General features: G+C 35.8%; 6 protein-coding genes and 1 pseudogene across 8 annotated transcripts; 6 read left to right on the plus strand and 1 right to left on the minus strand.

Moving 5' to 3' along the window:
• Window positions 1–9,811: 9,811 nt before the first annotated feature.
• LOC110738297 lies at window positions 9,812–12,594 on the minus strand (annotated as a pseudogene).
• A 2,713-nt stretch (window positions 12,595–15,307) lies between these two features.
• Window positions 15,308–22,450, plus strand: LOC110738463. The gene is made up of 2 exons (XM_021918870.1): window positions 15,308–15,683; window positions 21,761–22,450. Exons 1-2 carry the CDS (start codon window positions 15,428–15,430, stop codon window positions 22,099–22,101), a joined length of 597 nt encoding a protein of 198 aa, XP_021774562.1. The 5' UTR covers window positions 15,308–15,427; the 3' UTR covers window positions 22,102–22,450.
• A 9,608-nt stretch (window positions 22,451–32,058) lies between these two features.
• LOC110738508 lies at window positions 32,059–33,178 on the plus strand. Its single transcript, XM_021918920.1, has 2 exons — window positions 32,059–32,367; window positions 32,582–33,178. The coding sequence occupies exons 1-2, from the start codon at window positions 32,059–32,061 to the stop codon at window positions 33,176–33,178; spliced, it is 906 nt and encodes a 301-aa protein (XP_021774612.1).
• Window positions 33,179–44,183: 11,005 nt separating this feature from the next.
• Window positions 44,184–55,107, plus strand: LOC110738465 (phosphatidylinositol 4-phosphate 5-kinase 9-like). 3 transcript variants are annotated; one of them, XM_021918871.1, is made up of 9 exons: window positions 44,186–44,572; window positions 45,420–46,677; window positions 47,185–47,352; window positions 48,498–48,663; window positions 50,340–50,450; window positions 51,349–51,536; window positions 52,300–52,457; window positions 53,402–53,567; window positions 54,607–55,107. In XM_021918871.1, exons 1-9 carry the CDS (start codon window positions 44,500–44,502, stop codon window positions 54,875–54,877), a joined length of 2,559 nt encoding a protein of 852 aa, XP_021774563.1. In that variant the 5' UTR covers window positions 44,186–44,499; the 3' UTR covers window positions 54,878–55,107. The 3 variants fall into 3 exon arrangements, with proteins under 3 accessions (XP_021774565.1, XP_021774563.1, XP_021774564.1); XM_021918872.1 differs by having other exon boundaries at window positions 44,187–44,572; window positions 45,326–46,677; XM_021918873.1 differs by lacking the exon at window positions 50,340–50,450 and having other exon boundaries at window positions 44,184–44,572.
• Window positions 55,108–74,882: 19,775 nt separating this feature from the next.
• LOC110738466 (splicing factor 3A subunit 2-like) lies at window positions 74,883–81,673 on the plus strand. The gene is made up of 7 exons (XM_021918875.1): window positions 74,883–75,124; window positions 75,215–75,384; window positions 80,006–80,082; window positions 80,181–80,246; window positions 80,330–80,404; window positions 80,509–80,583; window positions 81,078–81,673. Exons 1-7 carry the CDS (start codon window positions 74,973–74,975, stop codon window positions 81,450–81,452), a joined length of 990 nt encoding a protein of 329 aa, XP_021774567.1. The 5' UTR covers window positions 74,883–74,972; the 3' UTR covers window positions 81,453–81,673.
• Window positions 81,674–94,548: 12,875 nt separating this feature from the next.
• LOC110738467 (ras-related protein RABC2a-like) lies at window positions 94,549–101,108 on the plus strand. Its single transcript, XM_021918876.1, has 6 exons — window positions 94,549–95,137; window positions 95,975–96,043; window positions 96,633–96,698; window positions 97,498–97,619; window positions 98,164–98,292; window positions 100,555–101,108. The coding sequence occupies exons 1-6, from the start codon at window positions 94,993–94,995 to the stop codon at window positions 100,663–100,665; spliced, it is 642 nt and encodes a 213-aa protein (XP_021774568.1). The 5' UTR covers window positions 94,549–94,992; the 3' UTR covers window positions 100,666–101,108.
• Window positions 101,109–102,159: 1,051 nt separating this feature from the next.
• LOC110738509 (protein FAR1-RELATED SEQUENCE 5-like) lies at window positions 102,160–104,757 on the plus strand. The gene is made up of 7 exons (XM_021918922.1): window positions 102,160–102,382; window positions 102,464–102,574; window positions 102,931–103,442; window positions 103,518–103,904; window positions 103,961–104,012; window positions 104,196–104,329; window positions 104,413–104,757. Exons 1-7 carry the CDS (start codon window positions 102,160–102,162, stop codon window positions 104,755–104,757), a joined length of 1,764 nt encoding a protein of 587 aa, XP_021774614.1.
• The last annotated feature ends 3,630 nt before the right edge of the window (window positions 104,758–108,387 follow it).

Raw genomic sequence — 108,387 nt, forward strand, 5'->3', positions numbered from 1 at the left:
TCTTCAGTATAGCTAATGCACTATACATGCTTGCCAAATGACTACTGTTACAATTTGAATTCTGCAGCAGCAGACAAAGAGTAAGAAGTGCTATAATCATACCCAACCCAAGTAACTCCACATTATTTGAATTCAAAACCAACCGTAAGAGCATATGCTGGAATTTGTGATGACCTCAAACCAAGAAATCCATAAAATTGTCCTGTCATCATAATAGTACATCAAACAATTGTGTTATAAAATTTTGATCCAGGATAATTTAACAAGTCTACCTGGTAATTCCAACCCCTACCCCTCTCGAAAAAATAAAAAGAAGAAAACCACACAGACTCACTTGCATCAACACAACCATCAACACCACCAAAACCCCAAACATAGACCACCACCACCACCACCACCGAAATCCCCAAACCCAGACCACCGAAACCCCAAACCCAGACCAATAAGCTGTTGAATCCTACACAGCACTTCAATACAAATTGCTGTTAAAATCAAATACTTGTTAGAAAAACTTAATTAAAACCACAATTCAACAAACTGCTGCATTCACGGTGGCTATACATACACAGACACACACACACAAATCGCATTTTAGCTATTCGCACCCCAAACAGCCATTAATTCGAAATCAAAATCCGCAAAAATCAGCTAAAATCAAACCCTAAATTCGAACACTAAATCTCTGAAATTCAAAATCTAAAATCGAACTATAGATCCGCAAAAATAAGCAAAAATCGAAACCTACATTTGCAAAAATCGAACTAAAAAAAAATCTAACTCCATGCGAAATTCTTAAAATCAAATCAGAAAAATCGAACTCATGCAAAATTCATGAAAATCAAAACAGAAAAAACGCAAATATTATATCACAAAAATCGCTGAAAATTCGTGAAAACACAAACAAATTATCGAATATAATCATACCTGAACTGTGATATCTAGAGTTTTTTCACCAAAATTTGCTCTTAATTAATGAAATTTTCTCCTTCCGCCGCGTTTAGAGAGAGAACGAAGAAAGAGAAACACAAAGTAGAGAGAGAAAACAGAGAAACTGGTTGAAGAGAGAGAAAGTACGAAAGAGAAGAAAGGAGAGAGAGAGGAGAGAGAAAATAACCTGAAAATTAAGAAGGAGAGAGAAATTTAGAAATGTCTGAAAATAAGAGGAAAGAAATCTCAGCCGTACGATTTGATAAACGGCTCAGATTAAAAGTTTTCAGTTTTTAGTTTAACACTTATTTTTACATGATCCTATATATATATATATATATATATATATATATATATATATATATATATATATATATATATATATAAATGCATGATGAATAATTTTTCAATGATCACATAATTTGTGTTATAGTAAAGTGTAGGACGTAAATAATTAGGATTTATATACTTATCAAAAAAAAAATTTAGGATTTCTTAACAAATCATTGTAAGTTATGTGCTTATTTCTGCTTATTAGACCAATGACTAATTTTGATTGTACCAAACAACAGTATAGTAAAGTCTATATTCGAGAATATTTCGTTAACAGTAAGTACTTTTGTCTCCTCGTAGGCTTATAGAGAAGATATTCGTGACAAATCTAATGAGTACGGTATAGTAATGCAAAATCTAAGATTGATAGCATAACTTTAAAAATGAGAGTTTTAATTTTGTGTCAATTGATTTATAAAAATTTAATTATAATAGTATTTAAATCTATTAAATAAATCTTAGTATATTGGGAACTAAGCAAGTTTCTTATTATTAATAGAATGTAATCTTAATATGATACATATAAGGATATTTTAAAAATTTAGTTAATTCAACTATAAATTATCCTATAAATATAATATAAAGAGCTTATAGAAGGAATTATATTAAACTAATATAAATCAAAATATATGATTTTTTTTTTATTTGTTAAGGATATTATATTTATTTGACAAAGATTTTACAGCGACTATTGTGTGTGGCTGGTCACACCGTGTGGCCAGCTAACACACGAGTAAACCCTGACCAAGTAACCCTTGACCGACTGAGTAACCCCCCAAGTAACCCCTGACCAAGTAACCCCCGAACGACCGAGTAACCCCTGACCGACCGAGTAACCCCTAATCGAGTGAATAACTCATGACCGACCGAGTAACCCTTGATCGACCAAGTAACCTCTGACCGAGTAACCCCCGACCAAGTAACCCCTGACCGACCGAGTAACCCTTGATCGAGTGAGTAACCCCTGACCGACCGGGTAACCCTTGACCGACTAAGTAACCCCTAACCAAGTAACCCTTAACTGACTGAGTAACCCCTTTTTTCATCTTCTTCTTCTTTAATGGATCTCTTTTCAAAGCTACTCTAATGGCGCCGAAGAAGACAACGACTACGAACAACACCATAAAAGTCGCCGTTAAAATGACAAAATCCAAATGCGTCACATGGAAAATGATTTTTCAAACGATTGACCCAGAATTTCAAGGCCATAAATAAGTAATCAAAGTCCTATTAGAATTTGCCCTCGTCTATTACTTCTAGACTTTTACAACTTCGGAGTATAATTTACGAAGTAATTTTGAAGATCAACTAGAATCTAGTAAATTATACAGTACTATTATAATTCAATTTATATTTGATTTAAGAGTATGACAGTTTTTCTAAACCCCGCCAAACCAACCCAGAACAAAATGACAAAGAAGAAGAAGATGAAGAAGAAACCTCAATCATCTCTCTCCCATAATTCGCGAGTGATTTGGAGACATTTTTGGGACGAGAACAACCCGAACGCCGGCGATTTCTTCGACGATGTAGATTTTCCGGCAACAAAGAAAGCGGCGGAGGTGGTGGAGGTTGGGTTTGGAAGGAGGAAGGGCGGCTAAAGAGGATGAGGGAGTCTTGAGAATTAGGGTTTAGAGGTTGTGGAGGTGATTAACTTGGCTGGCCACACGGTGTGGCCACATATGAAAGTTTGTCAAGATTTTATACATTTTTATTTATAGTTGACAAAGATTATATATACTCCATAAAATAAGTACTTTACTAAAATATTCCTATGTAAAAATATGCAATAATATTTATGAATAGGATTTTCGAAAAATATACAATGTAACCAAGGCATTGAACTACGTACATGGTAGAGGCTTTGTTAGAACATCTGCTACCTGATCATGTGTCGAAATGTATGAAACTCGTAACTTCCCAACTTGATCATTTTCTCGCACAAAATGGTAGTCTAGGGCAAGATGTGTCATTTTGGAATGAAAAACTGAATTTGCACTAACATACGTTGCTCCGGCATCATCACAATAAATCACTGGAGTCGTAGTAAATGAAAGGCCTAATTCATGAACTTAGTTTTGAAGCCATAATACCTTAGATGTTGCACTGACAACTGATCAATACTCAGCCTCTGTTGTTGAACGAGCCCTCGTCTTTGCTTCTTAGATGACCATGAGATAGGATTCTTGCCAAGATAAACAATATAGGTTGTGGTAGAAATATAATCATCCTTATCGCGAGCCCAATCTTTGCTTAATAGGGCAAAATTTGGTACTAAGAGGGCGATTTTAATTGTTCTGTTTGATCTTATATTTTGTAGTGACTATTGCTCGGTATATTAACCATGTACTCTATAATAAATTCTATTTTCTAGCTTAGATTAGCGCATGTATTATTTTCAACATAATTTACTTCCTCCATTTCTTTTTAGTTGCATCACTTTCCTAAAACGGAAGTATAGAATTAGTTGCATCACTTTTCTTTTTAACTACGATAATAAATTATCTCTATCTCTCTATCATATGGGCCCTATTTATTTTTTCTATCTACCTCTCTCTACTCCAAAAATTATCTAGGATTTCGTGAAACCTAAGTGATGCAACTAAACCGGAGGAAGTAACATAGTTTTCCTAAATTGATGTTTGACATTCATCCTGCATTGCAATTCAAAATTATCATTGCTTTAATACCAAAGGGTATCTGTCAATGGAGGGGTCACGCGGGACTGGGCGATCTGTCGATAAAAAACTACATAACTCAAGCTTTAAATAATTTCAATTCATTTTGTTTTCGAAAATAATAATGTACTCGATTCATGATATTAGACGGTTGAGCCCGCGTCTCCCAGGTAAGTTACCTACAGCGTCGAGGAGAGTCTTACCTAGATAGAGAGTCGTACCCATTATAGGCCTCCGAAGAGAACTCAAGAATCCTTTTCACAATCATCTTTCCAAATAATAAAATAATTTTTATTTAAAAATAGTTTTAACCTTCACAAAAAAATGCGAAACTCTATCCTATATATGCCCGCTTAAGTCTAACCATCAATTTTATTTTCCCAATTTTAATCTTTTTAAGACCCGAAAAATCGATACCATTTTGTAACACCCCCAAATCTCCCTCTACTGAGATACTAGTATAATACGTGGAATTATACCTTAGAGATATTATTAAGCGTATTACCGCCGCGTGATTACGCAAGGCTATTTAAAACTTAAACTCATTAAAGACTTGCTGTGGAAACAATTCTTACTTTTTTATTAATACTTAAAATAGTAAAATATTGTTATGAGTACTCAAAACTGAAATAAAAACAACCGACATCCCTAAACTAGGTGAAACGAATCTTGGGACTCCCATATTCTCAAGCAAAGACTCCACTTGAAAATTCATCACTGCTTACCAATAAGGTAAATAGGGTTAACCAAAACAAAATAGAAAGTACGGATTAGCAAAATATGCTAAGTACATATTAGTACAAGATAAGTAAAATTCATTTTATTCATAAACATATTTTCAAAGACTCGAGTCATGAAAATCATGACAACATTAGTTCTTAAAAATAACCTTTTCAAATAAATCTTTTCCAACTCAATAATTCCAATAAATCCAATACTCAAAATTCCAATAAATATCAACATAGTTTTCAAAGAATTGAAAATTCATTCCTTATTCCAATTTTCTCTCCTAAGTGTGCACACCCCTTATAGGGAATTTTTTCTCACTCTACTGTGGTTTATGTTTTAAGGCATGCCGGCGATCCTAGGAAAGAAGCTAGAGAAAGAGAGTCGCCAACAAGTGTTAGGAACTTGTAAACCGTTCAAGATTGTGAAGGTTACACCCCATTCACAATCACATAGATTGCTAACTCCGTAGTGGTGTGGAACCATGACTGGATATTCGGGGATGAAGGTACGAACTTGACTTTCAAAGAGGTCAAACTTGCCCTAAAATAGGCCTCTACTTAATTCTTATTGACGTTCATGCGTGCTTTTCGATCAACATACATACATCAAATTAATCCTAAACCTGTTTTATCTATGTTGGTTGATTATTAATGCACAATTAAATCTAACACTTGTCATCACTTGAATAAAAATCATGTTAAACCTAAATCCAATTATTAATTATCTAATTAGACGTGATTTCAACTACAAATTCTCTTTAAACCTGCAATAAGGGGCGTGATCAAGCAATAGCAACAAATCATTGATAATCAAGCGACATATAATTATCATAATAATCATCATCACAAAAAATATCATTGATCCTAGCATGTTACTAAATAATTAAAAATACGATCCTAAACATGATGCTAGTAAGCAAAGCAATAAAAATAATTAGAGTAAATAAAACAAAGAATTAAATACTAACTCCGAATATGCAACTTTGAATACTACATCATGAATAAATTGTTATTAACTTCAATAAAAATAATAATTCACAAGAATAAAATTAAAGAGTTAGAGAAATTAATATCACCCTCGGGATTATACATTCACGCCTTCGTCAAAAAGGTAGAACCTTCGGATCTTGTTTTGGACTTTGAATTACTTGAATAAGATTAGAAATAAAGCTAAGAACAATAGAAATTGTACGTCGAATCTTTAAGTCTAAGCCTTTTGGGATGATTTGGGATTGATAAAATATTTGTGTGGTTGTCAAATTCCTCCCCCCCCCCCTCCCAAAAAAAAAAACCAAGAAATAATGGTGGTATTTATAGGCTTATAATCGGGTGAAAAGATAGATTTTTGAAAGAAGATAGATTTTCGAAAACGAGTAGCAAGGACAACAGTTTTGCGGTTTTTGTTTATATCATAACTTTTGATCCATAAATCAAAATAAGATAATTAATATATCGTTGGAAAGCTATGGAAGTCTACTTTCCACCCCAATTAGAATCAGATTGATATCTATTGTAGAATTTTAGATATGATTGAAAAAGTGGAACAGTGTCAGTATTGGATAGAGTTTGGTATTTTAATCATATTTTTTTCGTTTTGATTGGAATCGGGCTTATGATATATCATTGAAAATCTTATTTCAAGGGCTATCCAACCAGCTAAGATTTGGATAAAAATTATGAGGCACGAAATTCAGTTTTAACCGATTTTGAGACTGGAGTTGTGAAAAGCGAAAATGGGCTAAGTTTGGGCTAACAAAATGGATGAAATGACTTTTAAAATAATTTTTGGCTAGAACTAAAGGACTATTCAAGTAATTCTTAGATCCATTTCGTGAATAGGACCAAATTAGGCAATGAGAGATTGTTTCGTCATCGGGCTTTTGTCAGGGAGACATTTTTAGGTGTCTATACCCCCAAGTTAGTATCTTTATGTCTAAAGGCTATCCTTGAGGAAAGACCATGTCATACAAAGTCCATATATTAATCAAAAAAATCCGCATAGTGGGATTAAATAAACATGCTTGTAAGGCTTTAATGGATAATTCAATAATTCCTTATAAAATCAACCTTTTTGAAATTCCAATTCAAACCTTTAAATAATTCCATACTCTTTCAAAATCAATTCCTTTAATTAATAATTCAAACCTTTAAATAATTCAAACTGTTTAGAAATCTCCTATCATAGCCTCTTTTCACTTTCCCTCATTTCCTTTTCACTCTTTCCTTTCTTCCGATGCGGCAACCCTAACATCTTATCTCTTCTCTCTCTCCCCTCAAATCTCATTCATTCTCTTCTCTTTACTCCATCAGCGCGTTTTTTTAGTTATAGCTGGGAATTACAGCAGTGAATTAAGGGAAAGTAGGGGGAAGGAAATAGATCAAATTCCAGGTAAAAGCTTTGGGATCGAGATTTTCTTTTGCGTAGGATCATGAGAGAAGCGACACTCAAATGTTTGACATACTTTTCCGTTATTTATGTAATGAATTGTCAAAAAATCCACAAATTTCGACTCCTTAATTTCACCCGATTCACAATCGGGAAGCTTATAAGTCCTACTATAGCAGTCACAATTTGACTAATTTCCCGCTTATGTTCCTATCCCATTGGGTTTATCATCCAACTAAAGATGCAATAGATTTTTCGTAGCAATTTGGAGATAATTCGGTCATTACATACACTTAGAGGAAGGAAGAAGATGGGTTGACTAACATATATGGACCGATAGAGAACCCGGGGGTTATTGAGTTATCAGGTACTGACAGAAATAATTATTGATAAAATAATTCTAAAAAAAATACAATATAAATACATTTTCCTAATGAATTACAAAATAAATACAATTAAGTAAAAAAACAATTTTTTTTGTAAAACATTACTAAATTGTATATGTTTCTCATGATCGAATGATAAATACGGTAACTCTAATGTCTAATGCATCGGTATTATAATTGAAAAAAAATTAGTTAATAAGATATGAAAAATTAAATAAAACAAATAATATTTAAAATTATCTCTCTCTCCTCTTTACACCGCCTACGTGTTTTTTAAGTTATGGCTGGGAATTACAGGAGTGAATAAAGGGAAAAGGAGGGGGAACAAAATAGTCGAATTCCTATTAGAAGCTTGGGAGATATCCTTTTGCGGAGGATCGTGAGGGAAGTGATACTCAAATGCTTGACATACTTCTCCGTTATATACGTAATGTATTGTCAAAAACCAACAAAATTTCGACCTTTTAATTTCACCCGATTCACAATCAGGAAGTATATAAGTCCTACTATATCAGTCATAATTTAACTAATTTCCTGCTTATGCTCCTATTCCATTGGTTTTTCACCCAACTAAGGATGTAATAGATTTTTTGCGGCAATTTGGAAACAATTCGATCATTACGTACAGTTGGAGGAAGGAAGAAGAAGGGTTAACTAACATATATTCATGGACCAACAGAGAATTCGGGGGTTATTGAGTTATGTGGGTACCGACAGCAAAATTATTGATAAAAATAATTATAAAAAAATTGATATAAATACATTTTCCTAAAGACTTACAAAACAAATACAATTTAGTAAAAAACATTTTTTTTTGTGTAACATTATTAATCTATATATGTTTCTTATGCTCAAATGATAAATACGGTAACTCTAATGTCTAATGCATCGGTATTATAATTGAAAAAAAATTAGTTAATAAGATATGAAAAATTAAATAAAACAAATAATATTAAAATTATTTATTTGTTAACAAATTATGTAAATAATATTAAAATTATTTATTTGTTAACAAATTATGTAAAATTATTCATAAAATAACAAATACGTGTAACTACGTAAATATATTATATTGCACATACAATTATTTATATTGATAGATTACCTAAAATTTGCATATTATCATTTCCATATTAAATAAGTTAATGTTAAATAAATCAAAATTTCTTCATATATTAAAGGAATAATTGGTAAAAAATAATCCCAACTTTTGCCCATTCGCTTAAAATAATGGGAAATTCTATATGATGGCCTCCAAGTTTCAATTTTTCTACGTGGAAGACAAATTTTTTTTCAACTCTCTCAAGTGGTACTCTGGTTTTGCAACAGTAGCACTTGGTACTATTGTGGCTTTCCTCTGTCTATCGTTTGCGCTTGCTGCAATAATGCAGTACTTTGGCATGATGAGGATTTGGAGAAGATGACTTATTGATTGTGTACAATGATATTCTTTTGTACATGATATTCTTTTGTACTTGCGTGGAAGATTTCTTTCCATGATGGGATATAAAAAAGACACTGAATGAACTTAACTCATGTTGTTTTTGTGTTTTTTTTTAGGTGGCATGATTTGTCAGTCATGTTACAAATCGTTTCCACTTTTGGGCAATACGCCTCTTATTGTGTGGGGGTGTACAATGTCATGGCTCATGCCTCAATAGTAAGATATATATATTTTTTTTCTTTTTTTTTTCCAAACGGTTTGTGGTTGATAACCTTTGTCTATTTTCAGGGTATTTTCTTGGCAGTAGCACTTGGTAGTACTGTGGCTTTCCTCTTTCTATCGCTCGTGCTTGCTACAATAATGCAGTACTTTGGCATGATGAGGATTTGGAGAAGATGACTTACTGATTTTGTACAATGATATTCTTTTGTACATGATATTCTTTTGTACTTGCGTGAAAGCTCTGTACAAAGGCTTGGTCCCTTATGTACTTATGTAGTATAGGTCAGTGTTTTTTGTTGTGATCAAACAGAAAAATCAGCTTAGATTTTAATCTTTAAATGATGCATGGTGCAGCTAATCAATTCCATTGTTGTGCAAATCAGATGAAACTCTATGATAATTGTTAAATAATGCCTTGAGTCTTGTTTACTGTATTAAAAGTTTTGATCGTCTAAGTTCATTCAACTCATTTTTGTATATTATCGGATTTTAGTTGGTTGATAGTTTTACTCCATTCTGGAGGTAAAAAGGGTTAAAGGTGTTATGGATTCTGGTTATTTTCTCAACTTTGTTTGTCACTGGAAGATTAAATGTTATATTAAGATGTCATGATTATTTGTACGATTGCATGAACTTAATAGGTGCAGAACTAATTTTCTTAAGGTGCAAAATATAGGATTGCGGTAATCTGGCCACAAGAATAAGGCCTAGAGGGTGATGCATGTGCTTGGCAGGGAAGCATATGAAACTCTTAACTTGAGTTTTGCTTGCCTTGCCGCCCATTGATTAGCCTAGGGTGTGAGAGGCTGACAAAAACTAACCATGGTTAGTTTTGTCCACTTATCGCCCATATAACAGCAGAATTCCGTCCAATAGATGTTGACATAACTACCCTTACTTTTACACGCGAAAAGAAGAATTTACCCTGATATAAACACCCCCTGTTTCTATCAGATATCACCTGGGCACGCTCCGAACAGAATAAGCCATTTAGCTTATTACAGTTAGATAGAAAAAACAGCATTAAAAGCTGGGAAATTCCAACAATTTTAAATCAGTAGCCTAATTCCGAGAAAAAAAATGAAAGAAAAGTAAAAGGGCCAATTTGTTCAAAATTAGTAGTCTAAGATGTCATCAAAAGCAGGAAAATCTAACAGTATCTCGTTGTCACGATCCAATAGAGTCTTAACAAAGGAGTTCACTGACGAAGGCTCGTAGTCATAGCAGCTGCTTGTTATAGTATTCTTAGCTTCACTTTTACAGTCTGGCATCCCAAACTTGTCATCTGTAACCTTGCTGTTTGAGTGGTTTACACCAATGAGCTGGAATTGCGATGATTTCTCCAGGATTTGGGGCGGTGAATCTGCTGCTAGAAAACTCGTAGTTGTGCTCTTCCTCTGTAATGTCAGTAACTAGAAGAGGGTCAACAAAGTTTTTCTGTCCCCAGCTGTAGGCTGCAGTTGGCACCAGCAGGTGTGAGCTCGATTGTCCATTTGAGATTGATGATGTAGAGGACGATGAGGATGAAGGCGAGACTTCTTCTAAGATATAATGGTTAAAAGATGTAACATCTTGGAACCGAGTTCCTGGATTATCAGATGGCAATATCTTACATTGAGAGGAGAAAGAATTGGTTATGTTTTGGTTAAGAGATCTGATTTGGTGGTTGTTTGAGAGATAGCTGATGCTTTCATAATCAGACAGGATTTTTGAGATGGGTTTATGAGTAACAGGGTCAATACCCATTTTAGCAAGCTTCTTTTTCAGCTTGGTGTTCCAGTAGTTCTTCACATCGTTACCTGTTCTTCCTGTTAGATGTTTTGCAATTAAGGACCACCTGTACCAATTTAATAACAGACCAATAGACTTAATAAGGATGAAGTTTCTGACATTTATGGACAAGAATCAGTAAGAGATAGAATGTTGTGCATTTAATGCATGCTAAAATCAAAGAAAAGATCCTGAAGAAGCACCTGCTGCCTATAGCTGCATGGTACTGAATGATGAGCTACTCTTCTTGTTCTGTGAATTCTTCATGCTTAAGGTCAGGCCTCAGGTAGTTATTCCATCTAAGCCTGCAACTCTTACCGCATCTATTGAGTCCTATAAAGCAACTAATTCATTATTATGCACAAATCCTTAATAATTAGTAAAAGAGAACATCAAAAACCTAAGCAAAACAAAGCATATTATTAAGATCTTAAAAACACAGCATGAGCAGATAAAATGACATATAACAACATTAGCCATTTACTGCATAACACACAATAAAAAGATTTTTACTCGTCACTGTCATGTACCCCTCTCATAGCTCCTAAGGGGAACTGTTGGAATTCCATAATAAATTAATGTTAATTTAAGTCACTTTTCATAACATGATATGTGGCAAAAAGCTCCAGTAAACATTAAAATGGGGTAATTCTCTGTTTCTCATGGGGTATGTGTCAAGATCTAGGGCTCCCACTCATGATACATACGCGGTTCCACCAGTAAAAAACATCACATTATTTTCCAAAATGTCATTATGAGAAACAAAAGCGTTTCTCATAATGAGGAACCGGGGCTCCCTCGTTAAAATGTCCTCCATATTATTTCTCTATATCCCTGAAAAACCCTCATTTGTCCACCAAGATACCCTGATGTACAAAGCACATTCTCACAATTAGAAACTAGGCAAAGCTCTATGATTAGTTGATAACGTGTTGCAATAAAATATTATTTTCCGATATTAAACCTAAGTTACTAAGAAGCATTCCCTGAGTGAGTGACTAAGTGAGGGGGTGCAGGAAAGGCAAAGTCACCGAATATTACCTGCTTTCTTAGGAACCTGAGTCCAATTACGGACTCCATGGTTAGATACATATGCAAGTATCTTAGCATCTTCTTCTGGAGTCCAGAGGCCTTTCTTGACATTTGCTTTATCGCAGCAAGGAGGCCTCCCAATCTTCAGATCAGAGCGCACAAGCACAAGCAGCAGCAGCAGTAAGGAAAATGAGAGAAAGATCGAGAGAAAACAATCCCACTTTGCAACGAAATTTGAGTCCATATTGACAGTAGTGTATGATTTTAGTTGGTTAAAAGACAGTTACTCTTGAAATGCTATTCAATCTCATCTCTTCGTAAAAAAAAAAAAAAACATCATTATACGTAGTTTTCGGGTATTACTCTGTATATTCTCTTCGATATTCAACATTATATTTCAAATTATTAATACTAAAAAAAATGAAACACTTTAAAAAAAAAAAAAAAAGGCTCAACATAAAGGGATAGACTCACACATTAGTTGTAAAACAAATCAAGCCATAATGGATATTTCCAATACAATATACTTGTAGCATTCTATTGAACAAACTAATTAAAAATAAGTGTTAAAAAAAAAACAAAAAAAAAAAAATTAATCAAAGATAAACTCTCGTTAAACAAACCCTATTTTATTTTATTTTTATTTTTAAATGGTAGTTAGTTTTTGAGCCTATTTGCAAAGGATTGGCCCACCAAGCATAGATCCGGAGGTGATATTTGACGATGAAGTAAGTAACACAATTTTGATGCCTTTGCAAGAAATCTTGAAACGGCACTTGCCTCTTTGAAAAGTGTGTATTGGTACGGTATTGACCTACAATATTTAAGGTGAACTCCAAATCGAAGTTGTGTTCCTTTTTTGTATAATTTTGAACTGCCATCCCAATCTGCATGATCTTCTTCTGGCTAAGAATATTTTCGTGATAAAAAGAATTAAGCTTTATCGAGGAGAGGACATAATTGTTATTTTCGTAAGTAATTAACACCAAGAATGACTCAAATAGCAACGATAACCTGTTATCTAGGGAAAGAGTTACATTGAGATCCAAACTCAAATTTGGGCTCCTTAGTAACATTATTCGAGATCATCATAGTTGATAATTTCGCCTCAAAAGAATCAACCTCGAATTTATATCGATCTTGATCTTGATTTCCATATCGATCTTGAACTTGATTTGCATAATGAGCCACAATGAACATTGCTAGTCCAAAAATTAGGAAACATACTAACGCGCCGGGTATCACCACGCACAAATAAGGAATTTTCTTTCCAGGGACCATCGAATTTGATTGCTCATCAGCCATTTCCATGGTAACAACGTTTTTTGCATACATGATGACAACGAAAAGTGGAGTGTGTACCTAATGGAACGAAATTTGAGTCCATATAGGATAAGGATTTGTCAAAGGATAAATTGCAGGATATAATTTTCTGCCTCTCAAATCCTAATCACAACCCTTTTTTTTTTGTTTTTTTTTTTTTAATAACAAAAATCCTAATCACAACTTGAAATAATACTTTTTGATCAATTTTCATGCCTTGCAATTTCAGATTTATATAGTTTCAAAAAAAAAATTCAGATTTATATATGGAAATCATATCTCAAAATCATGTATCAGCAATTCAGCACATCAATACAAGTCCTTATAAGGGCCCCAAATAAAGCTCAATCGTATATAGAACTGTAGAACCTAAATATTTTTCTACTAGACAGTGGTTTTCATAATTATTTTTATGAGAGTTTCAAAGAGTGGTAAGGAGATAAAATCAAAAGGAGAGGAAAAACATGAGTAAAATTTTTTATTTTAACTGTGAATAAAACGAATAGTACTAACTACTGAGTGAGGTGTTAAACTAGGTTAATTTCCGTGCATGTACAGTAATTTTCAAAACCATTATTAAATCATTATAATTAGTTTTTTATAATAAAAAAAAGGAGTTCTAAAAATATAGTTGACAAATTTTGATCAGAATAAAGGGTTACGAAAGATAAGTTAGATATAAATATTGATGTAGAAAATAATCAAAATTAATGTTTTTTTATAACTATACAAATATTTGTGTAAAAGATATATCAATTCTTTTTTATTTAATATAATTATGTTGTATAAGGTTAGAGAATTGTATAAGATAAAATATAAACTTCCTCCGTTCTTTTTTTATTGCATCATAGGGGTTTTGGAGGCAAAATTTAATAGTGGGAAAAAGTAAGAGAGAGAAACATAAAAATACAAAATTGTCCATGTAATGTAAAGATAAAATAAAAAGTAAGGGTATGTTGGGTATTTGCAGTGTGAACATAGATATTTTTTGTCCTAAAATGGAAGTGATGTAATATTTGTGAAACTTCCCTAAAAGGCAAGTGATGTGATATTAAAAGAACGGAGGAAGTATATCTATATATATATTCACATAAAAGATAATGATGATATAACATATTTATATTAATTTATTTATAATAAAAATTACCATGTACCTAACAAATGTGCGTGTTGATCCATAATAATATTATTATGAACCTGGTCCACAAAATTTTTTTTTCCTTCATAATAATTGCAACACCTCCATAATTCATAATTGATAAAAACCTTACATTATTTAATTATTCTCTCTCTCACTAACCTCACTTTCACTTATGTTTTATTGCTTTTCTCTCTTATTAATCCCATTTATACTATTTTTTTATTATTTTTTTTTTTACTAACTACTCCCTTCATTTCGCATTAGTTGCAACACTTTCCATTTTCGGCCGTTTCATATTAGTTGCAACACTACTATATTTGGAAATGATCCACCATTATTTTATAATTTCTCTCTCCGACTAACCCCACTTTCACAAATATTTTATTATTTCTCTTTCCTACCAACCCCACCCAAACTACATTTATGTTATTTCTATCTCTTAATAATAATACTTTATAATATAAGCTTAAGCCTAATCTATAATTTTCTTAAACTATGAACCAAGTCTACTGTTGCAACTAATGCGAAACGGATAGAGTATATAAAATATCTTATATTGGTTTCCCACCTTATAATTTTTCTGAAAACTTGATAGATATTCTAGTATTGCAATTACTACAAAAGGAATATTATTTATTAAAGAGATACGAAGTGAATTGGAACTTCTTCCTTTTAAAAGGTTTGACCAAAATATCTATATACCTATACCTATACTAAAGTAGAGGTTTTTTTGGAGAAAATTTTCCCTCCTAAATTCTACTTATTTTTTTTTTTCTTTTAGATTTTTGTAGAATTATTTATTAGCCTAGGAGCTTTTTCAATTACATCTAGATACTATATTTTAATTTAAATTACCAACAATTTTTAAAATCGAGCCTGGCTTAGAAATTATCTAGTTTGAAACGAGGCAAAAAAAAAGTACTCCCGACAAAACAAAAAGGCAAAAGTATAAACTATGACTGTCTTTTGACTCAAAGATGAATAAACTCGTCATAGAGTACTTACGGAGTTACGGTAGTTGATAAGTAAGAAAGCAGAGAACAACAAACAGTGAAGAATGGGAATTTGGCAGTGGATTTATTCACCCATTGATGCCGTCAAACAGAACACTCCTGACATAACGCCGGCGACAGATATCTGCCGGAAAACCTACGGTTTTTTTCGTGATTCTACCGTTCCTGTCGCCGCCGCCGCCGCCTCTAAAGCACGGGACTTTCACGGGTACTTGTCCGATGATCAAGTTCGCGACAACCTTAGCAGTTTTGCCCTCAATGTCTCCAAAAACAGCGCCCTTTATATCGCCCGATCATATGGTATATTCCTGCTCTTTTATTTTCTTTTTTTGGAATTTCTGTTGCTAATAATTAAATTTCTTGATCATATGTCGTTTTAGTTTAAAGTATAGTATATTGATAGTTGTTTTTTTTTTTTGTTAATCTTCTGCAAATTTCTGCTTAAAAAATTGTTTTTAGTAGATTAATGCTGTTTGATTAATGGTTTAGGGTAAGTTTTTTCTAAGTAATTATACATTTATTTTATAGTAATTGAACGCGTGTTGAATCTTCGGCCATTCGACATGGGTATGAACACTTTGACACTTCATTTTGGACCAAAATCATAGAAAGTTCTTAATTGTGTTACAGGAGTAGGTCTAGTACCCAAGTTCGGGTAATAATATTGATGTTTTTAAGGGTTTAAATTTTTAAAACATTACACCTGATAATTGCATGTTAACTGTAATGAGTCTATCATGAACTTGGTTATGAACTAGTGATAATTCAATGACTATTAAAGTGAAATTGGTTTCAAGGTTAAGTCATATGATTAGGGTCAATTTCTATGCTACTTGGACTCGGGTACCCATGTCCAACACGGGTAGTGTCCAATTGTCCGACTTAGCCATTTTGTGAACAATTTTCATGGTTTTGAACTAAAATGAAGTGTCTAATTATTTTAACCACTTCCAAATGCCGAGGGTTTGACACAGGTACTTGAGGTGAAATAAAGAGTCCGAGTAACATTGGTCAATTTAATTAAGGATGCATAGTTTAACACTCTAGTACTCTACAAAGAAAAACTGAGGCATGAGATGATCCGCATGATTGAACTAAACACAAAAGATAAAGTTTGATTTTAGTTGATGTAGATTGTGGCAATAATGGTGTATGCTATAGCCTCATAATTTGGGAATTTATAGAATTGGTGTGGGTTTTTCTCCTTGGTGAAATCTTGCTGTCATTGGGAATTTATTATTGAAAACTTTTGGAGTCAGAGTTATTGGGAGTGATAATATTGATTTCACAGTCAGGAGCACCTTATGAAGTTTTATTTTGCAGAGCTATTAAATCTAGGAATAGCACGAGAGTTAGTTGTGACTTGTGAGTCATGTGACTGTCAAAAAATCAAAATTTTACGGTATTTTTTGTAGAAAATTCCGGACAAAATTAAATTACATATTTCAGATAAGTTGAACCAAAATGAGTCTTAAAGTCTTTTGCAGGTATATTCGGGTGGTTTTTCTCATCGATTTTTGGCACGTTTCAAAGGTTTTGTTAAATATGAATGACGTTTCTTACTAGAGTTACTACTAAATTTGGGTCAAGACTCAACTCACTCAAGAGTTAAACTAGTAGCAACCTATTCCAAAAAAAAAAAAAAAATAAACCACTAGTAGCAAGCAGAATTACTTTGGCTGGATAAGTAGTATTGTGTAAAGAATTTGACTGGAAAAGTGTGTAGCACTTTGCAATAATGAATATGATATAGATGCATAATAAAAGATTAACCACAGAAGTTTAGAGTCATGTCATCAATCCACAACCAAGTAATTCCAAAAAAATTAAGTTAAAAATGAAACATATTCAATATGGGTAAATCTTTTTGAAACGCCCAAAATAGTATATGGGACTAACATTATGAAACTGAGGGAGTATTGTCTTTCTATTTGTGGCATTGACTTTCTTAATTTGATAGTACTACTTAGGGCCTATTCAGTTCAGCTATATTTCATTTCACTTCAGTTTTCAGCTCCAATCACTTCACTTCAGTTCAGTTCTTAATTTCCTTCTCTCATAAACAATTCATTCAGCTCTATTCAATTCAGTTCAGTTCAGCCTCAATCAGTTCAGTTCAGTTGTTTTCGGTAAATCAGAACAGGCCTTTAATTTTCCATTATTATCTTTGAACTGCATAAATGGATTTCATATTTTTGCTTTTTATTACTCCTTCCGTACCTTCACTTTTGAACTGTTATTTAACAGATGAGTAAGTTCTGAAATCGATTTCAAAACATGGTAAAACTTCTAGGAGTGGAAATTTAACAGAAAGGAAGTCTAAGGAATTCAAAATGATGCCTTTGTTTTCATTTTTTTCCCGTCAATAGAAGCTTAATAAATTTAATGAAGTGCACTTTGTAAAATACTCTCTTCTGAGCTCCATGTAAAAAACAGCTTCCTTGAAAAGAATAACGAACCTCAATTCTACTTAACTGTTTCCAAATGTAGAGAATTAGCTAGGCGAGAAAGAGGTGAGCTGACTAACCAACTGAAGTTAGGCCTCTATAGATTGGAATTTTGGAATTTGATGAATTCCTGTTCAGTGATGATTTAGTAATACATTAGGAGTTCTTTTAATATGTATGGGATGGTTCAGTTATTGATTTGATTACACAATCAGTGAAAAAAAGGGCCAATTCTCTTAAGGAAAGAGTAGAGAAATTGGAGACTAAAGTAGCTAAATCGGAAAACAAGTTAAGCTCTAGGAGAATAGCTCTTTAATCAAAGATACCAAGTTGTTGGTGCAAACTTTGAATTTAATGATTTAGTGGTGGAGCAATTTGTGGGTATTAATCTTTTCGTCAATTTGGTCATTGTAGCAAGTTTCAAGTATAGATTGATAATGTGAATGAATAAGTTTGTATAGTTAGGAATAAGACGTTAGATACTTTTTATTGTTGGTTTACACTTGACTATTTTTCTCCCACTAAATGATTCAAAATGTATCCAACAATTAGGAACGGGAGGGAGTAGTTATCTACTTATCTATATAAGGTAATCTGGATGTACTCATCACTTTTATCATGCATTAAAAGTTTGGTCAAAAGTAGACGAGCTACGAACAAGCACGAGCAATGAGCAAGTTATTTGTTGGGAACTGCTGGTATACAACTGTTCACATAGGTAAACATTTCTGCGATGGTTTCCATAGACCATTGTTAAATAAAACTCTAAAAGCTATTTTTTGAGTTGCAATTTTGCTAAGTTGATGGATTAGCTTGGAAAACTGATATTTGCAATGCTTATGGACTTATGGTATTACTGTATGAGACAACTTTTGGCTGTTATGTGTGTGACAGTGCAAGCAACTAGTTAGCTCTGTATTTTGGTGTAAAGTGCTTGACCTGATCTCTTTACTTCTCTAAGGGAAGTTGTGCAGGAAGTCTAGCTGACAGGAGTTTAGGGAATTAAAGTTATGCTTTTGTTTTCGTTTTCACACAATTGAAGCTTAACAATCTTGTGAAAGGGTAGTTTTCACTCTCCGGTCTCATTTCTATGCACCGATTACAAAACAGCTTTCAAGACTAACCTGAGCTTCAATTGTAGAAAATTAGCCGCTGCAGAAGAGATGGCCAGCCGACAAAAGAGCGGCCCCAATTGATTTAAATTTTTAATTGATAGTCATGAAACCTCACATACAACTATACAAGTAGCGTGCACTTGATTTCTCCTGCCACGTGGACCAATTAAACTCTGCCACGTGTCATCCACGTGGACCAACCAGAGCCCGCCACGTGTCACCTTGTGAGAAGTCCAAGGTGGACCAATCAGGCCACGACACGTGGCAGGCAGAATGCCAACTAGGAAAGTGGTCTTTAAGGGCCCAAATACCTAGGCAAGCCTAGTCAGTCCTAAGTTTCTGAAAACCTAGTACTGGACACACATTTCAAGACCCTATAAAAGGAAGATGTTCCCTCTAAGGAACATCATTCAGATATTCCAAAAACACACGTGTACATTAATTGCTGTGTATTAACCCCATCATTAATTGAACTCTTTGAAAGCTAAGACTCGGATATTGAGACTGTCTCAGACAGTCGGATGATCACTCCCCGTTCAAGAGGAGCCTGATCCCCTTTACTTTCCGCATCTTTACTTCCGAACACGTTCTAACTTGATTGTCGGAGGCGGAACTCCCACCCACAGGAGTCTCCGTTGTTTTGCAGGTACAGGCGTCCAGAGGTTAGTCTTGGGGTTGTAACTCTCCCGTAGGACATCCAAAAAACCCCGAAACAGATATGATATAGATGCATAATAAAAGATTAACCACGGAAGTTTAGAGTCATGTCATCATTCCACAACAAATTAATTTCAACAAAATAAAGTTAAAAATGAAACATATTCAATATGGGTAGATATTTTTGAAACGCCCAAAATAGTATATGGGACTAATATTATGAAACGGAAGGAATAATGTCTTTCTATTTGTGGTATTGACTTTCTTAAATTGATAGTACTACTTAGGGCCTGTTCAGTTCAGCTTAAGTTCATTTCACTTCAATTCAGTTCAGTTCAGCTCCAATCACTTCAGGTTCAGTTCGGCTCTTAATTTTCTTCTCTCATAAACAATTCATTTCAGCACTATAGTTCAGTTCACTTCAGTTCAGTTGTTTTCAGTAAATCGGAACATACCTTTGATTTTCATTATTATCTTTGAACTGCATAAATGGATTTCATAACTAAACGTTTTTGCTTTTTATTACTCCTTCATTACCTTCACTTTTGAACTGTTATTTAACAGATGAGTAAGTTCTGAAATCGATTTCAAAACATGGTAAAACTTCTAGGAGTGGAAATTTAGCAGAAAGGAAGTCTAAGGAATTCAAAATGATGCCTTTGTTTTCATTTTTTTTTCCCGTCAATAGAAGCTTAATAAATTTATTGAAGTGCACTTTGTAAAATACTCTCTTCTGAGCTCCATGTACAAAACAGCTTCCTTGAAAAGAATAACGAACCTCAATTCTACTTAACTGTTTCCAAATGTAGAAAATTAGCTAGCCGAGAAAGAGGTGAGCTGACTAACCAACTGAAGTTAGGCCTCTATAGATTGGAATTTTGAAATTTGATGAATTCCTCTTCAGTGACGATTTAGTAATACATTAGGAGTTCTTTTTAATATGTATGGGATGGTTCAGTTATTGATTTGATTACACAATCAGTGAAAAAAAGGCCAATTCTCTTGAGGAAAGAGTAGAGAAATTGGAGACTAAAGTAGCTAAATCGGAAAACAAGTTAAGCTCTACGAGAATAGCTCTTTAATCAAAGATACCAAGTTGTTGGTGCAAACTTTGAATTGAATGATAGTGGATGTACTGAAGATCTTTAGTGGTGGAGCAATTTGTGGGTATTAATCTTTTCGTCAATTTGATAATTGTAGCAAGTTTCAAGTATAGATTGATAATGTGAATGAATAAGTTTGTATAGTTAGGAATAAGATGTTAGGTACTTTTTATTGTTGGTTTACACTAAAAGATTGATAATGTGAATGAATAAGTTTGTATAGTTAGGAATAAGACGTTAGGTACTTTTCTCCCACTAAAAGATTCAAAATGTATCCAACAATTAGGAACGGGAGGGAGTAGTTATCTACTTATCTATATAAGGTAATCTGGATGTACTCATCACTTTTATCATGCATTAAAAGTTTGGTCAAAAGTAGACGAGCTACGAACAAGCACGAGCAATGAGCAAGTTATTTGTTGGGAACTGCTGGTATACAACTGTTCACATAGGTAAACATTTCTGCGATGGTTTCCATAGACCATTGTTAAATAAAACTCTAAAAGCTATTTTTTGAGTTGCAATTTTGCTAAGTTGATGGATTAGCTTGGAAAACTGATATTTGCAATGCTTATGGACTTATGGTATTACTGTATGAGACAACTTTTGGCTGTTATGTGTGTGACAGTGCAAGCAACTAGTTAGCTCTGTATTTTGGTGTAAAGTGCTTGACCTGATCTCTTTACTTCTCTAAGGGAAGTTGTGCAGGAAGTCTAGCTGACAGGAGTTTAGGGAATTAAAGTTATGCTTTTGTTTTCGTTTTCACACAATTGAAGCTTAACAATCTTGTGAAAGGGTAGTTTTCACTCTCCGGTCTCATTTCTTGCACTGAGTACAAAATAGCTTTCAAGACTAACCTGAGCTTCAATTGTACTAACCAATGTCCAAATGTAGGAAATTAGCCGCTGCAGAAGTGATGGCTAACCGACAAAAGAGCGGCCCCAATTGATTTAAGTTTTTAATTGATAGTCATGAAACCTCACATACAACTATACAAGTAGACTACTCTAAATCATTACTGTTAGATTGCTCAGTATGTGTTGTTTCATGTGTAGGGGGTGGTCCGATAATTGATATTGTTTCACGATCAGTACAAGGAAAAAAGGCCGACTCACATAAGGGTAAGGTGGAGGAGTTTGAGACTAAATTAGCTAAACTTGAGAAGGAGTTGAGCTCTACACAATTAGAGATACAAAGGCTGAGGTCTGTGTCGAAATCCCAAGATGAATTCAACTTAAGTGCAACCACGTATCAAAGGCCAGAGGATGTGCTAAACATGTTTATGATGGAGCAATCTTTGGGTAGTAAACTTTTTGACAACCTGATCATTCCTGCCGATGTTGGATCTGAGAGGAAGGGGAAGACAGTGTCGAGTACAGATGGAAAATGTAAATAGTAACAAGAAATGTTCATTGATGTACTGTATTATTACATTGTACTAGTGTGGCATATACTGGCATGTGTTTAGAACACCTCGCCCCCCCCCCCCCACCCCCACCTAGCCTGTATTTTAGTGTTTGAACCCCTCGGCGTCCCCTAGTATGACCTGTGTTTGAACACTCTACGTCCCCCCTCTCTTGCTTTTCCATGGTTGATGCATCTATGAATATTGCCTATTTGGTAACATGAAAGGAAGCAAAGCATGCTGTCTTGTTAGATGCGGTGTATGCTTCATGAAGTAGCGTGCACTTGATTATTCCCATACAACATGATAGAAAATAGAAAGTTATTCGTTGTTGATTGCATGGAAGATATCCTTATAATAATACTTAATCCGTACTCAAATAATCTCCTTATGGACATAAAACTTAAATCATCAAAAAAAAAAATATTACAACAATCAATAGTATAAATTAGACTCGGTTCATTGGAGATAAAAATTGAAGATGATATAAAAGCCGAAAAATATCACCTACACCATTGTACGAGCCACGTGGTATAAAATCCTACCTTTTGACCAATCAAAAACTATAAATTGATTTATTTTTAAAATTAAATTCCAAAAATCTCTTTTTTTTTTTCTTTGTGAGAGGACCATTGTGCCACTTTTTTTTTTCCTTGAAAGAAAGATTAAGATTAATCACATAATAAGAGAATTCATGAGTACATGACCGTGCCACTTGGTATAACAGTTTTACTAGATGATTTTCTAGACAACAACAGAGATGGGCTAATGGTGAAGTAAATGATAAATAATTTCCACGTGGGTTTTAAATTTTCTTCAAAATGTATCAAGCTATAGTTATATTTTAATGCAAAAACAATTTTCCTTTACTTTTTTTTAATCAATATGTGATTAACGGTGAGTTAAAATTTTGTCAGCTATATGGTATGAACAACAAAGTGTTTCCTACGTTGAATAGCTCTTACTTTCAAAAAAAAAAAAAAAAAAAAAAAGTTGAATAGCTCTTAATATTAATTCCAATTTATTTAACCATGTACTTTGTATTAAAATTCGAGCATTACTCGGGTATTAATAGTTGTAATGTATACTTGAAAATTTATGATCATGCAAGGTCTAGTAAAAATTGTTTGAGTATATCTTATCAACGTTGTACTTTAATTTGTAGTCCTCTATAACGAACAAGGGCATAATTTATTTTTTAAAAGTACCTCTTTTCGTTTTTTGTAAATGCCCTAATTTGATTGATTCTAATAATAAATTTGACTGATGTATCAATTTTAAGATTTTAATCAACTAAACCAGTTGACATTTGCAAAATATCTCCAATAATCAATATATTTAGATTATAATAATGTCAATAATCATGATTTATACATTGATTTTTTTTATAAAAAAAAAAAAAAAAAAAAAAGCCTAAATAACTATGTGTAGGGAATTTTTGTCTCACCCTATTGTGGGTTATGTTTTTAGGCATGCCGGTGCTTCAAGGAAAAGAAGTTAGAGAAAAAGAGTCGCCAACAGGTTTTAGGAACTTGTAAACCGTTCACGATTGTGAAGGTTACACCCCATTCACAATCACAGAGATTGCTAACTCTATAGTGGTCTGGAACCATGACTGGATATTCAGGGATGATGGTACGAATTTGACTTTCATAAGAGTTTTAACCCGCCCTAAAATAGGCCTCTACTTGATTCTTATTGATATTCATGCGCGCTTTTCGATCAACATACATACATCAAATTAATTCTAAACCTGTTTAATCTATGTTGGTTGATTATTAATGCACAATTAAATCTAATATTGGTGATCACTTGAATTAAAATCATGTTAAACCTAAATCCAATTATTAATTATCTTATTAGGCGTGATTTCAATTACAAATTCCCTTTAAACCTGCAAAAAAGGGGCGTGATCAAACAATGACAATAAATCATTAATAATTAAGCGACATATAATTAACATAATTATCATCATAAGAACATCGTAAGTAGTAAGATCCTAGACATGATACCAAACAGATTAATAACAATCCTTGCATGTTACTAATAAAAAAATCAAAGCGTTATCCTAAACATGATTTCTATTCAAAAGTAATTAAATTACTTACTTTGATGCTTCGACTTTCTTGCTATAAAGAACAATACACACGTTAGTAAACTTCAAGAAATTAAAATCAATAAACTAAATAATAAACTAAATTATATAGGAATAGTACTATAGATTTGGGTCTAAACCCTCAGAAATATCAACCTTTCACGTCAAGGTCGAAGACAACGTCGAGTATGGTTTGAGAGTATTCGAATCACGCAAAGGAAGTATGGTGAGTGATTGGGATGTATCTAAGATGTGTTTAGGCTAAGGACATGGGTTTAGGAATTCTCTCTCGAATTCTTGTCGTGTGTTATTGATGTTTTTTTGTATGTTGTTTCCCGTTGATCTGGAATCAGGAAAAACGACCTCTATTTTTTATAGGGAAAAAAGAGAGTCGAACGATCGGAAGAAGATCAGAAATTCTAACTATGATAAAACTTCTTGTCGCGCCAGGACAAGCTTGTCGCGTAGCGATGGCCTTTGTCGCATCGTGACAGGATTATCGCGGCGCGATGAACCTGTCGATGTGCGATGCTTCATAAGATAGCGAAGTTCGTACGAAGTTTGGATTCTGATGGGATTTCTATGCAAAATATATCCGAACATCTTCTGAAAAATTAAGGATTATCATAAGAGTTCTATTTAATCTCAAATTCTTGACCTTTATCTTTTCGGGAAGGATAGATTAGAACCTTTTAGAAGATTCTAGCTGACTTGGGTTAGGAATATGATCATATGGGGCCTCTATAAAATACTTGGACTCCATATAATCATTGGGTTGTACTAAAGGATGGCCTAGGCTCGTTTTGGGCTCGGTTTAGTATTTTGGCCAATAGTTATTATGTGCACCATAGTGCACTTAGAATTAGGTGCACCACGAATATAATATAAACATTTAGTAAAAAATTCTGAACACTTTGCAAAAAAATGAACATTTTGTAAAAAAATTTGAACACGTCACAAAAAATGAACATGAACATCCAATTTTATATGTTCATATTTTATAACGTAATGTTCAATTTATATGCAATAAATATTCAGTTATATTACAAAACTATTGAATTATCCTAAGCCAGTAAACTTCTTTCAAAAAATTGTTGTTCATCATAAAATAGTGTTATGTTCATATTTCAATTTCAATATTTATTTTCAAATAATAGATGTTCAAATTCGAGTATTTTCATATTCATATATATTGATGCTCATTATAAAATAGTGTAATGATTATATTTGAAAATTTCAATGTTTATTTTCAAAAATTATATGTTCAAATTCTAACAGTGTCATATTCATATTTTATATGTTCTTTTTCAGAAACTATAGTTTTAAACTTTATTTATATAATTGTTAACGAAAAATAGATTATATTAATTTATTATAAATTCTTTTATGTTCATTATAATGTACTAAATGTTCATTTGAAATATACTAAATGTTCATATATTAAATCCCAATTGAGGTGGTGCACTTAGAAATATATTTTTACTTGATGTTTCACTTATTTTTACTTGATATATTTTTACTTAAAAGAGAGAACATATTTTTACTTGATGTTTCACTTAGTTAAAAATTTGCGATTGTTCAAATATTTAAACTAAATGTTCAAATTATAGACATGGTGCACTTAGAAATAGGTGCACCATGGTGCACCTTAAAATTTGCGTATTTTGGCCATATCTCACTCATTTTAAGTCGGATTTGGGTTTATAATATATCGTTGGAAAGCTCTTTTCATGCCTCATCCAACCAAACAATAATTGGACTGAGAAAATGGACCAAAATTATCAGGTTGGACGTTTTTTATGGTTATAGGCACGAAATGAATGTTTTAAGGACACGAAATGAATGTTTTTAGATTTAAGGACACGGAATGAATGTTTTTAGATTTAAAGACACGAAATGAATATTTTTGGAATAAAACATTTTGGGTAAGGTTAGAAAAAATGGTTAAGGCTTAAGGATACTTTGCATGACTTTTCAACTCTTTGCCAAACTCGTTAATCAAAACGCGAAAGGTACTTATCACTGGATTTGGTGTTTGGGGAGACACGATCAGGTGCCTACTGTATGTTGTTTTATCTTATGTTTAAATTAATATAGTGGAGTATGTAAAAAATCGGTCAAAATAGAACACTTAAAAAACAAAATATTGAAGGAGTGCTTAACATAATGTCAATGATTATGGAATGTGGAGTAAATAGTAAAGCTCTAATTAGCAAGTAAAAAATTTCACTGATTTTTTTTCCTTTTTTTTTTTTTTTTTTTTTTTTGTAAAACAAAAACTCTACACTTAAATAAATCCTAATACACTTTTTATCTCCTCTTATACCCCTTACTTTTTAATAATTTTAACCATATATATTTTCTTATAAAATTTTTATTAAACTACTAATCCCACTAGCATCTTAAGTGAATTGCTAAATATCGCCCGTAAATCTCTACATAAATCCCACAAATTTTAGTTGAATTGACACTTTTGACCTTATATGTAAAAAAAATAAAAAATAAAAAATCACACACACTCTCATCTTCTCTCTACTCTCTACTCTCTTATCACCTCTCTCTAAAAAAAATCTTCAAACTACAATGTCGAGGCGGCAAAGCAAGGAATTGGCGGCAGCGGAGGTGGAGGAAAGGCGGTCACACGGTGGAAAGGTATTTTTTATTTGAAAAATAAAAAATAAAAAACAAACCTCGAAGCGGTGGGGCGTCTGGCTAGGACGCCAGCCCCACGGCTACATCGGCTGAGCGGGACGCTAGGGACACGGTGGTAACGTCTTGCATGGGCGCCGCCGCCGTGGCCTTAGGGTCCTTCCCAGTCGCCGCCGACGTGGGGTCGGCGTCTAGCTGGGACGCCAACTAGTTTTTTTTTTTTTTTAAATTTTTTTGTTTATGTTTATTTTTTTCAGTTTTTTGTAATTTTTTTTTCAGATTTTTTTTTCAAATTTGTTGTATTTTTTTTTAAATTTTTTTATGTTTATATTTTTTTTTTTTATTTTTTTCAGATTTTTTTTGTTTATGTTTATATTTATTTTTCAATTATTTATATATATTTTTTGTTTATTTATGTTTTTTTTTCAATTCTGTTGTATTTTTTTATTATATTTTTTAATTTTTTTTATGTTTATATTTTTTTTTAATTTTTTTTTTTTTTTTTTCCATTTTTATGTATTTTTTTTGTTTATATTTCTTTTCAGTTTTTTGTAAATTTTTTTATGTGAATTTGTTCCTATTTTTTTTATTATTTGATATTTTTTTTGGTTAGTTAATTCTAGTCTTTGTTGTTTGTACTTAAAAAAAATAGATTATTAATATAAATAATAATAATAATAACAATTGCTATTATTTTTCGTTATTTAAATGGAGTTAGGTATCGCATTTTCGACCTGGTGCGGGGAAGAGTATGGACGTTATTAGAAGTAGAAACTAATCAATGGAGAGCTCGGGGCCTAGACACGTTAGATCTCGTGGTATTTCGGCCTCGGCTCGCAGAGAACGGATTCACCATCCTGAGGAGGATGAAGATGATGATGGTGATGAGGAAGAGGCGGAGGAGGAGGAGAGGACGTAGATGAGGATGTGGTGCTTAGGATGGACGATCAGAGTGGACCATATGATGATTACGGTCCATTCAGCCAGAGGCTTGATGATATGTATGAGACACATAGGGTAGATGTGCGTAAGGGTAGAGATGGTGGATTTGTTAGTAGATCTGGCACATCATCTGCGTCCACTGTGTCTACGGTAAGCAGAAAGCAATTGAGGGCCGTTAATGATTCTTGGGTGGTGAAGGGTGAGGTGGCTGGGGGACCTGTAGACGGGAGTGTGATTCCTATCTTTCTAGGATACATAGCTACCCGTATCTGGGAGTACTAGGAGAGGGCTTTGGATATGGGCATTTTGAAATGCCAAACCCGGGAAAGGGCTTGTAACTTTTTGTGTAGATGGGCTGAGACTTGGCCGAAGGAGAACGAGATGTTCGGCCGATTGCAGGGCACTAGAGTAAGTCACCTTCCTGCCACCATGCACGATAAGATTGACGCAACGCTAATCACGACTTTCGTTGAGCGATGGCAGCTGGATACGAACTCTTTCCACCTTCCGTTCGGTGAGATGACGATTATGTTGCATGACCCGAGGCCATCCTTGGGATTCGCGCAGAGGGAAAACGACTTTCTGTTGTGACTGATGCAGATCAAACAGATTTACTGGCGGAGCTGTTGGGGGTGGACAGGGCTGCGCTGTACACTGGGGCGCTTGGTGTTTGGGATCATGGCGGTGTGAAGACCGTATCCGTTTTGCAGCTTTGTTTGCACCCCATTGCACGTAGGACGCATGGACACACAACTGGCTGCATATGTTTTTCTTCTCCTCGGGTGTACCTTGTTTTCGGATAAGAGCGGAAACAAGCTCAGGCCACGCGACATAGTTGACGCGTGTGAGCCCGACAGAGTAGGCCAGTTTTCTTGGGGGTCGGCTACGTTGGCGTATTTGTATCGCCAATTAGGATTCTCGAGTCGGGCTGACGCTGTAGGTATCACTAGATGTCTTACTTTATTACAGACCTGGATATACGAGTATTAACCTGCATTTCGACCACACCGTGACCCGGTTCCTATTGGTGATGGGATGTCACGTGCCTATGTGTGGAGTCCGCGGTTCAAGAAGAAGTTGACCGCCTCCAATCGATACAGTTATTGCTTGACAGGATGTCCCCCTTAGAGGTAAAGTGTATAAATTATTTCTAATTTTATATTGTGATGCATTTATTATATAAATCTTACTAATTTGAAAAAATGTGCAAGTGAACTGGATGCCTTTCGGCCAGAACCCTAGTAAACTAATAGGGTACCCAGAACCCTCTACACGAGACTGATTCAGTATCGTGAGATCATAGAGGCGTACATGCCCCAGCGTTGTCTCCGTCAGCGTGGATTTGTCCAAGTTGTCCCTCCTCCACCAGCACGGCCCATTAAGGCGGTCCGATCTGCGTCATCGAAGGATTACATCGTCCAATGGCCGGAAAGCATGATTACCACATGGGAGCAGTTTCGATGGTCGCCCGCCTATGGACTGCGGAGCTGCAGAGGCCGCCAACTGGGGTGCCTCCCATGTGTGACCACCACTACATGGAATGGTACAACCGGTATTCGCACCTAAGGTTGATCAGAGACCTCCACCATGATGACGACGCAGATGATGATGATGTGCCACCGCCCACTGCCGTGGATGCAGAATGTTTCATAAAACATTTATTGTTGTGTGTTTTTTTTTGTGTTTTTTTTTTTATTATTATATATCGTTATTGAATTTCATGTTTTTTTGTTATGTGTAGTGGATGGGAAAGATGATGCAACTGGGACAGAGACTCTTTCAGGAGAGGGATAACATGAGGACTGTATCAGGCGGAGCTGTTAGTGATAATATGGAACGGGCCCTTGCGCAGTGGGAGCGGGCGTCAAAGAGGGATTACTGATATGTTGGCAGTTTATTTATAGAACATTTTGTACATTATCATAGTAGTTTGTAAAATCCGACATTATCGTTTTAGTTTGTAATATTTGACATTATCATTTTGTTTGTAAAATTTGATATTATCTTTTTAGTTTGTAACACGCAAATACTAATTAGTATGTCCAAAAGAAGAAATTGGTTTGTCCAATATTTGATAAACTTTTCCCTGTGAGGTATCCACTGCTGCATCACATAGTTTACCACTGCCAGACACCATTGATACGCATCCTTGAAGTTATCCAAGGCTCGATCGTACTCTGCCTCTATGGTAGCTTGCAGGATCTTCCGCCACTTACCATTTAGCAATCTCTCTGCTGAATGTAAATTCTTGTTGAAATGAGGTAGGCTTTGGCTTTCACACAGTTGTTAATGTGCCATGTGCACAATAGATGCTTCGATTCTGGAAACAACTCCACTATAGGGGCAAAGAGACCTCCCTCACAATCACTGACGATGGCTGATGGCTGAACATTAGGGCCGATGTAGTTTCTTAACTTCTCCAACACCCAATAATAACTCACAGCCGTCTCATCCTTGATGACTGCATAACCAATCATAAAGTTCTGGTTCGTTGGAGCAATTCCAATCATTTCAACTAGTGGGAACTTGTGCTTGCTTGTCTTGTATGTTGAATCGATCAAAATCACAGATGGCCAAGACTTGATCATACTAGCACTTTCATGATGCACAAGGAATAAATGAGTCACCTCGAATGTCTCTGCATCAGAATTAGAGCAGGACAGGTAACCACGTGCTTGTGCTTGGTGTAGAAGCTGGTGTATAGGGTTCTTTCCCTCTGACCGTTCAAACCTCAGTTTCCTTCTGACGTTGTAGATGTGTCTTCGGTTTGGCTGGTTTTCAGGAAATTTCTCTAACACAAATGCTAATATTTTAGCAGGCTTCACTTAAGCATCACTCATTTCTTTGACAACTAGTTTTGCAGCAGGACTTAGGCCGCTTAACTGTCGATGACCGACTTGATATACCATCATCTCATGGTTGTGATACCCCCATTTAGAGTAACCCTTCACTTCCCAACCGTCACAACTTTGGTGTTGTCGAACCTTTACTCTGAACTCACACCCACAACCTTTCCGCTTTGTATCAAACCGAATAGCTGTACTGAAATCTCGTTCCTCCCTTTTGCGATAACAGTCGCATCTCAAAATGCGATCCATTCTACCATCCCATTGAGATTTATGAGTTGCTACTACTAAACAAAAACCAGATTTAATTGTAACCTGTTTTGCCTAATCAATTGCTTTGTTGAGCATCTTCGAAGGGACCATCATGTACAAAAATCCCACTATAATCATTTCCGTCTCCACCATAATCTTGCAACAATGACATATTATTTTTAAATACATAGAATTATATAAATATTAAATTAATACATTTATCACAAAATTAACACATAAGTAATTTCTAAAATTTTTATTTGTAAATTTAATTTCAAAATCTACACATTATTAATTTCTAAATTAAATTACATTTAATTTCAAAATTAACACATAATTAATTTCTAAATTTAACAGAAAATTAACACATAATTATGTATAAAAGTATTCATACAAAATTAACACATAATTTTTTTTGTTTGAAATTATTAACAAATATTTAATTTCAAATTAGGATCAAAGTTAAAAAACCAAAAAAAAAAAAACAAAACAAAAACTTTAAATAAAATAATAAAAAAAATTACGAATTGTTGGGTGGCGTCTGGCGGGGATGCCGCCACCGTGGTGGTGGCGCCTGGCTGGAACACCGTCACCATGACTGTGGCACCCCTGCCAGACGCCACTACCACGGCCGGCATTTCGTAGTTTTTTAGCGAAAAGTACCTCGCTTTCCGGCAATGATGACGGCTCTCCGGTGTCCCTCGGCGATCCAGTCCTACTCTACATTTTTCGTGATAGAGTATTATGTTTTGGGTAAAAATTAGAAAAAGGGCAAAAGCGTCAAAATAAAAATAATTGTGGGCGTTATGTAGAGATTTGTGGGCGATGTTTAACAAATCCCCTTAAGTGAATTGCTACACTTAAAAAAGATATAATGTACATCCTAATACTTTATATGAGTACTTATCAAACTGCTACACTTAAAAAAGATATATTCTGCACATCAAATTGCAATGTTTGTAGTAAGATTGTTACCCTCTTTTTCCAAGTTTTAATATGTCAATTAAAATCATGATATGGAATGTCCAAGGTGTTGGGAACAAATTGTCTATAATTCGTGAATTGATTAGAATTAATCGTCCTTCTGTTCTTGTGTTGGTTGAAACCCATGTGAGTAGGAATCAAGCTCAACAAGTGTGCAATAAAATTAATTTTCCGGGTTAAATGCGTGTGGAAGCTCAAGGTTTTGCTGCGGGTATATGGATTTTTTGGAGAACTGATGAAGTTGATGTGGTTATATACGAGAGTCATAATCAGCATCTGACAGTTGAAATTAGAAAACTTGGTGAGGATCCTTGGTTGTTTTCTGCCGTGTATGCCAGCCCGCAGAGTGCTCTTAAACATCAACTTTGGGATGCGCTTGAAAACATCAAACATAATTACTCAAGACTGTGGTTGATAGCTGGAGACTTCAATGATACAAAGAGCTTGAGTGAGAGAAATGGAGCTATTCTGAGATGGAGCGTCGTTGTCGTGACTTTGCGAATTGGATTGATAGAAATAATTTGATTGACTTGCAATGCTCTGGCCCAGAGCATACTTGGTTTAGAGGCAACTCACCTGATACCTTCAAATCAGCCCGGTTAGATAGAGGTTTAATTAATGAAGCTTGGTTGTTGCGTTTAGGTGAAGGAGCTTTGAGAAATCTGCCTAAATCCCATAGCGATCATTGCCCTATTCTCATCAGCACTACGGGTTTTTCTCCAACTCCGGCCTCGTTGAAGCCGTTCTGGTTTCAAGCGGCTTGGTGAGCCATGAGAAATTTGATGCCCTTGTTCGATCAAAGTGGGATAAAACTGCTCCAATTATTCCCTTCCTTAGCAAATTTGCGGATATTTTGAACACTTGGAACAGAGACACCTTGCACAACATTTTTCGAAAAAAATCGGAGCTTTGGGCGAGATTGGAAGGAATCCAAAAGCGTCTTTCGACTGGGAATGATAGATATCTTTTGAAATTAGAGGCTACACTTTGTAGAGAGATGGATGATGTGCTTAATCAAGAGGAGATTTTGTGGTTTCAAAAATCACGCATTGATTCTATTAGAGATGGGGATCAAAATACCAAATATTTTCATCTTTCCACCCTCATTCGAAGGCGGCGCAAAAGAATTGAAACTCTTCAAAATTCGCAAGGTGTTTGGCTAACTTATCCAGAACAGGTTAAGAGTTTAGTTCTTGATTATCGGCGCAACTTATTCCAGGAAGAAGCGAAGCCTTTTACAGGGGAACGTTTACTGACTGATCAATTTCCATTCATTGAGAAAAGGACTGGGACATGGTGAACAAACCTTTTGCTGCTAGCGATATCAAGCGTGCATTGATGGGAATGAAACCGTTCAAAGCTCCTGGCCCTAACGGTTTTCAACCGATTTTTTTATCAAAACTACTAGGATGTGGTTGCTCCCAATTTGGTTTCTCTGGTTAAAGATGTTCTTGAAGGCAAATCATTCCCGGATGGCCTAAACAATGCTTTCCTAGTGCTCATTCCAAAGATGGAGGTGTCCCAAAAACTGAATCATTTTCGTCCAATTGGATTATGCAGCATCATCTACAAGATTGTTACAAAGGTGATTGTAAATCGATTGAAGCCTCTCTTGCCTAATCTCATTTCTCCGACTCAATGTAGCTTCGTCCCTAAAAGACAAACTACGGACAATATTATTATTGTTCAAGAAATGCTACATTCGATGAAAAGAAAGCAAGGTAAACAAGGGATCATGGCGGTAAAGATAGATTTTGAGAAGGCCTATGATCGATTGCGATGGTCCTTTATTTGAGAGTCTCTTCTTGAGCTTTTACTTCCGCAAGCAATGGTTGATGTGGTTATGAAGTGTGTTACTTCGACTAAGCTTCAAATTTTGTGGAATGGAGAACCAATTACTAGCTTTACTCCAAGTAAGGGAATTCGCCAGGGCGACCCTTTATACCCATACTTGTATGTGATTTGTATGGAGCGACTAGCTCATTTAATTGAGCACGAAGTTTGGTTTGGAGCTTGGAAGGCGGCTCGTGCTAGTCGCAATGGCCCATCGATTTCTCATTAAGCGATTATGGATGACTTAATTTTATTGTGCAGCTTCAGTTGAACAAGCATTATGTATGAAAGGATGTCTCGATCGGTCCTGTAGAGCTTCTGGCAGTAAAGTTAGCTTCGACAAGTCTTGAATTTTTCTTCTTTGACAATACAAACCCGGAAGTGAAGGGTTCGATTTGTGAAAGTTTGAATATGCAGTGTATTGATGACCTTGGGCTTTATCTGGGAGTGCCGACTATTTTGAGTAGATCTTCAAAGCATGATTATCTCTACCTCATGGATAAAATCAATGCTAAACTTGTTAGTTGGAAGGCTAAGACCTTGTCTTTGGCTGGCAGGAATATTGGCGCAAGCTTGCATCTTCTCTATCCCTTGTTATACGATGCAAACGACTAAACTTCCCAAGTCAATTTGTGATGACATTGACAAGAAGACAAGGAAAATTTTGTGGGGAGGTGATGAAGATCATAACAAAGTTCATTTGGTTGCCTGGGAATCGGTTATCAAGCCTCGTAGTGAAGGTGGGTTGGGGTTAAGGTCAATGCGACAAGCTAATGCGGCCTTTATGACTAAATTAGGTTGGCGCGTTCTTGCGGAGCCTAATTCCCTTTGGTCTAGAGTACTTCGAAGCAAATACTGTGATGGTCGGTGTGATATTGATATGTTCAAACATCAAGGGGATGCCTCGAATTCTTGGAAAGGTATCCTTGAAAACATTGATGTTTTGAAGAAAGGGGTGAGTATGGCTATTGGGAAAGGGGATCGAACGTTGTTTTGGAAACATAGGTGGGCGACGAAGCAGCCTTTAATTGAGCTTGTGGATCCACCCCCTCCAATTTCTGTCCAAGACTAGGTTGTGCGTGATTACTGGAGTAATGAAACTGGCTGGCGCTTTGAGCTTTTAGCAGATTATTTAAAGGCTGAAGTGTTAGATGAAATCGCAGCTCATGAAGTCTTTGAAGATGATGATGCGGTAGATGAGATTTTCTGAAATTGGTCAGCTTTGGGTGGTTTTACCTTAAGCTCTGCTATCAAGATTATTCGCAATCAAGGTGAGATTGATGCGTCCCAAAAGAAGGGGTGGACTGATATTTGGAGAGTTCGAGTTCCTCAGCACATTAGGATTTTTATTTGGCTTGTTGTTCGAAATAGACTAATGACTAATGAGATGCGGTTTATTCGTAAACTTGCTAATGGCCCCAGGATAGAGTCAGATAGTGATGTAAAAGAAGTCCATGTAGGGTCCTCATTGTCTCATGATGAACAGTCCTCATTCATTGCATTACTGTGCCATTTGTGGTTTCAGTGATGAGTCGATTGACCATATTTTGAGAGGCTGCAAACTATATGGTGCAAGCTAGGCTGGCTGGACAGTGAGGTTTATGCAAATATGGAGTGCTCTAACTGGATCCTTCACAATATTAAATCCGATACTTGGATGGAGGAAGAGAGGGGGACTGCATTTGGGGTGATTATCTGGTGGTTGTGGAGGTGGAGAAATGAAAAGACCTTTGCTAGAGAGGCAGATATCCCTTTCGATCAAGTGACCTTCTTAATGTCTCGAATTGATGATGTTCGCAGGGCCATGGATAACTCCATTATTTATGTTGAGGAACATATGAAAAAAAGACATGAGATTTTTATCAAATGAAAGTTTCCAAGAGAGGGATGGGTTCGACTTAACACCGATGGTGCGTCGAAAGGCAATTCGGGTTTAGCTGGAGTTGGAGGGTTGATTAGAGGCAGTGATGGTGATCTGAGCTCCATGGTTTATTTGCGACTAAGTGTGGTGTGTGCTCAAATACCAAGGCTGAACTAATTGGTGTGCTTCGTGGGCTGGCTTTCACTTGGAATGGTGGGCATAGGCAAGTTCAATTGATTGTGGACTTGGAAGTTGTTGTTCGTTTGTTGGTGGGAGATTGCCCTTCTACCTCCCCTTACATTCACATTATAAGGAAGTGCAAGACACTTATCTCTCGTCAAGGGTGGAAGGTGACTATTAGTCACTGCTATAGGGAGGCTAATTGAGCAGCGGATTGGCTAGCTAACTATGGTGTTCACACTGATCAGAGGATGGTCATCTTTGAAGCGGTCCTTAGGAATCTTAGGGCCAATTTATTGGAGGACTGGTGTGGAGTAACTAGGGCACGTTTGGTTCCCGTGAACAAGCCTTAGTTCGGTTTTTTTATTTTTTCTGCTTTTTGTGTGTTTTATTTCCGTTTCTAGTTTGGTTTTTGTTTCCTTTGTTTGTTTTATTTTGTCTTGGGGCTTTGCCCCTCTCTTTCACCCCAAAAAAAAAATAAAAATAAAAATAAAAAAATAAATAAAAATTGGAATGTTTGTTAGTTGTTGCTGTTTTTCTCTCTCTTGTTTTTTTGTTTGTATTTTTGAAAATGTATACCAAACTCAAAACTTTTTAAACAAGAAAAAGTACACAATTGGTAAAACAATATTTGGGTAAAAACCAAACATAAAATAGGACTCCATATAAAAATTGTTTTAGTAAAAGTACCTTTGGTGCATCTTATACTAATTCCTCTGCTCCACAAAATATTGCAATAAGCATGAAATTACGCATCCCAAATCACATTTTATATGCTAAATATCTATAATTATATAAGAGTAAAATTATAAAAAGTTGATATTGTGAAAGTATTTTACGAGACGAATCTAACAAGACCCCACATGACTATATTTTACTTTATGTATAAATCATAATATGTGGTTAAACAAGCGTGATGAATAGTGTAAAAGTCCAATTGTTGCAATATTACTAGAACAGAGGAAATATCTTACAAACTTAAAAAAAAAAAAAACAAAAAAGGACAAATCCTAGCTGGATTGACGATAAGATTAAGTAATATACAAACAAAGGTAATCAATCACTAATAATGAACATCAATGCATTTAAAAAAGCAAATGTAAATTAAAGTAATCAACTAGTCCTCAATCATCCTCGCTATTGATACATGTTTAACGTATTTAAACCCATCCTCTCTTTTATTAAACTTTCCACTCGAAAAGTTGTCATAACACTAAGTCTAAAAGCATAATATTAGGTACATACATATACTGATATACATGATCACATCCGACATTTTCTAAACTTCCTTTTCAAATTGGACTAGATTATATCACTACATTTGTTAACAATGCGAAAATAGTACAGTACTTCATATTGTTGTTGTTTCTTGTCATGGATCCCACTTGCAATTATTGTTCCTGATGTAGAAACTAGGAAAAAGCTATGGAGTTACTTGTCCTCTCATTAATAAATAAATGCTACGTATAAATTAGCTACTCTCGAGGTTTTAGTGTTTTACTTAGAATTGGAAATCGTGTCGTGCTGCCGCGGGCTGTGTGGTGCCACACCTGGTTGATGGCGGACCATGTCGTGCCGGCCTTCAATTTGCACACCCTAGTCCACGGCACGACCCACGTGCCTGTCGTGCCGGGGCCATGGGTCAGCCCTTTAATTTTTTTTTTTAAAAAATCGATTTATTATTAATTAAAAAATTTATTAAAGAGGGGAGACATGCGAGATGCAGAGAGTCGAACCGAGTGAGGAAGTGGCGAATTGTCGCTGAAAAACTTGCGATTGTCGGAGTCGGAGGTTAAAGGGGTGTCGGAACCGGCATTGATTAGGTAATGGTCGGTGGGAGTGAAAGAAGAGGAAGCTTCGAAGAAGAGCTGAAGAAGAAGGAGGAGAGAGAAAATGGGAAATTTAGGGAGAATCGTCATTGCAGAGAGACAAGAAACGGAGACAAGAAGAGTCGGAGAAAAGAGGAAGAATTATAGTGCAGAAAATGAAATGAAGAACAGAGTTCAGAAAAACAAGGATTTAGTTAAGATTAATTAACCCAGGCCGTACCGCGGATCGTGTTGGCGGGCCAAAATTTCGTGTCGTGCCTAGTTAGTGCCTGTTCCTCATGTTGTACCACGCCACTACTGTATCGTGCTCGTGTCGCCCGCGGGCCAATCCGGCCCATGTCCAGCTTTAGTTTTACTGATATATAAAACCCTATTCGATGATAATTTCAATAAGCTAGTTGAACATCATTTTAAAGAGCAGGTAGTTACATTCATCGGTAGGGTGAGTTCTCTTCATCTTAAGGGAAAAAAAAAGTTTTAAGTTTAATAAGTTCAATCAAGATTCAATTATTTTAATCAAATATAAATTAGGTCCAATCCGATTTAAGATTAACTTTGAAATTTCTAATGTGCTCATTATCTTTGTATACAATCAAGTTTCTATTAGGTTTAATTAGTTCAATCAAGTTTCAATTATTTTCATTAAATACAAATTAGGTTTATAATAAGTTTCAATCAGATCCAATCCAATTTAATATTAACTTTGAAATTTTTAATGTGCTTATTATCTTTTTATACAATCAAGTTTCTATTAGGTTTAATATGTTCAATCAAGTTTCAATTATTTGCATTAATAAATACAAATTAATTAGGTCTAACAATTTTCAATCAGATCCAATCTAATTCAATATTAACTTAGAAATTTCTAATGTGCTTATCATCTTTATATACAAAGTAATATTTCGTTCTCTGTTGAAGACATTGTCACAATAATAAGTACCTTGTGGCCTGTGCTGACAAATAATATTTCTTTCTTTGTTGAAGACATTGTCACAATAATAAATACTCCCTTCGTCCCAATATATAATTCTTATTTGTGTTTTTTCACGGTATTTAATAAATGGAAGGAGAAAGTGGATGAAATATATTAAAAGTGGAAAAAAATTAGACAAAAGTACCAGACAAGTGGATAATTTAAGGGAAAAAAAAAGTAAAAAGTACAATTATAGACCAAAGTTAGAGAGAGAAAGTGGAAAAAAGTACAAGACAAGTGGATAATTTAAGGGTAAATTAGGAAATTCAATGAATAAGTTAAAAAAAATGAGGGTATAATGGTTTTTGCATACTATCCAAAAATAGAAACAGGAACAACATTTTGGGTCTCTAAAATAGGAAAACAGGAAGTATATATGGGACGGAGGGAATAATAAGTACCCCATGCTGACAAGAGCATGTTACGCAGTAATTATTATTATTATTATTATTATTATTATTATTATTATTATTATTATTATTGTTCCATATTATTATTATATTATTGTTATTATTTATACAAGTATTGATTATTACTACTATTATTATTATTATTATTATTATTATATTTTTATTTATTATCATGTTAATTATAATCAATACAAGTACATTATATTAATTATTATTATAATAAAATTAATAATAATTCAGTTTAGTTCATTTTCATGTTAGGTCATTTCAATTAAGTTTAATTTAGGTTAGATCGTTTCAATTTAGTTCAGATCAGTCTAATTCATCTCAAAAGTCAAAACATCATAGCCTAAAAAAAGTACTAATCAATAGTATATAGATGATCAATAAATGTATGCAACTATTAAATATGACTAATTAATTTTGCTAATATATGGTGTCTTAAAATAATTACCCCTGTTATAATATACTCTCGTACGAAGTATTATTGTTGTGATCACAAATTCTTAATTAAGGCGGACTTTCATTAAATTATTATAAGATGGGTTAAAGCTACCCTAAAAGTATTTAAAGTTGCTCTTATATACTTCAAAAGTTACCATTTTTCTAACATTAATTTTACCCTTAAAACACTTATAATGTATTATATTAATCGTATTATCCTTCATAACATATACCCCCTCTGTCCCTACTTTTTTGCCCCATTGCCAAAATTTGGGTCAAACTTTATAAACTTTGACCATTTATCCCATTATTCTACAAGCGGTATATAGTCAAGTGAGATATTGTTTGATTCGTCTTAATGTATATTTTATTAATATCAACTTTTATAATTTTTACACGTATGAAAATGGAGTTATAAACGTTTTAACACGTGCCTTGGAGACCATGAAAAGTCAAATGGGGTAAAAAAGGGGGGGGGATAGAGGGAATATCTATTAAAAATTACACATTCAAATACAATCAAACACATTTCAAATTAAAAATTACCCTTAAATAATGGATTAAAGTTACCATAAAATTATTAAAGTTATCCTCAAAAGACAGTATAAAATCACAACCCCTAGACGATATTTTTGTCAACTTTGACTATATATAAACTTATATCCCAGTTTTTAAATCTTTTAGTGCTTATACACTTGTGAAAACCACATCAAACACTCAAATGGTCTAAATTTACTGCTCTATATAATTCTTTTTCTTTCAACATCATCCTTCGACAATGGATTATGAATTCTAAAAAATAACTCAAGTTCGACAACAATGGATTATGAAGAATTCCAAAAAAAAAAACTAAAAAAAACTCAAGTGGACTATATTCAATGTTCAATAAAATATTAACTTTTCAATAAATTATCTTTTTTAGTAGGAATATTTTTTCACAATTAGTGTTGACAATGAAAATGAATTTTTGTATTTTTCTATACAATTAATTTCTCTTTTACTTTTATATAATAATAAAAATACTTCTATAATACTTCTACAAAAATGACATAGTACTTAATTTCTTTTTATTTTAATAATAAATTGTTGAATGTATAAAAATAAAATATTATGTTATATACGAAGTATTTGTTAAAAAATAAAAAAATATTCGAATTTAACAAATACATATATATTAATGTAGAAATTTACTTTGTATATTATAATCTCTAAACATCTTTCATATATGAAGTATTTCTCAATAATATCTAAGTCGTCAATAACGTTAATACTTTTTTTTTTTTTTGAGGGATCAATAATGTTAATACTTAGTATAGGACAATGTATGTTCGTTGATTTATTGCCTAATTAGTCAATACATGATAGATTTTTATTTTTATATTTTTTTTTTGTTTTTTTTTATTTTTATTTTTTTATTTTTTTTTGTTGTTGTTGTTGTTGTTGAAAATAGATAATAGATTATGTATGAGAGATACATATACGGATATACGAAGTACATTACAAGTGTCTTTTTGATCTTTTTAGCGTGTGAAGTTGTACACTTAGAAGTTTACAAGGTCCATCCTAAAATTGTCAACTACTTTTTGTGAATAATTTATTTGGGTTGATGAGCAACTTAGTTGTTAAGAAGTAAGAGCTACGTACGTAAGTCGTCGTAGAGTATGCAATACGTAATACGTTGGACATATATTGATATATACATGAATACATTATCATAATTAATTAATTTAAATTTATTAATTAATATGGCAATTACTTATTTAAATTCATTAATTAATATGAGGGACCTATTACTCTATTAGGCTAGCAAGTAGAGAGACTAATTTAAATAATAAGATTTCCCTTTAATTGTACTTGTACAACTTTATTATTACTGTTATATTGTCATCTATGGTGTCTATAGTCTATAGATAACATATTTTTAATTAACAATGACAAAACTAATCACCTAGACACTAAGTATCAATAAAAATAAAAAAAAAATAAAAAATATTGCAATATGAGGAATTACAAATCAAACACCAACTTTTGCCGACCTTTTCAGAGTTTCAGTATTACAATTTCTTTTGTAAAATATTTTAATTAGGAGAAGTATTGGGTGATCACATCTCATCAAGATAGTACTAAGAAAATTAAAGTATTTGGCGAGACATGTCTTATTATGATAATATACAGCCTTGCTCTTTTATGGAAGATATTTTTTATTTTGTTCTATTTTTAATTAGTTGTATACATGTATTAATGTATTATAATCATCTCCCAAAACCCACATGTTTCACATCTCTCCAAAATCCTTACCCAAATAATGTGTGAAATGCATGAGATAGGACAATATTCACAAATCGCAAATAACGAAACCATCACCTCTTGCATTACAACATTCTACGTAGACGACGCATTATATAATTTAGGTATATTATAAGTATTTATAGAGCCACATATTACAAAGATGTAGATGAGGACAATGTGATCATATTGTTTGGTACATAAATCTTAAACTTTATTAATAAAATAAGATGACATCTGTAAATAAAGTTACTTTACACTCTTTATGTTCCTTAAAGAATGTTTCATTATGCGTTTTAAAAAAAAAAAAAAAAAAAATCTTCATTATTTTTAAAAATATAAACTTTAAAATCTTTAACCATAGTTCTCACTTACATTTCGTTTAGAATTATTTGCAACATGACTGTGGACAGAGAGATTAAGAAAAGATAATCAATTTGGATAATAAGTGGATTTTGGTCCCCACATGGACATGAAATTAAACAAAAAAAAAAAAAAAAAAAAAAAAAAAAAAAAAATTGTACTGTTGTACAATGAAAAGGAAGTTAGTGGGTGTTTCAAATCCACTTACTAAAATTAATTAACGTTGCAAATAAACCTAATTTTTATGTGTTACAACTTATTCTTGAAAAAGTTTATTAAAATATTTTTGGGTTTTTTTTATATAGTAACCCTATAACTTTCCGTTTTTTATGATGTGACCCCCTTTTTTGAGAAATCCACACTATAAACCAAAAATACATTTAGTTTCTATACGGTAACCTTACCGTTAACTCACCGTTAACAAATTCCGTTAGTGGGGTCCACTCTCCACTTAATAATATTTTTTATCGATTTGCGTGTGGAAAATTGTTCCGTTAAAGGTTTTGGGCGCTATTTTGCCCCTTAATACCAAATTGAGTTCAAATTTTGGAAAAAAACACGTAAACGCCTCTTTTTTGGGTATTAAAAAATATCTCGATTTACGTGTTTACGTATTTAATGCGAAAAACGAGGCATTTACGTTATTTTTTTTTTCCAAATCTGAGCTTAATTTGGACCCTTAAGAACCAAAACAACCCCCTAAACCTTTAACGGGACAATTTCCAACAGCCAAATCGATAAAAAAATATTATTAATTGGAGAGTGGGCCCCACTAAAGGAATTTGATAATGGCGGGATAACGACAAGGTTACCGTACAGAAACTAAATGTATTTTGGGGTTATAATGTGGATTTCTCAAAAGGGGGGGGGGGGAGGGGGCAAATCGTAGAAAACGGAAAGTTAGTGGGTTATAATGTAGAAAAACCCAATATTTTTTATGTTTAATTTTAAAATATTAGTATCAATTTTTTGCAATTTATATGCATTTAAAACTGAAAATACTTACTACATATATTTTTAAAATGTGTCGTAAAGTAATCCGTATTAAAGGCCTGTTTTGTTCACCTTATTTTCACTTATTTTAGATCTAATAAACTCATATAGTTCAGTTAAGTTAAGATAAGTTCATTTCAAGAAAAATAAGTTCATAAGTTCAAAAATAAGTTATGATAAGGGTTAGCCAAGTTCAAATTACATCCAAAATAAGTTCTAATAAATCTAAATAAGTTCAGTTAAGTTTAGATAAATTCAGATAAGTTTAGATAAGTGAAAATCATGTAAATAGTTTACAAGGTACATGAGATAATACCATAACACAAAGTATTATATGTGACTAGCCACATGGTGTGGCCACTTCACGATAAAGCAATTAAGTAATAGGGGGTTACGATGATGAGCAAATGGGGTTGCCTTGACGTATGTGGGTTACTTAAATGAAAAAATGGTTACTCTTTTACAGAAGTGAAATCAATTTTTCATTTTTTAAAACAAAAAAAATAGGGATTACTCGAATGAACAAATGAGTTTACTTATTTCTAAATTAATTGATATTACTCATATAATGAATTAGAGTTACTTTAATGGACAAAATGAGGTTACTCTTATGATTAAATAGAGTTACTCGTATACATAAATAAGGATTATTCTTATTAATCAATGTGGTCACACCGTGTGACTAGCCACATACAAGACTTACTCATATCATAATTTTTAAAGGGGAAAATTCTTTGCCTTTAAGGCTCTAATAGCTTGAGTTTCAATGAATCTAATATGTTCGTTGTTATACACAAGTTTTGTTAATACCAATAGACCGTCTTCGTTAATATTAGAATGATAAAAACTCCGTACCATCCAAATACCGAGTACAACTTAATACCAACAGACATTTTTTTTTTTTGGACACAAACAGACGATATTAAAGTTATAAAAAGAGTCAACCTATTAAAGGACCGATAAATCATCTTCTAAAGGTGTGTAGTACTGTAATAATCAAATGTAGCATGGTACATATACTTGGTATATTCATACTATTTACAGTCTCAATATCGAGTATCAGATACAAGACACATTATTTTCCCTAGGCTAATGTGGTTATGTGGACTGGAGATATAATATACTGAAGGAGACATATATGGCCCCGTGTGAGTCGTGAAGTTGTGTGACTTGTGTTGAAATAAAAAGGAAACTTTTTTATTCAACTGCTACACTTTTACGCTGAACAATTTAATGCTAGATTTCATTTTTCATCCTTTTAAGCTGAAACCAGGAGGAAAGAGAAATTGATGCAGTTAATTAGAATATAAAATATTCTCAAATTTGGGGGGTCTTTCAGTAATCGAAGATTTGAAGGCTTAAGTTTGCAGCTTTCAGCATCACATCATCTGAAAAAATTTAACAAATAAAGGATTTATATTTATTTGACCCACCTTTAAATATTTTTTTATGTCCCTATTTTTCACAGAAGATAAGCATATTGCGGGAGAAATTCTTCATCTGCTTTGTTTTTTCAATCTGGGTATTTCTTCTATCTCTTAATTTCTGCACAATACTGTTTATAATTTCTGGGTTTTTAACAATTTATTGGAAGGTTGACTATATATGTTATCATATTTGAGTTCATTGGTTTCATCATCATTGCTATTACTTTATAAGTATGAATAAAGCAAAAGATTTATCTAGGATTTTGTTGTCTTTTTGTTTTTTGTTTGCTGTAACTTTTTGTATTCTTTAGGTTCTTTTGGAATTACAGTAACAATGTTTTAGATAAATGATGAACTGGTGAAAGTGCAATAATAGTGACAATCTTTTTGTATTTATGTTTAGGAGTTTTTTTTGCACAGTGTCCAAGGAATATTCATCCCTTTTATGTGGTGTTTTTGCTGGTATTGTTGGTAAATTTCTTCAAGTGCATCATCAGATCCATGGGGATGTGTCAGTAATATGTTTGTATAAGTTAATAAAGTCTTCGGGTAGTTTCGGAAACTTGGGATCAAATTCCGTCTACATCTATGCTTTGCGGTGTCTTATATACCATAATTTGAAAACTTGTTGAATTTGCACCGGCTATTGTGAAAGAAAGTGAGCCTAGAGACTATAATTGCTTGTTGATGTTTGAATTCTGTGGAATAAGAGGGGTTGGTGGAACTACCATTTTCCACTTTCTGTGGATGGACCCTAACTTTAAGTTTGAAGTCTTTTGGGTAGATTATTTTGTTTCCTTATATTTGGGTTTTTATTTTTCTTGATTGTGTTTTTTTGGGTCCTGCAGTTGTTAATTAGACTTGGGGCTGTTAATGGTACTTTGAGGGAAATATACTCAACCTGAAATCTTTGAGTCTTATGCATGTCTGACCCCGTGGCAGCTGTCGAAAATGGGGGAGGAGTTGCATTGTGTCCAGCGAGAACTCAATCTCTTGATGTCTTTGCTTCGAATTTAAAAGACGGGATTGGTGCTGTATCGAATGGAGGAATCTCTCGTACATCTTCCACAGCTTCTGGATTTCGGGTGGGAGATATCACACTACCAAATGGAGAATCTTATTCAGGGTCATTGCTTGGAAATGTGCCTGAGGGGTCTGGGAAGTATTCGTGGTCTGATGGTTGTGTTTATGACGGTGAGTGGAGAAGGGGGATGAGACATGGGTGGGGCAAGCTTAGCTTTCCTTCTGGAGCAATATATGAGGGTGAGTTTTCAGGTGGTTATATGAATGGCCAAGGTACATATTCGTGGCCAGGGCGTATGACATATAAGGGTCGATGGAGACTTAATGTTAAACATGGATTGGGATATCAAGTTTATGCCAATGGTGATATCTTTGAGGGCTCCTGGATGCAGGGATCTCCAGAGGGGCCTGGGAAATATACATGGGTTAATGGGAATGTTTATTTAGGAGATATGAAAGGAGGAAAGATGTCTGGAAAAGGATGCCTTACTTGGATTAATGGAGATATGTTTGAAGGTAGTTGGCTGAATGGAATGATGCATGGCTTTGGAGTTTATACATGGAGCGATGGTGGTTGTTATGTGGGAACTTGGACGCGAGGTTTGAAAGACGGGAAGGGTGCATTCTATCCGAATGGTAGCAAACTTCCAGCTGCCCAAGAGCTCTACTTAGGTGCTTTAAGGAAACGAGGGGTATTACCAGATTTGAAGAAGCAGAACCAGGTGTCTCATCTTCATCAAGCATCCACAGTGAACATGGGAAACGTCAAGGTTGGCAGAAGCCGTGAAGCTCGCCGCCATCCATCTGATAAGCTTTCAAAAGGTAATTTGCTAAATCTTGAGCAATCCCGTGAAAAAAATATATCTCTTGAGAGACGATGGAGCCTTGAAGTCGCAATTGAGAAGGTTATTGGACATGATACATCATCTGGTTTCGCTGAATCACTTACTGAAGGAAGAGATAAAGAAGCTGAGACAAATATTCCTATTGTTGAACGGGAGTATATGCAAGGTGTTTTGATCAGTGAGATGGTTGTTAATAATTCATTTTCTCCAAGGTCTAAAAGAGCAAAAAGGAGGCAGAGGAAACTAGCAAAAGACGTAAAGAGACCAGGTGAAGCTATTATTAAAGGTCACCGAAGTTATGATTTGATGCTCAGTTTGCAGCTTGGGATAAGGTAAATTCACCTTCTTTACTCTGATTTAACATAGTTTTCCAGGTATTCATTTTTGTTGTTGGTTTTCATGCCATCAAGCAATTTATTTATTAAGATGGAGTCTTCACACTTTCTTCGGAATAGTAGAGCATGATGCAATTGTTCAATTAATAGGATCTATAAATCATTTGAGATTTCATAGCTCTGTTATGGCCTAATGGTAGACCAAAGTTTGTACTGAAATTGGAAGTCTGAGACTCAGAGTTATGGGCTGCTATTTTACACAGTCTAATTTGATTTAGCTGATATAAGTAATGTTCTTCTTAGAGCCTTGGATCTTTCTCAAATTTTTGTGATCCTTATTCCATTTTGGTGTTGGAAAAATTTCTTGTTTATCTCGTAACCAATGTTTTTTTGCCATTGTGGAAAGAGTTAAAAAAGCATGCTTGTTTTGTCATAAATATTTTCATACATATGATGATGGTTTCTTCAGTATGCTATACTGAACTTGCACTAGATTTATATCAGATATACTGTGGGAAAGATCACTCCCATACAAAGACGAGAAGTTCGAGCATCTGACTTTGGTCCACGTGCAAGCTTTTGGATGAATTTTCCTAAAGAAGGGTCACAATTGACACCCCCTCATCAATCAGATGATTTCAGATGGAAAGATTATTGTCCAATGGTTTTCAGGTTTGTTGTGGACTCTGAATTTCTGTGGCATCTTTGCATATACGTTCTACTTCATAAATCCTTTATCCTGAAGTCTATAAAGAGTCTGATTAGAGCCCAGAATTGACTAGATCTTTACTAGTTGTCATCAAGAATTATGCTCTACTTTCCGTCAACAATGCAAATTCAGATATAATTTAGTCAAACTCACATTTGATGATTCATGGTCATGTTCTCATGCAATGAGCTCACTCTGAAGCATGGTCCTTTATAGATATAACTGTTGAATGATTTAATTTAATTGAAGAACTGAATTGTGGGTGTTAGATATGTAATAGCAACCATGAAGATAATGCTGTTGCTTTACTCTTATGCTAATGCATTTCTGAGATATCATTTCTGTTTTAAATATGATAATTTTTTGGATTGGGCTCCAAATATTACACATGTTGCAGACAGATTAAATTAGCAAATTATCTTATCTTTGAGAAGGTTTTCTTTCTTTCTTCCCCCCTCCTCTTCACTTTTTCTGTGGGGTTTATTATCATATTTTTGTCATATTTGCCTTGATAACTTTGGAGTGGGTGTCTTTTCATGGGCCCAGAATTTGTAAGGCTTTTCATGGTTGTGGAATATGGGGTTCTCAAAAGTGCTTAGTATCAGGCCTTTTTCTTTCTATGACTTTTAGGACTTTTTAAATAACTTTGTTAGTATCGTATTCTTCCACTTACTCAATAAGAGGGTAGTTTTTATTTATTTATTTTTATTTTTTATTTTTTACTGTTGTAAAGGTTCTCCTAGCAAGGAAGGTAAGAAATTTAAACGCTCATCTCGGGGAAGGTGACTGGAGACCCTGATCTCTGTTTGGAAATGAGTCACTACAGAATGTAAATATTTAACAAATTCTTTCTGCAAAACATTTGTAAAATTCTATGGCAGCTTGCAAAAACATGAGCAGTGCTTTTTCAGATGTTTTAAAGTTTGCCTTTCTTATATCAATAGGATGTGCTTCTTTGAAGCATAACTAAAAGTTGAAGTTATATTACTTGTCCATTACGTAATGGGAGACTTATTTCTTCCTCCCTCTTCATTCAATTTATGGACATACATCATACTCCGGATCATCAGCTTTTACACTTGAAAGGCTAACATGCTTATTATTGTAGAAACCTTAGGGAGATGTTCAAAATAGATGCTGCTGACTACATGATGTCCATCTGTGGTAATGACGCCCTGAGGGAATTATCATCGCCTGGGAAAAGTGGTAGTGTCTTTTTCCTCTCTCAAGATGATCGCTTCATGATTAAGACGCTGCGGAAGTCTGAAGTAAAGGTTGGGGCTTAGCTTATATCTTATATTCTGTCATAAATTTCAGTTTTCTCTCTATTTCACATTTTTACTTCACCTTTTGCATGTTTAACTTCAATTATCTCTTAAGTAGATATCATGTCTTTTTTTAATAATACTGTGTATTCTGTTGTTAGAACCATGTGACCTTAGTAGTTGGTGTGAAGTTTCTACTGGTGTTAGTTTTCATCTGCTTTATTTAGCTTTCATGTTCTTTTTCAGATAATTATAACTAAAGGTCATATGCATAAAAATTTCTAGTCTGGAATCTAGACATTATTTCATCCTTCACAATCACCATGTATCATTCATTTGTTTGGTTCATAAAATTCTTTAGTTGGTCCAAATGTAATCTCCTGCCCTGTTAACAACTTTGTACAGTACACAGGCTGTGTTTAGTCTGAAGCAGTAAAAACAGCAATTCTTAACGGATCCTGCCATCACCAGTCTAGGAGACTAAGGTTATGTAGCCATTACCCGTGAATTTGTGATAGTTAACATGTGGGGAGCTTGTTTCAAAAATATATACAAATAAAACATCTATAAAAGGGATAGAGTGACTAACCAAACTATAAAATCAAATAATTTACAAGCCATTTTTGTTATAAGGAATGTAGTAGTATGTGATGTCAATTTCACTCAGTCGCATACTGCATATTATCAATAGTAGTTATCAACCAAATAGATGTTGTAGAACTATAATAACATCAACTAAAGAAAATAGAGGTTACTATGTTTTATACAATTTTACTATAATAATAGCTTAATAAGCATCTAGAGAATGGATGCCTTTCTAATATTTACTTCTATCTTGTTTCACTGAAACTTCTACATTTGTTAGATGGTGCCATAAGTCTTTTCCCATCCAATTTTTGGCCGTATTCTTTATTCAATCTCTAGATATGCTGATTTAGCTGCTCTCTTTATTTATTTATTTATTTTTTTCCTTGTTCCGAATTCCAACATTGTTGGTGGTGCTTCTAGATCTTGTATGTCAAATCAAACCTCAACAATTCTCATTACTAACTATTGATGCCCTCCGTTCAGCTTTAACATATTAAATTTCTATACATATTGATGTTAGCAGCATGGGAATACTTTAATTTTGTTTGGTTTGCCAGTTATTACCTTCATATATTCACTGAAACTCGAGATTATATCAATCATCTTTTGAAGATGAATACATGATGTTCTAAATTTGAAAGTCTATTAGAAGATTCCATAAGATTTCACTGGGATTGTTTATGACCATCTCTGGCCAGAAAGGTTCATAGTTTACTGATTGTATTCAAAGCCTGTAGGAGTATGTAACAAATGAGCTTGTAGGCATGTGAGCTAAGTGAGGCAATGTATTGATTGTATTCCTTTTGTTTGGCTAGATGTTTAATAATCTATTTTGGAAGAAGGTATACCTGCGTATCTGTGAGGCTAGGCTTAAGTTTGAAAATTGATCAATCATCAATAGTAGACATAAGTGGCGCTGCTGTTGATGTTTTGCATGCTTGGTTGCTCTAATAAGCTTGTCTCCATGTGAATTTCACTATGCTGCTTACTACTGCTTTACTAGATTGAAGGATATAAATGTCAATCTGCTATTTTTCTGTTGCAAAAATTGTGTGGAATTTATGATCAACTTCTGCTAATAGTGTGCATTGATTTAGGTTCTTTTGCGGATGCTTCCTGAGTATCACCATCATGTGCGTACATACGACAATACACTTATTACCAAGTTTTTTGGCCTTCATAGGATCAAACCTTCTAGTGGTCAAAAGGTAACATAGTTGTACTGTTTTGAGTAACAGCATAAACTACCATTGGGAGCTTTATAGTTTATCCTAAAGTTATTCCTTTTCCTAATATAATCCCTTTGTTTTGAGATAATAGTTGCATTTTTCTATCTTGGCCGTTTCAAATTAATAGTTTGGGACTTTGGGTCATATGACCCATAATATTTTAGTACTATTTCTAAACATTTGTCCCCACTTGCCTTGTTTTATTTCTCCCCCGGTCTCTCTTTATTTGATATACTTTCCACATAAAGGCATCCTTATTTACTTGACACATTTCTCTATCTTTCCTTAAATTGCATAGACCCATATTTATTTATTTATTTATTATTTTTTATTATTTCTCTCTTTTAAATTTGGACCTACTACCCACAAACTATAATAAGAAAATACCTCAGCACCCACTAAATATAATAAAAACTCCAACTACCCACAAAATATAACATTTTTTTAAAAGAACAAAAAAACACTCAAATACCCACCATTTATAATTAAAAAAAAAATTTGTCCGGCTTCTAGTTACTGTCATAGAATAAAATTAAAGTCAATGAGTTTGCATGAAATTATGTGCCAGTGAAAGAGTGTCGAGTAAATAGGGACGGAGGGAGTGTTCTTCTATACAATATCTCTAATGTACATTATTTTATTCTTTTTGTACAATGTTCTACTTTTTACACTTCTCTCTTATTATCGTAGTGATCACCTTGGTTTATTAGAGAAGAAAAGTGTAACCATTATGCCGAAACGGAGGAAGTAACTAAAAATGTAGCAGTAGTTAAGGCTTATATTCTTTTGGTGACCATTTGTCATCTTGAAAAAGTTCGTTTATGATTTGGATAAAGTCCCTAGAGACTTAACTTTGTCATGATTTGGTTTCTTGCAGTTTAGATTTGTGGTGATGGGAAATATGTTCTGCACTGAATTAAGGATTCATCGAAGGTTTGACTTGAAGGGATCTTCTCTTGGGCGCTCAGCAGATAAAGTTGAAATTGATGAAAACACAATTCTTAAAGATTTGGATTTAAACTACAGCTTTTACTTAGAGCCCTCTTGGAGGGAGGCACTATTAAAGTAAGATATGATAAATTTTAACTGTTTGTGTCTTAATATGTGTATGTTATTGAACTTTGTATCCTTTTTTGCTTTGCTCACATTGACCATCTCACTGGCCTAAGTAACTACAAAGTAGGGATCCTGTTATATCATTTGTGTCTGTGATTTGCTTCATCACCGTGTCAAATGTTAATCATACTCTATTGAACCTTTCTTTTCCAAAAAATTTGTTAACGCAATTTATAGCCAAAGCGGCCCTCTGCTTTCCTCTCACTCAATGTTGGATTAAGAAAGTATATGACAGAGTGACAGGCCTCTTGTTACACATGACCCTGTATGACTTAAGTCTCATTGTCATTGATTCTTTAAAATTCCAAAGACACCAAGTCAATACTCTTGGAAGAGGCAAGTTGAGGAGGAGAAAGTTGTTTATTAAGTAGTGGTGAGAGTGAGAATGGGCATCTTTCTTCCAAAATGATGATTTAGCTATTAGAAGATATGTTACTGTCACATCCTGTAAACATTTTAGCTATTGAATGTCTCTTTAATTATTTGCCTTGTGAGATGGATGGATTAACAAAGTTTTGATTTACTGATGTGACTATATGATAATTGGAACTTTTTTATATGTTTGAAGTATTTCTGTGAGCTTTCAGGCCATCTGATCTTATCATCCATTTTGAAATTCGTTCTATCAAGACTGAACAGGAATTTGTAATTATTGATTTATGTATGATCTGGTGGTTTTCATTTCTGACTAGTTCTGTATGGAACTTTGCAGCCAGATTGAGATTGATAGTAAATTCTTGGAGTCGCAGCACATAATGGATTACAGTCTTTTGCTAGGAGTGCATTATCGTGCTCCTCAGCACCTCCGTTCAATCATGTCTCGTACTAGGAGCATGAATTCAGATGGTTTGGGCGTTGTAGCTGAAGAAGGTTTGTTTCTAAGCTACTACCAACTATTTTCCTTGATATGAAATGTAGCTTTTTCAGAAGTGTACAGGTAAGGAGTGAAAGTGCTTTTAAATAGAGGTTTATTATTAAATTTCTGACTTGCAGACATATGCTAGTGCTGCCTAAACAAGTCCACATTGGATCAAATGGATCAATTTTTTTCACTCTGATAGGATTTTTACTATCCAATTATATAGCAGTTGAGCTTAGTCCATTGTTTTCTATGACCATATATGTATTTGGAAAGATGGAAATTTCACTGTTTTACCCCTTCATGTAAGATTTCTCTTGGATGAATTATATGCATGATGCCAGATTTCTATAACTACCCATGATGGCCCCTTTAGGTGGTGGTAATAAACAGAGGTAATGAGAATGGATTTAAGTGTAATCTAGCAAGGAAAGTATTATCGTAATGCCCTTGGTGATTCAACCCCTTGGCATTGGCATAAGATTTCCCTTACAAATTTACAATTCATTCTCATTACCAAACGTCCCTTGAACTTTGTTGATACGTGATAGTACTAATTTGGACACACGTGGTCTTCTTCTCCACTCTTTTCTTCCCTAGCTGTTTTTTACCTACAGCATCAGTGCTGCTGAATGTCATTGGGCTTATAAGCTTTGTTCTCAAGTCACTAGCAGAACCATGTGCGGTTACAGTGTTGAAGGAAACTGTAATCTAATAGAACAAAGAATTTTGAGTGAACTTGAACTATTGCTTGACGTGATATGATGCAAGCTTAAGATTAATATTCCCAGTGGTGCAAACCCTTGAAAAAGTGGAGATGACTGTAAAGTCGTGAATTATTTCCTTTTACCACTTGTCAAGTTAATGTTGTTTGCTGGTAATCCATGAACTTACTAGAAAATGCAATGTGCAAATTTTTCTACATTTTGATATATTTAAATGGACATAATGGCAGATGCTTGGGATGATGGCATGTTTGCTTATCCACAAAGCCTTGTATTGGTTCCACGAGGAGACGACAGCAGTGTTGTTGTGGGTTCTCATATAAGAGGCAGTATATTGCGGGCAGCTTCTGCTGCAGGTCATGAAGAAGTGGATTTGCTCCTTCCGGGCACAGCTAGGTATGTAACTCTCTTTTCAAGGTTTTCCTCATCATGTCCTCCAGAAATATCTGTATGTGCTTTATTCTTTTCATTTTTCCTTTGACAATTTTTTTTTTTTTTTTTTTTTTTTTTTGAAATTGATTGGTTTCGTTTGTGATGGGACGCTCACCCTCTGCGGGCCACTACTAGTGAATCTAAGCACAAATAAGAGACTTAATGACCTTTAGGGTAACCATGAAACTAAGTCATTGTTGGGAAAACAAGGTTTCATTTGGTCATATAATGTGTTTATGTGAGCTTAGTTGGAGTCTTGAGGGATCTCACTTATTCACTTTTTCTTTGAGTGTTGAGGCATGCTGCTTGTCTAGCTGTCAATACTACTGTCTTTGACTTCCAGTTAGTGGTTTTATCTGTCTCTTTAGAAGGACATTCTGAAGTGAAGTTAGTAAATTCGATTAAAAAAAAAAAAAAAGATTATTAAATTATAAAAACAAAGTGTAGGTTGGAAAAAGCTGGATAAACTTGTAATCCTTTCATATTCTTTACCATTTTGCTATTCTCTTGACTGAGAATTGAGGGTGTTATATTGTAATCTGTTGATGAATCGGGAAGCTAGGCTATTGGAAATTTAGAAGCAAAAGTTCCGTCCAAGATAAACTTGACATGTACATCTTCTCTAGTGGTGGCTACCTATATATACTTTCTTACATGATACTCTCTTCATCCGAGGATTTATATTAGGGTAACATAAACCAGTAGTGGCTGTTTCAATTTAAGTTTACACACCCTAGCAAGGTTTTTCTCTGTACTCTCTAATGTTAGGCCTTGTACCCGCACCTGCCCACTTTTTTTCTCTAAATCTCTTTGCATAATCTTCATGTGACCCTGCCATATCCTTAAACTTAAATCGTAGTATAGGATATAGTATGGATTTTTTGTCATGTTAGCTAAGGGTGACAATGGCCTTATGGTTTTCTACTAATTCCATCCGCATCTCTATCACGAATACTTCTTGGTCTAAATTCATGGTTTCCATCTTTTGATTTTCTTTTGTTAGGCTTCAAATCCAACTTGGAGTGAACATGCCAGCAAGAGCGGAGCGCACTCTAGGGGAGTCTGAAGCAACACATCATGAGGCTTATGATGTCGTCTTATACTTGGGTATAATTGATATACTGCAGGATTATAACATGAGCAAGAAGATCGAGCATGCGTATAAATCTCTTCAATTCGATTCATTGTCCATATCAGCAGTCGACCCAAATTTTTACTCTCAACGTTTCTTAGGTTTTATTCAAAAAGTTTTCCCACCTTTAACTGAGACTTGAACTGTTTCTGACTTCTTTTATTTATTTTTCAAAAAAAATAAAAAAAAATTACCTCTGTAAATCTAGTGAATGTCATTTCTTGTTTTAAAGTGCGTTTATTTTCTTCAAAAGCAACCAAAAAAAAAAAAAAAGTGTTCATGAACATGATGGGGTTTATAATCTGCATCATCATTTTTGTGCTTGGTCTGTATTAAACTATTATGTAAAGTATATAGATTCATTTTTGTGTATGATTTTTGTTATGGGTGAGCAAAAAAATTAGGCACTTGAATTGAAACCGGAACCTGTTAGAAACTAGCAGTTGCGAGTAGCAAAATTGGGGAATTATTGCAACATGTTTCAGTTCAAGTCCTCAATTTTTCAGAGCCAAAACCCCATCAACACCAGTGTTAATATCAGGTACCTAGATGCTAGAACCACAACCGGATAAAACTGCTGTGTTAGCCTACATCATAAATCAAATATCAATCCAAGCCAAGTTTTAAAAAGAAAAAACGAATAGAATGACAACTTTAGCCTAGATCATAAACCTATTTATGTCCAAATCATGCAACACATCTTTTTTCTAAATGAATTGGAAAAAAATTAATTTGAGTTTATGAAATGATTGTCACCTGCACTCGGTTGTTCAAGTTTCAGTTTTGACCCTGAGAATTTTAACAGGTACCTTGTTTTGCTCGCCCTTCCCCTAATTTTGGTATAGTTATTAGTTAGGGGTGTAAAAGAGTTGATTTGTTCATATACCTGCGAGCAATCTCAGTAAAAAAACATAGAAAATAATTTACAATCGCGAACAAAATGAAAACTTGGCGGTTGTAAATAGGCAATCTCTGGCAGATGTAGAAAAGAGAGGGATGAATTTCCATCCTCCTAAAAGGTCAAATGTTACTGTAGGCTAATGTAATTTTAGAAATTATTACCTACGATTTGTGGCTATAAAGTAAATCATCCTGCTACTGTGAATACCATCCATGTTATAGAAAAGTTAATGACAAATAAATAACATTGTCGCTCATATATCGACCTTGAACGAAAGCATGATGTTATTCGAAATAAGCTTGGATAGGACTTGTTTAAAGCAACTAGCGATGCACACTTACTATATATAATTGCAGAGAGATAATATTAAAATAAAATCCCAACTTTATAATAAGTTTAATAAATTTTTTATGAATATTACATGGATATTTATATCCCTAAAAAAGTTTTTTTTTACATATTTGCCCCCATTTGATTTCAAAAGCCTTAAAATTGTCTCAATATCTCATGAATCCTCTAAATTGATTAATTATTTATAAATAAAAAAATTGTGCTTATTTCAATATTTAAATCCATCTTTTACTCTCTTCATTTCATTTTGTTTTTCCTATTTGTAATTAAAGAGGCTCTAGATTAATTTTACTGGAGTACAAGAAATATGTAATTGTGTGATGTCTTGTTTAGTTTATTTAATTTGTCTCAATAAATACTTATAATTTATTAGACATTTATATTTTTAGAACTCGATATTTTTTTTATGTTCTCTCGCTAAATCAAAGTAGGTCTACTAAAATCTCGAACATTGTATAGCTACATAACATCTAACCCATTTATCGCCTATATACCAATAGTTGTAGAAAATTATCATGGAAATAGGCATTGGACATAAAGACCACTTGTAATAATTCTTCTCAAAGGACCTAGGTTACATGGACACTTCATCCAAATGTCGTGTCACCGTATCAAACATCGACACTCATGGGACACAGGACGATACGTCTCGTACCATATCATACAATTATATGGGTTGTGTGCCAACCCAGATATAGAGAGAGAAAGTTAGAGAGAGGGAAGAAGGAAGAACATAGAGAAATTGTAGAAATGGAGTCAGCTTATCATTAATTTAGTGTGAGGTATTTATACAAGGAACTATTACAACTAACAACTATAACAAACTTCCCAGGGAATTGAGAAAGTTCTAAAACAAATATCTAAACCAGATATTTGATGTAATAATCACATAACACCCCCCCTCAAGAGTGAACTGTCTTGGGACACAAGGCCAATCTTGACATGGAACCTGAGAAGCCAAACCAATTTTTGAGTTGAGAAACTGATGTTGATCAGCACCAAGTGGTTTGGTCATTATGTCTGCAAGTTGCAAAGCAAATTTAACATGTTCTGTTTTAATGAAGCCAGATTGAACATTTTTTCGAACAAAATGCACATCTAACTTCTGATGTTTATTGCGCATGTGTTTAATTTTCTCATGGAAAACTGGATTGTCTGCAAGATGTTGTGCAGACACATTGTCACAAAACAATTAAACAGGAGGAGGAACATGCACGATGCACCCTTAAATCATTAAGCAAGCCATCCCACCAAAGAGCTTCATTTGTTGCATAACTCATGCTCCTGTACTCTACCTCAGTGGAGCTCTTAGAAACAACTTGTTGTTTCTTTGTTTTCCAAGAAATCAAGGATTTTCCTAAGAAAACACAATAACCAGATAATGATCTGCCAGAATCTACACAAGTTCCCCAATCTGCATCACTATACACCCTTAACACCATATAATTGTCAGCAGGATAAAAGAGACCCAAATTCAAATTACCTTTCAAGTACTTCAAAATATGATTAGCAGCTTGCAAATGAGGCTCTCTAGGTTGATTCAAAAACTGACTAAGTTGTTGCACAACATAACTGATATCAGGTCTCTGGTGAGATTGAGATATAAAAGCTTCCCAATATTCTTCCTGTACATTTCTAGATCAGGAAGAACTGTCCAATCATAATTGCTGAGTTTAAGACTTGTGGGGAAAGGAAAACCAGCAATAGTGCATGATTCCATATGTGCATCTCTAAGCATATCTAAAACGTACTTCCTCTGATTTAAAAGAATACCAGAACTAGACCTTGTAACTTCAATCCCCAAAAAATATTTGAGACTTCCAAGATCCTTGATAGTAAAAGCCTGATGCAAACCAGTCTTGAGAGAAGCAATAACCTCACTATCATTCCCAGTAATGTGCAAATCATCCACATAAGCAACTACTACAGTAAAAGAACTGCCCTGCTTCTTCACAAACATTGAGTAGTCTTGTTTTGACTGTTCAAAGCCAAAATCAACTAGAAACTTGCTAAGTTCCTTATTCCAGCATCTTGAGGTCTGTTTTAGCCCATAAATGAACCTTTTTAGCTTACAAACTTGACCAAGTAAAGCTTTAGAATATCCCTGAGGAGGTGTCATATACACTTCTTCATCAAGATACCCATGTAAAAAGGCATTATTCACATCAACTTGCTGTATATCCCACTTGTATGCTGCAGCAAGAGCAATGATAGTTCTCACAGTTGAAAATTTTGCAACTGAACTGAATGTGTGCTTATAATCCTTTCCTTTAACCTGTTTATCACCTCTAGCAACTATTCTGGCTTTACACCTCTCAACAGTCCCATCAGGTTTGAACTTGGTCTTGTAAACCCATTTTGAACCAATTGTTTTCTTGCCATGAGGTAGATCAGTCAATTCCCATGTATCAGTCTGCTCCATTACTTCAATTTCTTTATTCATAGCCTCTATCCATTCATCATGTTCTTTAGCCTGATTATAAGTACTAGGCTCAAATGCAGCCAACATATTTGCCAAACTGCCTTGTTCTTGCTTGTTAATAAAGGAAATAGGAGGAGTTGAAAATACGGAAAAAGAGGAGCTCATATCAGAATGAGGTGACATATTACTTTAGAAACACCAGGAATATGAAATTCAAAATCATCAAACTTCTTAGGAATATTCTTGTTCCTAGAAGATTGTTTGATAACAGGCAAAGGAGAGGAAATAGATTGAGAAGAAGTATCAAGTGAAAAATTAGGAGAAGAAGAATAAGTAGTGTCAGGACAAGAATGAGAAGAATCAGGAGAAGAGATATGATGATCTAAATCAACATTGAACTGAGTTTGAGAACCTGAATCAGTCATACCCAAATCAGCAGAATTAGAATCCAAAGCAAGATTTACTATATCACCAGAAGTGTTTAGGGTAAAAATACCCTAAGACACGTGGCCCAATAAAGGCCTGCCACGTGTCAATCTTGCAACGGTCAGCAAAGGCCCAATCCCTTTGCGACACGTGTCATTGTACTCTAATTGAGGTACAACTCTCCCCTACTATAAATAGTAAGGGCAGACCTCATTAATGGGGATCGAATATTTTCCCAAAAACAAACAAAACACAAATCCCCTTGCAAACGCTCTCAAATCGAGAAGCATTTATTGTCTTATTTCCTCATTTAGAAAGAGACTGACTTAATCTTCGTAGGCGGAACACCCCAGCCCCAGCCGGAGTATTCCGTTATTTGTGCAGGTACATGCTAAGGAAGGAGCATACTAGGAAATTGTAACTCTCCCGTAGGACACATAAAAAACCCCCAAACATCTGGCGCCGTCTATGGGGAGAGTACTTTCTAGATGACTTCAGAACAGGTACAGCCGGGTAAAAGTAGTCAACCTGCTGGTGAGGCTGAGGTCTACTCGGACCAAGATACAGCCGACAATCATGAGATTGAAACTTACACAGCAGCCGATGGTTCTTTCAGAACCAAGCATACTCGTTCCAAAGACAGAAGGGAACGGGCAGAGTAGCAGGCAGGCCCAAACCATCCTACCATGGGACCGCTTGGGTTGACTCCTGCTTCAGAGGGAGCCACCCCAGTCTCCAGAGATGAACTCATGAACCTGATGATGAGCTTCAAAGGAGAGATCAAAGGCCTTCTGGATAATACAGCCGACCCCCGTAAGGGTCAGGCGGAAGAAAGACGTCTTGGAAAAAAGACGGCCAAAACAGTAAAGGGTAGAGCATCTAACCCGCATCCGAAGTCAAATATGCCGGCTAGCCCTTTGATTTCTCAAAGATACACACTCCCATGGATGGAGCCAGAAAGCCAGTCTGGCACATTCAGCCGGATGGAACCAAGAAAGTCTATTCTGATGCCCGGACGCTCATTTAGAATAAAAAGACTCAGCAGCGCTCCGAGTCAGCATCAACGTCGACCTTTCGAGACAGCTCTAATGCCACATCAGGGAGGCACTCGAGAACAAACAATGACAGCCGGACGAGCGAGGTTTCCGCTCGATCCGGCCCTCATATGATCCAACCGGCATTACATGGAACACCATACACGCCTTTTGAATCTCCCTATGCCCAGCCGGGTCTTTTCGGGGGACAGCAGCAGCCGCCTCTCCAGCCTATGGACTGGCAGCTCTGGCTGCTCAATCTCGGGGAACAGCCAACGAGGTTTTCCAGGGAAATCACCGAGATGACCCAGCGGGCTAAGATTAAAAACGTGTTGGTAGGTGCCTATGATGGTACCACCAACCCGGAAGATCACCTTATGGCATACACCAACCTGATGTATTTGCAGGGTTTGGATGACGCCTCATGGTGTAGGTGCTTCCCGGCAACGTTGAAAGGGATTGCTCAACGTTGGTTTGGTAACCTCCCAGCCGGATGCATCAACAATTTCAGGACCTTGGCCTACTAGTTTACGTCCAACTTTTCTATGAACATCCCTGCCAAGAAAACAAGCCTTGATCTAGGGGCAATCCAGCAGGGAGATAAAGAGGGGCTCCGGTCATATGTCAGGCGGTTTAACCTGATGAGGATCCAAATCCATGGATTTTCTGATGACGTTGCCTATACTGATTTCTTTAAAGGCTTAAAAGACGGATCAACTTTTAAGTTTGACTTGGTTAGGAAGAGGGTCTCTACTCTTCACGAAGCGCTTATGAAGGCGGAGGCCTACATTTAGGCAATGGAATTGTGTGCTGTGAAACTTCCAACGGATTACAAAAGATCCGATAAAAAAGAGAATCGGCCTACCTAGTCGGCCAAAAAGGAAGACAAGAGAAAGGGGGTATGGGCAGCAGACTCATCCGGACAACCTTTCCAGAAAAGAAAGAGGTCGGATCCGTATGTGCCAAAGTACGAGTTCAACAAGGATTGTGCCTCCATTCTCAACGAAGTAAAGGACCGGTTGAATCTTGAAAAACCGGCTCCTATGAAGAGTCCCTTAAGCGCCAGGGATAAGAGCAAATATTGCCTTTTTCATGAAGAAATTGGCCATGACACTGAGGGTTGCTTTAGCCTCAGGCGGCTCTTTGACCGGCTGGCTGATCAGGGGGCTCTCAAATCATACTTATCCAAGTCAAAGAGTGCTCCCAAACAAGTAAAGGGACCACCCCCATAGAAACTGGCTACTCAATCGGATACGGATGAGGAAACCATCCTGACCATCGCCGGTGGATTTGCGGGAGGTGGGCCTACCATCCGAGGCACAAAGGATAACATTCGGAAACTGGTCAACTCAGTGGATGAGAGCCAGTCGTCTGAATATTCATTTCCGGAAGTTAACATCTCCGAGAAAGATAGAGGAGAGGTCAGGCGGCCTCATGATGACCCCATAGTCATCGAGTGCAAAATCGCCAATCAAAGAGTTGGCCGGATCTTGATTGATACCGGGAGCTCATCTGACCTCATAAGCTACCGGTGCTTGGAAAAGCTCAAGTACAAGCCCAGTAGCATGCATACGCCTCATACCCTCTTGTAGGTTTTGGGGGAGGAGTAGTACATCCGGTGGGCATGATTGATCTACCCATCCGGTTCGGAGAAAAGGGAAAGGGCCGGCACATGGTTGTCAAGTTTCTTGTTGTAGGAGAGTTGACTGCCTATAACTTGATTATTGGCCGCCCAACCCTTAACATCTCAAAGGCTGTCATCACCCCATCTCTAATGTTGATCAAGTTTGAGAGGGATGATGGCACAGTCGGTTCCTTGAGTGGGGACCAAAAGATGGCGAGAGAGTGTTACCTCTCGGACATCAAACCAACGCTTGACACAGACGGTCAAGAGAAAGAAATAGTTGAACTTGATGACTGTGATCAAAGCTTACCGGCTACTAAGCCAGCCGGTAAAAAGAGGAAGGCGGACCAACTGGCGCCTGTAAAGGAGAAACAATAGCAATCACTGTCAGGGGAGAGGCCAGACGGCCTCCGCCCCCAGCCGGCTGAAAAAATAATTGACATAATCCTTGAAGACAGCCGGCCAGACAGAACCGTCAAGATTGGAACAGTTGCGTTTGAAAGCTTAGGACCTGACTTGCTCCTTTTGCTGAAGGAGTTCAAAGATGTGTTTGCCTTTGAAGTAGAAGAGATGCCAGGTGTAAGTCCGGATCTCGCTGTTCATAAACTCGCTGTGGATCCTAAGAAGAAGCCGGTCAGGCAAAAGAAAAGGAACCATGGCGAGGAAAGGTCCCAGGCGGCAGCAACCGAGGTCAAGAAACTCTTAGATGCTGGGTTCATCCGGCAATGTTACTACCCGGATTGGGTAGCCAATGTCGTCCTTGTAAAAAAGCCGAATGGAACCTGGCGGATGTGTGTAGATTACACGGACTTGAACAGAGCTTGTCCAAAAGATAGCTACCCGCTTCCAAAGATAGATCATTTGGTAGACTCTACAGCCGGCCATGCCCTGATGAGTTTCATGGATGCCTACTCCGGCTTCCATCAGATACCCTTGTGGAAGAAAGACCAAGAGAAGACGGCTTTCGTCACAGATCAAGAGCTCTACTGCTACACGGTGATGCCGTTTGGGTTGAAGAATGCGCCTGCCACTTTCCAACGAATGATGAACTCGGTCTTTTATGATCAGATTGGAAGGAATGTGGAGGCGTACATCAATGACATGATAGTCAAGTCAAAGCTACAGGTGGATCATCTAGCCGACCTCCGAGAAACCTTCACCACCCTCAGGCGGCATAAAGTCATGTTAAACCCGAAAAAATGCGTCTTTGGAGTTGAGTCTGGGAAGTTTCTCGGATTTTTGATTGATCAGAGGGGCATAGAGGCCAATCCGGATAAAGTGCAGGCGGTGATTGAGATGCAGTCGCCTCGTACCGTCAAGGAGGCTCAAAAGCTTACCGGTTGTTTGGCGGCATTGGGGAGATTCCTCAGCCGGTCAGGTGACAAGTGCCTGTATTTCTTTCAAGCAATCAAAAAGAGGTCGAGGTTTGAATGGGGTGAAGAGGCTGAGGCGGCATTTCAAAGGCTGAAGCAACACTTGCATTCTTTTAGTGAGTCTCCTACCCCAGGAGGCTCTCTACATGTACTTGGCCGTCTCGGATCATTCCTTGAGTGTCGTGCTCCTTGCTGAGAGAGATGGCAACCAGCTCCCGGTCTACTTTATAAGCCATGTCCTCCGAAATGCTGAACTTCGATACCCCATGATTGAAAAATTCGGTCTGGCATTGTTCAAGGCAGTCAAGCGGTTGAAACCGTATTTCCTGGCTCATCCGGTGACCGTCTACACTGACCAGCCGCTCAAAAGGCCTATGACCACTTTAGAGTCATCCGGAAGAATGATTAAATGGGTTGTGGAAATTCAAAGTCTAGAAATCACTTTCGAACCCAGGCGGGCAGTTAAGGGTCAGGCGTTTGCCGACTTCATTGTTGAAATGACAAGGCCGATACAGCCGGATAAAACTGATCAAGTTTGGAAATTTTATGTAGACGGGAGCTCTACGTTAAATGGTTGTGGGGCAGGCGTAATTTGTCATTCTCCAGAGGGGGACAAATACGAGTATGCTCTACGATTCAAATTTCAAGCTTCGAATAATGAAGCTGAATACGAGGCCCTGCTAGCCGGTATCCACATGTGTAAGGCAGCCGGGGCAAGGAAAGTTGACGCATGTTCTGATTCTCAACTCATCGTTAGCCAGTACAACGGTGACTATGAGGCCACCCATCCGGTGATGATTAAGTATCTTCAGGCGGTCAAAGAGGAGGCTGGGGCATTTGATGAATTCAATCTAAGTCAAGTACCTAGGTCCGAGAATAATCAGGCGGATGCATTATCAAAACTCGCATCATCCGCCACATGTGATACGCCTAGGTCGGTCTTCTGGGAAGTCATGGAAAAGAAAAGCATTGAACATGACCCCATTGGAGTTCTAGATCGAAGCTCCACTTGGATGGACCCCATCCGGGATTATCTGGTAGATGGCACTCTACCGGATGCCTCATTAGAGGCGGCTGCTCTTAAAAAACGAGCATTAAGCTTCGTAATGCACAAGGGTGAACTCTTCCGGAAGGGTTACCTGCAGCCGCTATTCAAATGTGCTACCCCAGAAAGGGGAAAGGAAATACTGGAAGATCTACACGCCGGCTTTTGTGGATCGCACATTGGCGGGAAGACCCTCGCCAAAAGATCCAGGCGGCAAGGGTACTTTTGGCCTACCCTCGAGGCAGATGCATTAGATCTAATAAAAAGATGTGACAAGTGCCAAAAGTTTGGCCGGCTGATTAGACAGCCGGCCACTGATTTAACAGGTATTCACAGCCCAATTCCCTTTGCCAAATGGGGCATGGATATTTTGGGGCCATACACTCCTGCCCCAGGCGGCAAAAGATACATTTTGGTGGCTGTTGATTACTTCACCAAGTGGGTTGAAGCTGAGGCAGTAAAGGGCATCAAAACTAAGGATGTCATCTCCTTCATCTGGAGAAATGTCATCACCCGGTTCGGTGTACCAATGTCAATGGTCTTTGACAATGGCCCCCAGTTCGAAACGCCTGTCCTAAAGACTTGGTTACAAGATCAAGGGATTTCCCATTACTTTGCATCCGTTGGCCGTCCTCAAGCGAATGGTCAAGTTGAAGCTTTTAACAAGCTCATCTCAGGCGGCATAAAGAAAAAGATTGAAAAGGCAGGGGGTCTTTGGGCTGAAGAATTGACTCATGTTCTTTGGTCTATCAGAACTACTGATAAGGGGTCAACCGGTGAAACTCCATTTCTTATGGCATATGGAACAGAGGCGGTGCTTCCCATTGAATTGTATGAGCCAACACTTCGAATCATGTTATATGATGAAGAGGCAAATTGGGAAGCCATGCGCCTGGCTTTGGATACTCTTCCTGAAAGAAAGGGCAACGCCGCCTTGCGTCATGAAATCTACCGTCTGCGAATGACGAGGGCCTACAACAAAAGGGTGCGCAAACGCCCCCTCAATGTTGGAGATTTTGTGTTACGAAAGCTTGAGGCAACCGGTAGGGCGAACGAACAAGGGAAACTGACCCCAAACTGGGAAGGACCCTACCGGATTTTTGAAGAGGTTAGAAACGGCACATACCGCTTGGAAACCCCAGACGGAAGGCGGCTGCCTCGTACCTGGAATGTAGATAACTTGAAAAAGTACTACTTCTAAGGAATTTGTAATTTTTTGTAAATAGTATTGAAATGTGAAAGCATATAATTTCCATTCATACCATTGTATTTGCACCTGTCTAGTGCAAGATCACAGACGGAAGAACACTTGTTAAAACCACTGCTCCAAAAAGAGCAGTCATCCGGCGACACCCGTCCGGGTGAAATCGTTGAAGAGAACAGCTCCCTTCCGGGTGGTACATTGTTCTAGCGATCCAATAACTCAAACGACATTTTCTTACAAGAAACTTACAGCCGTTAGAAATGATCCTTCGCATCTAGGATTCACCCGGCAAGGACCCAAAAGTGGTCCATCCGGCAATATGAAATTCCTATTGGGTTACTGCAACCGGGTATTATTTAAAAGCCACCCAAACGGTTTTACAAACCATCCGATATTTTATTGTACCAGCCGGGGCAGGGTTAGATCAACCACTGATCACCCATCCGGCTGCCATGAAACAGCTGCCTGTTTACCGTTGGAGTAAACAGTAAGCCATTTCAGGGGCATTTTATAGTCCCAGCCGGGGCAGGGTTAGATCAATCAATGATCACCCATCCGGCTGCCAATGAAACGGCTGTCTGTTTACCGTTGGAGTAAACAGAGCCATTTCAGGGGCATTTTATAGTCCCAGCCGGGGCAGGGATAGAGCAATCAATGATCACCCATCCGGCTGCCAATGAAACGGCTGTCTGTCTACTGTTGGAGTAAACAGAGCCATTTCAGGGGCATATCATGGTATCGTTACCTCATCCGGAATATATAGAACAGTTGATTATGTTAACCGCATGAGTAGTAAACAATGTAAAAGCTTGTAAAAATGCATGATTAAAAACAAAATGCAAATAGTAGAATAACAAAACCGACTGCGTCGGTTAAATAGATTAAATATTTATAAATGGAAATGTTAACCGGACCCCCATCCGGGAAAGATACATCCAAAGATACTCGGCTCGCAGGCCGGAAAAGAAGATAGAAAAATTGTTTATGGTTGTTGTTGAAGTTGTTGTTGTTGTTGAGCTTGTTGCTGTTGAGGATCCGGCTGCTGGACTGCATCGACTGGAACTTCGGTCGACTGCTCCACCACTTGCTGATCCTCCGCCTGAGCATCTTGATTAGCCCCATCCGGCTGTATCACGTTGTTGCGCTCAACCCACTCGTCGAAAGCAGGAGGGGGGTCAGTTCCGAGCACCTTGGCCTCGTAAACTTCAGAGGCATACTGGTATCAAAGATTCCAGTATTCGTACTCAAAATCCGGGTGGATCAGGCTCCAAGCGAGCTTCATTCGTTCTTCGCAGTCGGCCTCATTTTCAGCAATTAGGCGGAGTTGTTCCTGTTCCAGCTCTTTCTTATGAGCCGCCTGATTGTTAGCAAGTTCAGTCACTAGCCGGCTGTTGTCCTTCCGGAGATCGGCATTCTCCTTATCAGCATTCTCCAGGGCTTTAAGGTCAGTTTGAAGATTTTTAACCTGGAGCTCAAGCTCATCAACTCTCTTCAATGCCGCCTCCCCAGCCGCAGCCGCCTTCTTTAGCAGTTCCTCCTGTTGCAACTTCCTTTGTTCAGTTTCCAAGTCATATGAAATGGCATTGAATTGGCAAACGTCAATAAGCTCAGATGCGCGCTTCTGAGCGTCTCTTACCTCCTCCTGCTTCTTGCGAAGAGGGACGCTAAGCCCATCAACTCTCAGCAGCGTCTGCAATATCAGCCGGAAAAAGTGTTGGGCAAGATTAAAGACAAAATACATGCATCCGGTAAAAAAGGGTATTACTTAAACATAGGCCATCCGGTTTATGTACCTCACCAAGAAGAGAAGTGATCCGATCAAGATTGACCGTGTGCACAGCCGGCACAGCTTCTCTCTCAGACCGAGTGATGGTCTTGACCATCCTCTTAGCATACTGCTGGTAGTTTGGACAGCTGGAGGTTGTATCTGCAAGCATAGAATCATCTGTAAGGTAGTGGGCATATGCCTCGCCAATATCCAGGCGGTGTCCAGAAGAATCCCCGAAATGGCTTGCTTGGGTTTTTACCTCATATGCCCAAGCGGCCAAGGGGGATCGAAGGCAGAAGTGTTACCTTTCTCAGACTGTGGGGTCAAAGCCCCCCCAGCCGCTAATGAGCTGGAGCCCGTCAGAGTACGAGCATCCGGTCTTGCTGACTCCACCACCATTTCAAAGTGGGGAGAGAATTGCAGGCTCTTCCCTGCAGTTGTCGGCCTGTCCTTGTCAGGCGTCTTCTCTTTCTGCCCAGCAGCCGGGGCAGGAGCCGCCACCCTAGGCACTTTGGCGGCAGGCTTGGGAATATTCCCAGCCAGTCTTTTTTGCATACTCGCTACAGAGCGAGGTATGACTTGGCTCCCGGCCTGAAAACAATCACAATAGCATGCATCCGGTAAAAAATCTTTTTAACAAGGTAAAAGGTACATCCGACAAAAGAAGAAAACAGTAAACAAGATGGTTAAGGTACATCCGACAAAATCTTTTTAACAAGGCAGCCATCGCCGCCTTCTTCTCTTCCAGCTGCTTCTTCCTCAGGAGGATGGCAGAAGTAGCCGGTGTCTTCTCTGGTGGCACCATTCTTTTTGCTTCTTCTGCAAAACAAGGAAAATATGGTTAGAGATCAAACAACGCATACCCATCCGGGAAAGACTTGATAAATTAGTAAACCTACCCTTGTTGAACATAGTGCTCAAGTTACAAAGGGACAAAAAAGCCTCATCCTTAAACCAATCCGGATGGGGCACCCAAAATTGGGGAACTATGATCTCACCCCCCGTCATTTAGAGGGGCGGTTGTTTTCAGAAAGAGACCTTTCTGCATTATTTTGTCCCATGCCTCTCCCGGTACTCTAGGGAGAGCGCATTTCCTTCCCAGCAAGGCCGGGTGCTTATTGTATCTACGCAGCCGACGGTTAAGTTGGGGGGAGGGGGAAGAGACGACATAAGATTTGCTCTTCCAATTACTCCACTTGGACGGCTTGTCCAAAGTCATCATATACTCCGGAAGCGTGGTGAGAGTGTACCACGCATTCCACCCACCCGACGCTCTGCTTAGATAATGCATATGCGCAAACGCTTGCCAGCTTGGCTTAACACCCTGCAGCTCGCAGGCGGCTATATATCCAAGAATGTTGACCCATGAATTAGGGGTCAACTGCCATACACCTAAGTCATACCCCTTCAGTATGGCTTTGATGCAGTGATGGAGGGGGAACCGGAGGCCGGCTGTAAACGCCGCCTCATAGCAGCCGAAGAAGTTGTCGGCATGGTCAACGTCGTCGGTCCAAACGACGCTTGCCTCTACAGGCGGGACGACCACTTCCCATCCCTCTCCAACTGGCTTTTTCTGTAAAAAAGCAGGGAGTGTGGCGTTCAAAGTGACCACATCCCTAGCAGACATGGTCATATCAGTCGGGTCGCCCTTAGCCGGCCATTTGTAGGCCTCTTCTTCAATAGGAGCCGCCTCTTCAGAAGACTCTTCATCAGGGCCAGGGCCGGACTCTCCATTATCAGCTGACCCCTCCATTTCACCGGATCCCTCTCCGGATTTTTCACCAGATCCCTCTCCGGATTCCTCAGCGTTGGAACCAGAGCTATCCAAGATACTGTCACCCGGTGTGCTTGGTACACTTGGAGAATTTTGCGGAACCTCTTCATTAATACCCATCTCAGCCGGTTCCTCGGCTTGCTCTTGATTTATAGGGTCAGCCGGATCAACGGCTGGGTCGTCGGACTGGTAGTCAGGGTCGATTGTCGTCACTCTGATCCGAGCCATTCTGTTCTGCACATGAACAAAGACGGTCGGATTCGATGTAGGTGAAGGTTGTTCCAAGCACCCCCCAGACGGCAATCCCAGTCCTAGACTCGACCGTTCCGGTTGACCGGCTGACCACAGTCGTAGGCTGTGCCGTGTGTGCATTGGTGGAGTCCATATCCTAATGCTATGCAACCGGAAATAAAAGAAAGTGACAAGTATGGGATGCAGGCGGTACCTTTAAGGATTGAGATTTGTTGAGATGGTGGCTTGAAACCTCCACAGGCGGAAGTCTCCGAATGTGTTTGAAGCTGAAATAAAGAAAAATAGATCAGATATATTTAATGGAAACTCATTCAAAAGCCCCCCAAGCGGTGGATTCCCTGATGAGGTAAAAATTGTTCAAATTGATCAAAGGTACCCCAAATGGCTAAATGCCGGATGGTGCTATTTGTATGTGAGAAAAAGCTAAAAGCTGCTCAAACAACCCCCATACGGTTAGATGCCGGATGGGGGCTATTTGAGTTTGACAAAAAGCTAAAGGCTGCTCAAACGACCCCCATACGGTTAGATGCCGGATGGGGGCTATTTGTATGTTTGAGAAAAAGCCAAGGCTGCTCAAACAACCCCCATACAGTTAGATGCCGGATGGGGGCTATTTGGATGTTTGAGAAAAAGCAAAGGCTGCTCAAACAACCCCCATACGGTTAGATGCCGGATGGGGGCTATTTGAATGAAGTTTGAGAAAAAGCTAAAGTCTGCTCAAACAACTCCCATACGGTTAGATGCCGGATGGGGGTTATTTGAATGAAGTTTGAGAAAAAGCTAAAGGCTGCTCAAACAACTCCCATACGGTTAGATGCCGGATGGGGGCTATTTGAGAGATGTTTGAGAAAAAGCTAAAGGCTGCTCAAACAACCCCCATACGGTTAGATGTCGGATGGGGGCTATTTGAAGTTTGAGAAAAAGCTAAAGGCTGCTCAAACGACCCCTATACGGTTAGATGCCGGATGGGGGCTATTTGTATGTTTGAGAAAAAGCCAAGGCTGCTCAAACAACCCCCATACGGTTAGATGCCGGATGGGGGCTATTTGGATGTTTGAGAAAAAGCCAGGGCAACTCGAACAACCCCCATACGGTTAGATGCCGGATGGGGGCTATTTGAATGTTGATTGAGCAAGCAAATGCTGCTCAAATAACCCCCATGCGGCAAAAATACCGGACGAGGGCTATTTGTACCTTGTTTGAGTAATAAAATAGATCGCTCAAAAAGGACTCATGCGGCAAAATTCCGGATGGGGGTGCATTGAACGCATCTTAAAAATTTCTTTGAAAAATCCAAAGAGACAAGGATGATGACCCAACCGGCTTCAAAACCGGTTGGGGTTTTTGAAATCGTTTCGTGATAAAAACTCAGAAGTACCCCAGGCGGTGTTAAAGGATAAGTCTATTGGAAGGTTCAAACACCCCCAGAAGGTGCTAAGCCGGATGGGGGTGTTTAGAATGCATAACGCTTAAAAGTTGAAGACCCCTCAGACAGGGCTATGCCGGCTGAGGGAGAAGATTCAACAATGGGATATGGGTTAAAGGCCCCCCAGGCGGCATGCAACCCGGATGGGGTGAAACGTTCAAAATCGTTAAAAGCGAAAGTAAAAAGAAAAAGGGCAGCCGGTACCTTAGAGACTGAAGAAAGGGCACCCAACCGGTCGCCGAATGTACTTAATTTGAAAGTGCCGGATGCAAGAAAACTTAGGAAATAATGCAGCCGATATCAGAGCTCTCAGAAAATTTTTGAAAAATATGCAAAGTGTGGAGGAGAGAGAGGGTGCCATGTATTTATAGAGAAGGAGCAGAAGGCGAAACGATGCCTTCTGCCCTAAAAACTTGAAATTTGAAAAAAGGAGGGAAGAAGACGAACCGTCTCCTCCTATGCGTCTGACACTTGTCACAGGTGACACGTGGACATTCCACGTCACACCTGTGAGGGGCAGATGTTTAGGGTAAAAATACCCTAAGACACGTGGCCCAATAAAGGCCTGCCACGTGTCAATCTTGCAACGGTCAGCAAAGGCCCAATCCCTTTGCGACACGTGTCATTGAACTCTAATTGAGGTACAACTCTCCCCTACTATAAATAGTAAGGGCAGACCTCATTAATGGGGATCGAATATTTTCCCAAAAACAAACAAAACACAAATCCCCTTGCAAACGCTCTCAAATCGAGAAGCATTTATTGTCTTATTTCCTCATTTAGAAAGAGACTGACTTAATCTTCGTAGGCGGAACACCCCAGCCCCAGCCGGAGTATTCCGTTATTTGTGCAGGTACAGGCTAAGGAAGGAGCATACTAGGAAATTGTAACTCTCCCGTAGGACACATAAAAAACCCCCAAACAAGAAGGAGTGTATGTGAAACCTCCATATTACCAGAAATGTCTTTAAAAGGAAAGACATTTTCAACAAAATATACATCCCTACTGAGAAACTACTTGTGAGATGTCAAATCATACCGCTTGTAACCTTTTTACCCATGTAGATAGCCAAGAAAAACACACTTCATTGCCCTAGCCTCAAACTTATCACTAGGCTTCACAGTAGCATAACATAAACAACCTATGACCATTAAGAAAGAGTAATCAGGATGTTTCTTGAACAATACTTCATAGGAGATTTCCATCCAAATACTGAACTAGGCAAAAGATTGATCAAGTATGTGGCTGCTAACAAACATTCTCCCCAAAATTTCAAAGGCAAATGACCATGAAACCTCAGAGTTCTGGCTGTCTCTAATAAATGCCTTTGTTTTCTCTCAACTCGACCATTCTGTGAGGATTACCAGATACACTCCTTTGATGAACAATCCCATTTTCAGCAAAAAGAGCAGCATAAGCACTTTGAATAAACTCAGTCCCATTATCACTTCTAACAACCTTTATTTTAAACCCAAATTGAGTATTGACATATCTGACAAAACTTGTAACAACAGAACAAACCTATGTCTTATCATGTATTAAGTAAGTCCAGGTTGTTCTAGTATGATCATCCAAGATGGTCAAGAAATAGGTAGCACCACATAAAGCAGGTCTTTTGTATTTTCCCCATAGATCAATGTGTACTAAGTCAAAAGAATACTCAGCCATAGAGGAAGAATAGGGAAAGGGAAATTTATGGCGTTTTCCTAGACCACAAGCCTCACAAGAAAAATCACAAGTTTTATTGCTTGATATAGGAATAATTACATGCTATAAAGTGCTAGCGAAAACATGACCTAACCTAGCATGAACTATATCAATACTAGGTGGTGTCTGCTTAGTAATGATGTTATTTACAAGCAATATAACATCATTATCAATAGAAGAAGAAACAAAAGGAAGTAAAGCAGAAGAAGATTGAATAGAAGAAGGAACAGGATTAAACTTATATAGTCCAGAAACTCTTGTAGTAACTGCCCTCACTTGCTTAGATGCAAGGTATTGAAACAAGCATGAACTCTTTTCAAAATGTGCAATCAAATGATGTTCATCAAACAATCTCCCAACAGACAAAAAATTGTGTTTGAAATAGGTACGTAAAACACATTTTGAATGAGAATATCAGGGGTTAAAGCAACAGTGCCAACAAATAAAACCATAGTAATTGTTCCATCAAGCAATCCTACTTTAATTGGATTTTTCAAATTATCAATAGAAGCAAATAATGCCAAATTTCCAAGCTATATGATCACTAGCTAGCACCAGTATCAATTATCCATGCATTTTTATCAAACACATTCACTAAAGCATCAACATTAGAAGCAACAACAATACCTGCAAAATTGACTACTGCAGAAGATAGAGGATTGTCTGAAGATGAGCCACTCTGCATCATCCTAACAAACTCATTATACATTCCAGCCATCATTGCAGAATCAACAGAACCTGAGCTAACCGAATCAATAGTACCACCAGCATGTTATTCAAGCCCCTTACCAAGAATACCAGTGAGGAGGACCATATAGCTTAAAACATGAATCAATAGATTGACCTCGTTTCTTGCAATGATCACAAATAGAATAAGATTTGGTCCTTTTAAAATCCTTATGATACTGTTGATAAGCAGGCTTAGGAAAGACCTTAGGCATCATAGTAGCATTAGCGGAATCATTCAAAGAACTCAGTTCAACAGAATTAGTCACCTGATTTACATTGTTCTGTTGCTCAATCTGCTGCAGAGTATGATAAGCCTTGTTGATCGTAGGTAATGGATCTAGGCTCAAAAAATTTGTCTTAACTTGATCATAGTTCTGTTCAAACCAGCGAGTAATTGTATTAGCTTTTTCCTCTAATCCATTTCTAGAATCTTCTAGAGAATACTGCAACTACACAATTTCAATGCTCCACAAGTGCAATCAGAAAAACCTTCAAGAACTTGCAATTGATCCCAAACACTCTTCAAACGACCATAATATTCAGCAACACTATCATTATTTTGATTAATAGAGCTCAGATTGCGGTGTAACTTAAACAATCAAGGTGCATTCGAATGCCCAAACCTCTCAGAAATCTCTCTCCGCAATACAGGTGAGGAATTAACAAACCTGAAACTCTCAGCTAAATTCTTATCAAAAGAGTTCAAAATCTAGGACATTACCAAAGAATCATTCCGAATCCACTTCTGATAGTCTGGTGAATCAACAAGAGGTGGAGGAAGAGTGCCATCAACGAATTGCAATTTGTTCCGAGCAATCAAAGCCATACGAATAGTACGACTCTAGTTCAAGAAATTCGAACCAGTAAGAATATGATTCCCAAGCTGCATGCCTGGATGATCACCATTAAAGAGGTAGTAAGGGTCAGCGAAATTGACGCTATTAAGATTCTGAGTTTGACTTTCAGTGCTTGCTGCCATTGCAAAATCAAGATAAAAGAAAAGAACAATCGAAAAATTTTGATAAAAGAATTCGTAAATCGAAAAATAATCGATCAAGAAATCGAAGACAATTGAAGAAGATCGATTAAGAAATTGATCAAGAAAATGAGAGAAAGTGAATCAAGAAGAAGAAATCGAAGATGAAAATTTGCATCTATGTAGCAATCGCCGAAGAAATCAACCCAAAATTCCCTTGTAGCTCTGATACCATGAGCAAACCCAGATTTAGATAGAGAAAGTTAGAGAGAGAGAAGAAGGAAGAACATAGAGAAATTGTAGAAATGAAGTCAGCTTGTCATTATTTTAGTGTGAGGTATTTATACAAGGAACTATTACAACTAACAACTATAACAAAATTCCTAGGGAATCGATAAAGTTCTAAAACAAATATCTAAACTAGATATTTGATGTAATAATAACATAGCTTAACAGATTGTTCAACTTTTTTTTTAATGAGAAAATTTATGTAAAGTAAGATAAATAAGAAATTGTTAAATAATATGGGGTGCATTTATATATAGCTTATTGTTAATATGATACAATATGATCTAATGAGACGGTAGAATGACAAATATATGGTCAATTTTTTTTTTATTAAATATATTATATGAATTTTAATACTAAAAAAATGGGTGGGAGAATAATCAAAACCTATTTTTTTTTTTTTACAAAAAAAGAAACTCTTTTTTCTCTCTAGATTTCTTAAAGTAAAAAAGTGTTTCATAGGCCGGAAATAGCTAAATTTATAGTGGGTCTGAGTGTAGTAAGTGCCTCTTTGTTTTTGTATTCTGATTTAAGTGTAGTACAAGTTGTTTCATGGGTAAAAATTTATGCGGGATCGAAAAAGAGGTTAATCCTTCAAATCTTCAATTAGATGAATTTGACAAAAATTTTCTTCACGACTACCACAAATCGATAGATCCTCTCGTCGAACAAAGCTGTAAATCACAGCGATATGAAAGAGGGTATGAAAAATGTACGATTTGAAACAACTTCTGCTAAAAAGATTTTTTTTTATTTGATTTGATTGTCGTGTATTTATTAGATTTAAATCACTTTGTAAATGCCATATACTTTTTTATTTTTGAATCAATAAAAGCATATAGTGAGAAATTATCACCTTAAAACCGACTTAAAAAAAGAGATTATAACTTTCGACAATTAGGATTACTCGTAGAAGAAGTGAAGGAAGAGAAAAAAGATGGACAGAGAGTGGGGATCGAAGCCAGGAAGCGGTGGCGCCGCCACTTCTCAGAATGAAGCCATCGACCGTCGCGAACGTCTCCGTCGTCTCGCCCTCGAGACCATCGATCTCGCCAAAGACCCTTATTTCATGCGCAATCATCTCGGCAGGTTTCTTCTCCTTCTCTTCTTCTTCCTTCTTCAATTCCTATTTCAATTTACCTAGTTTAATGGCGGATTCTTTGATGATTTTTCTAACAGTTACGAGTGTAAGCTGTGTTTGACATTGCACAACAATGAGGGTAACTACTTGGCTCATACGCAAGGAAAGCGGCATCAGACTAATTTGGCCAAGAGAGCTGCGCGTGAGGCTAAGGAGGCTCCTGCTCAACCTCAGCCTAATAAACGCAAAGTTAATCTTCGTAAAACTGGTTCGTTTCTTTCTTTTTCTCTTATCTTTTTTCTAATTTGTGTAATTTTCCCTAATTGTTTTTTCTGGACCTGTTTGTGTGATTTATTTTTGAAGATTGTTGGATATGTTTTTTGTGATGGTTTAGTTGTTGTTTAAGATAAATTAATGGAAGATTGGTGATGTATGGTGAATTGGGTAATTGTTAATTTTATTTAATTTTTCGGGTTGTGAGGTGAGGTTTGAAGTTTAGCTTGGAGAGTTGAATCTAGTTACTTTATAAGGGAATTTCTTTGAGAAATTTTGTTGGGGGGGAAAAGATATGTTTGGGAGGATGTTTCGGGTTAGAGGAGTTTTTTAGGGTTTTTGGGCTCTATTTTTGTTGATGCTCTAAGAGAAAACTTTGCTTGAACCTCATCGAAGGGAAAGGGTTTATGTTTGGGAGGTGAGGGAAGAGTTTTCGAGGGTTTTTCTTCTGGTTGATTCTCAAAGGGATTGGGTTTACTCTTTGGTTGATGCATTTTCACATTTTTCAGGCAGTAGAGGGAATTGGAATTTCTTGAATATAATTATCGTAACAGCATTACTAGCGACGGAGTATTATTTATCTGTTTTACTTTAACTTGCCAATGTTGGTGTCATAGACATGTCTTACAATTGGACAAGGGTATGGATTTCATACCCAACACTTACCTTAGTCACCTTACAATTGGACACTTCATATACTGTAAGACCCAATACGAGATTGATGGCAAAGAAGCAGCATAGAAGAGTGCAATTACTTTATATGATATAGATCTGCTATTTGAAATGATAGAGGTCCAGGGTTAAGTTGGAATCTTATATTCATGTATCTAAACAGATTTAGTAATAATAAGTCAGCGTCATATAAATTATTGGGTTTTGGATCCCAAACTCATAATATTATCAGCTTCATGTTTCGAAATTTTGTAAGAAATTGAATTGCTTATTAAATCCTTTTAGATATTATCCCACTGCAGTAGTACTTGCTTTCTTGATGAAAAGAACACCTGTGCTGTGTCCCAAACAATATCTTGAGGAAGCTTTGTCTACTTGAATGCTCAGATATGTACTTGGACATTCATATCCATGTCTTGTGCAACATATATTTTCATGTTATATGTGGGTGGTCCTTTTAACCCTGACTGTTCATTTTATCTTCAGTAATTAGTACCCAAACCCATGTTTGTAGTCTCAACACTTTAGCACCTATAATCCTTTAGCCTCGCTTGAAATTCTAAAAAAAGTAACCCCTGGCTATTCTTTTCATGATGGTGGTCTAATGAGTGAAACACATGGAAATACACAGGGTAATAAAACTACACTATGAGAATATAAACTGGGGAAATTAATTTGGCCAAAGGGGCAAAGATTTATGATAGGAACACCTTTTTTAAAAAGTTTATTAAAGGGTCCATTTGGTATCGTTAATCAAAAATTGATCAAATTTATTAAAATCATGATAACTGAAAACATCTTATTTTTGTTTCCTGTTTTTGTTTTTTTATTTTCAAAAAATAAAAAATACTGAAAATAAAAAACAATGCCAAAAAAGCCCTTAGCTTCTAGTTTTGTTGTGGTTGGATAATCCTCCTTATATATTGCCTCTGATGTAGAAAGTTCTTAATATTTACTATTTGTACACAAATATAGGCAGTTGGAGATTTGGAGAGAGAGTGTGTTGATGTGGTAAGTGGGTGTAAAAAAAAAGATGGATAAAGTAAGAGAGTGTGTTAAAAAGGTTGGAGAGAGAGAGAGAGAGAAATGGCAATATAGTAGCAGGTCGGACCAAGACAGGGGCTGTGTAAGTGTGTAGGGTCTGTGTTCGACCCGACTCCTATCCGGACCTGGACTATATTTCATGGACTTGGACTAGGAATTCCTTTTATCGGATTCAGATTGAACCTGTTTCTTCGTTACAGGTCGACTTTGAAATTGATTGCCATCCCTTGGGGTAAGGTATTACAAGGGGTTTGACAAAAATGGGATAAAGTGAAAGTTCAAAGCACTTTTGAAACGGAAAGAGTTAAGAGCTTTCAGATGTGGAAGTAGTATACAAGTATATGTGTTGGTTCTTGGTAACTTTCAGGACACATGTCATCAGATTTGGTAATGCGATGTCTTGTGTGTGTGTGTTTCCCTTTCTGTAATTAGATTACTGTTTGATATTGTTATTGCATCAACTATATGTACCCTGCTTTATATGTGTCATGAGCTAGGGTTGAGTGTATGTCTATGCTCTGTTACTTGTAGCAACTTCTGATACTTTTGCTAAAATTGTGTTGAGTACTTCAGATAATTTTACTTGAACTGTTTGTCTATGTTCTGCTACTTGTAGCAACTTCTGATACTTGCTAAAAATGGGTCATGGGTGGAGAATTTCGTTTTCAATAATGAAAGCATAATGTTGGCATCTTTTATCTAGTCTGCAATTACATTATGATACACTCTTATTATATCAATAACCAATTATGGGGAAGAACATGTAGCTGAAGTAGGATCAATAAATTGGTTCCCTATGGAGATTTGAGTGGGAAGTAGTCTAGTATTCCTGTAAATATTACAACTTACGAGTCTTTTATGATTTTACTCTGGACTCCAGAGCAATGTTAGTGACATCATTAATTTAATTTTGAATTTTATTAACTAAATCAAATATTGTCATACGATCTTATCCAATTTTTTGGTAGTAGATAGATAATTTTATAGGCATCATGTAGCATTTAGCTTCCTGAAAGAGGATTTATAAATCAGGATATGAGGTTATTCATCAAATGCAGCCAACTGGCTTCCTTGATATCCTTCGTTCCAGGGTGGACTTGGACCTTCTATAGTCTTAACTATATTTTGTTGCAAAATGATTCTCACTGTTAGTAAAAATTAAAGATATGATTGGAAAGTGGTGATAGGGATTGGTTGGGTAAAATGAGCTTAACCTGCTATATCTTGTAAAGACACAACACTCACAAGTGTGTGAATAAAAAAGCATGGCTTTTATAATAAACTCTTGACACTGATGAAATCATTGACTTCTTTTAACCTTATTTCCTTGGAGTTAACCAAAGAAGAATTGTAGAACTGACAGAGGGGGATCTGAGAGATAGGGTATCAAATTTTTGGGGATAGAGAGATACTGAGATTTACTTATTTTGTATGTTATGCTGTTTGGTTTTAATGTTTTATAGTTTATGGCTAATTGTTGATGTCTGTGTCGTCTTATGTGAGGCTTCATGATGCCTGGGAAATGGTGATTCAGCATATTACATCATTTACATGAGCTAATTATTGGCACAGGTCTAAGACATTACATGATGTGCACTTTTTACTTTGATTCGTATAATTGTTTATGTTGTTATCTTGAGGTCTGTCATAATTCATGTGGCTGTTTGAGTTGGAAGAATGGTCATTCAAGTTCCTTTGAATCTATATGGTTTCTCAAGGAGAGTGTAGCCTTTCCCCTGTAGCTTTTATGCTGTTTGCTGTATTGTGATATGATGTGTGGTCTTCAAATTATAGTGTCCAACTAGCTATAGTTGAAAACTTTTAACCACAACTGTGAAGCCCAGTTCTTCCTCCTCTGTTGGTCCATCATGTTTACTTTTTTGGAGATAATGTGCCCTTTCAAATTTAAAATTATGGTCTCTTCTGGAAAGATTCTTATGTAGAAAGGTTTTTGCTAATTTTATCATCTCTATTTTGAGTAGCTATATCTGAGTTTGAATTATGCTTGTAACATTGTCTATTTGTTTCACTTTTATGGGCATTATTATGTTTATCGTCAGATGTGTGCTTGGCATTCATGCTTATATATTTGTATGTGGTTCCTTTTGAAAAGATGCTTGTATTTTGTTGTCCTTATATATTAATTGTTTGCACTATCATTTTTTATACAGTATTATTTGAAATCCAAAGCAGAAAACATCACATATGTTTTTATACTTAATGTTGAAGTTTGATGCCTTAATTTGCCATGTGTCTTTGCTTATTTGAAAGACCATATTACACTTCTGCCCCTGGAAATAGCTAGCATCCTATTCTTGAAACTAAGGATTCATTTGATGCAAACAAAATACCTTTTGTAGTAGTATTTGTGTGGTTGTGCCCTTCTCTTCCTCTATCCATCACCCTGTTCAAGTCATGTATGTTGAAGTATTATTATAACGTGACAACTTTTCAGACATCCAAAATAGTACATGCGACTATTATATCCGGATAGAGGGAATATAGCTATTTTACATTTTAATTTAAACTGCTATTTAGTGCGAAGGAACTAGGTCAGTTTAATAGTGATTGGGTTTAGCATATTGGAATTTTTTCCATGCCTACTTATAACTTAGGCAACTAATTTGAGGCCTTCATTTCTTCAGTTATATTGGTTGAAGTGACTATGTTGAATATACATTAGCTTTTTGGTATTCATATTTATCCTAAAGCTTGTGGGTTGTTGGGATTTTTTATTTCGGTCTTCCTTTTCTTGTAGGTGAAACATAATGCGGCCTCCTGCGTAACTTTATTGCTATTGTGTTTTATGTGGAACTGGTAGTGCTTAGTAGCATTCTCTTTGGTTGATTAATGGTTTTGTACCATATGTGATTGTCTAAATGTTTCTCTCTTCCTTGCAGTCAAGATCGGTCGACCTGGATACCGAGTAACTAAGCAATTTGATCCTGAGACAAAGCAGAGGTCTCTTCTTTTCCAGGTACTTGTTAAATGCATGCTTGCTATTTGCAGAATTTGCTTATGGACCTAGTACTCTGCTCTAAATTTAGATACTTATATCTCTCTATGTCATTGCAGATAGAGTATCCTGAGATTGAGGACAACTCAAAGCCAAGGCACCGGTTTATGTCTTCCTTTGAGCAGGTAAATTTCAATATGTTGGAAATTTTGAACTTTACAGATTGTCCAATTGCTGTTAATCTTAATGTTGTTTACTTCTTGAATAGAGGGTTGAAGCTTTTGACAAAAGATTTCAATATCTCATGTTTGCTGCAGAGCCTTACGAAATTATAGCTTTCAAGGTAAATTTTATATAGTGTGTTATCTTTGTCAAACCATACGAATTACAAAGTAAATCTTGTAGCAATCTTGATGTCTTGTTTATATTAATTGCGTATGCATTCAGGTTCCTAGCACAGAGATCGACAAGTCTACTTCCAAATTCTTCTCACATTGGGATCCCGACTCCAAGATGTTCACGGTATGTCCTAAATTCTGGCATCATAATTCCTCTGTTTCATATTCGTTGACTCATTTCTTTTAGGGCTGTAGGCTTGTTTGCCAATGCATAACTTCAAGTGTGAATATCTTTGATTAGCTATAACAAAAATAATAAAATTTTGGTACTCCGTATATGGAAAATAGACGTTGAGACGATTCTAAAAAGACCTCACATGATGTGTTTTCTTAAATATAAATCACAAAAGGAGGTCAGAGTAAATTATATGAATAGTGACCTAAGTAAAGACGTGTGTACTAAAAGAAACGGAAGATTTGCGTAGTATTCATTTTTATATTCTTTTCACTTTGATATTCTGCTTCCAAGATGTTCACTAGATCACAAGACGCCATTTCTTGCAATATACCAAATTACCAAGTATAATTGGGAAACAGTACCTCCAAACCAACATTGTGGTTATTTCAATTATCAAATTTACTCTTGAGTTTTGAGCTTCTTCTTGTGCACTTCTGCAGTTACAGTTATATTTTAAGGCCAAGCCACCAGAGGCGAGCAAACCACAACCTCCTCCAGCACCAAATGGCACTTCTGCTCCAGGGGTCCCACCGAGGCCTCTTGCCCCACCTCCGCATGCTCCTCCACCTCCACCCCCGCAGGGACCTCCACCTAGTGCTCCATCTGGAAATCCTCTAAGAATGCCGCCACCTCCTCCACCACCTTCAATGGGCAATGGTCCGAGGCCCTTGCCTTCTGGTGCACCACCTCCCCCAGCTGGGAGTGCAGGTATGTCAAACTTCTCGATGGGGAACCAACCGCCTCCTCCACCCCATGGTTTCCCTGGTCAACAGATGCAAGCACCACCACCCCCACCTCCCAACATGGGCCAGTAATTGAATCTATAGTAGTTTTGGTCTGGGAATTTTGTACTAAGCTCAAAGTTGTTTTCGTGATCGCCTTGTATAAGATTGTACTATTATAGGTTCGTTTTCTAATGGGGAAAATATCAGAATTAACAATCTTTTGAGAAGGATGGACGATTATTTTTCGTAATTACACTGCAACTTATCCTTTGTAATTGCTTGCATTTTAGTATTATCCTTTGTTGTGTGTCTGTGCGCTCGCCGCTGTGCTATATTTCGTACATCATCATGGGGTCGAACCCACCAGAATAGTGCCTTGGCCCTTTGCTGCCATGAAAAACATTGCAAATTCACTTATTCATGAAAGGCCAGAGTTTGGAAGGGTTTGACTTGGAAAATATATTAGTCCAACCAGGTTAGGGGGGAAAAAGTTTATTTTAAATCGAACTATTCAAATTATTATTTTTGTCTTTGAAAGTTCATTACACTTGCTATGAACTCTAACAATCATTAGCAATTAATATATTTAATTTTGTATTGCAAATTATACACCGTTAATATTTGGAAAATGGATTTAGTGATGAATTAAACAAGATTCAATATAACTATTATTTGAAATACGCTCAAAGCTTTCTAACTTTGGACACATAAATCAAAGTGTCAATATCTTTCAGGAGAGGATGTAGTATAACTTAAATTAATTAACTGCTTTAAAAGGAAAGAATATTGTTAACGTAAAAATAAGGTGAAATGTTATCCTTAGTCCATAGTCTGCTTTTGTATTCTTCTTTTCCTATTAAAAAGATGACGGGGTTTCTTTTATATCTTTTTCAAATTTCAAAATAAGGTTTCGCAAGTTGATATTCCACTCGTTAGCAGGTCTTGTATGGACTTGGTGTATAATAAATTGTTGTATACCTAAAATTTACACGTCACATTTTGGATGATATAATCACTTTTTTAGATGACATAATAATCTTGTTATGACTTGTGAGTTATATTTTGAATGATACAATCGTATTTTAAACAATATAGTGAGATGATATAATTATCTTTTGGATGATATAATTATTTTTTTTCGAATGATTTAATTACTGTTTGATACTTTTTTAAAAGATAAATTCACTTTTCGAATAATACATTTACATAATTAGTTTCTGAATGATATAATCACTTTGGTAATGACATACTCACATTTTGTATGATATAATCACATTTCGTATGATATACTAGATGGTTGGGTGCACAATAAGTTATGGTGCACTGGGTTTATTCTTGTAATACCCCGTATTTTTATACGTATATTAATTTAAAGTATTATTTTATGGCGTATTTAAATAATTTGAAATGAATTATTTATAACATTTTAATATTTAAAAAGGTGTATTTTAATTGAAAACCCAATAATTATTTATTTATATAGTTTTTTCACCATATACCACTGAGTTTTAACTTAATTCACGGTATACCACCAAAAATTTTCTAATTCACCATGTACCACTGAGTTTAACATAAATGGTACAACATGCCACTTTCTGTGTTAGTTATTAACGTTAACTGTGACATGTGGCAGCATTTGAGTGGTTCTTATTTAAATTAATTAATTAATTAAAAAAATATTTAAAAAAACTAAAAAAAAAAAAACTCCACCACCCCAAGCCCAGCCAGTCAGCCATCCTCCCCGCCCCCACACCGCCCCCAGCTTGCCTTCCACCCTGTCGTCGGCTCCCAAACTCCCCTTCCCCTGCGCTGGCGCCGCCCCTCACTCTAGCCACGACCCTTGAAAACCACCACTACTCCCGAAAACCCATCCACAACCCCCACCACAACAATTGAAAACCACCCACAACCTCTCAAACCAACCGCCACTCCCGAAAATCTACCTACAACCTGCGAAAACCTTTCAACCACACCAAAACCCACCCACGAGAAGAATCGACCAGGTTGGAGGAGTAAAAGTACAAAAATTGGGTTTTTTATTGGAGCTAGGGAGTGATTTCGTGGATTAGGGTTTGACTGGTGGCACGATGGGGAAAGGGAGAGGGTTGAGGTAAGGATTAAAGGTATGGGGTGGGTCGACCGGCGATGGAGGACCGGTATGGCTAGTCGTCGGGGTGGGGAAGGCGCTGGTTGTAGGTAAGAGGGTGGTAGGGAGGTAAACTGGTGGTTGAAAGGCTAAAGTCATATCACCTAATCAAAAGAATTACCTAAGTACTCTAACTAAAGTTGATAGGGAAGTAGGGTCGAATCCACAGGGAAACAAGTCTTTCGATTCCTAAATAATTAATATAATCAAAACTATTAAGTAACCGAATTATTATTATGTGAAAATTATCTTAGGGAAAATAATTAAACTAAAGCAAATTAAATAAGGGGGAAATTAATAAATCAAAGGCTAGGATATAGGTTCACCAATAAATAATATTTCAGGGTAAAATACAATAATCAATCATCATATGCATCAATTAATCAGATCATAGAAGGCTTTTGCTACGCATTACAATCACAGAATTAATCTACCAGTATTAAATCGCATCTCTCCAATCTTGACTTAACCATTTATAAATTAACCTGCCTATTGAACCTAAGCCTAAACATCAATTCTCATCTCTCGAATCTCGAATTAATATTGCATAACTCATACAATTAAACCTGGCCAAATCTAATTGCATAGCATTAAATTAATCAATAGGAAATCAATCAAGCATTGACAATCAACAATAATAAACTATCCCTTCATATTATTTTTGGATCCCCACAACCCTAGAAATTAAACTACTCACACATATTTAAATCTAAACTAAGCAAAGCAAATAAACGAAACATAATTAAAGCAATTAAATTACTGAAAATAAAGGGGGAAGAAATCGTTACCAAAATAAACGGAAATAATGAATTGCATAAAACTCTAAGTGTAGAGAGAGAGAAAACAAGAGTATTAACCAAAAGCTTAAAACTAAAATCTGGAAAATTAACTAATGAAAAAAACGTCCCCCAAAATCTTGCTTAACAAAACGTATTTATACTTAAGCTCCAAAAATCCTAATTAAAAACAAATTAAAAGTCGCAAAAACGCTCCTCAAAAGCACGCGCTTGGTCGGGCAGAGGTTCGCCCGGCCGGGCCCGCCTCTAGCCGAGAGAGTGCTTCGCTCGCGCCGGTGGGCGGAGGGTGCTTCTCTTCTATATGCCTCACCCGGCCGGGCGCGCCTCAGGGCGAGGGCTACCCGGTCAGGCAATCTTCTGGGCAACTTGGACATCTCAATTGGGCTCTTAACTAGCCCAATCCAAATTTCCTCTTAGGTCTTTAAGAATCGATCCGATGCCTCGAACTCTCCTTCTTCACCGAGCCCTTAATCATCGATTTGATGACTCTAACCGGTCGTGGGCTACGAAATATGGTCATAATAATGCGATCCTACTCCAATGTTCGTAGTGGCTCAAATAAGTCCGGGAAAATGTTTCAAATCTGCAATTTCCTATTAAACAATACCATAACTACGGAAACACTAGAAAACGCATATTAGTAATAAAAGTGACTCCAAAGAGCCAATAATACTCCTAAATATGACCAAGGGACGGGGGTAAATCTCTATATAAAATGAACATATCAAACTCCCCCAAGCCAAACCTTTGCTTGTCCCAAAGCAAAGATCTCATCAATGAACAAATAAAAAATACTTCACCCCAAAAATCAATTAAAACCAAGCATAGCCAATTCAAGGAAAATCCAACAAATATGCATCAAAGTCAACCAATCAAATCCATCCAACCACTCATCCTCCCTAAACATTGTCAAGTAGAGCAAACCACAAGTTTATATGGAATTCAAGACTAGTGCTCACGCACTCTTCACTCTTTTATGTGGCGGATATAAAATGTATTCGATCACTCTCCATCCAACCCCTCTAATGTGAACAACCCCTCCCAAACTCACAACACTCGTGTGTTTAAGAAAACAAGCACTCAACCTAGTAATCGACTCGAAATATATCAAATCATTCTTTGCATTAATAAACAACTACTTTCACATCCATACAACTTTATGCACAAAGGTCGGAAGGTCTTTAAGCTTGTAATGTAAGGTTAGGGTAAAAGGCAGGATAAATTTGGGAAAATGTGAGAGTAAAGCCATGCTTTAGGGAGCCAATCCTAATAAACCACGGTAAAAAATAAATAATGACCAAATCTTCTCCAACACAACTCAACTATACAAAATTTCACCAAACAACCAATTATATCAACAATATTTCCAACACTTACAACTTCACTCATATATACAAAATATAACATTATAGAACTTGAGTGAACAAACAAACTTTGAACTTGAATTTTTTTCTTTTGAATTTAATTTTTTTTTTCTCTTCTTTTGAGCGACCTCACTTAAAACATTTGAACATTGAAACAACTTATCCTCTTTTGCTCTTTTTTTTTTCTTTTTATCTCACATTGGAATTTTTTCAACTTTGAACAACAATTTTTCAATTTTTTCCAATCCACAAAAAAAAGAACAAAAATAACCTCTCAAATCCACCCAAAATTTTGCAAATTATGTGCACACTACAACTCCCTCACCTCACTAACTATTAGCACCCCCAAGCCAAGCTTGGGACTAGTAACCAACGGGGCTTAAATAGGCTTGTAATGTGGCTAAATAAACAATAAAAGGGTACAAGCAACAACATGGGTAGAAAGAAGGGAACATATGTATCTAATATCTTCTGAAGACCACCTAAAAGAACAAATGCCTTCGTCCTTCTCAATGTGCATAATAATGAGTCATACAAACATTACTCATAGTTAAAAACCAATACTCAACTTCATTGATTTACCAGAAACTAACACACATTCCTCACCAAATCAACTAGTCAAGCACTATATTCACAAGTAGTTGGGCAAAATTGACGCATATTAAGATTTCAAGGCAATCAAATATCAAATCATGATCAACTAATCCACAATATCTATCATCTACTAGGAATCAAAACAATTTCGAAAAATTTTCATCAAGGGGCACAAGAAAGCATGATTTATTATTCATTGGAACGTAATTTTGGATTTATTATTTTTAAAGAATAAAATCTAACTTAAGAAAGCAAATAAAAAATAAAAAATAAAATAAAAAATAAAAAAAACTAGTCTAAACACACCAAAAGAAAAACTATTCTAGAAAGCAATAAATCTAAACTATGAAAGCATTAAAACTAAACTAAGCACACCAAGAAAAAAAATAACAAATAAATAAAAAGAGAGGGGGTGAAAGATATACCATGCGTACACGAGAAACTCCCTCAAGCTAAATCACACAATGTCCTCATTGTCTTAAAGGGAAGCTAGTAGTCAAGGTGGCTACTCCTCATCATCACCTCATCAATGTCACCAAAGCCTCGAGAATGGCAATGCATCTATATGGAACAAATTTGGGCAAGAATAAAACAAAGTATTAGTGGGAAAAAGATCAAAATCAAGTTAGGTGCACTCTTTCGATCATAACGTTTTATGTATAAGTGATAATGCAGTGATTCCAATTGGGTTGGAAAGTAGACTTGAAGAACTTTCCAATGATAGGTCACACGCAAAATTTCGTTAAAAACGCAAAAGTTATGGCATTTTGAAGTCGAGTAGTTTTGTTGATCCGTACGCGCGCCTGATCGGGCCGAGCTCTGCCCGGTCGAACCTGATTGCAGTCCAGCGTGAATGAACTCTTCTCTAGCTCAAAATCTGCACAAAAACAAACTCCCACAAGCATAAGTTACACTCTCCTTACCTCTCTAAGAACCAAAAATAACGAAAACACAGAAAAACTAGAAAAGACTAAAATAAAACAATAAAATACGGGCTGCCTCCCGCAAAGCACTACTTTAACAAGGTCCCACTCGACCATACTCCATCCCTCCTCAATCGGAAGATTTTAACGCCTTGAGTAATTTATCAAACGCTCCTGCAAACATTTCATTAAGCACTAGATATGGCTTAATTGCAAGCATACTTATCTTTACTTAGAAAAAATTAGGAGCACATAAAGAAAACTCAAGGTAAAAGGAAAAATCAAAAGAAAGAGATGAAAATATACCACAACCTTCTACTTCCTCCGCTAAAAATTTAGAATTAATAGAACGAACAAGGAGGTAGTCTTTCTCTTTATCATCGAATAATGACTTGAATATGTTGCCCTCATGAATAACCTCATCATTAACAAAGGAATTTTCAACCACCGTCTCTACAACTAATGATTTTTCAATCACCGATTCGTCAACCAATGATTTTTCAACCACAAATTCTACAACCGATGGTTCTTCATCCTCAATAACATTCATATTATAGTGTCCATAGACTTTTTCATCAAGAGCCTTCCAGTAACTTTCATTTGCAACCAATCGTTTCTGAATATGATCATATGTATATGTTAATACTCTAAAATCATCGGGAGCACGCACGAAAAACTCACTATAAGGACATTCAGGATTTTCATGACAAAGACGATATTGACAACAACAGTAGTCAGGTTCTGCATAAAACGAATATAATTCTTGTAGTGGCGTAAGCATGGATATATTCAACTCATAAAAAAATTAAAAAAAATTAATCTAAACTCTAATAATAATTAGAAATAAAAATAAAACCGTTTCCCCGGCAACGGCGCCAAATTCTGACATGCTAAAGTCGTATCACCTAATCAAAAGAATTACCTAAGTCCTCTAACTAAAGTAGATAGGGAAGTAGGGTCGAATCCACAGGGAAACAAGTCTTTATATTCCTAAATAATTAATATAATCTAAACTATTAAGTAACCGAATTATTATTACGTGAAAATTATCTTAGGGAAAATAATTAAACTAAAGCAAATTAAATAAGGGGGAAATCAATAAATCAAAGCCTAGGATATAGGTTCATCAATAAATAATATTCCAGGGTAAACACAGTAATCAATCATCATATGCATCAATTAATCAGATCATAAAGGGCTTTCGCTACGTATTACAATCATGGAATTAATCTACCGATATTAAATCGCATCTCGAATCTTGACTTAACCATTTATAAATTAACCTGCCTATTGAAACTAAGCCTAAACATCAATTCTCATCTCTCGAATCTCGAATTAATATTGCATAACTCATACAATTAAACCTGGCCAAATCTAATTGCATAGCATTAAATTAATCAATAGGAAATCAATCAAGCATTGACAATCAACAATAATAAACTACCCCTTCATATTATTTTTGGATCCCCACAACCCTAGAAATTAAACTACTCACACATCTTTAAATCTAAACTAAGCAAAGCAAATACACGAAACATAATTAAAGCAATTAAATTACTGAAAATAAAAGGGGAATAAATCGTTACCAAAATAAACGGAAATAATGAATTGCATAAAACTCTAAATGTAGAGAGAGAGAAAACAAGAGTATTAACCAAAAGTTTAAAACTAAAATCTGGAAAATTAACTAATGAAAAAACATCCCCCAAAATCTTGCTTAACAAAACGTATTTATACTTAAGCTCCAAAAGTCCTAATTAAAAAAAAATTAAAAGCCGCAAAAACGCTCCTCAAAAGCACACGCCCGGTCGGGCAGAGATTCGCCCGTCCGGGCCCACCTCCAGCTGAGAGAGTGCTTCGCTCGCGCCTAGTCGGGCGCGCCTCCGGGCGGAGGATGCTTCTCTTCTATGTGCCTCGCCCCGCCGGCAAGGGCTACCCGGTCGGACAAGCTTCTGGGCAACTTGGACATCTCAATTGGGCTCTTAACTAGCCCAATCCGAATTTCCTCTTGGGTTTTTAAGAATCGATCCAATGCCTCGAACTCTCCTTCTTTACCGAGCCCTTAATCATCGATTTGATGACTCTAACCGGTCTTGGGCTACGAAATATGGTCATAATAATGTGATCCTACTCCAATGCTTGTAGTGGCTCAAATAAAATCGGGAAAATGCTTCAAATTTGCAATATCCTATAAAACAATACCAAAACTACGGAAACACTGGAAAATGCATATTAGTAATAAAAGTGGCTCCAAAGAGCCAATAATACTCCTAAATATGACCAAGGGACGGGGGTAAATCTCTATATAAATGAACATATCAGTGGTGGGGTTGTGGAAATTGGGGAAAGGAGAGGGTTGGGGGCGGGGGTTGTCACTGGTGGGGGAAGGGTGATGGACGCCGACCACCTAGGCGCCGGCCAGGGCTGGGCTGGGGGGCAGCGGTTACTAGGTTGGTGGTGGATTATTTATTGGTTTATTTAATTTTCTTAAAGTTTCTTAATTCTTTATTTAAGTAATTAATTAAATAATATGAATAAGAGCCAATAAGTGACAGCCAGGTGGCACAATTAACCTTAATTACTAACGGAGTTTACGGCATTAGTCATTAAGGGCATGTTGTGACATTTATGTTAAACTCAATGGTACATGGTGTATTAGAAAGTTTTTAGTGGTATATGGTGAATTAAGTTAAAACTCAGTGGTGTATGGTGAAAAATCCGATCCGTTTATTTTATTATTTGGAAACTTTGGGGCATATTTGATTCATAAAAGAATTTTAAAGTCATAAAATAAAGTCAAATGACTATTTTGAATAGAAGTGGGAATTATTAAGGGCAAAAAGGTAAAGTTAAGTTAGGAGGATTTTGAGAGGGAGTATAAATAGCCATCTATGAGCAAATTTAGACTTTGCCCAAGGTGGAGAATATCCAAATGTAAACTTTCTCTCTCTCCTCTTATTTTTCTTTTTCCTTAATTTTTCCCCTCTCCCCTTTGCTCACAATTCACGACACACTCACACACACACACACACACAACCACCACAAAGTGGCCGGCTGCCGCCACCACCAACACTCGCCGACAACAGCAGTCGTGGGGAGGCGGCGACAGCCGTCCTCCCTTCCCCTTCCTTGTGCGTGTGGTTCGAACAAAAAATAAAAATAAAATCTTGTTTCAAAATTTAATTAGCTTTGATTAATTATTGTTTTGGGTGTGTGTGATGATTTTATGATGTTTCAATAATGATTAATATACGTAGTACATATAATTTTCAGATTTGGTTTTGTATCAAAAAGCCCTAAATCGATTACATTCTAAGTTTCTAAATTGATGTTTATTGGAGGAATTTAATTGTGGTTGATTAAAACTATTGAAGTTAATGTTTTAAAACTAAATTACAGCAAGTTTAAGAGTTTTTATATTGCTGGAATTTTTATGTAGAGGCTAGAATAAAGTGTTCTTGAAAGGATTTTTAATTACCCATTAATTGGGCATAAAAGTAAGTGGTTCTAATTAATTTTCAGCATGTTTTAGAAGGTTTAAAAGTGTTTTAAAGAGTCTATATATTACTGAAAATTTAATATGAATAGGTATTAATGTCTCTTGGTATTTGTGGGTTGTAGGAGACTTCCAAATGACTGATTTTGTGTAGTCGTAGCGATCTTGAGATTATATTCAAGATATGTTCGTGTACCCGGTTATTATTTAAATGTGTAGAAGCATGCTAGGACTTGTTTAATTAATTCCAAGTTAGGATCATGATAGGTATTGATTGTAATTGTTGGTTGGATTGATTTTGATGATGGATTTGTGAAGCATGAATTATTTAAGGTGAATTATTGATGGAAAATTATGATGTTGGATTATGGTTATGGACTACACTTTTATTATTGGTTTGATTGAAAGCATGTTTAATTAAACTAAATGTTTAATTTGGTTTGGAATATAAAAAGGGAATTTTATTATGGTTCATATAATTTTTATTGATTCTTAAAGCATGGGATTGGAGCTTTTAAGTGTCTTACTACACAGGAATAAAATGAAATGTGGTGCCTATGTGCACTTAAGGTGTTTTAAACACCGAGGGATAGGATTTGCGGTGCATTATCCCCTTAAGATGTTAATTTAACGCCGAGGTAGTTTTAAAAAGGATTCAACATTTAGTTATTGTTATCACTAACTATTCAAGAATTAAATTAGAATGTTTGATTACTTGAATAGATTGTATGGATTGATTGTGTTGTGGATTGAGAGTCATCACCAAGTCTAAAATGTAAACAACGTAAAGTGAAAGAGATTGCGCATCAAAACTCTTGGAACGTATATACCTCGAGTATGAACATATGGGGGGAGTTATGTAATTTTATATTTGATCATGACTTCTACTGGAAGTACAGGACGCTGTATTTTCCTTTTTATTTTATGCGCAGGACGTCAAAAGTAATCAAAAATAAATAAGCAATTTATTTGGGGCTACCCAGTTAGCTCCTGGAATAATTTACCTTAATTTATTTGGGGCGGGGATTTGGTGGGAAACTCGTTCGATGCGTAATAAAAAATAAATAAGCAATTTAATTATCTATTATTGTTGAGTTGTATGCTGTATGCTTGAAAAACAGGTGCAACAAGGTAAGTTGTGTGATGCTAGGATGAATGCATGTTAGTGTGATTCGTTTACGCTTATGTACTCAGCATTGCTGAAAGTGTGTTTTTATGTTTGTTTGGCCTTGTCTTTATCTTGACCCTACGACGACCCATTTCTAATGGCGAGTAGTGAGGACAAAGTAAAGAGAAACTTTTCAGGTGATGAAGCATATTCATGATGGGCATGAGTGAAGAGCGAATCTTGTTTAGTTTCTATAAGAACATGATATGTTTTATTTGCTTTAATTATTATATATTTGCTTGTATGACTAATGCAATGATTTTTACATATTTGGTTTTGGGTTTGAAAAGGGCCTACAATAGTTCCAAGTTGTAAGTTGACTTCGTTTGACTTTGTTTGAATTTACTTTCGTTTGGTTTGACTTTTAAAGTTGGTTTGTTTTGAATGTTTTTGAGATAAGTCTTCTGCTGTGTGTCTTTGATATTTGCCTTATTAGCCATTATCACGGTGGCGGTAATGTCTTAGTATTTCCTATTTCGTATTTTAAAAAGGACAAAACATGTATTTTAAAAGGAAGGAATTTTTAGGGTGTTACAATTCTAAACTTTACCTCCATTCGTTCCTAAATACTTGCAACATTTGTTTTTTTTTTTTTCGTTTTTTTTCCTAATTAATTATTGCGAGTTACAAAAGTTACAACACATATTTTAGCACAGAACTATTATTACTCCCTCCATATTTTTTAAATGCATCACTTTCTATTTAGGGATGTTTTCTTTAAATGCATCACTTTAATAGTTGGTAACTTTATCTTATATTTTATTATTTCTCTCTTTTTTAATACCCCACCCAAAATATTTTATCATTTATCTCTCTTTCTTGGTCCCACTTACATAATTAAATAAATCACTCTCTCACATAGTAGTATCTATTTTATGACCCACATTGTACTTTTACCAAAATAAATTAATTATCTATTTGCCCCACTTGCACAATATACTCTCTTCGTATTTAAATAAATGAAACGTTTTAACTTTCACGGAGTTTAGGAAGATTAATTGAATTTATTAACATAATAGGTAGTGGGGTGTAAGTTGAGGAGAGAGCAGAGAGTAAGGAGTTTTGTAGGAACCGTTAGTTAGTAGAATGTTATTAAAAGATATAGAGAATATTATTAAAAAAAATAGAAAGAAGTTACTAAAAAAGAAAACGTTTTATATATTTAAATGCGGCCGGAAAAGGAAAATGTTTCATTTATTGAATCACGGAGGGAGTAATATTAAAGCAAATAGCTATCCTAAAACTCCGTGTAAATGTAAGTGATGCATTTAAAAAAAGGAAGGGAGTATTATATGTATTTCTATATACCACTAACCACATTTGCAATTTCAAAATATTTTAAAAAGAGGGTGTGTTAAACACCGCCATAAAAAATGATCAAAACTACTAACATTTCAATGAATGGACCATCATGCCCTTAGTAATTCACCACTATCTTCCCTCTTGCCACCAATCACAAACACCTTGACACCACCACCCTGACCGGCGACGACCACCACCACCCTGGTCGCCGACCCACCACGTCCCCTTCAATGACGACCCATCACCTTCCCTCACCGGCAAAGGTGGTGTTTTTTAATTTCCGGCAACCACCCAACCGGCGGCCAAAACCGGTCAATCGGTGGCACAACCAGTAGCCAAAATCGATTGACCGGTTTTGGCCGCCGGTTGCCAGGTGTTTTTTTTTAAAATTATTATTATTATTATTGTAATTATTATTGTTATTGTTGTTGTTGTTATTATTATTATTATTATTATTATTATTGGTTGCTGGTCGGAAGGGGTGGTGGGTCGTCGAGGAGGATAGGGGGTGGTGGGGTAGTAAGGGCATGGTTATCCATTCACACCAAATGTTGGCGATGGTGATCATTTTTTTATGGTGGTGTTTAGCAATCCAACTTCAAAAAAATATTTAAATTAGTAAGTGTGAACATTAATCAGGATTGAAGGAACAAAAAGAAGACAAGGTCAGTATTGTATTTTGTGTTCTTCTATTACAATTATAAAAGATTATTTATATCTTCTAATTTCCAAAATAAGTTTTCAAAATAAGATTAGGACAAAAAGAATTCAAAATTTGAAATATATTTCCATAAATTTGTAACCACAAAGGAGGGAAAAATGAAGAAAATATCTGAAATGTAACATCCTAAATGGGCCAATGAAGATGAATGAAATTGACCCCATAAACAGCTTGTACTTAACTCATTAAAAATACTTAAAAATTAAGAAGTCTACTTATGATGACAGCATTGCCTAACTCATTCAAACACCTGGATTATCTAAAGTGCATGCTTCACCTGCTCCTTTTTAGTCTTTCGTATGATTACTTAGCTCATTCCTCAAACCTGTCAATTGCAAAATCCTTCATTATGAATTTTTGGTTTAATTTTGCTTATCTTTTCATAATCTGTATTTATTGATGTAATTAATGATGTCTTTGACTATCTGGTAGTACATAATAGTGACGGACAGACGAAGTACATAGAACAATAATTTGTAACACGTTAATTTTTGTGGTGAATTTGGTTTGGTCGGGTCAATTTCGAATGTAATCTCTTATTTTTCACTTCGTATATAAAGTGTACTATTGAGTTTTCACCTGATGGCGTAAGAGTAATCCAGAAAACTCAAATAAGGAAACTTATAAGACTAAACACTCCCCCTATTTTAAGCTCGTAAGAGTTGGAATCTAATACAGTAAGTAGTCGAAACGTCAAAATCAAATAAGCAGTAAACAAAAACTCCAAACGACCAACAAAAAAGACCCCGCCTCGAAAATAACGGGTTTTGAAATTTGCACCGTAACATTAACACAACATTACATTCACACCCCCAAACATTTCCCCTTCCCTCCTTCCTTCATCTTCCTCTGTCTCTTCCTTCTTCAGATACCACCTGCTTTTCTTCCAAACACGCCACGTCACCAATACTTTCATACTTTCTCTCTCCTCTTCTCAACTTAACATAACTACAAAGCAACGAATTCTCTTTCTCGCCGTTTTTTTTTTTTTTTTTAAATTTTAATTTAATAAGATTCTTTTTCTGTTAGCTGATCTTTTTATTGCAATAAAAGCATCATCAGCTGCATTTGCGAAAGAGAAATAAAAAAAATAAATAAAAAGAGAGAGAGAAAATAAAAATGGGTTCAAGTTCGAATAATAGTGGAAGTAGTAATTATGATTTATCATTCAAAGTGTTGTTAATTGGTGATTCTGGAGTTGGCAAAAGTAGTCTGCTTGTTTCTTTCATTTCTAATTCCACTCATGATCAATCTCCTACTATTGGTAATTTTCTTCTTTTTGGAATTGGAATTTTGTTTAGGTTCAAACTCACCGACAATTGGAGTTTCTGAGATTATTTTTTATTTATTTTTATTTCTTTTTGTGGATCTGGATTTTGTGTTCGAAGGTTTGAATTATTGAAATGATTGCTTGTTTGTTGGTATAATATTTCCAGATAATTTAGTCAATAAAATAGTACAATTTTCATTAATTGTTCGTTTTCATCACAATTTGTTTATATGTATAAATTAATTAATTTTAATTTGAGTAGATAGTTTTACCAACTTAGGCAAATCGAAATAGAAAGCGTAACCAACTTAAAGAGGGTGGAAGTAGTTTATTAAATATTGTTTGATTGATGAGCAGATAGTATCATTTTCTTAATAAGACCGAATTTCATGATTTTATGGAAATTAATTCAAGACCAATAATCCAATAATTTACGACTACTTCAAATTTTTGTGTAATCAACTACAGTTGTAAGCTTGCTTTCTTGGTGTAAACCGTTGCTAATTCGTAGGTGTAAGGTGCAACCGCGTAGACATCTATCTACACGAGTATCTTTTAAGTTCATTCTTTTGAACTCAAATTAAGCTCTCTATATGAGAAAAGTTAACTTTGGATACACTCGTGATTTGTAACAATGATAATGGTTATGGAAATATAGGTATATTGTAATTAGTCAATTGAACTGCAACCGCGTCCGATATCATAATTTTGGTAGAGGGAAAACCAGGTGGGATGGAACTTATTGAGCAATGTGCCTTTCTTTTTATTGACAATCTGACATTGCCAAGATGATATGCTCGCTAAGCTTAGTTTTTTATTCATTTTTTGTAGGGGTTGATTTTAAGATCAAGACGCTCACTGTTGGTGGGAAGAAGTTGAAACTTACAATATGGGATACTGGTAAGTGGTAACTAGTTGCACAATGCACTTCTTTGTTACTCCATATCTTAAGGTTCATCTGTTTTTTATATATCGATTATGTGGACATAAGAATGTAGTAACTAGAGAGAGATCACTTAATTTAGACTTTAAAGCTGCATGAATGGGTGGTGACTGGTTGTTGAAGCTTTGTATAACTAATCCCCAAACAACACATGTAATTGTCTTACATTGATACAATAAGAGAGAGTTTATTACTTTATAAGGCTAATGGACTACTCCGATTATAGCCCTATAATTTTAAGGTGGAACCTGTTTGGACTTGTTTAGTGGTCTGTTATGATGATGGGTGCAGTCCAGGCCCATGGAGTCAATTCTAGGCCATCTCACATCGTGAAAAGCTGTTGATCGTAAAATGAGATGAGTTTTAGTTTATTGTGAGTTTTATTCTTTATCTGCCTATAGTCTCTAGCCACCCCTATCTTATGTACATGCATCTTAGCGTTTGCTCCGTGATTACTCTATGTTGAATTTTTTTTGCAAACTCTGACGTTGAACTAATCTTCAATTTGGAAGAGCAGTACTAATATATGTATTATCTCCTTTGCAGCTGGTCAGGAGAGGTTCAGAACACTAACAAGTTCCTATTATAGAGGTGCCCAAGGGATTATTCTTGGTATGCTTTATTTGTGATTGTATCATATTTTAATTTTTAAAGATCATTTGAGCAACTATTTTTGAGATTATATTCATTGTTATAAGTAGTTACAATAACCCAATAGGTCATGAACTCAAGATTCTATTTCCCATTAGATGAGGTTTTTTTTTTTTTTTTTTTTTTTTTTTTTTTTTTTTTTTTTTTGTGCGTGTGTTTGTGTGGGGTGGGGGGGGGGGGGGAGGGGGGATGTTAGAATAATCCACTTCGGATTGTTGTTAGGCATAACTCTCTTTCAAGAGTCATTTAGCTTTTCTAAAAGTATATTCGTTTTGCCAAATATTCCATGTTATTATTAGTTGTCTTGTTGTTCATCTTTTATTTTTTTTAATGTATATTGCTCGTTAGCTGGTGTTTTATTGTATTAGATTTAGGGAATCGATTATAGGAATTCTACTTTCTTCTCTCTTCTCATCACTTACATCTGAGCATTCCATGAATCAAAATTTATGCTAGTGTTAACACTGTATTCAGAACATGCAATTGGGTTTATATCTGTTCTTATGTCTACTTATTCATATGTTGCTATAGCGAGCATGGAATAGGTACATAGTTGAATAGTATATATCAGCAGAATATTTGCACTCTGTAGTCAGTGCAAAGAATTAGCTAACCATTAATTCTAGCATCATCCATTTCATGAACATTGCTTGACATAACCATTTCTAACCACTGCTGGCTGATTTTTGTGTAGAACAGTTTCATATCATCCTTTTGACTTTTTCCCCCTTTTAATGTCTTTACCTTTTTGTCATTTTAGTGTATGATGTCACAAGAAGAGAAACTTTTACCAACTTGTCTGATGTTTGGGCTAAAGAAGTTGAGCTTTACTCAACCAATCAAGATTGTGTCAAGATGCTCGTGGGAAATAAAGTTGATAAGGTATATCCTGTTTATCCATACTTCTATGCAATCTTGAAAATTATTTCTTCATTATTGTAATATTAGGGCTTGTACTTCAACATTTACATACAGTACATTAGATTTTACTAACCAAGTTATCAGGTAACTAGATTGATCTCTCCTAGCCAAGACTCTGGTTTCCGATGAATCTTATTTGAGTTACGTAGAAGCTTAGTCTTTTTATGCTAACATAGCTGTCTCCTTTTCTGCATTGGAGGCTGGTGCAGTAGTTGATATCATTGTTGATTTGGTTTTTCATTAGCATCATAAGTTGTGTAGCATTGAGGGTGATCTTTAGGACTTTTTTGAATTAACAGTTCAAAGGAAGACTTCTGAATTTGATATTATCAGTCCTTTTTGAAAAGCGGACAAAATGGTTTTATAAATTAAATCCATTCATTTACTAGAAGTAGAGTTTTTCCTGCCCCAAAATGGTTAATTTTCTGAAAAATTACATTTCCTTTGAAAGATTGATGCTTATTAGATATTAGGAACTCACTGTTCTTGCTGATTTTTATATCAGGATTCGGAAAGAGCTGTGACTAGGGAAGAAGGCATTGCTCTTGCACAACAGTTAGGTAGTCTGTTTCTTGAATGCAGCGCCAAAACTCGAGAAAATGTGGAACAGTGCTTTGAAGAGCTTGCTTTGAAGGTAATATATTTTCTAACCTTAAGAGTGTTTCAGTTTTTAAGTGCCGTAGTGTAGGTCTTTTGGACTTGAATGTGTGTCTCAAAACATTGAAATTGATAGTTTGTGCTTAAAATTTATATATATCATGAATATAAGATGGCCTACTGTCTTTCTCTTAGTAATTGTAAAATTGCTGGTGGTTCCACTTAGTTGATATTCCATGATACAGATCAAGCTTGGAAATTTTTAGTGCTCTAAAGTCAGGAATTGATCATGTTTCGTGTTTGTTTGGTTTTTTTTTGGGGGGGATGTGGGGGGTGGGACTTGCAAAGCAACTTCGCACATTTTCAGAGTGACTTTTTGAGGAGTTCGAATCCCTGCATTCCAGCTTAGCTAATTTCTCTGTTATTTAGTTAACAAGTCTCATATAGAAAGGTATGTAGAGGAATTAAATTTTGTTGACTGGATAGAGACTTGTAAAAAAAGAAACTAGTTCAAGATCTAGCTTGTATAAACTATTTTACCTTTCCCACTTACTCTTCTAGCATAAATCAACCCTGAGCCTTGCCCATAATGGCACAGGACTTGAAACAATTGTGCATCCACATACTTTTCTTTTTGGGGCTAGTTGATCTTTAATCCAACTCTGATCAATTTGATTTCAATGTTGGTTTTCTTGTCAAATAATTTTTGAGTGGTAATTTAAATAAAATCCCTTTCATTATCAATTAACTAAGGGCCGTGAATAGTGAGTGAAAAAGGATATGGAGAGAAAACAACAAATCTAAGGATTATTGTAAGGAAACTCTGTATGTATTCAACTATGCTTAATTTAACCTTTAATTTGTTTCTAATCCTCTGCATAAAACTGCCGTTTAACTGCATTGTGAATGCACCTTGACTTTAACTTTCTCGTCAATAGTTTATCACTTCAAAATGCCCCAAATAACGTCATGTGGCTGTGTAAGTGTGTAACCATGTAATTATTCAAGTCACAACACTTGAAATCTCTATGTCAATTGTAGGTTTAGAGAAATTAGCTTTGTGTTATAATTATGATGTACAAGAAACTGAATGAGGGTCGGCATTTGAAGTTGTAATTACATTTAAAATTAATCAAGGTGTGTCAACATGGAAAAAGTAATACAAAACTGGTATTAGGGGCTTATTTGTAAAGTTCATAGTATATAAGATGGCTGCTAAAATATTTCTATAATTTTGGCTACTTATCTCTGTTATCTCTCCTTTATTTGTCCTTAATAAAAAGGGTGATGCTCAAGGTCTATACTTGGATCAAAAATATGTCTTACATACTCTTCCACAACATAAATTTTCTGACATTGTATTTAGAAGATACTCACACTAGAAGTTCTTCTGGTTTAGAATCGTACAATTTAAATTTGAGGGGATCTTCTAAATTATTACGAATATAATAATATATAAAAAATAGTCATGCAGGGTCTTGTTTGATTCATGTCAAAGACTGTTTAAGAATATCAATTTTGTAAAACTTTTACTACTAATACGTAATTATAAGATTTTAATGATCGAAGACTTACATTGGCTAATGTGTGTAGTTAACATAGGAACTTTTAGAGGCAGAGTGCTATATACACAGAAGAAAAACAATTAATAAGTGCATGAGTCTACATGTCAAGGAAGAGGGTATGAAGTAATATATTTTTTCTAATTCTCTTTCCATATTTGGCAAGAAGTTTACACTATATTGGCTGAAGCTGAATCCAAGCATTTTACAAAACTTACCATAGTATAAAACTTTAGGTTGATACTAGTGTATATGTATGATTGTATTCATGCTGCGCACATGATTACTAATTTTGGTTCATTTTATACTGTGAATACAATGTCAGCTTTCTGTTACAATTTTACATGAAAAGTTGATTGGAGGCTTAGCCCTCATATAGTAGTAATGCTGGCAACATGCTCTAGTTAAATGATTCGGGTATTAATAGTGCTACTTCTTCCAAATAACTCAAGACCTTGTAATTTGTGGAGGGGGAATGGGTGGGGAGAGTAGCAAAGGAAGAAGGCAAGGGATGGGCTTAGGACAGCATTTTCCTCCCAAATTATGTCAGCATTTCGAAAAGTTTGATTTGTTAGATGGATCTCTACATTTATCCTCTTCCCGTGTCCCACTCTATAGGGAAACTTTTAAGGAACATATTCTAACCAGTATGAAGTACTCCGTATATATTAACAAATCTACCTGTAATTTGAAACTGTAGAAATCAGGATAAATTTGACTTTGCTGACTATTTACAGATTATGGAAGTTCCAAGTCTCTTGGAAGAAGGGTCTAATGTGGGAAAAAGGAATGTCTTGAAACAGAAGCAAGATCAAAGAGCATCTCCTCCAGGTGGTTGTTGCGCTTGAACAGCCACGGTGACTCCATATACTTCAAATAGGAGTCCTGAACCGCAGTTGCAACTTCAATATTGGTGGAAGTTTTAACATGTTGCGTTCAAATTATGTACATGATAATTCTTTTTCACTTTTCTACTGTTCTGTGTGTTTTATTCTGCTGTTTAGCTGTGTATCGTCATTCATAGGAATTAGAGCTGTTACAAGTTTGTGTATAATAATAGTAGACTTTCTTAGGCGTGGCTTCTCTTATTTACTTGGATTTGTCACTTTGCTTGCTTCGTGAGCTTGTATGTATACATCAACGAAAAGTTTATGTATCGTTGATAATTTAAGAGTTAAATCATGCTATAATATCCATGAAGGGGTAGATTAAAGTCTACTTTGATCGATCCTTGAACGAGAGCAACTATTTACACACAATCTCTTAAGATTTGAGCTCACTCCTTCCTCAAGAGCACAACCTTTGCTTACCGACTCTCTCAAATATCGATTTTTAGAGGAATGTGGTTTTTCTCCTCTTGTTCAGTGCTATTGACTTGTAATGATATTCTTTTCAGCAATATGTTTCAATATTTTCTTATTTGTTTTCACCCAAGTGAATATGCGGAATAATAGATGTTGTGTTAGAGTTTAGAGGATTCACTTGTGGTGTTACAAATCTGAAACATATTTTTGTGCATTCATGTAACTGGCTAACAAGATGTAATGACTACACAAGTGGGACAATCCTAAAGAACTGCAACATTAGTGGAATATCAGTTACATAAAAAAGCAACAGGGGAGTACTTTAGGCCGCCATCTATTCTACAACCATTGTGATGGAAAATTACTTGGAAATGGTCATAAATCCCCATGGCTGGTTGACAACGCCTTAACTGACATATACTTCCCTCGTTTTTCAATATTTGCAACACTTTCTTAAAATGAAAATATCATATACTTGTAACATACTCTAATTGGAAAGTTTTTTTTTTTTGTTAAAAGTTGTACTATTACCCTTATTTTAAGCTTATGGCCTACTAAATTACATTCCTAACAATTTCTCACCCTATTTTAAGTGTATTATATCATGTGAGACCCACTTTTTTTAAGTACCGTGAAAAAATGTGTGTTACGTGTATTAAAAAACGGACAAAGTAATAAATAGATTGAAAAAAAATTAAAGGGTTGGGTAGCAAAACTAATGTAAGAATCAAATGCCTTTGGAGGAAATTTTTAATAAATCAAACAACATTCCAAATATAGATTGTAAGAAACTTTATCAACGCTACATATTGCTTTTATTGTTTGTGTACAAATTTTTATATTTGACCTTTTGATTTCCTTCGCAAAAATTCTTGCGTGCAAGACTTACATTAAGCTTAATGTAAAGCCTGATTCGCACGTGCCATTACAGTATAAATAGCAGTCGCACTTCTTCTCTCAACTTCGTCTTCTTCTTCTTTCAAATTCGCAGCCACTCTTCTTCTGTCAAATTCGCTGCAAATTCTCTGCAAAACATCGATGGATTCCCTAATTCACAAATTATTACAATCTCAAAAACAAATTCAAGCTGCAATTTCAAACGATCTGCAAACTTCAAAAGAAATTGAAGTTGATTCTGCAATTGATGTTGATTTAAACAATGATTCTATGCAACAAACCCTAAATTGCAGGCAATGTGGGAATAATATTGACCTAAATTGCGAAATCAATGACAATGCAATGCATCAAAACCTCAATTCAGGTACGTAATTTTGTATATGAATTTGTACAAATTTACCAAAAATAGGTAAAGTGGTGATTGAATGAATTACGATTAATGCAGATTCATATGAGAGTAGAGTTATTCTCGATGAACAACAAATCTCAGCTGATGAAGTGCAAATCTCGGTGGATGAAGAGCAAATCTCAGAGGATGAAGATTCAACTTCTGAAGGTAAAATTAAGCTTTTGAACAGTTGCGGAATTGTTTAAATTGAAGTTTCTGTTTAATATTGGAAAGTACAAGTAAAATTGAAATTGCATACTTGTGTTAATTTATAGTGTAACTTTAAGAAATAGAAGTGTAACTTTAAGAAACTAGTGGTTTTGTTTATGGCATAAAAGCTATAGTTATTATTGTTAAAGTTACATAATATGGCTTAGAAGTTATATTATATAATTTTATAAAATAGTGAAATTAGTGATAGCACTGTCAAAGTTACCTGATATGGCTTAAAAGTTACTATATTACTGAATTATAGTTACACTTTTTTCATAAAACTTAAATCTACCATACTGTTTATATTGCAGTCATTGAAACCAATATTGATGTCGGGAGAACACTGTTAGGCATTAGAACAAAAACCTTAGAAGAAATGCATGAGATTTACAAAAAACATGTATCAATTGTAGGATTTTCAGTAAGGAAACATACAGGTAGGACTAGGGATAAAACTGGAAAAGTTATTGTGGAGAAATACTATGTTTGTTCTGCACAAGGTAAAACAAACACTGGGGAAAGAAAAAAGAAAAAAATAGAAGCAATTGTGGAGAATGCAGAAAAGAAAAAGAAAAGAAAACCTAGGCAAGTTCCTATCACAAGAACAGATTGTAGAGCTTGTATAAGAGTCAAGATGAATGAGGATGGATTGTTTGAAGTAGTACAACATGTTTTGGTACATAATCATGATCTCACAAGAAAACAATGGCACTATCTTCATCGATCTGAAAGAGAGATGACAGAAGAAAAGGGACAAGTAATAGAAAACTTGCAGGACTTTCAGCTATGGACTCATATCGAGCTATGTGCAATGAAGATGGAGGTGAAGAAAACTTGGGACACACAAAGAAAGACCATCTGAATTATTGGACAAGGTTGAAAATGAAAAATATTGAAGGTGGTGATACAAGCAGTCTCTGAAATAATGTACCAGGAACTTGCTAATGATCCTGAATTTTTCTTTAGATTTAGATTGAATAAAGAAGGCAAGTTAAGAGCACTATTTTGGAGAGACTCGATGATGAGAGAAGATTATAGTATTTATGGAGATGTTGTAGTGTTTGACACTACATACAGGACAAATAGACACAATTTGATATGTGCTCCTATTGTTGGAATTAATAACCATTGGAAAAATTGCATGTTTGGGTGTGCTTTTATTAGAGATGAGAAAATTGAATCATTTGTATGGCTTCTTGAGACATTCAAAAAGTCAATGGGAGGGAAATGCCCAATATCAATCTTCACAAACCAAGATCAAGCAATGTGCTCTGCAATACAGAAGGTAACATTTAAAGTTATACATAAAGGTGTTAAAGTTACCTTGTTTCTATTATGTAGTTACCTTATTTTTCTAAAAATATATCTGATTATAATTCAGGTCTTTCTAGAGGTCAGACATAGATTATGTATATGGCATTTGGAACAAAATGCTATTACAAAGAGCACTTTTCGGGCATAAGATAGCGAAGTTTTAGACTCTCATGAGGGGATCCGGAAAGATTTGGATCATTGAAACGAGACAAAGATTTTAAGAGAACATTCTCCTACTGTTTAAAACGATGTGTAACTGAAGTTGAGTTTGAAACTGAATGGAACTCAATGATTGAGAAGTATAATTTACAAGAAGATAGTTGGTTCCAAAGAATTTATGATCTAAAAGCAAAGACTTCTTCTCAGCTGATATCCTCTCTTCCCAACGAAGTGAAAGTACAAATCATGCAATTGGGTTTAGAGCAAATAGATCAACAAGCTTGACTGAATTCTATAGCGTTTTCAAAGCTTGTATACAGCGTTGGAGAAGCACGGAAAAACATGATGAGTTCTCGCGTAGTAAATCAACTGCATCATCAGCAATACCATTATCTGGTCTGCTGAAACATGCATCAGAAATCTACACTTTGTCTTTATTCACAGATTTTGAAGAAGAATTTGGGTATTTCATTGCAACTACCTCAAAATTGCTTTGGCAAAATGGTAGTACCTTGTTCTATTTAGTGGAAATTGAAAGTGAACCTTGGTCGCAACAAAAAGTCATTTTTGAATCTGACAGCAACCAAGTTAAATGCACTTGCAAGAACTTTGAAGCTTCTGGATGGTTATGCTACCACTGCATCAGAATATTACACTTACATTAAGTGATGAGAATACCATATCAGTATATAAAGAAGAGATGGACGAAGTTTGCAAAATCATCAATTTGGGAAAGACGTGACAATGAAGAACCTGAACAACATCAATACACACCTTGGCGTCAAACCATGACTAGAAAATTCTATAATCTAATATTGAAAAGTCAATTGAATGAAGAGGCGAGAACCCTTATCGAGGACAGTTATGCTGTTAGCCTTTCTCTTGTTGAAGAACTATTAACAACCATCAACAACACTACTGAAGCAGAGACTAACCAAGCTACTGAAGCAGAGACTAACCAAGCTACTGAAGCAGAGACCAACAAAGATACTGAAGCAGAGACTAACCAAGCTACTGAAGCAGAGACTAACCAAGCTACATCATTAAGTACATCAACTGAGGCACCTCTTATATTAGATCCTAAACGTACAACAACAAAAGGAAGGAACAAAAGGCCACGAGGACCACTGGAGAAGAAAAGAAATAAGACTGCAGTACCACCACTTGAGTTTGGAGCTATAACCCCTAATTTGAGACTATTTTGATTGATCTTAGATACATTGTTCTTTAATTTTGAACTATATTCATTGATCTTAGACTATTTGAGACTATTGTATTATTCTTGAACTTTTAAATACAATATATTGATTTTATTTTTTTACTGTATAAGTAATGATGACTTTTGCTAAAAAAACCTATAACTTTTAGTAGAGTTACTATAACTATTATGATAGTATCCTTAACTTTAATTTGCATTTTCCATAACTTCTAATAAAAATACTATAACTGTTACAATAATTTAGATTCTAACTTCTTTTTATAAAAAAAAAGTTTCCACAACTTCAATGGCATTAGCCATAACTTTTAATGGAATTACATTAACTTTAACAGAATTACCATAATATCCAATCATTTCATAGACAAAATATTAAGTATGTAGTTACAAAAGCATGGTATTAACCAAACCAAAATTTCCAATTAGAAAATAGACATACTTCCCCTTAGTATATACTTACAAAAGCATGAAATTACTGTAAGTTCTAACTACATTAGCTTCCCCTTAACAAATCCTACTATTGCTAACAATATTTACTTCCCCTTGGAAAATTTTTCTTTCTTATTGGCATCTTTCTTTTTGACTTCTTTACTCAAATTTTTTGCCGCAATTTCCTCTTTCCTTTTTTCTTGCATCATCAAATTTCTCCTTTTAGAAAATTCAGGTGCTAGCTCCAATCGACGCGGATTAAAATTGCATAAAGAATTCAACACCAATTGTCTGCCATCATTCATATAAGACAGTACCAGTGTTTCACATATCTCTGCTCGAAGTACAACTCTTGAACTTGCCTGTATTTAAGAACTATATATATTAGTAAAAAAAAAAAACAAATTAACTAAAAAAATTGCAACTAACCCGCATCAACGCATCACAACTAAAAGCAGCACCTTCAAACAACAACATACACATCATAGAATATATTCCACAATCTTGATCATGTCCTTTATTCTTCCAACTGAACATCACCTCCTCCATTGCATAATCTCCAACTTCACTAAATTCAGGATGACCAAGACTATTGAATAATGTGCTCAAATTATCACACTACAAAAAGAAGAACAAAGTACAATAATTAAACATATAATAATAAAAATGAAACTTTAACCAAAATAAGTGTAACTTTTATAAAAACAAGTATAACTTTAACAAAAATTTAAACAATTACCAATATTGTAGACAAATGCTTAATTGTTTCCATAGTAGCTTCTTTATAAACCAAATTGTCCAATAATTGCATGGTTTTTTTCTTCATATTCAACGCAAAAACCCGGAAGTGGTGATACACATAAATAGGAACAAAAACTTATCATTTATAATTTAAAATACAGAGAATTAGAAAAAAAAAATGATGACACATTTGAATTAAAATACACAACAATAGAAATAATTATTACCAAATCAACAACACTGATATCAAAATTGTTGTTTGTGACTTGAATCCATTCCTTCCAACAAACTTGAAGTTGATCCATAACATCAATATCATTTTCATCATCCCAAAGCTTTACCAAGTTAGCCTAAATAACAATAAGACAAAAAGAAATCCAAAAGAATTAACTATACAAACATCAATTAAAAGAAAAATACATATAGCTTTACATAAAACTTACACTGCCTTCAACACAAAAACATAATTTTTTAGGACCTCCGTCGCGCGTTCTTTCATTCTCATTCAGCAACATTGCCCAACACTCAATAACAGATTGGAAAATCTCCAAATTAGCAGCTAAAGACACCATATCTTCTCTTGGAACACTATGACTAAGATCAAACCACACCAAACGCTCCCTAAATAAACAAAAAACCAGCTAAAAATTAAAAAAAAAACAATAACTTTAAGAAATAAAAACATAACTTTAACAAGAAAAAAATATAACTTTAACTAAAATATAAATAACTTACTGATTCAGCACTTGAATGTCATCTAAGAAGTAATAATCAGCAATCTCCTGATATAACTTTGGTAATTTTTTCAAAGACTTCTTATTGCTTTTCATCACATGTCCAACAAACACAACATCAACATCACATGGCCCACATCCAACAGATATTTTTGTCATACCATTACCCAAAGCATTCATGATTATAGATGAGAAAGAACTTTCACCATACTCCAGGTTAATCTTTTCTATCACATTATGAACAATATTACTAACAAAATCACCCCCAAGAACATTTTCCACACTTCCACCATTCTCCCCACCCCCGACATTCATATAACAAGCAATATCTGAAATACCTCCGGGCAATTTCTTCATTGATAACATAATATCAACAATTTCATCAATAATCTCAAACATTCTTAGATCATAATCCTGACTTTGCAAGACAGGAGATGAACTACTAGAAGCACGAGCCACATCACGCTTCTTTAAACTTTCAACCTTCTTCAAATGATAATTTGTAACAACTTCCATATTCCTCTTCATCAACAAAAATTGCTCATGAATAGCCTGAAAAATAATAAGTGAATAATTAGAAAGATAACTTTAGCTACAATAAGTATAACTTTTAACATAAAAAGTATAACTTTAATATTAATAAGTGCAACTTTTAACTTACATCAGTAGCAACAGAATGAATTTCTTCATCAGATGCCATACTATCAGGAACATAAAACTTAATGATCCTTTTTCCTAGTGATGCATCATCAGCATTGTCACCTTGAGAAACTTCAGTTTGCTTAGCTCCTTTAGGTGAAATTCAAAGAGGCAGCTGATCTCCGAACACAAAATTCTGAGATATAGGGTATGTAGTAGTATCCAAAATACCACAACCAAAGGACTTAGCATCAACTTCTTTTTCACCCTATCACTGATTTTCTTATCAGTCCAGTGTTTGATAAGAGGAAAACTACAATCTTGTGCCTCATTCCTGAACTTCAAACGCTGAAAATACACAACCTCCAACAACAAAAGACAACCACCAACACTGTCTTGACTCTTACTTTTCTTATACTTCAAAATAGCCCTACACAACCTTTCATGAACATATTTACACCAATTGAAATTCTTAATTTCATCAACATTTTCAAGAGCTTTAACAAAACTCAAATCGGCAGTTCTATTTGCAACAG

This window comes from Chenopodium quinoa, unplaced genomic scaffold (assembly GCF_001683475.1).
Source record: "Chenopodium quinoa cultivar QQ74 unplaced genomic scaffold, ASM168347v1, whole genome shotgun sequence".
Lineage (NCBI taxonomy): Eukaryota > Viridiplantae > Streptophyta > Magnoliopsida > Caryophyllales > Amaranthaceae > Chenopodium > Chenopodium quinoa.

Excerpts from the sequence above, each read along its gene's own strand:
- LOC110738463 (XM_021918870.1), top strand. The coding sequence starts at position 15,428 with ATGGGAATTTGGCAGTGGATTTATTCACCCATTGATGCCGTCAAACAG. Across the intron at positions 15,684-21,760 it reads TTATATCGCCCGATCATATG|GGGGTGGTCCGATAATTGAT; the intron begins GTATATTCCTGC and ends TTTCATGTGTAG.
- LOC110738508 (XM_021918920.1), top strand. The coding sequence starts at position 32,059 with ATGCGTGTGGAAGCTCAAGGTTTTGCTGCGGGTATATGGATTTTTTGG. Across the intron at positions 32,368-32,581 it reads TGAGATGGAGCGTCGTTGTC|CACTACGGGTTTTTCTCCAA; the intron begins GTGACTTTGCGA and ends TATTCTCATCAG.
- LOC110738509 (XM_021918922.1), top strand. The coding sequence starts at position 102,160 with ATGGATTCCCTAATTCACAAATTATTACAATCTCAAAAACAAATTCAA. Across the intron at positions 102,575-102,930 it reads TGAAGATTCAACTTCTGAAG|TCATTGAAACCAATATTGAT; the intron begins GTAAAATTAAGC and ends TTTATATTGCAG. Across the intron at positions 104,013-104,195 it reads TAATTCAGGTCTTTCTAGAG|TTGAGTTTGAAACTGAATGG; the intron begins GTCAGACATAGA and ends GTGTAACTGAAG.
- LOC110738467 (XM_021918876.1), top strand. The coding sequence starts at position 94,993 with ATGGGTTCAAGTTCGAATAATAGTGGAAGTAGTAATTATGATTTATCA. Across the intron at positions 96,044-96,632 it reads ACTTACAATATGGGATACTG|CTGGTCAGGAGAGGTTCAGA; the intron begins GTAAGTGGTAAC and ends TCTCCTTTGCAG. Across the intron at positions 96,699-97,497 it reads TGCCCAAGGGATTATTCTTG|TGTATGATGTCACAAGAAGA; the intron begins GTATGCTTTATT and ends TTGTCATTTTAG.
- LOC110738465 (XM_021918871.1), top strand. The coding sequence starts at position 44,500 with ATGTCCCTATTTTTCACAGAAGATAAGCATATTGCGGGAGAAATTCTT. Across the intron at positions 46,678-47,184 it reads AGTTTGCAGCTTGGGATAAG|ATATACTGTGGGAAAGATCA; the intron begins GTAAATTCACCT and ends GATTTATATCAG. Across the intron at positions 47,353-48,497 it reads TATTGTCCAATGGTTTTCAG|AAACCTTAGGGAGATGTTCA; the intron begins GTTTGTTGTGGA and ends TTATTATTGTAG.
- LOC110738466 (XM_021918875.1), top strand. The coding sequence starts at position 74,973 with ATGGACAGAGAGTGGGGATCGAAGCCAGGAAGCGGTGGCGCCGCCACT. Across the intron at positions 75,385-80,005 it reads AGTTAATCTTCGTAAAACTG|TCAAGATCGGTCGACCTGGA; the intron begins GTTCGTTTCTTT and ends TCTTCCTTGCAG. Across the intron at positions 80,247-80,329 it reads TTATGTCTTCCTTTGAGCAG|AGGGTTGAAGCTTTTGACAA; the intron begins GTAAATTTCAAT and ends CTTCTTGAATAG.